General features: G+C 37.5%; 3 protein-coding genes across 3 annotated transcripts; all 3 read left to right on the top strand.

Moving 5' to 3' along the window:
• The first annotated feature begins 9,728 nt into the window (after window positions 1-9,728).
• LOC102805063 (uncharacterized) lies at window positions 9,729-30,641 on the top strand. Its single transcript, XM_078012872.2, has 2 exons — window positions 9,729-9,842; window positions 28,209-30,641. Exon 2 carries the CDS (start codon window positions 28,363-28,365, stop codon window positions 29,263-29,265), a length of 903 nt encoding a protein of 300 aa, XP_077868998.2. The 5' UTR covers window positions 9,729-9,842; window positions 28,209-28,362; the 3' UTR covers window positions 29,266-30,641.
• Window positions 30,642-34,776: 4,135 nt separating this feature from the next.
• On the top strand, window positions 34,777-87,443 carry LOC146729467 (uncharacterized). Its single transcript, XM_085495858.1, has 2 exons — window positions 34,777-36,690; window positions 87,105-87,443. Exons 1-2 carry the CDS (start codon window positions 34,777-34,779, stop codon window positions 87,441-87,443), a joined length of 2,253 nt encoding a protein of 750 aa, XP_085351984.1.
• Window positions 76,002-93,378, top strand: LOC146729466 (uncharacterized). Its single transcript, XM_085496178.1, has 2 exons — window positions 76,002-76,143; window positions 90,620-93,378. Exon 2 carries the CDS (start codon window positions 90,818-90,820, stop codon window positions 91,880-91,882), a length of 1,065 nt encoding a protein of 354 aa, XP_085352304.1. The 5' UTR covers window positions 76,002-76,143; window positions 90,620-90,817; the 3' UTR covers window positions 91,883-93,378.
• The last annotated feature ends 20,108 nt before the right edge of the window (window positions 93,379-113,486 follow it).

Below are 113,486 nucleotides of genomic sequence, written 5' to 3'. Positions count from 1 at the left end.
AGCGTACATCTCCAGCTGCATCGTTAACATGCCAGGACTGCTAACATTCTAACTGTACACATGCATCAAACATCTTGTGATATACCGGTATATATCAATATGTATATACCGATATATACATTGTCCTGAAACCAGATCTTGGTCGTGTGTATGGGATTCTTTCAAATTTGGTTTAAACATGGGATCATCCAATATGACAATAAAATTGATCATGTGTGGGGTCCAGTGCCCTTTAGTTTAGTTCTATATTTTCTGATGAGTCAAGTCTACTCAAAAAATGTAGCCCAAATAGAAAAATTCTTGGGATAGATAAGTATATGAGGTGACTGAGATGGTACAATAACCTCAGTGTAGATCCACTGTTATACCACTGCCACCTGCTGTTGATTCATTCGTCGAGCAGAGGGCAGGGATATTAGGTAGGGTTGCAAATTCCACACCACGCCAAAGCACCATTTGATTACAAGTGGGAACATCAGTACTGTATTTCTGGTGACAAACCAGATTGTAAAGGGGACCCTGTATCATATGATCCAGTACTGTTGGTGGGCCCAGATGAACCATTCTTTTGCAAGGAAGAATGTCTAACCTTGGGCACCATGTTAAATAAATTTTAATTTCCACATAAGTTGCATTTTTCTGATTTACCAAGTGCTTGCTGCAGTCTCTGGCTTTAAGCTGGCACTCAATGGACAATACAAGAATTTGCTGATCGTAACGTGTCCCTTTTTTTACATGGCTAACATCACCCAGAATGTTGTATTTATGGTAAAAGGATATTCACTGAACAGGGGCCTGCAAAACTATTTTGATTCAATGGGACCAAATATAAGGAATTAGTTGAGCCCAGTTCTGCCTAGGTAGTTTGCCATTTTGAGGGCCTCAACAGAGGCAGCAGTCAAACATATTGCCAGAACCAATGATGCTAGGCATAGATGCACCAATATAATATGTGTTCTAAATATGATAAACTGAAGACGGATACACACGAACAATAATCTCATTCATAGGGTCAGAATGCCCAATAATGACAGTCTGGTCGAGGGGAATACAGGAACAAACATATCAACCAAGGAAATGATCGTTGAGGTGGATGTGGTTGGGGTCAGGTGTTTTCAGTGGTATGAATTAAAGGATTCATTTTGTTTCCCAACCCTTATTTCCTGTGACCTTAAATTGTTCGGTTACCGTAGCAAACTACCACAATGATCCTGTAGGACCTTTCAGAAGTCAAGCACAGCTACAAGATCAAGTTGGCCAAAAAGCTTCAGTTGACTCCATCACCAGTGTCAATGGCTCTGCCACGAGTAATGGTAGGCATGATTTTCCAGGAAGTGAGAGAATTATTGGCAAATGGCAGCAGTGCAGTGCCTGTTATTCCCCCATATTTTTGGTGAACAATAAAGAACAATATAGACCCAAGCCAACTGAATCAGTATATTCTCTCAGAGCATTTTATGTGATGGTGACCCCAGCAGAGGTACACTGCTGTGTACATCAGGGGATTTCCTGATATCACTCAAACATTTGATTCAAGATATTAGTTCAATGTTTGCCCATTGTAGCCTCACAGTTTTTTTTTCCCAAAATTAATGGCAGTGCCAGTTTTGTGGCTGCACAGCAGGCCAACAATGTGAATCCATTTTATCAATATCTGGTTGATACAAGAGCAGTAATTTTAGCACACATCCTTCAAACAATCATATCCCACATTTAGTATTTCCGGGAATGTATTCTTGGGAGTGTTTCAGGTTGAGAGACCCGGCAGCCACACTTTTTGCATGCACGCACAGCTCAGACAATTATTGAGCTTTTTGGAAATGGCTTCATCTATGAGAGACCTTGTGCCTCAATCAGCTCTCAAAGGTATGCTCGTCCAGGTCCACACACTCCAGTTGTGTGGATCGCCACATGAGAAATATCATGGACCCCACAAAGCTTGACTGCCATCAAGTGGATGGACTTAACCAACATAAGACGGAGATAACAGATTGCTCCATCAACTGCGGCTATAACACTGGTCATGGACGCCTTGAAAATAGAATGGGGAGTGGCTCCCTTGCAAAGCACAGCTCCACATAAACATACCTAATATGTTGGGGGGCATTAGATTGCTTTCTAGATGAAGTATAGAATAAAACAGTTCCCATCCATTGCGACAACACAACTGTATTAGCATATATTACAAAACATGGGTGGACAAATCCCACAAACTAGCCAGCTAGTGGAGGAGATAAAGAGTGGGAAATAGAGCTGAAGCCCACCTGGCAGGGATTAGAAACAGTGTGGCCAACACAACACGCAATGCCGTGTTTCAAATTCCAATCTCGTTTTTCAGTTTATATGTTCATATATGTGCCTGTAATTTTGAATAGATAATTATTTAGCTGCGCCCCTTTCCCCATTTTGGGATTTACTTGAGGGTCACTAATGGGCTTGAACTCCCGCAGTTCAGCCACCACCAGGGTATATTTTGTACCCATTGAACATGCATACAATACATTGGTTTTGGCAAGGTAGGTATGGCTTCACTATGCAAAATTTCGAATAATTCCCCGGGAATCTGATAATGCAAAGATCAGTACATTAACAAAGGGAATTAAAAATTGTTAGGGGTCATGTGACAACAAAAGAATGCACACTCCTATGTTGGAACCTTTCGTATATTGAAAGAGAATAATACATGCCACTATTTTCGTACCAATCGTATATTAAATAATAGCAGATCCCGACAACAGAATAATACATGCCACTATTTTTGTACCAATCATATATCGAATAATAACAGATACCGACAACAGAATAATACATGCCACTATTTTTGTACCATTCCTATATCGAATAATAACAGATCCCGACAACAGAATAATACATGCCACTATTTTTGTACCATTCCTATATCGAATAATAACAGATCCCGACAACAGAATATTACATGCTACTATTTTTGTACCAATCCTATATCGAATAATAACAGATCCCGACAACAGAATATTACATGCCACTATTTTTGTACCATTCCTATATCGAATAATAACAGATCCCGACGACAGAATAATACATGCCACTATTTTTGTACCATTCCTATATCGAATAATAACAGTTCACGACAACAGAATAATACATGCCACTATTTTTGTACCATTCCTATATCGAATAATAACAGATCCCGACAACAGAATATTACATGCCACTATTTTTGTACCAATCCTATATCGAATAATAACAGATCCCGACAACAGAATATTACATGCCACTATTTTTGTACCATTCCTATATCGAATAATAACAGATCCCGACAACAGAATAATACATGCCACTATTTTTGTACCATTCCTATATCGAATAATAACAGTTCACGACAACAGAATAATACATGCCACTATTTTTGTACCATTCCTATATCGAATAATAACAGATCCCGACAACAGAATATTACATGCCACTATTTTTGTACCATTCCTATATCGAATAATAAGAGATCCCGACAACAGAATAATACATGCCACTATTTTTGTACCATTCCTATATCGAATAATAACAGTTCACGACAACAGAATAATACATGCCACTATTTTTGTACCATTCCTATATCGAATAATAACAGATCCCGACAACAGAATATTACATGCCACTATTTTTGTACCAATCCTATATCGAATAATAACAGATCCCGACAACAGAATAATACATGCCACTATTTTGGTACCATTCCTATATCGAATAATAACAGATCCCGACAACAGAATAATACATGCCACTATTTTTGTACCATTCCTATATCGAATAATAACAGATCCCGACAACAGAATAATACATGCCACTATTTTTGTACCATTCCTATATCGAATAATAACAGATCCCGACAACAGAATATTACATGCCACTATTTTTGTACCAATCCTATATCGAATAATAACAGATCCCGACAACAGAATAATACATGCCACTATTTTGGTACCATTCCTATATCGAATAATAACAGATCTCGACAACAGAATAATACATGCCACTATTTTTGTACCATTCCTATATCGAATAATAACAGTTCACGACAACAGAATAATACATGCCACTATTTTTGTAACATTCCTATATCGAATAATAACAGATCCCAACAACAGAATAATACATGCCACTATTTTGGTACCATCCCTATAGTAAAGTATAGCAGTTTCTGCCAACTAAATTATATGTGCCACTATTTTGGTACCATCCCTATAGTGAAGTATAGCAGTACCCGACAACTAAATTATATGTGCTACTATTTTGGTATCATCCCTATAGTGAAGTATAGCAGTTCCCGCCAACTAAATTATATGTGCCACTATTTTGGTATCATCCCTATAGTGAAGTATAGCAGTTCCCGACAACTAAATTATATGTGCCACTATTTTGGTACCATCCCTATAGTAAAGTATAGCAGTTTCTGCCAACTAAATTATATGTGCCACTATTTTGGTACCATTCCTGTAGTGAAGTGTAGCAGTTCTTGCCAACTAAATTATATGTGCCACTATTTTGGTATCATTCCTATAGGGAAGTATAGCAGTTCCCGCCAACTATATTATATGTGCCACTATTTTGGTACCATTCCTATAGTGAAGTATAGCACTTCCCGACAACTAAATTATATGTGCTACTGTTTTGGTACCATCCCTATAGTGAAGTATAGCAGTTCCCGACAACTAAATTATATGTACCACTATTTTGGTACCATCCCTATAGTGAAGTATAGCAGTTCCCGACAACTAAATTATATGTGCTACTATTTTGGTACCATTCCTATAGCAGTTCCCGCCAACTATATTATATGTGCTACTATTTTGGTACCATTCCTATATTGAAGTAGAGCAGTTCCCGACAACTAAATTATATGTGCCACTATTTTGGTACCATCCCTATAGGGAAGTATAGCAGTTCCCGACAACTAAATTATATGTGCTACTATTTTGGTACCATCCCTATAGTGAAGTATAGCAGTTCCCGACAACTAAATTATATGTGCTACTATTTTGGTACCATCCCTATAGTGAAGTATAGCAGTTCCCGACAACTAAATTATATGTGCTACTATTTTGGTACCATCCCTATAGTAAAGTATAGCAGTTCCCGACAACTAAATTATACGTGCCACTATTTTGGTACCATCCCTATAGTGAAGTATAGCAGTTCCTGACAACTAAATTATATGTGCTACTATTTTGGTACCATCCCTATAGTGAAGTATAGCAGTTCCCGACAACTAAATTATACGTGCCACTATTTTGGTACCATCCCTATAGTGAAGTATAGCAGTTCCCGACAACTAAATTATACGTGCCACTAATTTGGTACCATCCCTATAGTGAAGTATAGCAGTTCCCGACAACTAAATTATATGTGCTACTATTTTGGTACCATTCCTATAGTGAAGTAGAGCAGTTCCCGACAACTAAATTATATGTGCCACTATTTTGGTACCATCCCTATAGGGAAGTATAGCAGTTCCCGACAACTAAATTATATGTGCTACTATTTTGGTACCATCCCTATAGTGAAGTATAGCAGTTCCCGACAACTAAATTATACATGCTACTATTTTGGTATCATCCCTATAGTGAAGTATAGCAGTTCCCGACAACTAAATTATATGTGCTACTATTTTGGTACCATTTCTGTAGGGAAGTATAACAGTTCCCGACAACTAAATTATATGTGCCACTATGTTGGTGCCACCCCTACAGTGAAGCATAGCAGTTCCCGCCAACTAAATTATATGTGCCACTATTTTGGTACCATCCCTATAGTAAAGTATAGCAGTTTCCGACAACTAAATTATATGTGCTACTATTTTGGTACCATCCCTATAGTGAAGTATAGCAGTTCCCGCCAACTAAATTATATGTGCCACTATTTTGGTATCATCCCTATAGTGAAGTATAGCAGTTCCCGACAACTAAATTATATGTGCTACTATTTTGGTACCATCCCTATAGTAAAGTATAGCAGTTTCTGCCAACTAAATTATATGTGCCACTATTTTGGTACCATTCCTGTAGTGAAGTGTAGCAGTTCTTGCCAACTAAATTATATGTGCCACTATTTTGGTATCATTCCTATAGGGAAGTATAGCAGTTCTCGCCAACTATATTATATGTGCTACTATTTTGGTATCATTCCTATAGGGAAGTATAGCATTTCCCGACAACTAAATTATATGTGCTACTATTTTGGTACCATTCCTATAGGGAAGTATAACAGTTCCCGACAACTAAATTATATGTGCTGCTATTTTGGTACCATCCCTATAGTAAAGTATAGCAGTTCCCGCCAACTTTATTATATGTGCTACTATTTTGGTACCATCCCTATAGTGAAGTATAACAGTTCCCGCCAACTAAATTATATGTGCCACTATGTTGGTACCATCCCTATAGTAAAGTATAGCAGTTCCCGACAACTAAATTATATGTGCTACTATTTTGGTACCATCCCTATTGTGAAGTGTAGCAGTTCCCGCCAATTAAATCATATGTGCTACTATTTTGGTACTATTCCTATAGTGAAGTATAATTTGTGTGCAATTTTACTGTTAAAGAATTTTTGTCATTAAATCCTTTTTCTAAGAAACATTTAATTTGGAACACACCTTCAGTTTATTTTATTTTCAGGCTAAACCTTGATACTTTTACAATCCACCAATGTCCAAACAAGCTTCAAATATTTTGGTTACTAGTGGCGGTCTTTATTGTCGATATAGTTATTGTCCGCTTGCTCGTTAGTAGTATTCAATAGGCTTTACTGCCACCTCCTAGGCCGCTCATTATTGACACGGTACCAAAATAGTGGCAAATACCAAAATAGTGGCTTAACACACGTCATTTGTTCGAAATGGCCGACTGGCGGCCATTTTGTTTTAAAGAATTCAGTTCTGGATTCGTATCCGAGACATGTCTGGATTGATCAAGTTCAAACTTCACACACACATGGTACATCATGTCGCAAATAGATATTTGTTTCATGATCCGCTTAACAATAGCTGAATGATGACCATTTTAAGGCCGAAAATGCATCAAAATCACGTATTTTCACAATTCCGGAACCGGATCTCAGTCATGCATGGATGGATTTTGTTCAGATTTAGTACAATGTGTTGTACATATGCAGGTGCATTTCGGATCAAGTGGTCTGAGATTTCGGTCATGATCTGCTTTGAATGTATATGTCACTCAAATATGAACGGAACGAGGACGTGTCATTGAACCCGCCGAATGAACAAGAGCCGAAAATGAAATAAAAATATAATTTTATTTCAGCGTAATTTCTCGCGCCCGCCGACTTGTAAGCGCAAACAAATGCTAAAAAAATATTATTTTTATCTTCATTGTTTTAACGCATAAATTTATAAATATTTTATATCAAACAAATGCATTACTTCATGAAAACGCATTGTGAAAATATCGGTTTGTGTAAATATTTTACATATACAGTGAGTGACAAATACCTAGAAACAGTATATACTGTTTGCAATTTTTTGTATTTGTGTTTTTATAACTTTGGACTCAACAGACATAATTTTCTACTGGCTTTAGATCTCAATCCAAAGTTTGTTACTGGAAGAGATATTCATAGGCGTGCTTATATTGATTACCAGACATCTTGCTTTCTGCTAAGATAGTTTTTGTATTTTTAGTCCCCGTTCGGACGAAGTCCGAAAACGGGGACTTATAATTCGGTCTCCGTCCGTGCGTCCGTGTGTCTGTGCGTCCGTGCATCCGTGCGTCCGTCCGGAGTCATATCTCAGAATCCCTTGGACCGATTCCGTTCATTCTTTGCATGTGCCTAGTACTTTATCTGGGACATATGCACATGCAATGGTTTAGCGATTCGATTCAAAATGGCCGACTGGCAGCCATCTTGTTCTTTGAAAATGTTGTATTTTTAACATGCTTTGTCAGTTGTCATTCAAATTTAGTACATCGATCATACATGCTAGGATACACGTCCCCGACCATCCGTGAGTTCCTGAGTCTGTCCGTCCGTCCGTCCGTCTGTTTTTCACCAAGTAATTGACAAACATGCTTCAATCAGTTTATTTTCTTTCATCTCTTTTGTTAATTTAAGATTTTTAATCCATTCAATTATTTAAATGTACAACTATGTACCTGTATATGACTTATTAATATTATTATTTATTGTTTATTTTGTTCATTCTTTATTAGGGTCATGGACTAGACTAGTTCTAGGGAACTATTTTCATGATCCTCACTATAAACAATTTATATAAACATCTAAATATATATGTATCTAAAATTCAAATTACAGACTTATTTACTTAATTTTATTTACTTATTTGTTTATATACCACATTTATTTTAATATTATTTTATGTATATATGTTTATAGTGAAATAAACTTCATTCATTCATTCATTCGTGCGTCAGTCTGTCAATAGTAATATTTCAGAATCATGTGGACCGATCCCGTTCATTCTTTGCATGTGCCTAGTACCTTATGTGGGACATATGCACATGCAGTGGTTTAGCGATTCGATTCAAAATGACCGACTGGCAGCCATCTTGTTTTTTGAAAATGTTGTATTTTGGACATGCTTTGTCAGTTTTCATTCAAACTTGGTACCTGGATTATACATGTTATGTTACATGTCCAGTACAATTTATTTCGCAATTGGATCAAAGATGGTCGACTGGCAGGCATCTTGTTTTTGTTTTTTATGCGGTATCTTGGAAGTGCTCTGTCAGTTTTCATTCAAATTTGGCACATACATGTACTTTATACATGTATAGGATGCATGTCCATAACAATTTGTTTCAAAATCTGGCCGATTGACAGCAATCTGACTTTTTTGCCTTACTACTATATTTCCACAATTTGTGTACCATTTTCATTCGTATTTGGCACATACATCATACATATCAGTGTGTTTCATAATCAGTTCAAAGATGGCCAAATAACGGCTGTTTTTTTTTTTGGCCATATTACTACTACACAGAACACGTGTTTTGATGTAAATAAACAATATGTTGTATACGCCACTTGTTTTTTGTAATTTGATTCAATATGACTGTCCAATTCTTGTGTAAAAGCACTAAATCATGGTTTCTACAAATCCATCTTCTATTAATGGTTTCAATCTAATCTCAATGACTTCATCAGCATCAAATTGATATGTCAGATCACAAAATTTTGGACGGGGACTGTGTCATTAACAATGACTTGTATATTGGATGTTTAGAGTAGTAACAAATTCCCACTTTCGGTCCGGTTATACACCAAATACACCATGAATATTCACTTTTGAGATATAATTTTTGGTATGTGTTGGTTCTTGTATATTTCCGCTTCGTCGTCCTGTACTTTGTTTAGTGATTCTATCTTCCCAGATTGTGTAAAACGGATAGTTTCGCGATTTTGACACGGAAAATGCCGAGACTAAATTATTTGCTGAGGGACTGCCGCATTAGGTATGTGCCCGTATGTGCACTCTAACTTGCAGCACATGAACCTAAAAGCGTTAGGTAATCAAACAAAAATGACTACTTACAAAATAATTTTTAGATTAGAATTACTCAAGTTTATGTAAACAATAACAGTTTTTCCTTTTGATCTTCGATGATAAGAGCAACCTAAAAAAAGAGATTGGGATAAAAAGCGCCACCAGTGGTTGCAACAATGAACTCCTATCTGTAATGGCAGGCTCTCTAGGCCAGTGAATTTTATTTGACCTCAGTGAAAAAAACCAGAACGAGTGTTTGTTGTTGCAGGTGAGCTTCTAGTTTAAGGGAACTGTGTGTGTTGTAAATTTAGAAGCATCGTTCGTCGAACAGGGATATTCGAAGGCAAGTACAACTGTGATTACTCTCTGTCTAAGCAATTGAAAAATAATACAAACATGACACGATTCTAACTGTTCTCGTGTCTTCACTCTATGCGACGACGATGACCTCGGCAACCATGGTCGCCATGTCGACCCCTTGCCCAGCTTTCCTGTCGACCAAAATAACGCGATATAACGCATTTTGGACATGGTCAAAATGCGATCAATGACCCTCTTATCATATATGATAGTGAAACAACCATAATCTACATTGAATGGGGCACAGTTCTAGAAGCCGGACCCACACACGAATTGGCGACGTCAAAAAATGCATGACCTTCAATCGGGGTCGTTTCCTCGGTATATACGAATTGGTATATACACATTACAATAAAGATACTTAAGGTAGCGAGAAGGGAAATTTTTACTTTTTTCTTGATTTTTCAAAAATTGATAAAACGGTTACTTTAGACCTTGATACATCACCCCAGGTTTACAAAAGATCGAAATTGCGAAATAACGTTGCTCAAATTAGTGTTTTAAAACACTAGCAGAAAAGACTACAACTGCCGTTTGGTGGATATTTGCATAGTGTTTATCTTTGGAAGGAATTAAATGATAACATCTTATCTGTATACTCTGTTGTTGACGATTCTGATATAACGGGTGGTAAGCTTCCAGTTGCAAACAATGCGTGTTTTAATTAACGTCCATTGTCAGCATTGTTGTCAGTCGAGACTTCGTCGGAGACTGAAACATGGTCATACAGTACTCATTTCGCCCAACCTTCCGCTTTTACATCGACCGCTTATCGCTTAATTTCCGACCACGCGGTCTTGTCCGACCGGAAACCGACCGCATTTTAATCGCGTTTTTTTTTCGCTCGCTCGCTCATTGAAAACATTGACCGCTCGCCCAAACACTGAAAACTGGCACATGGGTGGTCGAAATGGTGGTTTTGATAGTAAAGTGTGAACATACAACTAGTATTAACTATTATTACATTCTGAACGACACTTCAAATCTAATAGTTGTATTACACTTGTATCGTGAAAGCAACTGAACTGGGACCTCTTGTTACGTGTTTTGGGTGCTTGTTCTAGATGTAATATTTATTTATTTTTTATTTTAATGAGACAGTTACGTGAAAAAATCCTAGGTAACTCCTTTTGACAGAGCAGAGAAACGAGGAAATGTTAGTGATTAATTCCAAAAATAACGATATCGAATCCACATCGGTCCACGTCTGGTAAAATGAGCTCGGTCTATACCGTATACGTACCGCAAAAGTGTTCCCACAAAAAATATTTTCGACTAAAAACGGCCACATGCCCTGAAAAAATCGAACAGAGCTTGACATGTATGAATAATTTATTGGGCTTAAAAGAAAAACGTGTCAAATTTAGTTATAGCCATAACTATTTGGTGGCCAGTCGATGAACAATTCAAAACTCAGGATTCACACGGAAGTCCTTCAGGGCTGAAAATCATCGACGCTACTCTGGTTTACTTTATTTCACAACTTGCAGAGAAAACTGATTCGCGTGAGCTCTAATGTATCTTAGCCTAGTATTTTCTTTTTGAACTAAGGTCAAACTCCATCAGTTTGTCAAAATATATGTTTTTCAGCGAATAATTTTGAAGCCTGTCACAGCACAAAAAACTATGTGAATCGACGCCGGTGATTGGATTGTACGACGACCCTTCAATTAGCGTCAAATATGCTTTGTTACAACATCATTGACTGGCTGAGAGTCACCTGAGCGGAGCACGAACTGGGTCACAGAACCATATTTGTCCGTATTATCAACAGGACTTTGCAAAATAACCACACCCACATTTTCAATCTTTTTTAGCGCGGAAGTTGCCAACAAATGTAAAAAAAAAATCGTGAATTTCATGGATTCGAATAAAAAAAGCAAGCGATTGATAAGGATGATTATTAATATTTTCTCCGATGCTCTTCGAATTTTTATTTTTTTTATTTCAAGGTAGGAAATGGCTAGTTGAAGTTGCATCGTCTTCAATGCGGTTGTTTCACCGCGAACAACTCTAGCTCTGTTTTGGGCATGGTTTAGTTTGCGATGTAAAATAATATATATATTAAAATAATAATACTTGATTAATTATTTGGGGTTTCAGCCCACAAATTACGGACATGATCTCCATGAATTACGGTCAATGTTTGTCTTCTGTCGGCTGATTGTCACGGTGTTGATCGACGCCCTTCCTAAACTCAGTATGGAGAAACCAACGGGGATCGACATTCCAAACAAACAATCGAAATTATCAACGAAAGACGAGATTTTTCTAGATATTTACAAACATACTGTCATGACAAACATATGTAAAATTAACAAATACACAAAGATATGTAATATTAGGTTTTATTTTAGGCTTAGAAATATTTTCTTTCACTCAGCCCATGCATGTAACTGCCATTTAGCTTTACGGTCCTTCAGCATCGGGGGAAAACAACAATAATTATACAAAACACATTGCGACAACTCAACAATCAGGAAAGAAACCCCAGACAACCATGTCGTACTTGTGTTGAAATACTTTTTGTATTTTATATCAGAATATTGTTTAAAATAAAATATTCAGTCCAAGCCAAATCGAAGTCAAAAGGTCATGTTGCGTGCATATAATTATATATAGTTAAAACAAAAAAGTATTTGAACTTTTGTCAGGTGTTCAACATCTATAAAAAACAGAAAGACAATTATAAGACAATGTGAACCTCGGAAATTATTCTGTTAGTCCGAATTTTAAATGCGCGCGAGCGAGCAGGTGGGCGGTGATATTTCAGGGTTTGCGCGGTCGAAAATAAAGCGGAAATTGTCTGGTCGAATTCAACAAGCGGTCGCAAAAGCGAGAGAAAAAGGTGATTGGAAAGCGGAAGCGGGCGGGAGGTTGTGCGAAAGGAGTACTGTAACTTTGCACAACTTTCTTTTAAATCGTTTTATTTTCCAAGTCAATATTCTATTTCACTAATACATTTTTTTTCTAACGCAATGGCGAAGAAAAGAAAGAAAGCGTTGACAGACGAGGCAAAGAAAAATCTGCCACTCAGTGTCGCGCTCTGACACAGCAATTTTTTTCAAACATCGGCCATTTTGTTTCACCATGAAAACCGTTTTATTAGATGTCTTATCAGAGACACTTGAAGGATTAGCTTGTTTGTAAACTGTCAGCGTGTACAGTGGGACAGTAATGTTTGTCAGAGGATTATCCTTCGTTGTTCGTTTGCATAACAATGGAAAACCCGAACGTTCCTGAGTACGGACTCAAATGCCAGCAGTTTTCTTCATTTTTCACGCTCGAGCTTGAAATTATTCATTATCTGACACTCTTTATGAGTTCTATGATATCAGTGGTTAATATGTTTGGCCATTTTAAGTGTATATTTATAATAATGCAGCAAATTTACAGTGTTTTATTAACCAAAACTGTTTTTCGCGTTTTTCTCGAGTTGAAGTTTTGATCGAGTACGACTCATTGGGACCGCCGCCAAATCAAGTGCGTTCGGACTAGGACATTCAAACTCGCAGTTATCGTTCAAAAGATAATGATGGTGCGAAATATGTCTGGGTTTTTAAAGAAAATGCTTTGTCACAGAATAATAGTCTGTTAAAGGTGCCAAGTATGAAATAATTTAAGGACAAAAAAACAAACCTGCATAGAAATCGGAATAATAGCTCTTTTGATTATCGGAGACGCATTTCAATGGGCTTGATTACGGACAATGCATGACGTAAATTTCACCAGGAAATTCCGCAGTGTGCTCTCGCAATCGCGTACTTAGTCATTTTTACAAGGTTCGCCATTTTTGATGTCATGTGATAATTATGTAAACAATGACTGTCCAGTTTGTGCGAACTTGTACCTCTATACTTAGTCTTTTGATATATATAACCTAAATTACTGTTCTGAACGAGACAACAGACAGAGAATGTTTTATTTAAAAACGTCACAAAACCCTTCTCGCTACCTTAAGACATTACACATAAGGTAGTACAAATCACGTGACAATATAATGATAATAACAGTTGAACAGAACGATCATATACTCAGTGGGGTCGCGCTAAGTGTCACGCACTTCGTTGCAAAATGGCCGTGTTGTTGAAACTGGGTCATGGTGTGATGGCCCCAGTGGGTGAGGAAGACGTAATTAAATACTCACAAAATCACAATAAAACGGGGAAATGGTAGCATATTACGGCGTAGCCAACATGGGAAATGAAAAACCGCACAATACAAACACCATAGGTTCGAATTCCACTAGATACAATGTACACACTCACCGGAACCGAACCAAAGTACTGTAAAATACTTTATTTTAGCTGGAATTAATTTTCGCTGAAAAGACATTTTGGGTGTTTTGTATGCAATTTATTTTCAGTGATTTTTGATGAGTTGAATGTAAAATATAGAAAAAAAAGTTATATTCGCTGGATTTTATTTTCACTGATTCATTCCTTCAGCGAACATAGCGAAAATTAATTCCAAGCGAAAATATTCCAAGTATTCTACAGCAATTGTTTTGGCTTTCCCGTTCAACTCATTGGAACATTGAAGTAGTTAATATAGCATATGAACACCACTCAACGACCAACATTGTGGCGTGGTACACAAGCATCGAGATAAAACAAAATTAGCTTAAAAAGTGATTGGGTTCGAGTCCCGCTCAGAGGTACCGTAAAATAGTAAATCAAATAAACTGAAATCCTTCAAAACCATGACAAGTAAACAAAGAACATCGCGAAAAAATAATAAACCTCACGAAACTCCACCATGCAAAACTGAATGAATAAATAATAAAATAACTTGCGTCTTAAACAGTACGACACGCAATTTGTTCAACAGTTTCCAGATCGTGACAAGAGATAAACAGAAGACCCAAGTAAGTTTTGTTAAAGTGTAGATGGCATTCCCTATATTACGAAAACAATTCAAACAACAGATAAATATCTTCTGTGGTGTTGTGGTATTTATACGGTGTCTGTGGATTTGTTGATTGAGAGTTCAAAGTCAGCAGTTAATATTTTGTTAGAAAGTTTCACAATTAAATCAAATATCCAATGATGCCAGTATATTTATTTCATTATTTTAAGAACTTGCAATGGTGGAAGTTGATCAAATACAAGTTCTTACACCTAAATAAGTATCAAATATTTGTCGACACAATTATTCTCTCAATTTAACAACCTAGTAGAGATGGAAATTAATTAAACGACAGGTATTTACTCACAAATATATGACCAATATTTTTCCACACATTTATTCTCTCAATTTAACAACTTGTAATTGTGGGAATTAATCAAACGCGAGTTTTTTACACCAAAATATGTCTCAAATATTTGTCCACACATTTATTTTCACAATTCAAAAACTTGTAATTGTGGGAATTAATCAAACGCAAGTTGTTTACACCAAAATAAGTCTCAAATATTTGTCCACACATTTATTTTCACAATTTAACAATTTGTAATTGTGGGTGGGAATTAATCAAACGCAAGTTGTTTACACCAAAATAAGTTTCAAATATTTTTCCACACATTTATTCTCTCAATTTAACAAGTTGTATTTTTGGGAATTAATCAAACGCGAGTTGTCTACATCAAAATACGTCTCAAATATTTGTCCACACATTTATTTTCACAATTCAAGAACTTGTAATTGTGGGAATTAATCAAATGTGAGTTGTCTACATCAAAATAAGTATTAAATAATTGTTGAGACATTTATTCTCTCAATTTAACAACTTGTAATTGTGAGAATTGATCAAACGCGAGTTGTTTACACCAAAATAAGTATCAAATATTTGTTCATACATTTATTCTCTCAATTTAACAACTTGTACTGGTGTAAAATAATTAAACGAGAGTTGTTTACACCAAAATAAGTATCAAATATTTGTTCATACTTGTTTAATCATTTGAGATCATTCCAACGTACCAGCAGACAGTGCACATGCAAGGGAGTATCATTATTGAGCTACAATTACTAACATGAACAGGTCTTGGCATTAGGGATAGGGTCGGGTTAGGTATGGGCAACGCAAATGACAAACACCAAATTGGCAAGATGTACATTAACGAGTTATGGCATGCATATAATTTACACAAGGAGAAAACACCAAATTGGCAATATTATTGACAATTGTGACTCAATAATAGAAATATGTTGTATAATTTATATATACACACTATATAGTCTCATCAAATGCAAAGGCAACCAGTCAGTCATCGTGGTCTTTGTGGGTCAGTAGTCTATATAGTGATCAGGAGGACCCGGGTTCAATTACCATCCCCGCCTGTCTTCTCTCGCAAACACTAACTTGCATGACTACCCACATGGTTCTGTGGATTTGTGCACTGTCAGTAATGTTAGAGATTGCTGGTTCAAATCCACTGGTTAGTGTGATTTTTGAATGCTAGTGAGAACAGTGCTCCTAGAAATAGGACTTAAATCCTATCACTTGTGTGAAGACACTCGTGGTACAGTGGACACTCCTACAAAAGATATGAAAGATGTTAAAGACATATACAGCTTCAGTGTATCAAGGACTCAAGTCACCCCAATAACAGAACACAAGATTACTCGCTCACATGGAAGCCAGTCATAGCCGACGAAGCAGGCGTCAAAGTAAGAACACAGTTGCCAGCTGCAGGTCACGTGCAACAACAGACACGAGGAGCAATGCTGCTCTCCAAATGGGTTCCTTCTTTTGTATTGACCCCCTAAGTATTGCTATTTACCCCTTTCTAACTCTTGCCACCTAAAATAATACATCGCCTTTTTTAATGTATTGACGCACTAAAAAATGAATATTCATGAGCACAGAAACTTCCAAATCATGAAAAAATTAGCATAATATTAAAAATTTGCATAAAGTGTAGGTACGTCTTCTGAAACTATGATATAAATGGTGTATTGACAGTCAGTTGTCAGTCATGGTCAATTATGGTCATTCATTGACGAAGTAATTCAATTTATTCATGGTCATTGATTACGTAAAGGAGTCAACAGTCAAGCACAAACATAGTATAGTATCGTATATTTTATTTGACACAAAAAAATGCATGGAAAATACATAATCTATGGCCAATATACATTACTTTATAAACACACAAACAAATAACAAATAAACAAACACTGTAAAAATATAAAATAAATGTTAGAAAAAATGTTAAATATTAAAAGTTTAATTTTTGTTTTCTGTTAAAATATCATTGATGAATTTTCCCAGGCTGTTGGTAATGAAACCATCATTTGAACTTAAAATTTGTTTGAACATGTTTTGTTCTGATAATGTTAGTAGTCTATCATTATACAATGACAAAGTATTAATAAATTGTGTACGACTAGTTATTAACCTTTGGTTCTTACAAACCAATAATGCATGTATTTCATCACCAATAGCCTCGTCTTCACACAAATTACAAATTCTTTCCTCTGAAGGCATGCCTTTGTATCTTAACCTTTCAATTGGCAGTGTATGAGCAGAGATTCTAAATTTGGTTATACTTGTTCTATGACTAATATTTTTTACAAGTTCTATAGATATGGCTCAAATTCATATTTTGATTTAAATGTCTTGTAAATGCGTAATTTATTATTTTCTGTTTTTGGAGGGCTGGCAACCACTGGTTATCAATATAGGTTTTCTGTAATTTCATTTTTGTTTGTATACTATTGAACTCTGCATTATCATGTACATTTGTTATTTCCTGTAATTTATAGCAATATAGCATATAGCAATATAGTTTCCCATAAATTGGGGTATTATAATTCATTGCATGGTCATTGTTTGTGTACATAACATTTCAAAATTACATGCAAAATATTTATTTCCGTCATGAAAATTGAATTAGAATATATTTAATCTTCTAGTTAATCACACCAATGATTTATAAGAAATACATGGGCGATAATCCCCTAAATAAGCTTCAATTGTATCAGAGTGCATTGGTTTGATGTAAAATGGCTGGATATAATGTGAGGGTTGACTGCATTGCAATATATAGACCTGGTTGCTTTTATTTTTGTTTTCCTGATTCTGTCCAGATTGGTACATTTTGACAGATAGTGTCTATCAAAACATGATTGCCTTCTATGGAGAGGTGCATGTGTGGTTACTAATAATGAGTTTTCACTGAGGAGAGATAGCTTACACAAGCTATGTATTTGCTAGATGTCCAATCCATGCATGCCAGCAAGTACATGTACATGTAATTGTAACTTTCAGTCATGTAACTGTGTACAATGATTTGACAATTATCGTTCAAATCAGTCCTGAGTTTAATATGTCTTTTTGTGATTTTATAAACTGACTGATTATTTCTGCTAACTTTTTTAAATGTCAATTCTAAGATAATTGTGATGTTTTGTGTCTTATCCCTTATGTTTCCAGTCTCGCGTACGTTTACATTGACTTGACCATAAAACACAATACCGGTAATTTCAAGTTTTCCAGACAGTGCTTTGAAAAGTTAGTTGTCTCGTATACAGTCAAACCTGTCTATAGCGGCCACCCAAGGGACTTTAAAATTTTGGCCTTTATAGAAAGGTTCACTAATTTATTCATGAATATTAATTAGGCACTGAATCAATGTATTAAAACAGATCTCGCAACCCCATTTGACACACTATTACACTACTGTACACAGTATCCAAACACTTTATTACAAATAAAAAATGTTGATTTTAAATTGTATTACCCCCGGTATGTAAACTAAAAGTTTGAGTCTCATTTCCTACTAAAGAAATCACTCAGCTTGCTTTGCTTAGCTATTCTGAATTTGTATGTTTCTTTAAATATCTATTGTGTCTGGTAACTGTTCTAATAAATCGGAATGTCTCTGGGCTATAGCAAATTCTTTCAAGGAGAAGGGAGAGGGACAGTTAGCAGTGCTTTATTGATTTACGTATACGAAAAGAACACTTATCTATTGTAGTGATGGATCTCCTTCCAGTTACGTGGCAACTTGAAAGATTCCTCCCCAATCACAATTCCCTTAACATTTTGTTCATTTTTTTTTCAAAAATCTTCTTGACCTACCTCACTTACGAAATGGTTGATCCCTAATCAAAACATTACTTTGCGCAATCAAAATCTGTGCGACTTCCATGTTATTGTACTGATGCAACAATAGAAACATGTAAAATATGCCTGGGGACTTTGGCCAGTGAACTGAGGTCAATTTAACATCATTGTTAAAAGCATCTATTGTTTAATGTACCGAGACAGTAGCAACCGAGAAAACAAAATAGTAGAATGAATTTAGTTGGACAACGAGACGATACTGCACACACATTCCCTCACAGTGATCGATAGGCAGTAACGGAAGCGACTACTTTTTGACCAGAGTTATCATAACCCCGGAAGAACAAGAACGCACATGCGCAAGGTTAATTAGCATAATTTATTTGGATGGATAAACAGGCATGGCCGTTACATTGATTTTTTTCGTTTTTGCTATCAGTTCCAGTTATATGCGTATTTATCGATATTATAGGAGTTCAAAGTGAATAAATATCGATACTAAATAACAAGTGAGTTGTTATGTTTTTTTGTTGGTAATCAATTCGATCGGGGATTTACCGTCCCCATTCCGATTCACCCCAGCCACATGCATAGGGACTGTGTCCCGACGACTCACAAAACTTTTGTGGGTCGTCATCGTTGTGGTTGCTCGATTCATTCATTGAACAAAATTGTAAGTTATTCCCATGGTATACATATTTCAACAAGACATTAATGACAGCATGTTTTTTTATCAAGACACTTTCAAATTCTTAATTATGTTTTTGGCGTTCCATAGCCATCGGTACGGTGTGCTTGCCGTGGTAAACTGAATTATAAACAAGAATAAAACACAATTGCCGAAGCCATCGGTTGAATGAAAGGTGTAAAAACGTGCTAACTTTGTCCTTTGTGAGCTTATTAGTTGTCTGAGATGGAAGGCAGTAGTCTGCAAGACATCCGGGAACTATGTCCGTTATATGCAGTAATTCGTAGGGACTGTTCGGTTGTGACCGCTATAGGCAGGTGGCCGCTGTATCAAGGTGGCCGTTAACACAGGTTTGACTGTATTACCAATATATAGCACTATTTGTTTACACGAGTCAGCTGTAAATGTGGAGACGCTGAACTTCATACATGTATGTGATACATTATACAGGAAGACAATTTTTTAGAGAATAATATTTTTATCAAATGCTCAAGCGTAGTTGTTTAGCCAGAGACCAGCGGGCAAGGTCCCTATTATTTTTCTACATTTTTTAGGGGCCCAAGCCCAAATGACTAGACCCCTGTTATTATCAATCGGAGCTTATCATACGTCGTCGTCAGTGTCAGTGTTTTTAGTCCCCGTTTGGACGTAGTCCGAAAACGGGGACTTATGTTTTGCCCTGTGTGCGTCTGTGCGTGCGTCCGTGATCACCTGTATCTCGAACATGCATGGACCGATTAAGTTCAAACTTCACTCATACATCACACATTATATGGGACATGTGCACATGCATTTTTTTCATGATCTGATTAACAATAGCCGAATAGCGGCCATTTTAAGGCCGAAAATGCATCAAAATCAACATTTTCACCATTCCGGACCCAGATCTCAGTTATGCATGGACGGATTTCATTCAAATTTGGTACATACATTAAACATAATAGGACCTTGATGCACGTCATTTTTTTTTTCGGATCAAGTTCGAAATGGCTGACTGGCGGCCATTTTGTTTTAAAGAATTCAGTTCTGGATCCGTATTCGAGACATGTCTGGATTGATCAAGTTCAAACTTCACACACACAAAGTACATCATGTCACAAATATGTATGTGTATTTGTTTCATGATGCCATTAACGATAGCCAAATGGCGGCCGCTTTAAGGCCGAAAATGCATTGAAATCGCACATTTTCACCATTCCGGACCCAGATCTCAGTTATGCATGGACGGATTTCATTCAAATTTGGTACATACATTAAACATAATAGGACCTTGATGCACGTCATTTTTTTTTTCGGATCAAGTTCGAAATGGCCGACTGGCGGCCATTTTGTTTTAAAGAATTCAGTTCTGGATCCGTATCCGAGACATGTCTGGATTGATCAAGTTCAAACTTCACACACACAAGGTACATCATGTCACAAATATGTATGTGCATTTGTTTCATGATCCCATTAACGATAGCCAAATGGTGGCCGCTTTAAGGCCGAAAATGCATTGAAATTGCACATTTTCACCATTCCGAACCCGGATCTCAGTTATGCATGGACGGATTTCGTTCAAATTTGGTACTTACATTAAACATAATAGGACCTTGATGCACGTCATTTTTTTATCCGGATCAAGTTTGAAATGGCCGACTGGCCGACTTTTCTTAAAGAATTCAGTTCTGCATCCGTATCCAAGACATGTCTGGATTGATCAAGTTCAAACTTCACACACACATGGTACATCATGTCACAAATAGATATGTGCATTTGTTTCATGATCCGCTTAACAATAGCTGAATGATGGCCATTTTAAGACCGAAAATGCATTAAAATCACGTATTTTCACAATTCCGGAACCAGATCTCAGTCATGCATGGATGGATTTTCTTCAGATTTAGTACAATGTGTTGTACATATGCAGGTGTATTTCGGTCATGATCTGCTTTGAATGTATATGTCACTCAAATATGAATGGAACGGGGACGTGTCATTGACAATGACTTGTACTTTTTCGACTTAATTGCTACAAGCCTGAATGCTTTGATACTTGGTGTATATGTACCTTTGGTAGGCCTCTCTTAGATTTGTTCATTTCATGATGATATCTTCAATTCTCTAATTTTGATGAGTATTTTTTGTTATTTTTGGTGAAAAGTGATATTTTTGAATTCCTGAATGCTTTGATACTATACATATTGTTCATTTTCTAATGATATCTTCAGTTCTTTAATTAAAATGTGCATTGCTAACAGAGAAGCTATCTCAGCCGACAGGCTGCTTGTTTTCTTTATTAGCCCCCAACCGGACAAAGTCCGAAAGGGGTTTGTAGTTTCGCTTTCGTCAGTCCGTCCAGAGTTATTTTTACGAGATGGCTGGACTGATTTTTTTGAAACTTGGTACAAAGACATAGTGGTCAACCATACATGTGCATGTCAATTTATTTTTCGATTCCATCAAATATGGTCGACTGACATTTTAATGCCTAAATTTAGTCAAATTTGATCCTGTGTCCATTGTCATTTCTCGGAGATGGCTTGACCGATTTTGTTTAGACTTGGTATAAAGACAAAGGGACCACCCATACAGATGCACATTGTTTTACTTTTTTGAAAATGATCAAATATGACTAACTGGCAGCCATTTTGATTGTTAATCATAGCTTTTGTCTGTCCATTGATATTTCTCGGAGATGCCTGGACTGGTACAAAGATGCACATTGATTTATTTTTTCAAGGAATCAATTAATGTAATTTAATTATTAATTTGAATTCTTGTTAATATCTTGTTAACTAATAGTCCAAATCAGACCAAACTTGATAGATACTTGATTTGTCAATATAAGATATGCTATGCAATATTGAGTTTCATTTTAATAAACTGGCTCATTTGCGTATTTAATGAATTTAGAATTTTTCTTGATACAAAAATGTATCTTGTGAACTAATAGTCCAAATGAGACCAAAGTTGGTCTAGACTTACTTGATCTGTCAATATACGATATGTACTAAGCAATATTGAGTTTCAACTTAATTAACAAGTTCATTTGCATATTAAATTAATTTTTAATTCACAAGATATTAAGTGTCCAAATGAGACCAGACTTACTTTATCTGTCCACAGTTCCTCTATAGACTAGTCTGGAAACGGCTATTGTTCAAAGGTGTGAATGGAACCAAATCTGAAACAGTGCACGATACGCCTTTCTGTGAAGCATGCTCAGTTGATCACTGTATCCTGTTTTCTGTACACCACGTTTTCCTGTCTGTTTCAAAAGTCAACATTTTTTATCCTGTCGAAGCTATTTGTTCATCATTATTGAAACATATCAGTACTATTCGATCAGAGAGTGAAATTTGTATATTTCTTCATTATTAGACTAATTTTTTCATCGTTAATATTATGATGTCAGTTTGTTTTTCATGCTGGAAACACCCTCAACGTATTGTTTGAAAGGACCACCAATTATCATCCCTTTTTCCAAATGCATAGGCACTGAGTGTAAATTAAATTTGACGCTTTGTATGGCTAAGATATTGATGAATTTGGTGAGAAGGTTTAGAGTGCATGTTTTTGAAAATGCTACGAAAACAAAACATCGCTCATATTTTCACAGCCAGTTTGCGTGTCCAGTGAAAATCGATTAAAGTGAGTCGTGCGTTTGGCTACCGGTACTTCGTGTACCGAGATGGCGAGTAGGAGGCCCGATGGTGGAGTTACCTCACAGTCTGTGTTTTCAGGCGGTGGTTTACCGGATTTTACCGGCTACAGCGAGGCTGTGCCCCAGGAGGTCTTTTCTCCTATGGGGCCCATTGCGGGTCCCTTTGTGGATCCGTCCTCGCGCGGCGCCAGGTTTGCCTCTGAGATGGGGGCTTTGGTCGAAGGACTGTCCCTGGCAGGCCGGGTAGATCAGACGCAGTCAGAGCGAGCTATCTCCATTGCTCGCATTAAAAACATGTTTCTTCTGGGGAACCCCCCGTTCCCAGCCGTGACTCTCCTGCTGATCTTGGTGAGCCCGAGACTCAGGCTAGTTGTACCAGGTCTCCTCTGGGACCTCGGGCACTGAATGGCAACAGGGATGCTGGCAGCCAAGCCTCGGAGCAGGTCTTTCGGGTCAGGGCACACGTTGCACCTCCCCCCTATATTCAGCCATCCAGGATTCGTCGCGCAGTAATGGTACAAGGATTTTACCCTTAAGTCCGGTCTCCGCTATGGGTTTTGACTCTCTTCTTACCGACCCATGGGCGTCCCCAGAGGGAACCGATCCTGTCATGAGACGCACAGTCGAGCACGCTCTCACACACATATTTAAGTTGAAAGGAGACAGTTCACTCGCGTTGGATACACCTGGTACCTCAGGCGGTCCCTCAGAATCTTCCATCCATAACGTCTTGGTGAGCCACGTCGTTGGGGTTATGCGGAGTATCATTGATCCTAGTGATGCGATGGATATACCCCCACCCTTGATCCTAAGTCAACCACTTACTGTTGTTTCAACGCTGATGGGATTCCGGGCATCGAGATCCAAAGCAACCCCGTTGGCACGTCTCCCCCCTGTCCAGCCGAGTGCTGAGTGGGGCACAGGGTGCGTAAATGGTGTTGATGGGTGGACGTTGGTCAGCCGCGGAGGAGGTAACGCTTAAGGCCCCCGGGTGGGGTAAATCTTATGCAAAACTTTCCGCTGGACCAAACGCTAACTCGGTCGGTGTGTGTTCTCGGAATCAGGCCCCCCCCATCATGCCCTGAGGGCAGAGTTGCTTGAGCGCATTATTGTGCGCGCCCAGGACTCTGAGACCTCAGAGGCAGATTGCACCAGGTAACACATTTACTAGTGGGCCACCGCACATCTACGTGCAACATCCCCTAGTGTCACCTGGCTCTCTTGGCCAGGGTTACTACTGTGCAATGAGACACGGTCTTAGACGCGTGGGTTTTTGTCGGCAAACTGAGTCAGGGGATACGACCCCCACCTCAGTGACGCAGACTGGACATCTTCCACCCTATTTGTTCAGGAGATGGCAGGTGCAGTCGCGGAGCTCAGGAGTGCAATGAACCAGATTGTTCAGATAGAATCCGCTGGCCAGTTGGCCCTGCCAAGAGTAAACGAAGGGCGCTCCAAGCACAGAAAACACAACGCCCTAAGGCGATGTATGCTAGCCAGAGGCAAGCACTCAGACCCTTCCACGGGAGGGAAGAGTAGTCATGTGCCCCCAGGGAGAAAGGAACTAGGTGGTGGCTCCTCACTCTCCTTGGGCGGTCGTCCACCCCAGCAGCGGGGGAAGCATGTTTGACGCTTACCTCTGCGACCGGGAGGACAGGCATGTGTTCGACGAGTGGCCAGGTCACAACTTAGTGACTACTGCAGGTCTTGGGGAAACTCACATCATGGGAGTCAGTTCTAGCAGAGCAAATTCTCCTTTGGTGCCTGGAATACAATGTGGAGCTAACCACACACCACCTTCCAGGGGTGAGGAACAGTCTGGCAGATGCCCTTTCAGGGCGGCTTGGTCTCCGGAACACCAAGATCCCAACATACATAAGACACCTGCCGACTCCAGGAGCCTGGGCCAGGGCCGCTTTGCTGACCCCGTGGACCCACATAGCTGTGTACGCCCTTCCTCCCTTCCCGCTAGTTCACCGGGCATCGGAGAAAACTTCGACAGGTGCACACCTGCATATTGTCATTGGTCGCACCCAATTGGCCAACCAAGGCCTAGTTTCCACTTCTGTTGGAAATGCTAGTCGAAACATCAGTAGTGCTTCTGGACTTACCGGACCGGCTGTCCCAACCGGATGGCACACTACCAACATAGTTGTGTACGCCTTTCCTCCCTTCCCGCTAGTTCACCGGGCATCGGAGAAAACTTCGACAGGTGCACACCTGCATATTGTCATTGGTCGCACCCAATTGGCCAACCAAGGCCTAGTTTCCACTTCTGTTGGAAATGCTAGTCGAAACATCAGTAGTACTTCCGGACTTACCGGACCGGCTGTCCCAACTGGACGGCGCACTACTAACGAACCCAACGGGTAACACTTACACACATAGAGGCTCTCAGTAGACCCGAACATACAAAAGGTTTATCTGAGCGAGCTGCCAACATTTCTAGGTTTGAGCTTTGTTCCCACCATTGAAAAACGCTTTGGGAACACAACTAACCAATTGTCTTATTATTAGGAGACTATTTACTGCTTTCCATATCAGAGGCCGAGACCCCCGTATAAGGGAATCGCCCAACTGGGATTTGTCGTTTGTGTTGTCCGCTCTAAGCAGACCGCCCTTTAAGCCTAACCATCAGCACTACTCAAAATTGTGACATGGAAAATAGTCTTCCTACTGGCCCTTGCCTCAGGTAGGCGTTGGCCAGAGCTGGGGGCATTGCCCTTCTCGGACAATGTACCGCTGTCATGGACAATCAAGTTGTGCTAAAAACACAAATCTGGTTTCTCGGCAAGAACGAAATTCCAGGACACGATCGTCATCCCTCGACTGTAAAATTTTGCCGACCCGGAGGGTCAGGAGGTATTGCTTCCCTGCCCGGTTCGAGCACAGAGTTGCTATCCAAACTGTACTAAGAATTCTGGACAGGTGCCAAGCAAATGTCTTTGTGTTATGGCCCAGGCAGACAGATAGGCCGGTCTCCCTAACTTTCATCACCAGGTGGATTACTGCGACTGTATTAGAGGTCTATAATACTTTTACTTCCTTGACACAGAGCTTGCAGAGACACCAAATACGAGCGCATGAGGTCAGTGCAATTGCTAACTCACTAGTGCTAGCGTCAATCCATTGAGGAGGGTCTCTCTTGGTTGGGTCCCGTCGTAGCGGGTCAGACATTGATTGCTGACCAAGCCCGAATGACCACAAGGGTCCCTGCGCATAGGCTTTAAGTCAGTCTCAGCATATTTGTGGACAGATTTCTCTACCGTCAGCACTCCCTGCAAGCTTCCAGGTCCTGCTTTTCGACCTATGCCCTCATGCAGAACTGTTTCGGTCTTTACTTCGAAAGCATATTACCCCCTGAATTGGGTTTGGTTCTAGCGTTCTCGGGCACACTGAACCCTGTCACCGTAGCATCATTTTTTGGTTTCTTGCTCCGGGGACAGCACAGGCAAGGTAAGACACCATCCTCTTTGGGTCTTAACTAAGATGTTGAGAGATTGTTGTAGAGTGTACAAATGTATCATCCCGGATTGGGAAAAGACTTCCATTCTTTTTTCTGTTTCCTTGGAAAACCCGCCACCTATCACCTATCAGCGCCTACAGTTCAAAATAGTCATTTTGACTGACCGGAGTCTATGATGGGTAATTAATAATAACATAGTGAATTTAGGCAGAGGGTTCTTCGAACCCGCCTATTCACATAGTTCATACCCACCATAGACTCCGGGTCCCCCCAACCACCCACTCTTTCCATAGCGTTGGTCTAAGTCCTCGAGGGAGAGAGGAACCAGAGTGAATATCCAGCCGTAATGGCGCCGCCATATGGCCTCGGTCACGTGGTTTGTGACAAAAGGGAAAAAAATCTAGGGGTCATGGGGCTCCCCCTGACCTAGATTCTATCTCGCTGTCATTGGCAGAATCGCTGATTAATGCCTACAGTTCAAAATAGTAATTTTGACTAACCAGAGTCTATGGTGGGTATGAACTATGTGAATTGAAGGGTCAGAGAACCCTCTGCCTAATTTCATTATTATCCTTTTGTAAAGAATTGCACTCTATGTTTCCCAATTATTTGTTGTTGTATGTCGAGATACAAGGAATTAGTCGAATTTTTACAATGTTATGACTACTAATCAACTCTATATATTAGGATCAATAATGTAGTTTCCTCCACTGCAACTAACTCTTCCATTTCGAGAACAAAATCCTAGTCAATGTTGTCGTTGTCAAAATGTATAAAGTCCATTGTATACTTTCCATAGCATGGTTTCCATCTTTTGGCTTTAAAGAGATCACGAACGATGTCTATGCACACGGCCCGTTTCCAGACCGGTCTATAGAGGGACTGTGATCTGTCAATATAAGATATGTGCTATGCTATATTGAGTTTCAACTTAATTAATGGGCTCATTTGCATATTAAATTTTTTTTTTTTTTGTTAATATCTTGTGAATTATTAGTTCAAATAAGACAATACTTGGTATAGACTTACTTGATATGTCGATATAGGGTATGTGCCTTGTAATGTTGATTTTCAACTTAATCTTCCTACCCGATTTTATATGTCATATACATTCAAACTTTATAATTCATAGCCAACTATAATCACATCTGACAAGTGGGGGCTGTGTCATATTTAGATGACTTGTTCTTTCTGTCTTTGGAAACTTCTTTTGTTTTAGAAAACCGGGAACAGAATGGGCTAAAATTCTCAATGTTTATAGTCCCTAATGTAATCTGGTGCATGTAGTATTTCCACATGCAATACTTTGCTATGCTCATTGATGATGGTCACTTAAAGTCTGATGAAGTCTTTACTACATTGAGCTATAATAAATTAAATTCAAGTTAAAATTTTGTGGCTGACATTTGATCTGAGTATTTCACGCAATATGCAAGATCTCCTAGTGAAAGGAAAATTACCTATTGACAATATTTCTGCAAATAGTTTTGTTATCATTCTGTCTTGATCTTTTTTAACTTTTTTTTTCATTTTCAGGATTTGACATATTGAAGAGTATTATTATACCAAACATCAAGGATAGTCTGTGTCAAGAAGAAAACCAGTAAATCTGACAATCCTGCATATCATCTGTAGCAGTGGAAGAAAATGTCATCTTGAACTTGAGAAAATTTTAGTGTATTTGGAAAGCATGTCTGAGCAACCAGATACTGTTCTATTTCATTGCCAGCAATGTGGGATGCGCTTCAACTGTTTGAGTGATATAATACAACATATGCAAACTCATACAGATGGTAAACCCTTTCAATACCTGCAATGTGATGAGCGTATTAGTCAGGCTGATAATATAAAACAGCAGATGCAAATACACACAGATGATGAACCATTTCATTGCCAGCAATGTGATAGGCGTATAAGTGGGGCTGATAATTTTAAAAAGCATCTGCAAGTACACGCTGGTGAAAAACCATTTAAATGTCAACATTGTGAGCTGAGTTTTCGTTGGGCAAGCCATCTGAAATATCATGCATTAACACATACAGATGTGAAACCATTTCATTGCCAAGAGTGTGAAATGAGTTTTGGTCTATTACGTTATCTGAAACAGCATAAATTATCACATACAGGTGTGAAACCCTATCAATGCCAACACTGTGGAAAGAGATTTTATCGGTTTATTGATCTTAAACGGCATATGTTAGTACATGCAGGTAAAAAACCATTTCCTTGTCCACAATGTATGAAAGGGGTTACTTTTTCGGGTAACTTAAATAACCGCATGCTAAAACATAAGAAAGAATTTCATTCAACCCAATGTCAAACAAGTTCGAGTCAGTCTGATACAGGTGAAAAACCTGTGGAAAATATTTCCACTTCAAACCATTTGCTTTCTGGATTGTCTGTTTTGTTTGAATCTAAAGACAACAAGCCAAGAATCCAAAACAATATTTCCACTTCAAATCATTTGCTTTCTGGGTTGTCAGTTTTATTTGAATCTTTAATTGAACCAAACTTTAATCAGCGTAAAATTCAATTGAAGCATGATAAACAAATTGACAATGTAGACGTGTTCAGAATTACTTTTTTGTTTTAGATAAACACTTCAATACCAGGTTTTTTAATACTTATGTAACTTGCTTGGTATCATGATGGAGATGTAACAATATAATTGAATGATTTTTTTAGTGTTGAATACAGTAATTTCACCAATTAATTACTATTTTTTTAGTCATACAAAAACATGTAGTCATAAAACACCTATGTGTCCATGCATCCATTCCTATGTCTCATACGTGCATGGGCAGATTAACTTCACAAATAAGAAACATTATTATCCTAGTTTATGCATTTGTGATCCAGTTAAATCTCAATCTGACCTGCCTTGACAATAAATCATGACATATACATCACATATCATACATATGATTTGTTGTTCTTAATCAAATTAAAGATGACCGATTGGTAATAAATATTCCTCAAAATTGGTGTTTCTACGATTCTCGGACAGGATCTCAGTCATCATACATCATTCATATACACTTGCATTTCAAAGTTTGAAAACAGATACTTGTCTGGCAGCCATTTTATTTTTGACAAATTCCACTTAATCTTATACATGGAATGAGTAATTCACTTCAAATATTATAAATAAGCACTGCATACAATAATTTTGTCATCCAATTAAAGATTGCTAACTGCCAACCATCTTTATTCAATAATAGACACTTGATATGAAGGTTGTACATGTTCAATGTCTGTCAAGTTTTTGTATATTTTGATTCAAAATGAATGGACCACTATCTACCATTTGTTTTAATTGCTTTATATACACTTTGTTCAGACATGCTTATGATTTAATATGTTAGGTGCCTGTCAGCATCCCTTATTCCATGTTTTTGTTGTACATGTATTACCTCAAACCCTGCAAATAGAAGTGTGCATGGAATCATTGGAAGAAATGGTCTTGCAAGTACAATTGGAATCTAGCAGGTGTACGTGTGATTTAAATAACAAATGATTTTTACTATCTAATGTCTTGCCCAATTGAGACAGTTGCTAGCAAGACTACATTCTGATTGGCTCTTGTGGAAATCCAGGTGGTGTACCTGAATCTGGGCCATTTATGCCTATAAATTGGTTAGACTGAGAACAGTTGGGATTTTATCTACTGAGGATCCTGTGTGTTCCTGCTGCCATATTGTGAGACAAATGATACAGGCTTCAGCCATCATTCCGTGAGACTTGTATGAACTGCTCTGCAATCTCCTGCCGTGTTGCTCTTCAAGCAAGACTCCTGTATTTCTTCGTTGTTTTGTTGCAGAAGTCATTGACTGTCATCAATTTCCACATCCTGGAACTACGAGTTATCTCCAATGCACACTTCCCTAGGCAATCCCCTATTTTAGTGAATTCATTTACTGTATTATTATACTTAGTTTCTTAGTATTAAAGTCAGTAACTTTATGTTGATATTTTGGTGTATGTGTATTTCATTTCCAGTACTACTGTCCAATGTGAGTTGTGTGATGCATGTTTTTTCTTTGCATTTTGATTCAAAATGGCCAAGTCATTTCTCAGACATCCTTTTACTGATCCGTTGGTACAATGACAGGTCATAATAGTTTACTTTTTTTGAAATTTGACCAAAATGTCAACACATCAGTTTCAGTGCTTTCAACATGCATTGTCCGATTTTGTTTCAAATTTTTGTATGCTGGTTAACATGCTGATATACTGATGTATGTTCTGTTTTTGTTCTCTTTATATTCAAATATCTTACAGGTGGCCATTTTGTTTGTTGATTTCACCCCTCCAAGTCACACATCTTTTGTCAATTTAGTTCAAATTGGTACGGTGACAGGTAATAAAACATTTGATCAGATTATTTTTGAACAAATGGCTGAATTTAAAATGACAAATAATCATAATTTATCAAACTGATAAATTTCGTTAAGATTTCGTTGAATATGCAGGGCAACTAAGGCACATCATGATGGAATGATTGCCACTTCGTTTCTTGCATATCCAGGATAAGAGGTTATTTTAACCAATTAGAGATAACCTTGCAAGAGTTTGCAGTTTAACGGATAATCCCATTTTCTTTAAACATTTTAACCATATCTGAAACATGTCTGGTCAAATTCCCATTTTGTACACTTGAACAATAGCTGTTTTCCATTTTTTTTAAATTGATACATGTATATGAATGTTAGTACAATAGTCTGACCCTAATTGAACGCAAATTGTCTTGAGAATTTGTTGAGACACAATGAGATTTATGTTTATAATTTGCACTGCATAATGCGTTTCCCAACTGATTCTGTTGATATCAATATTGTACTCTTACTTCCTAGGATATCACTGGTGCACTGTCATCTACAGTTTTGGTATGATTATTTGACATGCAGGGTTACTTTTCTCACGTTTTTATTCAAAATGGCGAATTAGTGGTGATTGTTTTTGTCTGTTTTCGAAGATATATGATATTTCAGACATGCCTAGCGGAACATACAGCATTCAACATTTGTATTTGTATATGGTCTGTCATCCAATCATCAAGCCATTGTGTTTTAATGAATGTTGTTCTAGGATACTATATCCATCAAATTGGATTACTAGACTAAGCATTCTACATGGGTAGGCTTGAACCATCAACTGCAGCACCATTTCGCCTCACCCAGAAATCAGTTACACAATAAGGTCCCTAAAAAGGGAGGTATGTAAATGTGTCGAAATGGACATAGTGCGAGTGGTTAGTGCTAGTAGCACTAATCCGAAAAAGTACTAGATCTAGTGCTAAAATGGCACTAGATCTAGTACTAAAATGGCACTAGATCTAGTGCTAAAACGGCACTAGATCTAGTACTAAAATGTACATAGTGCGAGTGGCATTGATATCGCGTTGTCAACGACGTCGAGACATCTCGTAATTGTCTGAAAATAAATTAATATTTACGTAAAGTTGTTGTATCTTTCATTTATTGGAAATGTGCTACAGTGGGAAAATTGAGTATGTACATGAATGTCAATGTCAGTGGGTTAGTTAGTCAAGATGGCGACAAGTGCGCACATAGTAAACATCGCTCTTTAAACTTTTGGTAAAATTGTTGGTAACTTGGTAATTCCACGATCGTTGGGTAGCTGTTCGTTGTGTTAAAGTATCACACTTATCACTGGTTAAACATGGAAGCTGAGAAACGAATTAGAAAAGAACTACGCGATCCGATGTATTCTTACGAAGATCTAGACAAAGAAATTGCTACAGTACAAAGGAGACAAAGAAAACGAGAAGGTAAAAAGAAGTTTTATGCCGTAGCAAGAGGCCGATCAGTTGGCATATTTAATACATGGGAGGAATGCAACAAGCAAGTTGATAAATATTCAAGTTCTCTTTTTGAGGGATTCTTCACTAGAGAAGAAGCGGAGAATTTTCTGCTTTCTTGTGATGTTGACCTCAAAACCGGCGTTAATTTGGTGTGCAGTTGCGATCACAGCGACGAGAACATTGATAGTACTATCTCCGAAAATGTTATCACTGAGACAACTGAGACAACTACTGCATCAGCACATGTACCCACCACTAAAAATGTATCGCCAGATGGAGTTAAAAACACTTTTGAACAGTCACTTATGGAGAAACTAAAATCAACACCTACGAATTCTAAACAAAGCTCACCACAATCAATCATGGCGGACTACCTCAGACGCGTCCAAAAGTCAACAGAAAAACAAGATAACAGTATTAAATTATTGGAAGAAAACTTTACAGCGATCGTGGATAATAATAATGAAGAGAAGCGTAAGACTTGGACTAAACTAGAAGAAATCCAAAAGAATATCGATTACTCATCGAAAGAACGAGAGAAACTCACACAGGAAATTGACCAGACTAACAAATCAGTTACGTCATTGCTTGACGCTGTTGATGCTAAATCGTTGGCCACTCAAACAGAAATCAACATACAAATTAAAGATAGTTTGGCTAATATGCAGCACCTCACTTTACAGACTGTACAGGACATGATCATGAAATTACAGTGTGACCTAGAAGAAAAGATCTCATCGGTTACAACCAATTACGAAACAGCCATTGAAAATTTAAAAACTGAACACAAGATGGAACTACAACAAGTACGCGACGAATTACAAGAAGTAACAGTCAAATACAAGGCTTGTTTGAAAAACGTAGATGATTGCTCAAACCAGGATACTGCCGTTACATCAATGTCTAATCCTGAACATCATTCTCACCCTCAACTGAAAACCACCCTGGATGTTGAAGCCGACTGTTTTGAACCACGTGGTTCTGAACCTCTTCAAACGAAAGCTGAAACAAATGACGAAAGTCCCCAACCAGAAAAATGTCTTGATGGAACTAACTGTAAATCCCAGCAGGGGAGTGACATTCATCATGAAACTATAAACGCAAACAAACTAATTGTAGGCGATTCTATTACACGTCATGTCAAAGCTAGTAAAATGTTCCCGCGTACCTCTGTTGACCATCGTAAAATATATACCATTGCACAGGCCATTGACGCAGCTAAAGTTTTCATATCACCGTCAGTGGACACTGTTGTATATCACATAGGAACCAATGATTTAATGAGTGGGAAATCGCCCGCTGAATGCATTGACCAAATGGTTGAACTAGTAGACACTACGACTAACAATATGCCAAATGCAAATATAGTAATCTCTGATGTATTGAAGCGTCATAATAACAAGAACGTGAATGATAATGTGCAAGAATTTAACCTACTTTTATTCAACAAGATGAAATTACGCAAGAAAGTGACAATCGTAAAACATAATGAATTGTCGGCAAATTCCGAATTGTTTGATGATGATGGTACACACTTAAACATCAGAGGCACCGCTCAGCTGGTCTATGACATCAAAAATAAAATCAGACAAAGATTGATACCAAATGAAAACAGAAGTGCAGGCAAGTATCAGTTCAGAGAGCAGTACAGAAACGGCCGCAGTGTGAACCAAAATAATCATCGTCGAACAGGAGGATATTCGTCCAAAACTGTCTACCAAACAGAGTGCCCTCAACAGCTCAGGAAGACGCTTACTTTGAACGCCGAGAAATCGCATAACGATGAGAACGCTATGTTTTCCAAATTCATGAAATTCATAAACCTTATGAACTCATTTTAAATAACTGTTATCATGGAGCCCATGGCTGGGGCAGAAGTACGATGGACGTACATTCTTTTGGATAAATTAGGTATTTTCTTTTTTGTTGTTGTTGCTTTGCTCTCTTCTCCCAAGTTTAATACCAAACAAATACCAATTGTTTTAAATTTGATTGTTGTTGTTTTTTCTCCCTCTCCTTTACTTGGAGGTGCCAAACAAACTTGTTTCGTTGATTTTATTTCTCTAATCTGATTATTTTTAACCAAACGAATACTTATTGTTTCAAATTTAATTAACTGTTTTACTAGTACATTATATTTTCCAGCCCTGTTACCCCCTTGCTAACTTTTATTTCCTTCAGTATACTAAGTGTGTAGTATTTTTGTGTAGTTCTTTTTTTTTTTTTTTTTTTTTATATATATATATATTTTTATTATTGTATTTTTTCGCTTGCTGGAAAATGTCCAACTTCAAAATAGGTAGTTGGAATATCAATGGGTTGAATAGCAGTAAGCTGTCAAATGCTGATTTTATTAATTACACCTCTTCCCTAGACTTGGTTTGTTTCCAAGAAACGTGGCTTAGCAGTAACAGTAGTGTTAGATTAGAAAACAGCCTAGATTCATATGAGGTGATACGTCAAGACAGAAATCTTGGTCGCTCAAAAAAACAAAGAGGGGGTGTCGCTGTTCTATTTAAAAGTAAATACAAACAGTACATTACTCATATTTCTGGCAATACAGCACATTTTATTTGGTGTAAGATTGACAAAACAATCTGTGCTACTAATAATGATTTATACATTGGTTGTATTTACATCCCACCTGAGAACTCATTCCTTTATAAGAACAAGAATGTTGATCTGTTTAGTTATCTGGAAAAAGATATTTTACAATTTTCATCCAAAGGTGATGTTCTTCTCGTAGGGGATTTCAATGCTAGAATTGGTAGCCTTGATGATAGAATTGATGATAGCAGAAATATGCATCTACCCTTACCATCCTACTATATTAATGACAATTTTGGCAACAGAAATACTATGGATGTTAATTCATCATGCTGTATTAACAAATTTGGTAAAAAATTAATTCAGTTGTGTATTGATTGCAACCTCATCATTCTGAATGGTAGAACTATTGGTGACTCTGCAGGAAAATACACATGTCACACTCCCCGGGGTAGCAGTACAATCGATTACGGGATAACTTCAAAGAACTTATGTGACTCATTACAATATTTTAAAGTAGTCGATTTGTCTCATTTATCAGACCACTGTGCTTTAACTTTATCTATGAAGTTTAATGTTAACATGTGTCTAAATGAAAATAATAAAAGCAATGATAAATTAGATCCTTTACCATCAAAATATATGTGGAATGACCAGGCTAAGGACAATTATCAAACAAACCTTGAAAAGTTAAATAATAATGAAATTAAGAATTTTATGAGCAAACCTTATAGCATTTATGAGTCAGAAACTGCAGTCACAGATTTTGAAAATTTAATTACAAATATTGCAGACAAATGTCTAAAGAAAATTACTCCTAAACTTAAAAAAAATAAACGCAAAAGTAAACAAAAAAACTGGTTTGACCAGGATTGTTGGTCCCTTCGTAAGGAGTTAAGGAGCCTATCACGTTTATTACAAAAGTATCCTCAAGATCCATATATCCGAGGGAAATTCTTTCAAACCCGTAAACAGTATAAAAAACTAATCAAACATAAAAGTAATCAGAAAATGATTGCACAACTCAAAGAATTGGAAAATTCTAAATCAGACACATCTAAATTTTGGAAGATTCTTCGTGAAATGAATGGCGAGAACCCCAGTAATAATAACGGGAATGTTCAACCTGGTGATTGGTTGGTTTACTTTAAGACCCTACTTAATACTGATAGCAGTACATCAAACTCTGAGATTGCGAATGAACTGGAGAATAGTGAAAAGAGTGCAAGTAGCAACCCCTATTTAGACAGACCAATCTTAAAAAATGAAATAACTAAAGCCATTAGACTTCTTAAAAGTAACAAGGCTTCGGCAGAAGATAGAATTTGCAATGAATTGTTAAAATACGGTGAACATCACTTATTAGATGCAATACATAAACTCTTTAATATTGTTTATAGTTCAAATAACTATCCACATTCTTGGAGCACTGGCCTGTTGGTACCAATCCACAAATCTGGGTCGAAAAATAACCCGGCCAACTACAGGGGAATTGCCATCTCTAGCTGTCTTGGCAAGTTATTCAATAGTATTCTAAATATTAGGCTGACATCATTTTTAGACTCTAATAACATTCTTTCCAGTCGACAGTTCGGATTCAGGCATGATTGTCGAACTACAGACAATCTTTTCATACTAAAAACCCTGGTAAATAAATATCTCTACAGTGGTAAGTCAGAGTGCGCCAATAAACAAAATAACACAAATATTAAAAAATCAAAAAAATTATATGCCTGCTTTATTGACCTTAGAAAGGCCTTTGACAGTGTCTGGCATGATGGTCTATTCAAAAAATTAATCAAATATGGTATAACTGGAAAAATGTATAAAACTATCAAAAACATGTACAGTAAAGTAAAATATAAAGTTAAATGTAAAGAAGGCTTAACAAAACAATTTCAGTCCAATATTGGTGTTAAACAGGGATGTAATCTTAGTCCAACTCTCTTCAATCTTTTTTTAAATGACCTGCCCACTATTTTCAATCCTAATACCTGTGATCCTCCTTATTTAGAAAACTCGCATGTCAGCTGTCTACTCTATGCCGATGATATTGTGATACTTTCTAAAACTAAACAGGGATTACAGACATGTCTTGATAGTTTGGCATTGTATGCTAAAACGTGGAAGCTCTCTGTCAACACTGACAAAACCAAAATTTTAATTTTCAATAAATCAAACAGACGTTTGAATAATGATACATTTTTTCTTGGAGGTATCGAACTTGATACAGTTAAATCTTATAACTATCTGGGACTAGTCATTAGTGCCAATGGTAAATTTAAGGATGGCCTAAAAAACCTTAAACGTAAGGCTCAAAAAGCTCTGTTTTCAATGAAAGCAAAGCTTGGCTCAATACAAAACATAAGTATAAAAGTTTCAATTTCCCTTTTTGACAAACTCATCAGACCTATCCTCATTTATGGTTGTGATGTTTGGGGTGATGAGTTCTCCACTAAATCACCTATTGAAGACGTTCAATTAAGTTATTGTCGGTATCTACTGGGGGTGTCACAACACACACCAATTATGGCCATGTATAGCGAGTTAGGCAGATACCCCCTAGACGTATTTATAAAAAAACAAATAATTAAATATTACAGTCGGGCCATGAATTCTAATAATGCGTTACTCAAGGAAGCTTTTGTGGTTAACCAAAGCATTAAAAGTAAATGGTATCTAGAAGTGACATCATTATTAAACAATATCCAACTATATCATTCAGTTAACAACGGTGATAAACTAACCTCGGCACAAATGAAACAAATTGATTTAGGCATCAAGGATTTATTTCTAACAAGATGGAAAGGTGAGGTCTATAATGATAACCGCACCAAAGCAAATGAGAAAAACAAACTAAGAACATATCGGCTAATCAAATCAGATTTAAAACTTGAGCCATATTTAGTCAAGCTAAAAAACTTTGAACTGCGTAGTGTGCTTACCAAATTCCGTCTTAGTGACCATAGTCTCAAAATTGAAATGGGTCGTCATAAAAAAATCCCACTAAACAACAGGGTTTGTGACATGTGTAACAAAGGTCTAATTGAGGATGAAATGCATTTTCTGCTGGAATGCAACAAATATAATGAGTTGCGTGCCAAACTGTTCAATAAAGCTAAGGATATGATCCCAGCATTTGAAAATAAACCTGCAGAGAAAAAATTCATGGAATTGTTACAGAATGAAAACATTATTATACCAGTAGCACAGTTCATAAGTAAAAGCTTTGAAGTCAGGAAGCAGGGTCTTACTTGACATCTTAATGCCTGCTGTCAATTTTGTAATTTTATATTAGATTGTATTTTAGAGATTTTGTTTTATTTAGTAATTTAGTGATTGTATTTGTTATTTGTTTTTTAGTATATTGTGTTTTTGTTTTGTTTTTTATATATATATATTTCTCCTTGTACTTTGTGACCATTTTCTTTCCCTCCGGGGATTGTGTAAGAGTCAATAAGTAAATAAAAAAAATAAATGTCCACGTGAATCGTAACTAATAGACCTTTGAAACAACGCGATCGGCCGGGAAACTAGCTCCATGGTCAGTGAAACTGCAGGTCGAACTTCGCAATTTTTACAAATTGTGAATAGATACACTGTATGAAATGGTATTGTGTGGAAGTTTGTGTTTTCAACTTCGGCGTATGTAAACTTGTAACTTGTATGTAAATGGTGGAATAAAGCGTTGATTTTTTTTTTAAATCGCTGACGTGCCGTTTTATTTCTGGTCGGCGCCACACTCAATGAAAATAGATCTTCGTAAATGAAATTATGATGGCATATATGAACTAAATAAAAAATGTGTATACTGCTAGTCTAAGTCCCGGGTCCCTGTAAAGCTCGGCTCAGTACCGCTGGGAACCAGACAGAAAATGAATCGTTGTCTGGTTGTCATGACATTGACCTTTGCGGACATAATCAACCAATGGTAAAAGTGGATTCACGCAATTCTTTTGTTACATTGTACCACTGCGGTACTAACGGGAAAAAGCCACGACGCTATTGTTTTAGCTTTACCTGTGATCGTTTGTCAATATTCGTTCACAAACATTGGTCACGTTAGCTCTTAGCCCCTTTTTACAATGGATTACGCTAATCTCAAGCATTCAGTAATATTCGGAGCATGGAGGTACCATGGATGTACTAACGGAAGGGTCCACAACGCATCTCAAGTGACCATTTAAGCCTGGCTTATTTCCTTTTTTTCAACCCAAGTTAATCCTGATATGGACATTGTGTAGCTCATCTTTGATGTCGATGATAGTTTGCGATTGCTTACACAAGTAACCAGTTAGCGGAATATGATATACCTCGCCGATTTTTTAACGTGACCATATTATATATGTCTAGACACTTTCTCTGCAATGATATTTGTTAGGAGTCCTTAGGATTTTTTGTTGTAGACTCTCGAAATCTTGTACTTGTTACAGTTGCTAATAATTAAAACATGTAAAATCTGTGAAGTAACAAGTTCGTTTGTTGAATTTCCGGTTGTGAAATGCCTATTTTATTAAACCCTTCACAGCTTTATTCAAGAGCGTGTTTGGAGTGTGAATGGATAAGCTTCGTTTGGACAAAGAGCAGTTATCACTGTAAACAATGTTAAATTATTCTTCTAATGCTCAGTTCATCTTTTGAAAATAACTATTTTTAGGTTTGAAAAAAAAATCATGCCATTTCCCTATCAAAATCCAAGCCAAAAGATCGTACTACAACACGCAACATCGGTAAATCTCTTCCGCGTTGCGTTCAATAACATTAACATATTTAAATGAGCTATGGTGATTTGAACACGTTGGCATCATTCAGCATTTTGATTGGTTAATTAGCGATTTAACCTCAACTCATGCAAGAGAAACATGGCGGATACCCTACAGCATCGGGCGTTTGTATGCGATCGGAATCATTTGCTTACGATGAAACTAAATTGAATTTTATTTGAATTTCATAACAATTCAACGAATTTATTTTTTGTGCGTTATTATAATCACTACTGAGTAATAATCAACAATTGTCAAACGCAGCATGATCGGATTACGCAACTGTGATCGTTTGCTACTACGCAATGCAGTTGTGTTTGTTTTTATATGAAACTTCGTTTAAAATATTCTTTCGTTACCAATAAAATAAAAACAAATGTATTTGAAAAATGACACTGGGCGACACTGTAATGACATTTCAGGCAGTCTACTTTTTAATTCAGCAAGAATTATTAATTATTGTTAATTCTGCAATAGTTTCTCTCGTCTTGGGTGGCCCAACTAACGGCGTTGAAAGTCTGCATAGTAGGATATTTCAATGAAAATAAGTCCCCCCAAAAATATTTGATGATTATTTTTTTAAATTTTGCACCCCAAATAAGCGCCCACCAGCCGTGAAATCCCCAGGACGATTTTTCTGATGAGCGAATTTACAGCAGAATCCGGTATTATATAAAGAAAGTATTATTATGGACATCTCACAGATATATTGCCGATGTTTTATACTGTTTGTAGTTTGCATATGAAGTGGTTGTTGATGCCCCTCCTATTATTCGACGTCGTTGACAATGCGATAACAATGCCACTCGCACTCTGCACATTTTAGCACTAGATCTAGTGCCATTTTTGCACTAGATCTAGTGCCATTTTTGCACTAGATCTAGTGCCATTTTTACCACTAGATCTAGTACTTTTTCGGATTAGTGCTACTAGCACTAACCACTCGCACTACGCCCATCTCAACACATTTACATACATGCAATTTGACAAAGCTTGCCCTATAATTTCTGGACTATGATGGCAGTTGGTGTGCAGACGTGATTAGTTTTGATTGAAATATGTGCATACTAATCATCCATTTTGCATATTAGCCAATTTTAGGGCTTTTTTATCTCAAAAAACATTCAAAGGATTTTAATGAATATTGATAAACATGCTCTAAGATGATGTGTAGACCTTTTTTATATTAATGTCGTGATTTATATTTTCATGTATTTCGGTGAGGCAGCTTTTTGTAGTCATAGCGACTTTCAATCCACACCTGTTCGTAACTTGTCATGATCAGGTTCATTCGTATGTTAGGGAATTAGTAAATGGAACAACTGGCTGATATAATGGTCGACTATGGAAGTTGGTTAAGTCAACGAGACACCTATAAATATGAGAGTTATGTCCCGACATCGGGGGCAATTAATCACCAGGCAGGTGGTGCATTTATTTTCAGCTTGGGCACCCATTGGAAAATAACCAGCCGCTTCCTGACACAGTCAGAATCACCGTAAGTTGTCAATTCTCAGCTCTGTCGATCTAAGGGAAAGTTTTCTTCCAAAACGATTCCAATGTAGTTGTTGGGAGCAAATCAAAATACTAGTACATTGGTGTCTCGTACATGATACCGATCAACGCCAATGGGAAGTCATACTTCTGACGCCAGGAGATTATGAACTTGTGGAACGCTGTTGTTTTCTTCCAAATCTGTCAGCAGATGTGTCATTGAACCAATGGACCACTAAACTCGGGACATTTAGGTCGGATGATATATTTTGTCTGTTGTCGTAATAACTACACTCAGATCAGGTTTAATCAGGGAGTCACTGCCAGGGTTAGCAACATTTACATCGTTGATGGCTATTTATTCTGTCTTGCCTAGTTGTTTGTGCGCTGGCTTGCCGATCTTCCATTCAAAAACTGGAAATGTTTTTTTTTCTTTTTCAGTGGCTCAGTCGCAAGATTACTGTCGGCTGGTCGTTTCGCAAAATAATCACTAATGGAATTCATTGTAGATGTAGCTAGATGTAGTCTATTGGAGACTTACTCATACATTGCTGTCAAAATTTGACACAGTGGCAAGGAAACTACTATGAAATACGGTAAACATCGACGATCAGCACCAAGGAATAAAGACCATTGAAATAAAGTGTGAGACACTGGGATCTGCCAAATGGTTTAATCAGCCTGAACAGAATCACATTTGAGCATAAAATGTACTGATTTATCGGGTGTCATATTTTCTCACAGAAAAAAAGAAATCACAGAAACAATGTACTTCAAAACGTAACCTTGAAATCACATTGTAACTAATTTCTTACAACTATAGTGTTTGAATCCGGAATTTTGATTGGATGTTCTTTGAAGTCTGTCAACATGGCATTCAGTAAAACCAAAACAATAATGTTTTTTCAACATGAATTCAACTTTATGCTTTATTTCAGCTTAAATTCGGTACAAACAGAATCTGACATCAACTCAAGAAATAAGCACACCTACTTGAAAATTCAATCTTTAAAGTCATCATTTGTTTGATCATGGTGGCAATATTTGAATAAAAATAAACCCATGGTTGTTTGTACATTATTGATACCATAAACAAAATATTAAATCTTATCTTAGGACGTACTTAGGATCCCATTCCAACTGGCTAGTCATTCATCCTGAGAGTAAAGTGTAGTTCAGTTTATTCATGTAACAGATATGTATGACATGACGTGCCAATCACTTTGATACATTGTGTTTTATTTTGGATTACAATGACGCTAATTTTAGAATTCCTTTGTTGGTTTTGATTTCTGTGTGATGCCTAAATTAGAGTGACGCTAATTCAAAAGATTATACGGTACCATACAATCAAAGATATAGGAGTAGTTGTTGCAATACAAATTATTTACACCATGAATTGAAATAGCAGTCACATGATGAACGTCGAGTTAAACAAGATTGCACATTTTGAAACATATCAAAATGAATGAACCTCACTGAATTCAGGCATCACACATAATAAATCTAAACAATATCGTGATATTACAGCAACAGAAAGTAAGATAACACTTTCGTTTGTGTCTTGACCATGCATGAATTGAATGACTAATTGATCTTTAGTGACGAGTCAAATTGAATGTAGTGGTAGCATGATAACTTGCGATATTTGACTGATTACGAAGTAATCTGAGGTTAACATTGTGGGAAAGGCATGGCACCCAAGCACATAACTTGTCACTATCAAGGAATTAGTTTTAGTTACTCACGTTTAATCACACAGATTACAAGTGCCTCACACATCTTACAAGTTATCTTATCACCATCATGAAATTAATCAATATTGATTAAACCACACTCACCTAATCACACAGATTACACTCCCCCACTGGTCATGTTACCTCACAGCTAAGGTCACTATTGTCGCACTAGCTGACTTGTTATGCCCACATTATAGCTATTTGTACATTTGTTTATATCCTAGATGCTTTTCTTGCCACCTTTTAATCTCCACTCTATGCCAATACAGCACATCCGTAAACTCCTTGGGCTTACAACCAAAAAAAGAATAGAGGACGTATTATAATGGACTTATCATAGCCAATATTAGACAGTGTCAATGACTATATAAACAAAGAAGAATTCTCACTCCATTATGCAACGGTTGATGATGCTGTGAAAATGATCAACCAAATTAGATAATATACACAACTAGCTAAAGTGGACATTCAGCATGCTTTTCGACTTACTTGTAACTTTCACTTGCTGGAATGCAAATGGGGTGGTTTTTATTTTATTTTGACTGTGTGTTACCTTTCGGGCTCCGTTCAGCACCTTTTTTATTTAATCAAATTACTGAAGCCATTAACTGGATTCTGTGCAATTGCTCCAAAAATAACCATATTCTTAATTACATTGCAGGGCCACCTAACTTTCGGACAGCCTAAACTCAATATAATCAGTATGTAAGGATCTTGGTGTCCCTATCGCACCAGACAAGCTTGAGGGTTTAACAACTGTACTAACATTCTTGGGCATCGAGCTAGACACTGTGGACATGGTTTGCCAACTGAAAAACTGCATGATATAAACCATATCACCTAGAAATGGGCTTCAATAACAGTATGCACTAAACGCTTAGTTTTGCATGTGAATGTGTACCAGCTTAGCGAATCTGATCGACCTGGTACATCACAAATTGAAGTTGTCAGTAGCCTTCCACCTAGATCTACAGTGGTGGAGATTTCTTTCTGCAATCGTCTTGAACTGTCGCACCTGGAATGGATCTCTACACTGATGTGTCACACGTTGTTGTTACTTCAAATGTGTTTTCTTCAGTCTGAGAAAAATCATACCAACCATTGGCAAACCATACCCCCTATTGCGGACGCAATGTAAATTTAGTACCACTATAGCAGACATATTGAAGAAAAACACCCCCTATTTCAGACATATATTGAGAATGTGATATCCTACCCCCTATTGCGAGCATTCTCTGCCGTTTTTGCACTCAGGTGGAGTGTGATAATCTCAAACAAGTTACTGTGTAGGCAACTCCTGTTGGTGTCATTCGTTGTTTGATGAAGAAAAATGAGAAATATTGACATGATTGTGAATGTGATCATTTATTTGATAGTTAAATACACAATGCACACGATTTTGCCAGGATTCTTATTCCATCAGATACCATTACCATTTTATATTCAACTCCGAGTGACTTTGGCATAAATGCAGGACAGAAACCCCAGTAAACCCCAGGAGCTGAATGCGAAAGGAGTTTCGGAAGTGTTGATGACTCCTGGGATGACTTTCTGTATGCGGCTTATTGTAACACACATAATGAAAATTAAACTGTAATAAGTGAAAATAGATATTATACGCACAATATTCACAAAATATATGTCGAAAATAATAATATTTAATATGTATATGGTCCGCTTCGCTGATTACAAATAATCAAAAATCTGTAATCAGCGAAGCAAAGATCATACACGTACAATATTAACAATTGTCGGTCAAAACTTGACCAGTATATTCACCTTTCAGTAGTGTATATAACGACATAAAACGTTTGCCGACAATAACAATATAATCAGTAAATGGTTCGTTTCGCTAATTACAGATAATCGAAAATCTGTAATCAGCGAAGCAAAGGTCATACACGTACAATATTAACAATTGTCGGTCAAAACTTGACCAGTATATTCACCTTTCAGTAGTGTATATAACGACATAAAACGTTTGCCGACAATAACAATATAATCAGTAAATGGTTCGTTTCGCTAATTACAGATAATCGAAAATCTGTAATCAGCGAAGCAAGGGTCTTACACGTACAATATTCACAACTGTCGGTCAAAACTTGACCAGTATATTTACCTTTCAGTAGTGTATATAACTCAATGAAACAAGTGCCGAAAATAACGGGATTTTAGGTAGTGAATGATTCGTTTCGCTAATTATAGATAATTGTTTTCTGAAGTTTTATGAAGAGGAGAGCTTACAGCGGGCACAGCAACCATGTGAGCTTATTGCTAAGGGTCTATTGCAGACATTAGCATTTTAAAGGGGGCCTATTTGCCTCCCGCGCGGGCCCGCTTTAGAAGGTGAAAAACACCCTGCTTTCCCGATAAATTTGGAACGCACATGGGGTAGTAACAGCATATAGAGTGACCCCCCGGTCCTGAACTCTCCATTGCATGGAAAGTGTTACTCCCCATTTTGCTAGCCTGCTTAATTTGGGGGAATTCATGGTTTGGTAAATGTGTCATGTTCCATTGCCATAATGAGAGTGTGGTATTATGTGAGATAGGATAGTACACATCTGGAATAAGGGATCCACACATTGTCCGGATATCATGGCTTTAGTACGGGTAATTTTCTTGAAAGATGCAAAATAAAATTTCCAATTGACACCCATATCAGAGGTACTAATAACAATGTTGGTGATGCTTTGTCTCGCCCACAGATCCAAAGTTTTCGTCAGTTCGTACACGGTTACCGTGGTTTGTACAAGAAGCGCGAAACAACCAGTCAGCATCCAAGAGTACACCAATTACATTCACAAGTTTGTGCTGTAGGATACGTTGAACTGACTGTCACAGAAGAAGGGGTAGCGATGATGGGGGAAATAATCAAAGATATAGCCAGGCAAAATAAACAACATTCAACTATAAGTTCACGCCATTAACCGGAAGTATAACAAGAACATCCTAGGACCTTTATTATACACAATATCTAACTGTAGGTGGCGCTAGACTGCACACGAAAACTACACCTATTACTCACTTTATAACACACAACTAAATTCTATATGCATATAGTCTTTAACATTTAATACACAACAGGAATTATGTAAAATGCTTGAGGTATTGTTGTTAACTTTTAATAGTTAATATCCAAGCCGTTCAAGTATCGTTATGTACACTGTCAACAACTAAGTATTTTCGACTTGGACAGTCACATTACGCCTGGACAGATTAGTATGATCACTAAAATGTGAAAGCAAGCCAGTGTTAAAGGTTGACTGACCACAGTGGAATTCTATAGGGGTGGTATTCATCCATATTAAGGCTTATTTATGATCAGTCAAGTGGTTTTCAATCGCCATTATAAATTTATAAATATTTTATATCAAACAAATGCATTGTGAAAATATCGGTTTGTGTAAATATTTTACATATACAGTGAGTGACAAATACCTAGAAACAGTATATAATGTTTTACATATAAAAATATTTGTGTTCACTGCGCGAACTGTATGTTAAATAGAGTATACATATATTTAAGCAAATTTTTGGTATTTTTTTTTATACCTTTGAACTGAACAGACAATTTTCTACTGGCTTTAGATCTCAATCCAAAGTTTATTACTGGAAGAGTTATTCATAGGCGTACTTATATTGATATTGATCTTGTTTTCTGCTAAGATAGTTTATGTATTTTATTGGTGGAAATGTTTAATACTACATTATACTAAAATATGTTTGGATGTTTAGAGTAGTAACAAATTCCCACTTCCGGTCCGGTTATACAACCATGAATATTCACTTTTGAGATATATATTTCTGGAATGTGTTGTTCTTGGATATTTCCGCTTCGTCGCCCTGTACTTTGTTTAGTAATTCTATCTTCCCAGATTGCGTAAAAACGGATAGTTTCGCGATTTTGACACAGAAATACCAAGACTAAATTATTTGCTGAGGGACTGCCGCATTAGGTATGTGCCCGTATGTGCACTCTAACTTGCATCACATGAACCTAAAAGCGTTAGGTAATCAAACAAAAATGACTACTTACACAATAATTTTTTACATTAGAATTACTCAAGTTTATGTAAACAATAAAATGATTAACAACGAGGACGATAACAATGACAGACATTTTCCTCTAATATAGTTTTTCCTTTTGATTTTGATGATAAGAGCAACCTAAAAAAGAGATTGTGATAAAAAGCGCCACCAGTGGTTGCAATAATGAACTCCTATCTGTAATGGCAGGCTCCCTAGGCCAGTGAATCTTATTTGACCTCAGTGAAAAGCGTGAACAAGTGTGTGTTGTTGCAGATGAGCTTCGAGTTTAAGGGAACTGTGTGTGTTGTAAATTTAGAAGCATCGTTCGTCGAACAGGGATATTCAAAGGCAAGTACAACTGTGATTACTCTCTGTCTTAGCTCACAGGGGCCTAACGATCTATTCGTCTCAATGCGTGGACGTCTATGGGACCGAGCGACTATGTCCCGGTACAGGACCTTGTCCTTGCTCAAAATAATAGAAATTATAGAATTAAAACAGTTTAGTAATGTAAAGCAAGCATATGTTATAAAATGTAATCATCACGCTTCGAAACCACAAAAATCACTAATACTTGTTTCCGGCCGATCAGCTTGCACTATATATAAGACAAGGGAGGAAACAAAATATGCACACATTTTTCTAGCTGTCGAAAATCATACCTCAAAATACAAAATACCTTGTCCAAACCAGTTACGAGTGCTTATAAGACATTGAACTATCGCAAAATGTTGTCCGATTACATATAAATCATATATTTTTCCAGATTTTACGCATTTATGACGAAATTTAACATTTTCTATTCTCTGTGATACCAGCCTTGATTGTGTCAATCTGCGCATGCGTTCGCGCCCTCAAACGCCAGCACTGCATTTCCTTTCTTTGCTGCCAGAGTTTGAAATTCTCAACTATGCATAATCAAACGCGCTCTCAACTATGCATAATCAAACGCGCTCTCAACTATGCATAATCATTCGAGATAAATCTGAAGCATCCTGTTTGATATTTCAACTAAATCGAGAAAGACAGGTAAGACAATATAGAATTGTGTATAAATGATTATGCATAGTTATGATTATGCAATTGATCGTCAAGCCCCTGTGGTCTTAGCTATTGAGAAATAATACATACAAGACACAATTTTAACTGTTCTCGTGTCTTCACTCTCAATACGACAACGATGACCTCAGCAACCGTGGTCGCTATGTCGACCCCTAACTGCGGTTCCGTAGCTCTTTATTGCGACCTACAATCAAATTTCACCCTATCAATTTCATTTGGACGTCTTCTTTTTAATTTTGTTGTTGTACGTCGAACATAGAGCTACGGGATCTATCACCGTTTAAAAACAGTAATCTGGAATACGTAAATTAAATCGCTTTTGCTTTCGATTACGATGGTATGACGTACCTTTATTGTGAATTGATCGCTGGATGAATAACATACAAACTTTTGTTTGCAATTTGTGTTTATAAATAAGCAATAATTTGTGATATTTTCAAACAATTACCGCGGAAACCAAGCAAATTTCGAGAAAACGGCAGCCATTGACATCCCACACTCCCTAGCGCAGAATAAATTTAATCTCGTTCGGCGGTCATGTGATACAGTGGTGCACAGTCCCTCAACGTTGAGGGACTGTGAGTGGTGGAAGAATAAAACACTCACTCTTCCCATAACCAGTTGGCAAAACTGCCATACAATATTCCCCTGCAATCATGTATTTATTACTTTTTTTGCTTATCGTTTAATTGATAAGTTATCCATTGTCAGATTGACTCCAGTGATAGACTCAAAGTTTTAGAAAGCAAACATAGGGACCCCTTAAGTTGGTGTCTATTTTTATACACATTTTCTATATTCACTCATGTTTATTTAAATTATTTATTGCTTTTATGAAATGTTATTCTCATTGTTCGAAGAAAGCAATCACATTCAGTATTTATAATTGTATGATTTTTGTTTAATAATAGAAACTAGCTGCATAACGCAATTTATCTACTGATTTCGGTCACGTGGTACAAAACTATAGGTCTTGCGTAATTTGCTATGAACCCTAGAATCCAAAATGGCGTCTTTCGTCTTGTTATTTTTCTCCGACTCGGTGTACGTTAAATAAAGTCAATTTTTGTATGACCACCTTCATCATTTCAAAGTACAAGTAGGTTCTGGTCATTGTTTGGAAGTAAATAAACATAGTGAGTACTTTCGAAGGTCTTATTATGTGATTTTCGCGATGACCAAATTTGGCATGTGGATTTTAACCGGTATTCAGTCGCACAAGGCTCCATAGCGCTATGGGCCGGCCAGAGTCAGTCACGTAAATAATGCGGTCGGCAACATTGGGCTATGATTCCACAGCTATGTCGACCCCTTGCCCAGCTTTCATGTTGACCAAAATAACGCAATATTACGCATTTTGGACATAGTCAAAATGCGATCAATGACTCTCTTATCATAGGTTGACAGTGAAACAACCATAATCTATATTGAATGGGGCACAGTTCTATGATCCGTATCTACACACGAATTGGTTACGTCACAAAATGCATTACCTTCAATCGGGATCGTTTTCTCGGTATATACGAATTGGTATATACAAATTACATTAAAGGTTCTTCAGACATTACACATAAGGTAAAACAAATCACGTGACAATATAATGATAATAACAGTTGAACAGAACTATCATATACTCTGTGGGGTCACACCAAGGGTCACGCACTTTGTTGCAAAATGGCCGTTTGGTTGAAACTGGGTCATGGTGTGACAGGTGAGGAAGACATCATTAAACACTCACAAAATCACAATAAAACGGGAAAATGGTTGCATATTATGGCGTAGCCAACATGGGAAATGAAAATCCGCACAAACACCATGGATTCGAATCCCACTAGATACAATGTACACACTGACTGGAACCGAACCGAAGCAATCGAAAACAAGCAATCTTTCCCATTCAACTCATCGGAACATTGAAGTACAATGTAGTTAGCAAAATGAACACCACTCAATGACCAACGTTGTGGTGTGGTACACAAGCAAGACATCAAGATAAAACAAATTTAGCTTAAAAAGGCATTGGGTTCGAGTCCCGCTCAGAGCTACCTACCGTAAAAACATTGGGCACTTGCAACAGTGGAAGTTGATCAAACACAAGTTTTTACACCTAAATAAGTATCAAACATTTATACTCTCAATTTAACAACTTGTAATTTTGGGAATTAATCAAATGTGAGTTGTTTACACCAAAATAAGTATCAAATATTTGTTCAAACATTTATACTCTCAATTTAACAACTAGTAATTTTGGGAATTAATCAAATGTGAGTTGTTTACACCAAAATAAGTATGAAATATTTGTTCAAACATTTATACTCTCAATTTAACAACCTTGTAGAAGTGGAAATTAATTAAACGACACGTATTTACTCACAAATATACGGCCAATATTTGTCCACACATTTATTTTCACAATTTAAGAACTTGTAATGGTGGAAAATAATTAAAGTAGAGATGCATGTTTGTGGCCATTTGGGAGTGAATTTTTTTGTTTTTGCTTTTTATTATCCAAACAGTCTTGGCTATAGACTGTTAAAATTTTGTAGAATTGTGAATAGTGGAACATACTCAAAAAAAATGATTTTAAAATATAAATAACAGGTGCAAACATTCTCTCTTTTGAATGCTTAGCAAGATTTAGCAAGGCTGTACATAAATAATAAAAAAGAAACATGGTGAAAAAAAGAAATGACGAGATCTCCATATTATGCACTGTATTCAACTTTTAACAAAACGATAATACATTTAAATTTGGAACTGTTACAGCCATTTTAATTATGAGCATTAGCAAACTTCTTACTGAGTGAATTGTTATGCAAATTAGCAATTATCTCAGCTTCTTTTTAGTGCGCATCCCAGAACTTTGAAAAGAAAAATAGCTTCTAGACGCTTTGACTTTTTGTTCTGAAATTTTCACAAATGATTGACAATGTGTTTATCTTCAAAACGCCGTCGGGGCATTGTTTTTAGTTGCACAGTGTTACAACAATCATACAGACAACTAGCCTGGGTGTTAATTTATGCATAAACTTGAAGTAGTGAAATTTGGGCTTCTGTCCTGCAAAATTGACAACTGGTAGACAGTTTTCAAGACGGCGCTTTCTTCATAGTAAACAGATGTACCCACAAACCAATTTTGACAGGAAACAGAAGCATGGTTTAGAAGCTAATTTTTTTTAAATCACTTTTGACCAAAAAAGATCATTTTTGTGCATATTTCAAACTACAGTGTTCATAAAAAAAATACTAAAAAATTTTTAAAATTCATACAATAAGCTTTCCGAAAATATATAGTAGTTTTGTGGACAAGGGAGGTCATCTTGGTTTCCTAATTAACTAATTAAAATACCTGTCAGGTAAACTGCATCTCTACCTTAAACGAGAGTTATATCACCGTCCCGTTGAGGGACGGTGGTTATATACATCAAAATAAGTATCAAATATTTGTCCATACATTTATTCTCTCAATTTAACAACTTGTAATGGTGGAAATTAATTAAACGCAACTTGTTTAATCATTTGAGATCATTCCAACGTACCAGCAGACAGTGCACAAGGGAGTATCATTATTGAGGATCATTGCTGCTCTGTAAATGGGTCCCTTCTTTTGTATTGACCCCCTAAGTATTGCTAATTACCCCTTTATAGCTCTTGCCACCTAAAATAATACATCGCCTATTAACCCACTAAAAAATGAATATTCATGAGCACAGAAACTGCCACGTCATGAATAATTTAGCATAATATTAAGAAAGATGCATAAAGTGTAGGTACATCTTCTGAAACTATGTCATGAATGGTGTATTGACAGTCAGTTGTCAGTCATGGTCAATTATGGTCATTCATTGACAAAGTAACTCTATTTAGTCATGGTCATTGATTACGTATGGGAGTCAACAGTCAAGCACAAACATATAGCAATATAGTTTCCCATAAATTGGGGTTTTATAATTCATTCCATGGTCATTGTTTGTGTACAAAACATTTCAAAATTACATGCAAAATATTTATTTCCATCATGAAAATTGAATTGGAATATATTTAATCTTCTAGTCAATCACACCAATGGTTTATAAAAAATACGTGGGCGATAGTCCCCTAAATACGTTTCAATTGTATCAGAGTGCATTGGTTTGATGTAAAATGGCTTGATATAATGTGATGGTTGACTGCATTGCAATATATAGACCTGGTTGCTTTTATTTTTGTTTTCCTGATTCTGTCCAGATTGGTACATTTTGACAGATAGTGTCTATCAAAACATGATTGCCTCCTATGGAGAGGTGCATGTGTGGTTACTAATAATGGGTTTTTCACTGAGGAGCGATAGCTTACACAAGCTATGTATTTGCTAGATGTCCAATCCATGCATGCCAGCAAGTACATGTAATTGCATGTTTGTCTGTTATGGGCGGGGCAAACAGTGCCACCCTGCTTTGAATATCATTATTTCGCAGTGGATTGTTGATACGGTCGTGGAAGCGTAGAGGTTAACTGCTTCTTCATCCGTTCATTTGGAACGCCGCCAGGTAAAGGAACACGAGGTGTGCGGGGTAGCTAACTCATTGGCTTTGATGTCTGGGGCCTCACTCGAGCAGGTGCTTCGAGCAAGGTTCAGGAGATCTACGAATGTCTTCATTAATTATTCCCTGAGAGACCTCCAAGCACTGCAGGAGGGCCTTTACAGGTTGGTCCAGTGGTGACGGGTCAGACTGTGTTCGTTGACCCAGCCCGCACCACCAAGGGGCCCTATGCGCGAAAGTCCCTTCAGCCGAAACCAGCCTCCTTTACTTGACGCTACCGGTTTTCGTTCAGCGCTATCGAACCCTAGCATTATACTGTTTCGATGCATTAAAATTGTTGGGGGCCTTATTTATTGTTCATTTCACCGGGTTTACCGGTAGTAGCCTCCCTAAATTGGGGGGTCTACCCTTGGGCACCCCGTCCCTGAAGAGACTGAGTCATCTAATTGATTTTATCCTTGGACTAGACTTCTTGATGGTGAGTAGCTTTAGATTTCTCAGTTTTTGTTTTTGGACCTTCCTTTTTGGGGTCGAAAAAATACACATTTCATCCGTCGGAACTTCCCCACCTCCGGTGAGCATGCTACTCTGCTTACGAGTAATAAATGGAATTTATTATTTCCACAGACTTTCTGGTAGGTGATGTAGTAAACTATTATGGTTGTACAAACCTGTTTGTTTACCTAATCATAACTACCAGAAAGTCAATGGAAAAAAGCCCACCTCCCCCACAAGCTCCCGGCGGCCCATTGTGGCAGCGGAAACGTTTGTGGGAATATCGGATCACGCCTCGTTTGCGAGACCACCCTGTGCGCAGAGTGGCCCCTTAGGAGAGGCCTTTTTCCTATAGGGAATGCTACTCTAAGGTGTTCTTTGTGAACAGGGTATATTCCCTAATAGTTTCCGATTGGGGCTGTAATCTGTAGTTAAGCCTAACGAGTAATAAATGGAATTTATTATTTCCACAGACTTTCTGGTATGATTAGGTAAACAAATGGGTTTGTACAACCCTAATATTTTCATTGTTGAAAATGGCACCCTTTCTCTATGTTTTGTCCAGGTGTAAATACATTGTTCTGTTATTGGTAGTAGCTATCAAATTAGTACATCACGACTTAGTATAACTGTTAAACTGTGTTTCTGTCCAATTGGTTGTAAGTATTTTAATATTATAGAATTGAAGGTTTTTTGTATTTTTTTTTTTTTTTTTTTTTTTAGGATTGTGTGTTGCCAGTCGATCCACGATGTCATGACTACCGGTACTAATCAACTCTATATCGCGATTAGTAATGTGAGTTTCCTACACTGCAACTAACTCTTCCATTTCAAGAACAAAATTCTAGTCAATGTTGTCATCGTCAAAATCTATAAAGTCAATGTATACTTTCTGTGGCATGGTTTCATTCTTTTGGCTTTAAAGAAATCACAAATGATGTCTATGCACTACGCGTGCGTTCAGTCAGACGCTTTTCATTCTGGGTATATTAACATGGCCACAATCCATCTCTGGAGGGTCAAAAACACAACGCTAATGATATGCACGCTGATCGTTTACACGTGACGAGCACTTTTTCAAATAAATATGGTTCGTTTCCTGACCGGTCTATAGAGGAACTGTGATCTGTCAATATAAGATATGTGCTATGCAATATTGAGTTTCAACTTAATTAATGGGCATATTTAATTAATTTTTATTTGTTGTTAATATCTTGTGAATTATTTGTTCAAAAAAGACCATACTTGGTATAGATTTACTTGATATGTCGATATAGGGTATGTGCCTTGTAATGTTGATTTTCATCTTAATCTTCCTACTCGATTTTATACATATACATTCAAACTTTATAATTCATAGCCAACTATAATCACATCTGACAAGTGGGGGCTGTGTCATCTTCAGATGACTTGTTCTTTCTGCCTTTAGAAACTTTTTTTGTTTGAGAAAACCGTAGAAAACAGAATGGGTTAAAATTCTCAATGTTTATAGTCCCTAATGTAATCTGGTGCATTAAACTTTCAAAATTTGATTGGTCAATTGGTTTGGCAGTTAAACCGGATGTGGCCATTTGACCACTTCCTGAGGGTTTAGGCGATTAGTTGTCTCTGTCTGTCCAACCGTTCGTCTGTCCATCCATCCATCCAGAGTCAGATATCAGAAGCATGTGAACCAAAATTGTTCATTCTTTGCATGTGCATGTGCCTAGTACTTTATCTGGGATATGCGCACATGCAGTGGTTTACTGATTCAATCCAAGATGGCTGACTAGCAGTCATTTTGTTTTTTGAAAATGTGGTGTCTTATGTATGCTTTGTCAGTTTCTGTTGAAATTTGGTACATACATTATACATGTTAGGATACATGTCTAAGACGATTCATTAAATGCAATTTGATTAAACATGGCCGACTGGCAGTCACTTTGCCCTTTGACCATACTACTATATCTCCTAAAGCTTATGGACCATTTTTAATCTCATTTGGCACATACATCATACATATTGGAGTACATGTCCATGTTAGTTTGTTTGATAATTAGATCAAATATGGCCGATTGGCATCCATCTTGTTTTTTCGGAAATGTGGTATTTTGGACAGGATTTGTCGGTTTTCAAATTTGATACAAACATTATACATGATGAAATACATGTCCATGATTCATTTTATGTTTTGTATCTCTGTGCTTGAGCCAGGACAAATGAAATTTTATTTTGATACAAAAAAATGCAAGAATAGCATATCCCTTTAAATTTCCTACCATATATTACTATTTCTGAAGTCATTTAATATACCTAATTCTTGTTGTTGCTAGACCAGCCAATCATTCACTCTAAATTATTAAATTTGGTGTTAGTGCACATTACTTTATTTTCTGGCATGAATAACATTTCTCTTAATTCCAACGGGGACTATAACATTAACAATGACTTGTTAAAACAGTACCATGTTTACACACCTGTTTACATACTTTATCTTGAAAACATGTTTCAAATCAATTTGTATCGCTGAAATAAAGATTATTAAAAACTATGGTGATTGTGCCACTTGAAAGGAATAGACCATTTTCTGATCACTGCAACATCCAGTAATGTATGTGACATAGAACGTAAAAACAGGGCAAACAAAACCTTGTGGTAACGTCAAAACATTGTGTGAGCTTTCAACAAACACAAACGTATTTAAGTAGCATTTCCACATGTAATACTTTGCTATGCTCATTGATGATGGTCACTTAAAGTCTGATGAAGTCTTTACTACATTGAGCTATAATAAATTAAATTCAAGTTAAAATTTTGTGGCTGACATTTGATCTGAGTATTTCACGCAATATGCAAGATCTCCTAGTGAAAGGAAAATCACCTATTGACAATATTTCTGCAAATAGTTTTGGTATCATTCTGTCCTGATCACTTTTAACTTTTTTTTTTTTTCAGGATTTGAACCAAACCATAGATAATTTTAAAAAGTTACAATTGACATAATGAAGAGTATTATTATACCAAACATCAAGGATAGTCTGTGTCAAGAAGAAAACCAGTAAATCTGACAATCCTGCATATCATCTGTAGCAGTGGAAGAAAATGTCATCCTGAACTTGAGCAAATTTTAGTATATTTGGAAAGCATGTCTGAGCAACCAGATTCCGTTATACATGTATTTCATTGCCAACAATGTGATAGACGTTTAAGTGGGGCCGATAATTTTAAAAAGCATCTGCAAGTACACGCAGGTGAAAAACCATTTCATTGTCAACATTGTGAGAAGAGTTTTCGTTGGGCAAGCCATCTAAAAAATCATGCATTAACACATACAGATGTGAAACCATTTCATTGCCAACATTGCGAAAAGAGTTTTCGTTGGGCAAGCCATCTGAAAAATCATGTATTTACACATACAGGTAAACCCTATCAATGCCAACATTGTGAAAAGAGTTTTAGTCAATTATGTCGTCTAAAAAAGCATACACTATTACATACAGGTGTCAAACCCTTTCAATGCAAAGAATGTGAAAAGAGTTTTCGTTGGTCAAGTGATCTAAAACATCACATATTATCACATACAAGGGTTAGACCTTTTCATTGCCAAGAATGTGAGAAGAGTTTTAATAAAATGTATAATTTAAAACTGCATATGCGAACACATACCGGTGAGAAACCATATCATTGCCGTTATTGTGAGAAGAGTTTTAGTGTGGCCGGTAGTTTAAAAATGCATATTCGAACACATACTGGTGAAAAACCATACCATTGTAGTCATTGTGAGAAGAGTTTCATTAGTTTAAGTAATTTAAAACTACATCTGGTATCACATATTAGTGATGGGCTGTTTCAGTGTCAACACTGTGACACGAGATTTTATCGGTTTATTGATCTTAAATCGCATATGTTAGTACATGCAAGTGAAAAACCATTTCCTTGTCAACAGAAGTTTACTTTTTCGGGTAACCTAAAAAACCACATGCTAAAACATGGGAAAGAATTTCATTCAGCACAATGTGAGAAGAGTTTCAGTCAGTCTGATAGTTTAAAACTGCATATGCGAACACATACAGGTGAAAAACCTGTGAAAAATATTTCCACTTCAAATCATTTGCTTTCTGGATCGTCTGTTTTGTTTGAATCTTTAATTGAACCAAACTTTAATCAGCATAAAATTCAGTTGAAGCATGATACACAAATTGACAATGTAGACGTGTTCAGAATTACTTTTTTGTTTTAGATCAACAATTCAATACCAGTTTTCTTAATACTTATGTAACTTATATGGTATCATGGTGGAGATGTAACAATATAATTGAATGATTTTTTGGCTCAATGGACCATAGGTCGGTCGCTCGGTCTGTCTGTTTGTCTGTCTGTCTGTGGCGGTTTGTGGTTGATTCTCCTGTTAAATCGGCTGAATTCCTTCCAAAGACTGAACTAAAGTGGTTATGGATGTTGTTGAACTCTTGGGACAGACGAAATCGTGTTTGCATGGAATTTAGTGACTGGCAGAAGTCTTTTCCGAAAGTTGTAGTTGTGTGGATCAACCGCAGAGATTGCAGTCAGCTGTTGCCATTGTGTTGAAGAAAACTGAGGTTCCTGTGAGTACAATCGTTGACATTTTGAGTTCTGTAAGCCAGTATTAACTGTTTCCAGTAGATCTACTTGATCAATTATGTTGTCCCGTCGAGATTTCAACTAAAGTATATGTTCTTCGTTAGGGAAAAGTCCCGCCATTCGTATAACGCGACTTTCTGTTGTCGACATCCAGTCGGACTGACTTGTTTACCGTCTCAGATATCTACCAAACTTTGATTTGTGTGACATTCAGCATCAAGTAGAAAGTGCATAAATTGACTGTGACATTTTACTGTTGTGCATTTCCCGGATCTACGTTGTGATCAAACTTATTATTTTCTATAATGTTAGTCTGCATTTAGTGTAATTCGCCTGCATTGGCATTGCGTAACCTTATCAAGCCAGTGTGTAGTTTGCATTTTGCATGATATTTCCTTACCGATAATTATTTCGTGTCGTATACATTTATTTAGTCCAGAGTACTTTGGAACTTTGTCCTGCTTTGCATGTTTAAAACATTTTGTATTTTGGATGTCTTTAGTATGCAGTAGTTGAACTCAAACAATATTTTATTATTGAATACTTAACTATTTTCTGTTGATATAAACCTGTGAATATACTATTTCAGTAATCGTGTAGGAATTATTTGTACTTCCCTACTGTTATGGTATTGTAGCTGACTGCATTGGTTGTGTATTATTTGAGCACACAAGTTGCATTACGATAGTCTTAGTATTTTACAGTTAAGCTAATGTATACTGTTGTATTTAGTACGCCTTTGTTACCGTAACACTAGATAAGTAAACTTTAAAGTATTTTCCTTTTATTTTACCAAGTACCTGTATATAATATCCAAGTGCTAATCTCTGTTGTTACTAGCATATACTTCTATGTATCTAGTGAATACTCAGGCATTCACAGCCTTAGCATATACTTCTATATATCTAGTGAATACTCAGGCATTCACAGCCTTAGCATATACTTCTATGTATCTAGTGAATACTCAGGCATTCACAGCCTTAGCATATACTTCTATGTATCTAGTGAATACTCAGGCATTCACAGCCTTAGCATATACTTCTATGTATCTAGTGAATACTCAGGCATTCACAGCCTTAGCATATACTTCTATGTATCTAGTGAATACTCAGGCATTCACAGCCTTAGCATATACTTCTATATATCTAGTGAATACTCAGGCATTCACAGCCTTAGCATATACTTCTATGTATCTAGTGAATACTCAGGCATTCACAGCCTTAGCATATACTTCTATGTATCTAGTGAATACTCAGGCATTCACAGCCTTAGCATATACTTCTATATATCTAGTGAATACTCAGGCATTCACAGCCTTAGCATATACTTCTATGTATCTAGTGAATACTCAGGCATTCACAGCCTTAGCATATACTTCTATGTATCTAGTGAATACTCAGGCATTCGCAGCCTTAGCATATACTTCTATGTATCTAGTGAATACTCAGGCATTCACAGCCTTAGCATATACTTCTATGTATCTAGTGAATACTCAGGCATTCACAGCCTTAGCATATACTTCTATGTATCTAGTGAATACTCAGGCATTCACAGCCTTAGCATATACTTCTATATATCTAGTGAATACTCAGGCATTCACAGCCTTAGCATATACTTCTATGTATCTAGTGAATACTCAGGCATTCACAGCCTTAGCATATACTTCTATGTATCTAGTGAATACTCAGGCATTCGCAGCCTTAGCATATACTTCTATGTATCTAGTGAATACTCAGGCATTCACAGCCTTAGCATATACTTCTATGTATCTAGTGAATACTCAGGCATTCGCAGCCTTAGCATATACTTCTATGTATCTAGTGAATACTCAGGCATTCACAGCCTTAGCATATACTTCTATATATCTAGTGAATACTCAGGCATTCGCAGCCTTAGCATATACTTCTATGTATCTAGTGAATACTCAGGCATTCACAGCCTTAGCATATACTTCTATGTATCTAGTGAATACTCAGGCATTCACAGCCTTAGCATATACTTCTATGTATCTAGTGAATACTCAGGCATTCGCAGCCTTAGTACCTATTATGTAGTATCTATCAGCACTTAGTGTTTCTAGTTAGTAAATACTGTTTTGTGTATGTGGTAGCCATTTGTATTGAGTAAGTTAGGATTACTGCGTATGCCATACATTCTCTTCAGTACTCTTTACTGATGTGTTGGCCTATATGGTTGTAGCAGATAGTGGCACTATACATTACTGTGCATAGATATTCCTGTTAGTCATTATAGTAACCACGTAATGAGTATTATCTTGTAATACATTTTGATAGCACATTACAGAACTTGTATTTTCTACTTTTTATTGAGACTTTTATTGAGAAATAACTGCGTTACGTGACACATTACTGTGTATTACTGTATCCACGTAGCGTTCATTACGATTGTGTTTCTGTTTGTTATGTGTTAATACAACATTCAAACTTTACATGCAACACTGAGCTGGGTATTTTGTTATCGAGTCCCCACAACTGCATTTAGCCCACTGCCCCGATATATTACTTGTATCCTACCGTTACTGTGTGTGTAGCTTACACTACTATGACACTGAGTGGTCTACATTGCTGATATTGATAGTGCATGTGCCTTGGGTTGTCCTCTATCAGTTTTGTTAATTTGGTAAGGAAATTTTCAATTTCCTAATTTTGGCGAACATTTTAAAATGGTAATTTTCAGTCAAAAATTCTATTTTCGACTTCTTGTTCAAAATGGGTAGCCTGAATGCTTTGATACTTGGTGTGTATGTACCTTGTGTTGACATCTACTAGATTTGTTCATCCCATAGTCATATCTTTAATTCTCTAATTTTGGCAAATATTTTTGTCATTTTTGGTTAAAAATGGAATTTTAACTAACCACTATTTCCAATGCTTTGGTGTTAGGCATACATTTGTTTATTATTCCATTGACAACTTTGTGGGGTTGTTTGGCGATATTTCATTTAAAAGTACAAATTTAAACTAAAGTTGTGGCATATACAGCACTAATCTTTTGTACAATAGCCATTGAGCAACAGGCCTATTTTTAGTGTTGAATACAGTACTTTCACCAATTAATTACTATTTTTGACTCCCATGCGCGAAGCACATAATGGGAGTCTTTGCAGTTAGTGTGTCTGTGTGTGTGTGGGGGTGTGTGTGTGTATGTGTGTCCGACTGTTCCACTGCTATCTCAAGAAACGTACATCGGTTTTTGATGAAACTTGGTGCATAGATGCTCTGGGCCAATGCGCAGATTTGATTAGGTTTTGGTAAAAATCAATGCTCGTTAATTACCTAATTTGCATGATAATTAGCTGATTTTTAGCTGTTCTATGACTGTTCCACTTATATCTAAAGAACCACTCATTGGATTTTCATGAAACTTGGTACATAGATGCTCTGAACATATGCGCAGATTTGATTAGTTTTTGGTAAAAATCTGTGCATATTAATTACCTAATTTGCATGATAATTAGCTGATTTTTAGCTGTTCTATGACTGTTCCACTGATATCTAAAGAACCACTCATTGGATTTTGATGAAACTTTGTACATACATGCTCTGAACTAATGCTAGGTTTTGATTAGTTTTTGGTTATAATCCGTGGATACTAATTATCTAATTTGCATAATGATTAGTCAATTTTCGGTTTTTCCATTGATATCTCAAGTACTAATCATCACATTTCAATGAAACTGGGTACATAGATGTCACACGACACTGCACAGACCTGATAGTTTTCATGGTAATATCAGTACATATTAATTACCTAATTTGCATAATTAATTAATTTTCAGCATTTGATATAAGTACTAATCATCACATTTCAATGAAACTTGGTACATAGATGTCATATGACACTGCACAGACCTGATAGTTTTTATGGTAATATCAGTACATATTAATTACCTAATTTGCATAATTAATTAATTTTCAGCATTTGATATAAGTAGTGAGCATTACATTTCAATGAAACTTGGTACTTACATACTCAAGGACTATGCAGAGATTGATTGTTTCCCATAAATATTTGTGCATATTAATCACCCAATTTGCATAATTAGTTAATTTTCAGCTTTTCCAAGGGTATCTCAAGTACTAATCATCGCATTTCAATGAAACTTGGTACATAGATCCTTTAGGACTATGCAGAGACCTGATCAGTTTTAGAGCAAATAATTGTGCATATTAATAAACTAATTTGCATAATTAATTTTCAGCTTTTCTATTGATATCTGAAGTACTAATCATCACATTTCAATGAATCTAGAATTATGCAGATCCAATTAGTTTCCGGTAAATATTTATGCATATTAATCACCTAATTTGCATAATCAACCAACTTTCACACTGATATCTCAGGTACTGAACATCACATATCAATGAATGTACATGGATGCTGTTGGACAATAGACAGACCTGGATAATTGTGGGTTAAAATCTGTACATATTAATTACCTAATTTGCATAATTAACCAATTTTAAGCTTTCACACTGATATCTAAAGTATTAATTATTCCATTTCAATGAAACTTAGTACAAAGATGCTCTAAGACAATGTACAAACCTAATTAGTTTGGGGTAAAAATCTGTTCATATTAATTCCCTAATAAGCATACTAATTCATAATTTTTTGGTTCTAATCACATTTCAATTAAACTTGGAAACATAGATTTTCTGTTACATTGCACAGACCTCATTAGTTTTACACTCAAATCTGTTCATATTAATTTTCTGATTTGCATAATTAGTTTTCAGCTAAGTAATTTCGAATTATATTTAATGTGTCCCCAATACTTTCAGCACATGGGAGTTCTTTCTAAGCTTTCTTTGATTTTAGACTGTTCTGACATAGTCATAAAACACTTCTATGTGTCCATGCACCCATTCCTATGTCTAATACATGCATGGGCAGATTAACTTCACAAATAAGAAACATTATTATCCTAGCTTATGCATTTGTTTCTTGATCCAGTTGAATCTCAATCTGACCTGCCTTGACAATAAATCATGACATATACATCACATATCATACATATGATTTGTTGTTCTTAATCAAATTAAAGATGACCGATTGGTAATAAATATTCCTCAAAATTGGTGTTTCTACGATTCTCGGACAGGATCTCAGTCATCATACATAATTCATATACACTTGCATTTCTTAGTCCCTGTTCAAAGTTTGAAAACGGATACTTGCATGGCAGCCATTTTATTTTTTAACAAATTCCACTTAATCTCGTACATGGAATAAGTAATTCAGTTCAAATATTATACATAAACACTGCATACAATAATTGTGTCATCCAATTAAAGATAGCTACATGTAACTGCCAACCATATCATATTCCCAGATGCCCTTAAAGTTGCTAAAATTATACCATTATACAAAAAGGGGTCAGCTTTAGATGTTAGTAACTACAGGCCGATTTCAATTTCACCTGTCCTTAGCAAGATAATAGAGTATATTATTAACAAACAACTAATGTCTTTCCTTGATAAATACAATATTCTTCTGCCATCTCAGTATGGGTTTCGGAAAAAATTTAATACAAAAGTTGCCCTTGCCGATTTAGTATCTGATATTGTAGATAAAATGGATGAAGGCTTTGTAACATTTGGTATTTTTATTGATCTAAAAAAAGCCTTCGATACAATTGACCATCAAATTCTCGTTAAAAAATTAGCATATTATGGGGTCAGGGGTCTCCCACTCAAGTGGTTTCATAGCTACCTTTCCAACCACCATCAAGCAGTAAATATCGACAGCACTATGTCAGCGCAACGACTTATTAAATGCGGGGTTCCACAGGGTTCCATTTTAGGACTAATTCTTTTCCTTCTTTATATTAATGATATTAACCAATCCACTGATGCATTTGTTTTTCGTTTATTTGCCGATGATACTAACCTGTTTAAATACATGAAAACACATACTATTGACCTTAACACAATTAACAACGACTTTGGTAAAGTGATAGAATGGTGTAATGCTAACAAACTAACTGCGAGTCCAGACAAGACTAATTATATGATTACGAAAACGCCCCCAAAACGAACCCAAATAACAGGTCATCTAACTATGACGGGCATGCCGATAGAGGGCGTCCAGTCAGCTACATACTTAGGTATTTCTATGGTCCCGTCACTTACCTGGAAATCTCATATAGAAAAAGTGAGACAAATTATTACTCCCAAAATTAGTATTATATCCCGAATTCGTCACTATATTCCTCGTTCTATACTAATTTTACTATATAATACATTAATCCTTTCTCATCTAACATACTGTATTGAAATTTGGGGAAACACTTATCCAACTTTACTTGAGCCAATTATTTGTCTACAAAAAAAAGTAGTTCGACTAATAACTTTTTCCGACTTTCATGCTCACTCTGCTCCCCGTTTTCGCCAACTTGGAATTCTCGATATTCACAAACTCTGCAAACTTCAAACATGTTTATTTATTTTTGACCTCAAATGCGACCGTTTTGCCCGCAGTCTATGGTATTATGCAAGCAATCCGTCACATAGATACCCTACTAAAGCAACAACTGAAGGAAACCTGTCAATTCCTAAATTACATTTGTCCATTTCCCAGCATAATTTTCAATATGCAGCTGTTACACATTGCAACTCCCTCACAGCTTTATTAAAAAGTTCAAATAATAGAAATCAATTTAAATCAGATTTTAAAGACTCATCTCATAAGTACTTAACTGACACATCCATCTTTCTTGACTATTATTAATATTTTAGTTACTTTATTTAGGGCATATTTGTTAGTTCCTTGGAAGATTTTTTTTTCCTACCAATTCATTATGTATATTTCTTATTTTTGTTTGATTAGCAGTTTGGTTTGTTTAATTGTTTCATAACAGGTTAATTAATTATTATATCAACTGGTTGCTTGGTTGTTTTTTGTTTTTGATAAATAGTTGTATTTTCATCTATTTTGTTTCCTAATGTAGATTTAAAATTATAAATAATTTATGTCTGTCAATGACCTAGACACATAAGGTTACTAGCATGGCAGGGCTGTGGACTAGACGAGTTCAGTAGAACTATTTTTACAGTCCTCATCAGATTTTTTTTATTTTATTTTTATTTATTTAACTACTTGTATTTTCATTTTTTTCTGATGAAATAAACATATATTAACCATCTTTTATTCAATAATAGACACTTAATATAAAGGTTGTACATGTTCAATGTCTGCCAAGTTTTTGTATATTTTGATTCAAAATGGACCACTATCTACCATTTGTTTTAAATGCTTTGAATACACTTTGTTCAGACATGTTTATGATATTATATGTTAGGTGCCTGTCAGCATTCCATGTTTTTGTTGTACATATATTACCTCAAACCCTGCAATTAGAAGTGTGCATGGAATCATGGGAAGAAATGGTGTGCATTGTCGTGTGATAACTGTCATAAAGGTGATTGACAGGTCATATTTCTTTACAACTCTGAAAGGACAATTTGGAATCTACCAGGTGTACGTGTGATTTAAATAACAAAAGATGTTTACTATCTACTGACTTGCCTATGTGAGACAGTTGCTAGCAAGACTACATTCTGATTGGCTCATGTGGAAATCCAGGTGGTGTACCTTAATCTGGGCCATTTATGCCTATACATTGGCTAGACTGGGGACAGTTGGGGGTTTATCAACTGAGTATCCTGTGTTGCTGCTGCTGCCATATTGTGAGACAAGTAATACAGGCTTCAGCTATCATTCTGTGAGAATTGTATGAACTGCTTTGCAATCTCCTGCTATCAGCGGCGCCCTCCAAAATAACAGTGTTCCTCTTCAAGCAAGACTCTTGTATTTCGTTGTTGTTGTGTTGTAGAAGCGAATGACTGTCATCAATCTCCACATCCCGGAACTACGAGTTATCACCAATGCACACTTCCCTAGGCAATCCCCTATTTTAGTGAATTCATTTACTGTATTATTATACTTAGTTTCTTAGTATTAAAGTCAGTAACTTTATGTTGATATTTTGGTGTATGTGTATTTCATTTCTTGTCTACCCCATTCTAGCAATGAAAAAAAACCTATACAGTGTGAGTTGTGTGATGCATGTTCTTTTCTTTTCATTTTGATTCAAAATGGCCAACTAGCAGTCATTTTGAATATCTGGAGTCATTTCTCAGACATCCTTTTACTGATCTGTTGGTACAATGACAGGTCATACTAGTTAAATTATTAAGGTCAACTTTTTTAGTCCCCGTTCGAACGCAGTCTGAAAACAGGGACTTATGTTTTGACCTCAGTGTGTCCACGTGTCTGTGCATGCGTCCGTACCTGTATCTTAGAAATGCCTAGGGCCAATCACAATCAAACTTCATACATACATCATACATGATATTATACATATGCACGTCAATTCGTTTCATGATCTGATTCAAGATGGCCGAATGGCGGCCATTTTTTTGCTAAAAATCATCAAAATCAAGCATTTTTCGGCTGTTTACTGATGGATTTTGTTTAAAATTGATATATACGTTACACATTATAGGACCTTGATGCACATCATTTTGTTTTTCAGATAAGATTCAAAATGGCCGACTGACGGCCATTTTGTTTTAATGATTGTGGTTCTAGTGCCATATCTCTGACTTGCTTTGACTGATTATGTTCAAATTTTAAATATTCATTATTGATCATGTCATAGATATACAGATATATTGGTTTGACGATCCTATTAAAAATGGCGGAATGGTGGCCATTTTCGTGCTAAAAAATCATCAAAATCAATAATTTCCCAGCTGTTTACAGATGGATTTTATTCAAACCTTGTATATACATTGGACATTATAGGACCTTGATGCACATCATTTTGTTTTACGATCTGATTCAAGATGGCCGAATGGCGGCCATTTTTGTGCTGAAAAATCATAAAAATCAAGCATTTCTCGGCTGTTTACAGATGGATTTTGTTAAAACTTGATATATACATTAGAAATTATGGGACCTTAATGCAAATAATTTTGTTTTTTAGATAACATTCAAAATGGCCGACATTTTGTTTTAATGAATGGGCTTCTAGACCCATATCTCCTACTTGTTTTGACTGATTATGTTCAAATTTTAAATATTCATTATACATCATGTTATAGATATACAGATATATTGGTTTGACGATCCTATTCAAAATGGCCGAATGGTGGTCATATTTGTGCTAAAAAATCATCAAATATCAAGCAATTCTAGCATTTATGGATGGATTTCGTTCAAACTTTGTACATACATTAGACATTACGGGTTCCTGATGCACATCATTTTATTTTTCAGATCAGATCCAAAATAACTGTCTGGCGGCCATTTTGTTTTAATGATTGGGCTTCTAGAGCCATATCTCTTAAATGCTTTGACTGATTATATTCAAATTTTATATATTCGTTATACATCATGTTATATATAATATACATGTATTCAAAATGGCTGATTTTCAATGCTGTTCCAGAGCAATATCTCTCAATATGGACAAGTACTTTTTTGATGATCAGATACAAATGTCAATCATTTTAATGTTAACAAAATCATATTCCTGGCATGGTTATATTCCAGTTATATTCCAGCAAAACTATATATTTTAAATTTATTAACTAACGGGGACTGTGCCATGCATGGCTTGTTTTAATTGGACCAAATTTGACCAAAATGTCAACACATCACAGTTCCAGTACTTTCAACATACATTGTCCGATTTTGTTTCAAATTTGTGTATACTGGTTGAACATTCTGTAATACTAATGTATGTTCTATTTTTGTTCTCTTTCTATTCAAAATGTCTGACTAGTGGCCACTTTGTTTGTTGATTTCACCCCTCCAAGTCACACATCTTTTGTCAATTTAGTTCAAATTGGTACGGTGACAGGTAATAAAACATTTGATCAGATTGTTTTTGAACAAATGGCTGAATTTAAAATGACAAATAATCATAATTTATCAAACTGATAAATTTCGTTAAGATTTCGTTGAATATGCAGGGTAACTAAGGCACATCATGATGGAATGATTGCATCTTCGTTTCTTGCATATCCAGGATAAGAGGTTATTTTAACCAATTAGAGATAACCTTGCAAGAGTTTGCAGTTTAACGGATAATCCCATTTTCTTTAAACATTTTAGCCATATCTGAAACATGTCTGGTCAAATTCCCATTTGTACACTTGAACAATAGCTGTTTTCCATTTTTTTTAAATTGATACATGTATATGAATGTTAGTACAATAGTCTGACCCTAATTGAACGCAAATTGTCTTGAGAATTTGTTGAGACACAATGAGAATTATGTTTACCATAATGCTTTTTCCCAACTGATTCTGTTGATATCAATACCGGTACTGTACTCTTACTTCCTAGGATATCACTGGTGCACTGTCATCTTTTTGAACATTCATTGACCTATCATCTACAGTTTTGGTATGATTATTTGACACGCAGGGTTACTTTTCTCACGTTTTTATTCAAAATGGCGAATTAGTGGTGATTGTTTCTGTCTGTTTTCGAAGATGTATGATATTTCAGACATGCCTAGCGGATACTATATCCATCAAATTGGATTACTAGACTAAGCATTCTACATGGGTAGGCTTGAACCATCAACTGCAGCACCATTTCGCCTCACCCAGAAATCAGTTACACAATAAGGTCCCTAAAAAGAATGTCAATTTGACAAAGCTTGCCCTATAATTTCTGAACTATGATGGCAGTTGGTGTGCAGACGTGATTAGTTTTGATTGAAATATGTGCATACTAATCATCCATTTTGCATATTAGCCAATTTTAGGGCTTTTTTTATCTCAAAAAACATTCAAAGGATTTCAATGAACATTGACAAACATGCTCTAAGATGATGTGTAGACCATTTTTATATTAATGTCATGATTTATATTTTCATGTATTTCGGTGAGGCAGCTTTTTGTAGTCATAGCGACTTTCAATCCACACCTGCTCGTAACTTGTCATGATCAGGTTCATTCGTATGTTAGGGAATTAGTAAATGGAACAACTGGCTGATATAATGGTCGACTATGGAAGTTGGTTAAGTCAACGAGACACCTATAAATATGAGAGTTATGTCCCGACATCGGGGCAATTAATCACCAGGCAGGTGGTGCATTTATTTTCAGCTTGGGCACCCATTGGAAAATAACCAGCCGCTTCCTGACACAGTCAGAATCCAGGTATTTAAAATGCCAAAAAATGACCAAGCTCACGTAATTCTCACGTACGTGAGTTAGACCGGAAATCGGCCAAACTCACGTGTGCGCGTGAGAATGGGTGTTTTTACGTGTGTTCTCACGTAACACAGTACACTTCAAGGGTGACAAAGATAAATGCGTCAACGTGCGTGAGAATGATTGTTTTTAGTGCGTTCCCACGTGAACAGAAAATGCGTGAGAATGTTGTTTTTTAAGTGCGTTCTCACGTGAATAGAAAATGCGTGAGAATGATGTTTTCTAAGTGCGTTCTCACGTGAAAAGAAAAATGCGTGAGATCCCTTATAAGGTTTTGCGTCCCAATCTCAGGTGCGTGAGAATGGTTGTTTTTTAGTGCGTTCTCATGTGAAAAAGCAACTATGCGTTAGAACCCAATCTCACGTGCGTGAGAATGATTGTTTTTTAGTGAGTTCTCACGTGAAAAAAGAAAATGCGTTAGAATCCGATCTCACGTGCGTGACAATGATTATTTTTTAGTGCGTTCTCACGTGAAAAAGAAAAATGCGTGAGATCCCTTATAGGGTTTTGCGTCCGAATCTCACGTGCGTGAGAATGATTGTTTTTAAGTGCGTTCTCACGTGAAAAAGTAACATTGCGTGAGATTGTTTTTAGTGCGTTCTCACGTGAAAAAGTAAAATGCGTGAGATCCCTTATAGGGTTTTGCGTCCCAATCTCACGTGCGTGAGAATGATTGTTTTTAAGTGCGTTCTCACGTGAAAAAGAAATATTGCGTGAGATCTCTCATAGGGTTTTGCGTCCCAATCTCACATGCGTGAGAATCAATGATTGTTTTTTAGTGCGTTCTCACGTGAAAATCGAAAATACGTTAGATCCCGATCTCACGTGCGTGAGAATGATTGTTTTTTAGTGCGTTGTCACGTGAAAAAGAAAAATGCGTGAGAACCCTTATAGGGTTTTGCGTCCCAATCTCACGTGCGTGAGAATGGTTGTTTTTAAGTGCGTTCTCACGTAAAGAAAAATGCGTGAGATCCTTTAGAGGTGTTGTGAAAAAGGAAAATGCGTGAGAATGATTGTTTTTTAGTGCGTTCTCACGTGAAAAAGAAGCATTGCGTTAGAACCCAATCTCACGTGCGTGAGAATTGTAGTTTTTTAGTTCGTTCTCACGTGGGAAAGGAAAATGCGTGAGATCCCTTATTGGGTTTTGCGTCCCAATCTCACATGCGTGAGAATGATTGTTTGTTAGTGCTTTCTCATGTGAAAAAGCAACATTGCGTTAGAACCCAATTTCAGGTGCGTAAGAATGATTGTTTTTTAGTGCATTTCTCACGTAAAAAAGGAAAATGCGTTAGAGTCCGATCTCACGTGCGTGAGAATGATTGTTTTTAGTGCGTTCTCACGTGAAAAAGAAACATTGCGTGAGATCCCTTATAGGGTTTTGCGTCCCAATCTCACGTGCGTGAGAATGATTGTTTTTTAGTGCGTTCTCACGTGAAAAAGGAAAATGCGCAAAACCCTATAAGTGATCTCACGCAATGTTTCTTTTTCACGTGAGAATGCACTAAAAAACAATCATTCTCACGCACGTGAGTTCGGGCTCTAAAGCATTTTCCTTTCTCACGTGAGAACGCACTAAAAAACAACCATTCTCACGCACGTGAGTTCGGGTTCTAACGCAATTTTTCTTTTTCAGTGGCTCAGTCGCAAGATTACTGTCGGCTGGTCGTTTCGCAAAATAATCACTAATGGAATTCATTGTAGATGTAGCTAGATGTAGTCTATTGGAGACTTACTCATACATTGCTGTCAAAATTTGACACAGTGGCAAGGAAACTACTATGAAATACGGTAAACATCGACGATCAGCACCAAGGAATAAAGACCATTGAAATAAAGTGTGAGACACTGGGATCTGCCAAATGGTTTAATCAGCCTGAACAGAATCACATTTGAGCATAAAATGTACTGATTTATCGGGTGTCATATTTTCTCACAGAAAAAAAGAAATCACAGAAACAATGTACTTCAAAACGTAACCTTGTAATCACATTGTAACTAATTTGTTACAACTATAGTGTTTGAATCCGGAATTTTGATTGGATGTTCTTTGAAGTCTGTCAACATGGCATTCAGTAAAACCAAAACAATAATGTTTTTTCAACATGAATTCAACTTTATGCTTTATTTCACCTTAAATTCGGTACAAACAGAATCTGACATCAACTCAAGAAATAAGCACACCTACTTGAAATTTCAATCTTTAAAGTCATCATTTGTTTGATCATGGTGGCAATATTTGAATAAAAATAAACCCATGGTTGTTTGTACATTATTGATACCATAAACAAAATATTAAATCTTATCTTAGGACGTACTTAGAATCCCATTCCAACTGGCTAGTCATTCATCCTGAGAGTAAAGTGTAGTTCAGTTTATTCATGTAACAGATATGTATGACATGACGTGCCAATCACTTTGATACATTGTGTTTTATTTTGGATTACAATGACGCTAATTTTAGAATTCCTTTGTTGGTTTTGATTTCTGTGTGATGCCTAAATTGGAATAACGCTAATTCAAAAGATTATACGGTACCATACAATCAAAGATATAGGAGTAGTTGTTGCAATACAAATTATTTACACCATGAATTGAAATAGCAGTCACATGATGAACGTCGAGTTAAACAAGATTGCACATTTTGAAACATATCAAAATGAATGAACCTCACTGAATTCAGGCATCACACATAATAAATCTAAACAATATCGTGATATTACAGCAACAGAAAGTAAGATAACACTTTCGTTTGTGTCTTGACCATGCATGAATTGAATGACTAATTGATCTTTAGTGACGAGTCAAATTGAATGTAGTGGTAGCATGATAACTTGCGATATTTGACTGATTACGAAGTAATCTGAGGTTAACATTGTGGGAAAGGCATGGCACCCAAGCACATAACTTGTCACTATCAAGGAATTAGTTTTAGTTACTCACGTTTAATCACACAGATTACAAGTGCCTCACACATCTTACAAGTTATCTTATCACCATCATGAAATTAATCAATATTGATTAAACCACACTCACCTAATCACACAGATTACACTCCCCCACTGGTCATGTTACCTCACAGCTAAGGTCACTATTGTCGCACTAGCTGACTTGTTATGCCCACATTATAGCTATTTTTACATTTGTTTATATCCTAGATGCTTTTCTTGCCACCTTTTAATCTCCACTCTATGCCAATACAGCACATCCGTAAACTCCTTGGGCTTACAACCAAAAAAAGAATAGAGGACGTATTATAATGGACTTATCATAGCCAATATTAGACAGTGTCAATGACTATATAAACAAAGAAGAATTCTCACTCCATTATGCAACGGTTGATGATGCTGTGAAAATGATCAACCAAATTAGATAATATACACAACTAGCTAAAGTGGACATTCAGCATGCTTTTCGACTTACTTGTAACTTTCACTTGCTGGAATGCAAATGGGGTGGTTTTTATTTTATTTTGACTGTGTGTTACCTTTCGGGCTCCGTTCAGCACCTTTTTTATTTAATCAAATTACTGAAGCCATTAACTGGATTGTATTCAATTGCTCCAAAAATAACCATATTCTTAATTACATTGCAGGGCCACCTAACTTTCGGACAGCCTAAACTCAATATAATCAGTATGTAAGGATCTTGGTGTCCCTATCGCACCAGACAAGCTTGAGGGTCTAACAACTGTACTAACATTCTTGGGCATCGAGCTAGACACTGTGGACATGGTTTGCCAACTGAAAAACTGCATGATATAAACCATATCACCTAGAAATGGGCTTCAATAACAGTATGCACTAAACGCTTAGTTTTGCATGTGAATGTGTACCAGCTTAGCGAATCTGATCGACCTGGTACATCACAAATTGAAGTTGTCAGCAGCCTTCCACCTAGATCTACAGTGGTGGAGATTTTTTTCTGCAATCGTCTTGAACTGTCGCACCTGGAATGGATCTTTACACTGATGTGTCACACTTGGTCGTTGTTGTAACTTCAATTTTTTTTTCTTCAGTCTGAGAAAAATCATACCAACCATTGGCAAACCATACCCCCTACTGCGGACGCAATGTAAATTTAGTACTCCTATAGCAGACATATTGAAGAAAAACACCCCCTATTTCAGACATATATTGAGAATGTGATATCCTACCCCCTATTGCGAGCATTCTCTGCCGTTTTTGTACTCAGGTGGAGTGTGATAATCTCAAACAAGTTACTGTGTATGCAACTCCTGTTGGTGTCATTCGTTGTTTGATGAAGAAAAATGAGAAATATTGACATGATTGTAAATGTGATCATTTATTTGATAGTTAAATACACAATGCACACGATTTTGCCAGGATTCTTATTCCATCAGATACCATTACCATTTTATATTCAACTCCGAGTGACTTTGGCATGAATGCAGGACAGAAACCCCAGTAAACCCCAGGATCTGAATGCGAAAGGAGTTTCGGAAGTGTTGGTGACTCCTGGGATGACTTTCTGCATGCGGCTTATTGTAACACACATAATGAAAATTAAACTGTAATAAGTGAAAATAGATTTTATACGCACAATATTTATAAAATATATGTCGAAAATAATAATATTTAATATGTATATGGTCCGCTTCGCTAATTACAGATAATTAAAAATCTGTAATCAGCGAAGCAAGGGTCATACACGTACAATATTAACAATTGTCGGTCAAAACTTGACCAGTATATTCACCTTTCAGTAGTGTATATGACGACGTAAAACGTTTGCCGACAATAACAATATAATCAGAAAATGGTTCGTTTCGCTAATTACAGATAATCGAAAATCTGTATTCAGCAAAGCAAGGGTCTTACACGTACAATATTCACAACTGTCGGTCAAAACTTGACCAGTATATTTACCTTTCAGTAGTGTATATAACTCAATGAAACAAGTGCCGAAAATAACGGGATTTTAGGTAGTGAATGGTTCGTTTCGCTAATTATAGATAATTGTTTTCTGAAGTTAAAGAGGAGGGCTTACAGCGGGCGCAGCAACCCTGTGAGCTTATTGCTAAGGGTCTATTGCAGACATTAGCATTTTAAAGGGGGCCTATTTGCCTCCCGCGCGGGCCCGATTTAGAAGGTGAAAAACACCCTGCTTTCCCGATAAATTTGGAACGCACATGGGGTAGTAACAGCATATAGAGTGAGTGACCCCCCGGTCCTGAATTCTCCATTGCATGGAAAGTGTTACTCCCCATTTTGCTAATCTGCTTAATTTGGAGGAATTCATGGTTTGATAAATGTGTCATGTTTGATTGCCATAATGAGAGTGTGGTATTATGTGAGATAGGATAGTACACATCTGGAATAAGGGATCCACACATTGTCCGTATATCATGGCTTTAGTACGGGTAATTTTCTTGAAAGATGCAAAATAAAATTTCCAATTCACACCCATATCAGAGGTACTAATAACAATGTTGGTGATGCTTTGTCTCGCCCACAGATCCAAAGTTTTCGTCAGTTCGTACACGGTTACCGTGGTTTGTACAAGAAGCGCGAAACAACCAGTCAGCATCCAAGAGTACACCAATTACATTCACAAGTCTGTGCTGTGGGAAACGTTGAACTGACTGTCGCAGGAGCGGGGGTAGCGATGATGGGGGAAATAATCAAAGATATAGCCAGGCAAAATAAACAACATTCAACTATAAGTTCACGCCATTAACCGGAAGTATAACAAGAACATCCCAGGACCTTTATTATACACAATATCTAACTGTAGGTGGCGCTAGACTGCACACGAAAACTACACCTATTACTCACTTTATAACACACAACTAAATTCTATATGCATATGGTCTTTAACATTTAATACACAACAGGAATTATGTAAAATGCTTGAGGTATTGTCGTCAACTTTTAATAGTTAATACCCAAGCCGTTCAAGTATGTACACTGTCAACAACTCAGTATTTTCGACTTGGACAGTCACATTACGCCCGCACAGATTAGTATGATCACTAAAATGTGAAAGCAAGCCAGTGTTAAAGGTTGACTGACCACAGTGGAATTCTATAGGGGTGGTATTCATCCATTAAGGCTTATGATCGGGCAAGTGGTTTTCAGTCGCCATTATAAATTTATAAATATTTTATATCAAACAAATGCATTGTGAAAATATCGATTTGTGTAAATATTTTATATATACAGTGAGTGACGAATACCTAGAAACAGTATATAATGTTTGATATATAAAAATGTTTTTGTTCACTGCGCGAACTGTATGTTAAATAGAGTATACATATATTTAAGCAAATTTTTGGTATTTTTTTTTTATACCTTAGGACTCAACAGACAATTTTCTACTGGCTTTAGATCTCAATCCAAAGTTTGTTACTGGAAGAGATATTCATAGGCGTACTTATATTGATATTGATCTTGTTTTCTGCTAAGATAGTTTATATATTTTATTGGTGCAAATGTTTATTACTACATTATACTAAAATATGTTTGGATGTTTAGAATAGTAACAAATTCCCACTTCCGGTCCGGTTATACAACCATGAATATTCACTTTTGAGATATATATTTTTGGAATGTGTTGTTCTTGGATATTTCCGCTTCGTCGCCCTGTACTTTGTTTAGTAATTCTATCTTCCCAGATTGCGTAAAAACGGATAGTTTCGCGATTTTGACACAGAAATACCAAGACTAAATTATTTGCTGAGGGACTGCCGCATTAGGTATGTGCCCGTATGTGCACTCTAACTTGCATCACATGAACCTAAAAGCGTTAGGTAATCAAACAAAAATGACTACTTGCACAATAATTTTTTAGATTAGAATTACTCAAGTTGATGTAAACAATAAAATGATTAACAACGACGACGATAACAATGACAGACATTTTCCTCTAATATAGTTTTTCCTTTTGATTTTGATGATAAGAGCAACTTAAAAAAGAGATTGTGATAAAAAGCGCCACCAGTGGTAACAACAATGAACTCCTATCTGTAATGGCAGGCTCCCTAGGCCAGTGAATCTTATTTGACCTCAGTGAAAAGCGTGAACGAGTGTGTGTTGTTGTAGATGAGCTTCTAGTTTAAGGGACTGTGTGTGTTGTAAATTTAGAAGCATCGTTCGTCGAACAGGGATATTCAAAGGCAAGTACAACTGTGATTACTCTCTGTCTTAGCTATTGAGAAATAATACATACAACTTTGATACAAGACACGATTTTAACTGTTCTCGTGTCTTCACTCTCAATACGTCAACGATGACCTCAGCAACCGTGGTCGCTATGTCGACCCCTAGCTGCGGTTCCGTAGCTCTTTATTGCGACCTACAATCGAATTTCACCCTATCAATTTCATTTGGACGTCTTCTTTTTAATTTTGTTGTTGTACGTCGAACATAGAGCTACTGGATCTATCACCGTTTAAAAACAGAAATCTGGAATACGTAAATTAAATCGCTTTTGCTTTCGATTACGATGGTGTGACGTACCTTTATTGTGAATTGATCGCTGGATGAATAACATACAAACTTTTGTTTGCAACTTGTGTTTATAAATAAGCAATAATTTGTGATATTTTCAAACAATTACCACGGAAACCAAGGAAATTTCGAGAAAACGGCAGCCATTGACATCCCACACTCCCTAGCGCAGAATAAATTTAATCTCGTTCGGCGGTCATGTGATACAGTGGTGCACAGTCCCTCAACGTTGAGGGACTGTGAGTGGTGGAAGAATAAAACACTCACTCTTCCCATAACCAGTTGGCAAAACTGCCACAATTATTCCCCTGCAATCATGTATTTATTACTTTTTTTGCTTATCTTTTAATTGATAAGGTATCCATTGTCAGATTGACTCCAGTGATAGGCTCAAAGTTTTAGAAAGCAAACATAGGGACCCCTTAAGTTGGTGTCTATTTTTATACACATTTTCTATATTCACTAATGTTTATTTAAATTATTTATTGCTTTTATGAAATGTTATTCACTCATTGTTCCAAGAAAGCAATCACATTCAGTATTTATAATTGTATGATTTTTGTTTAATAATAGAAACTAGCTGCATAACTCAATTTATCTACTGATTTCGGTCACGTGGTACAAAACTATAGGTCTTGCATAATTTGCTATGAACCCTAGAATATAAAATGGCGTCTTTCGTCTTGTTATTTTGCTCCGACTCGGTGTATGGTAAATAAAGTCAATTTTTGTATGACCACCTTCATCATTTCAAAGTGCAAATAGGTTCTGGTCATTGTTTGGAAGTAAATAAACATAGTGAGTACTTTCGAAGGTCTTATTATGTGATTTTTGCGACGACCAAATTTGGCATGTGGATTTTAACCGGTATTCAGTCGCACAAGGCTCCATAGCCCTATGGGTTGGCCAGAGTCAGTCTCGTAAATAATGCGGTCGGCAACATAGGGCTATGATTCCACAGCTATGTCGACCCCTTGCCCAGCTTTCATGTCAACCAAAATAACGCAATATTACACATTTTGAACAAATGCGTCAAAATGCGGTCAATGACTCTCTTATCATAGGTTGACAGTGAAACAACCATAATCTATATTGAATGGGGCACAGTTCTATGATCCGTATCTACACACGAATTGGTTATGTCACAAAATTACCTTCAATCGGGGTCGTTTTCTCGGTATATACGAATCGGTATATACATGTACAAATTACAAGGTTAAGACATTACACATAAGGTAAAACAAATCACGTGACAATATAATGATAATAACAGTTGAACAGAACTATCATATACTCAGTGGGGTCACACCAAGGGTCACGCACTTCGTTGCAAAATGGCCGTTTGGTTGAAACTGGGTCATGGTGTGACAGGTGAGGAAGACATCATTAAACACTCACAAAATCACAATAAAACGGGAAAATGGTTGCATATTATGGCGTAGCCAACATGGGAAATGAAAAACCGCACAAACACCATGGATTCGAATCCCACTAGATACAATGTACACACTGACTGGAACCGAACCAAAGCAATCGAAAACAAGCAATCTTTCCCATTCAACTCATCGGAACATTGAAGTACAATGTAGTTAGCAAAATGAACGCCACTCAATGACCAACGTTGTGGTGTGGTACACAAGCATGACATCAAGATAAAACAAATTTAGCTTAAAAAGGCATTGGGTTCGAGTCCCGCTCAGAGCTACCTACCGTAAAAACATTGGGCACTTGCAACAGTGGAAGTTGATCAAACACAAGTTGTTACACCTAAATAAGTATCAAACATTTATACTCTCAATTTAACAACTTATAATTTTGGAAATTAATCAAATATGAGTTGTTTACACCAAAATAAGTATCAAATATTTGTTCAAACATTTATACTCTCAATTTAACAACCTTGTAGAAGTGGAAATTAATTAAACGACACATATTTACTCACAAATATACGGCCAATATTTGTCCACACATTTATTCTCTCAATTTAAGAACTTGTAATTGTGGGAATTAATCAAACTCGAGTTGTTCACACCAAAATAAGTCTCAAATATTTGTCCACACATTTATTTTCACAATTTAACATCTTGTAATTGTGGGAATTAATCAAACGTGAGTTGTTTACACCAAAATAAGTCTCAAATATTTGTCCACACATTTATTTTCACAATTTAAGAACTTGTAATGGTGGAAAATAATTAAGGTAGAGATGCATGTTTGTGGGCATTTGGGAGTGAATTTTTTTGTTTTTGCTTTTTATTATCCAAACAGTCTTGGCTATGGACTGTTATAATTTTGTTGAATTGTGAATAGTGGAACATACTCAAAAAACGATTTTAAAATATAAATAACAGGTGCAAACATTCTCTCTTTTGAATGCTTAGCAAGATTTAGCAAGGCTGTACATAAATAATAAAAAAGAAACATGGTGAAAAAAAGAAATGACGGGATATCCATATTATGCACTATATTCAACTTTTAACAAAACGATAATACATTTAAATTTGGAACTGTTACAGCCATTTTAATTATGAGCATTAGCAAACTTCTTACTGAGTGAATTGTTATGCAAATTAGCAATTATCTCAGCTTCTTTTTAGTGTGCATCCCAGAACTTTGAAAAAAAATAGCTCCTAGACGCTTTGCCCTTTTGTTCTGAAATTTTCACAAATGATTGACAATGTGTTTATCTTCAAAACGCGGTCGGGGCATTGTTGTTAGTTGAACAGTGTTACAACAATTGTACAGACAACTAGCCTGGATGTTAATTTATGCATAAACTTGAAGTAGTGAAATTTGGGCTTCTGCCCTGCAAAATTGACAACTGGTAGACAGTTTTCAAGACGGCGCTTTCTTCATAGTGAACAGATGTACCCATAAACCAATTTTGACAGGAAACAGAAGCATGGTTTAGAAGCTAATTTTTTTTAAATCACTTTTGACCAAAAAAGATCATTTTTGTGCATATTTCAAACTACAGTGTTCATAAAAAAAAATACTACAAAATTTTTAAAATTCATACAATAAGCTTTCCGAAAATATATAGTAGTTTTGTGGACAAGGGAGGTCATCTTGGTTTCCTAATTAACTAATTAAAATACCTGTCAGGTAAACTGCATCTCTACCTTAAACGAGAATTATATACATCAAAATAAGTATCAAATATTTGTCCATACATTTATTCTCTCAATTTAACAACTTGTAATGGTGGAAATTAATTAAACGCGACTTGTTTAATCATTTGAGATGATTCCAACGTACCAGCAGACAGTGCACAAGGGAGTATCATTATTGAGGATCATTGCTGCTCTGTAAATGGGTCCCTTCTTTTGTATTGACCTCCTAAGTATTGCTAATTACCCCTTTATAGCTCTTGCCACCACCTAAAATAATACATCGCCTATTAACCCACTAAAAAATGAATATTCATGAGCACAGAAATTGCCACGTCATGAATAATTTAGCATAATATTAAGAAAGATGCATAAAGTGTAGGTACATCTTCTGAAACTACATGTATGTCATGAATGGTGTATTGACAGTCAGTTGTCAGTCATGGTCATTCATTGACAAAGTAACTCTATTTAGTCATGGTCATTGATTACGTATGGGAGTCAACAGTCAAGCACAAACATATAGCAATATAGTTTCCCATAAATTGGGGTTTTATAATTCATTCCATGGTCATTGTTTGTGTACAAAACATTTCAAAATTACATGCAAAATGTTTATTTCCGTCATGAAAATTGAATTGGAATATATTTAATCTTCTAGTCAATCACACCAATGGTTTATAAGAAATATGTGGGCGATAGTCCCCTAAATAAGCTTCAATTGTATCAGAGTGCATTGGTTTGATGTAAAATGGCTGGATATAATGTGAGGGTTGACTGCATTGCAACATATAGACCTGGTTGCTTTTATTTTTGTTTTTCTGATTCTGTCCAAATTGGTTCATTTTGACAGATAGTGTCTATCAAAACATGATTGCCTCCTATGGAGAGGTGCATGTGTGGTTACTAATAATGGGTTTTCACTGAGGAGAGATAGCTTACACAAGCTATGTATTTGCTAGATGTCCAATCCATGCATGCCAGCAAGTACATGTAATTGCATGTTTATTCACTACGTTCAATTACCCACCATAGACTCCAGTCAGTCAAAATGACTATTTTGAACTGTAGGCATTAATCAGCGATTCTGCGGTGACGGAGAGATAGAATCCAGGTCAGGGGAAGCCCCATGACCTCAAGATTCTTTTACCCCTTACGTCACGAACCCACGTGCCACAGGTAGCCGTCCATCATTCTTAATTTCTCTCCGCCTCGAGTGGAGATGAAATCTAGCGAGCTCTGCTGGATCGCCTGCCTTTTTCCGGTCCAGATTTATGGCTTGGGTTGTTGCCGCTGCTCGGCATCCGCATTGTAGCTGGTAGGTTTCTTTGTCATTTTTACCATTGTGTCGTTTTCCCCTTTGTGTGTAGTATTTTTCACAGCAAAAAATCGAAATCCGGTGCCACTACGTAACCAGTTGGTTTTCATGGCGGCATCTTTTACAACTGTAATTCGTTTCCCTCATGCATGTCGTATTTTACTTTCAATATATTTAGCAATATATAGATGTTTTGACAGCACCAGGGCTCGCTGCCGTTTTCTTTCCCGTCTCCTCGTGTTTCAAGTCGACCGTGCAGTGGTTATATTCAGAATTTACCGGCATAGAACCCGCATCCGAGATACTTTGTCGTAGCTACGTGCGGGTTTCGGGGTTTTTGCGTAAAAGCGTGTTTTTCACTGGGGTTCTGAGGCCTGACATTTTCTTTCAGAGCCATCAAAATCACTGAGACTGACCGTGTCACAGCAAGGTCGCGCGTCCAGTAAACAGATCGGTTAAAGTGAGTTGCGTGTTTGGCATGAGTGGAAAGTCCTCATGCTCGGCTACTTCATATACCGGGACATCGAGTAAGAGGCCCGATGGCGGAGGTACCGATATTTTTCTCCCCCGCTGATCGGAGGGCATCCTCACAGTCTGTTTTTTTCAGGTGGTGTTTTACCCGATTTTACCGGCTGCAGCGAGGCTGTGTCCCTGGAGGCTTTCCTCCTATGGGGCCCGTTGCGGGTCTCTTTGTGGACCCTTCCTCGCACGGCGCCGGGTTTTCCTCCGAGTTGAGGGCTTTGGTCGAATAACTGTTGGGGCAATTGCGTCCCTGGCAGGCGGGGTAAATCAGACGCAGTCGGAGCGAGCTGTCTCCACTGTGTCCCCTCTGTGGGCAAGCAGGAAGAGACACGAAAACATGTTTACATTCAAACACGTCTCTTCCGGGGAACCCCCGTTCCCAGGCACGGCTCTCCCACTATTTTGGGGGGTGGCCGAGGCTCAGGCTAGTTGCACCGGTCCTTCTCTGGATCCTCGGGCACTGAATGCCAACGGGGTGCTGGCAGCCAAGTCTCCGATCTCGGGGCAGGGCTTTCAGGGCAGGGCACACGTTGACCCCCCCTACTTTCAGCCAGCTAGGGTTCGTCACACAGTAACGGTACAACGATAATGAATTTGTCCTTGTGTCCGGTCCCCGCTGTGGGTTTTGACTCCTTTCTTCCGACCCACGGGCGTCCCCAGAGGAAACCGACCCTGTCATGAGACGCACAGTCGAACACGCTCCCTCTCACATATTTAAAGTGAAAGGAGATGCAGTTCGCTCGCATCGGATACAGCCGGTACTCCGGGCGGTCCCTCAGAGTCTTCCATCTATATGACTCGGTGCGCCACGCTTTTGGAGTGAGGCGGAGTATCATCGATCCCAGTGATACGATGTATATACCCCCACCCTTGATCCTAGAGCGACCACCTAAGGTTGCTTCAATGCTTATTGGATCACAGGCGTCGGGATCCAAAGCAACCCTGTCGGCAAGTCTCTCCCTGTCCGCCTGAGTGCGGAGTGGGGTGCAGAGCACGCAAAACGGTGTTGATGGGCGGCATTGGTCAGCCGCGGAGGATGTAATGCTTAGGCCCCGAGTGGGGATAACAGGCAACACTTCCCACTGGACCAAACGCTACCCGGTCGGTGTGGTTTCGGGATCAGAACCCATAGCATGGGATGAGACCAAAACGCCCCCAACCGGATTCTAAGGCTCCTTCCCCAGACCCCGGTACCATGAATTTGGCAAACCGGGCAAAGGGGGATAGCCGCGTTCCATGGGTGTCTTTGCCAATTAAAGACGACCCATCCAGCCCTGAGGGCAGAGTTGCTTGAGCTCATTATTATGCGTGACCAGCATTCTGGAGACCTTGGAGGCAGAATGCACCAGCCTCCTAGACCAGGTGACATTTTTACTGGTGGGTCACCGCACATCTAGCATGCGACACCCCCTAGTGTCGCCTGGCTCTCTTGGCCAGGGCCACTACCGTGCTACTGGACGCACATGTTTTTGCCGACAAGCTGAGCCAGGGTACGTCCCCCACCTCAGTGACGTAGACTGGACATCCTCCACCCTCTTTGTTCAGGGAATGGTGGGTACAGTCTCGGAGCTTCGGAGTGCAATGAACCAGAGGGTTCAGATCGAATCCGCTAGCCAGTTGGTCCTGCCATGGGCAAACGAAGGGCACCCCAAGCACAGAATACACAACGCCCTAGGGCGTCGTCCGCTAGCCAGAGTCAGCCAGGAGGCAAGCGCTTATACCCTTCCATGGGAGGGGAGGGTAGTGGCGCGCCCCCAGGGAGGTAAGAGCCAGGTGGTGGCTTCTCACCCTCCCTGGGCGGACGTCTACCCGGCAGCAGGGGAGGCATGTTTGACGCTCACCTCTGCAACGGGGGGAGGGGGGGGACAGGCACGTGTTTGGTGAATGGCTAGGTCACAACTTAGTGACTACTTCAGGCCTTGGGGAACTCACCTCATGGGGGAAGGGAGCAGCCCCCCTCACAACTGCCGAACACATGGCCACATATCCCTGTCGAACACAGATTGCGCCGGTTTGGAGACGGGGATGACCGATCCCTGGACCTTTCCAGGTGGTGACATCCGTTTACGAGATACCGCTGAAATCTCCATTTCCCCCCATCAGTGTCCCCCCTGTTGGGCATTGCCAGGGGACTCTTGCAAGGCGGAAGCAATCAGACAGGAAGTAGCAGTTTGCTGGGGAAAGACGCCATACACAGGGTACATCAGCCGGAACTAAGGCCAGGCTTCTACCCAAATGTGTTCGTAGTACCAAATCTACAAGTGGCAGGTGTCCAGTTTTGAACCTCGGCAGACTGAATCAGTATGTGCTCCTTGATCGGTTCCACATGGAGACACCATTCAGGGTTCTTCTCTCCATCCACAGTTTTGACGGGCTAGCCCCGCTGGACTTAAGCAGGGCCTACCTGCACGTACCGATGCACCCAGTGAGTTGCCATCTCCTTTCAATCGCCCAGCTGGGGCCAAATATTTGAATTTCGGGTGCCCCCATTTGGGTTAGGCACAGCGCCCTACATGTTCACCATAGTGATGAAACAGGTAGTGCTGCTGCTTCACCAGATGTCGGTACACCTCAATCCGTACCCAGACTTCCGGTTACCAACAACCCGGGAAAGAGGTAATAGCCAAACGCGTCAGGCTAACACAGGATTTACTCCACCAGTTGGGCTCATTAGTAAATCGACAAGTCCCACCTCGATCCAACATACAGTTGGTGTCCCTGGGCATGGAGTTTTGACACAGAGGTAAGCTTGGCTTAGCTATTTCAAGCGTACTGCTTAGCGCTAAGCAGCCTAGCCGAATGCCTAGTCAGCGTTCCCTCGGTGTTCCTCTGTGAACTAATACGGATCATCGAAATGATGACCTCGGTTCGAAGGGTCGTTCCCCAGGCTGCACTACGCAGTCGCCCGGTATAACGCTTGTTATAATGACGAGCTCTCCTATGGGAACTAGATAGGCGGGTTTCGATCTCGGACCAAGTGAAGGAAGCCCTGCCCTGGTGGTCGTCACTGGCCAACCTTGGACAGGGGAGCCCGTTGGGCCCGCTCGCCGCAGGTATGGCTCTGGTAACAGATACCTCCCCCTAGGGTTGGGGAGCGCATCTATTGGGCCAACAAGCCCAAGGATATGGCCCCGCATTAGTTTCAGGACTACCATATCAACTGGCTTGAACTGAGAGCAGTGTACATGTACATAGCACTACCAAGCTTTCTACCCGTAGTTCGAGACCACAGAGTCCTGCTCCGCACAGGCAACGTAGCGGTGGTCTCCTTCAAGAAGGAGGGGGACGCATTCCCCATCGTTGTCAGTCCTAGCAGAGCAAAATCTTCCTTTGGTGCCTGGAATACAATGTGGAGCTAGCCGCACACCACCTTCCAGGGGTGAGGAACAGTCTGGCGACGCCCTTTCAGGGCGGCTCCGTCTCCAGAACACAGAGTAGCTGATACCCCAGTGGGTAGCCTCTAGGCTGTTTCGGCCGTGGGACTGTCCAACGCAAAGCTCCGGACGTACGTAACACTCCTGCTGACTCCAGGAGCCTGGGCCAGGGTCGCTTGGCTAGCCCCGTGGACCCACTTAGTTGTGTACGCCTTTCCTCCCTTCCCGCTAGTTCACCGGGCACCGGAGAAAACTTCGACAGGGGCACACCCACATATTATCATGGGTTGCACCCAATTGGCCAAGCAAGGCCTAGTGTCCACTTCTGTTGGAAATGCTAGTCGAAGCATCAGCAGTGTTTCCGGACTTACCGGACCTGCCGTCCCAACTAGACGGCGCACTACCAATGAGCCCAGAAGGTATCACTTACACGCATAGAGGCTCTCAGTAGACCCGCACATACGAAAGCCTTATCTGAGCGGGCTGCCAACGTCCTGGCCAGGGCAAACAGGGATTCCACCTACGCGGCCTACATTTCTAGGCCGCAAGCATACACTGATTGGTGTAGCGGAAGGGAGATTGATCTATACCATCCCTCTATTGGCCAGATAGCAGGCTCCTTCGTCCACCTGTTTGACGAAGTGGGTTTGTCCTACGGAGCGAGCGTTGGCTACAGGTCGTCTTGTCCCCCACCACTCAGAACGTACAGGAACAAGACTAGCCGATTGTCCTATTATTAGGAGACTATTTACTGCATTCCAGACGCCAAGACCCCATACAAGGGAGCCGCCTAATTGGGACTCGTCGGCTGTGTTGTCTGCTCTAAGCAGACCGCCCTTTGAGGCTCTCCAATCAGCACCACTCAAATTTTTGATGTGGAAAAAAGTCCTCCTCCTGGCCCTTGCCTCAGGTAGGTGCCGGTCAGAGCTAGGCGCGCACTGTCCTTCGCGGACGGTTGTGCCACTTTTATGGACGATCAAGTTGTACTAAAGACACGAATCGGGTTTCTCGGCAAGAATCAAATCCCAGGACACGATCCTCAACCAATCGTCATCCCCTGGCTGGCAAATATTGTCAGTCCGGAGGATCAGGAGGAATTGCTTCTCTGCCCGGTCCGAGCGCTGAGTTGCCACGAGAACCGTACCAGGTTTTCTAGACAGGGAACCAAACACATGTTTTTGTGTTACGGCCCTGGCAAACAGGATAAGCTGGCTTCCCCGACTTCCATCACTATCCTCCTCAACACAGACCTTGCAGAGACACCAAGTACGAGAACATGAGGTCCGTGCGATTGCTAACTTACTAGCACTAGTGTCAGGTGCCCCCTCAAACACATTCTGAGGGCAGGCTTCTGGAGAACGCAGAACGTCTTCATCAACTACTACCTAAGAGACACCCAATCTATTGAGGAGGGTCTCTTCAGGTTAGGCCCTGTCGTAGCGGGTCAGGCCTTGTTTGCTGACCCAGCCCAAACGACCACAGTGGCCTCTACGCATAGGCGGTAAGTCAGTTTCAGCATTTTTGCGGGCAGATTGTCTGTTCCACTAGCACTTCCTGGAAGCTCCCAGGTTTCGCTTCGGTTGACCTACGCCCTCATGCAAACTGTTTCGGTCCTACTTCAAGCTTATCACCCCCGAATTCGGCTGGGGTCTAGCTTTCTCGGGCACACCGAATCCTGTCACCACAGCAGCATTGGCTTCTTGCTTCGGGGACAGCACAGGCAAGGTAAGACACCACCCTTCTTGGGACTTAACTTAGGTTTTTGGGTGTGTTTTCATCCCGGACTGGGGAAAAGTCTTTCATCTTTCTCCTTTTTTTTCTGTTTGCTCGGAAAAACTCGCCACCTATCGGTGTCTGATGGTGGGTAATTGAACGTAGTGAATTTAGGCGAGGGTTCTCCGAATCCGCCTATTCACATAGTTCATACCCTCCATTGACTCCGGGTCCCCCCCACCTCCCCACTCTTTCCGTCGCGTTGGTCTAAGTCCTCGAGGCAGAGAGAAAGGAACCAGAGTGATGAACGGCTATCTGTGGCGCTGCCAGGTGGCCTCGGTCACGTGGGTTCGTGACGTAAGGGGTAAAAGAATCTTGAGGTCATGGGGCTTCCCCTGACCTGGATTCTACCTCTCCGTCACCGGCAGAATCGCTGATTAATGCCTACAGTTCAAAATAGTCATTTTGACTGACCGGAGTCTATGGTGGGTATGAACTATGTGAATAGGTGGGTTCGGAGAACCCTCACCTAAGTCTGTTATGGGCGGGCCAAACAGAGCCACCCTGCTTCGAATATCGTTATTTCGCAGTGGATTGTTGATATGGTCGTGGAAGCGTATAGGTTAACTGCTTCTTCATCAGTTCGTTTGGAGCGCGACACGGTGAAAGCACGCAAGGTGCGCTGGGTAGCTAACTCATTGGCTTTGATGTCCGGGGCCACGCTCGAGCAGGTGCTTCAAGCAGGGTTCTGGAGATCTCTGAATGTCTTCTTTAATTATTACCTAAGAGACCTCCAAGCACTGCAGGAGGGCCTCTACAGGTTGGGTCCAGTGGTGACGGGTCAGACTGTGTTCGTTGACCGAGCCCGCACCACCAAGGGACCCTATGCACGAAAGTGCCTTCAGCCGAAACCAGCCCCCTTTGCTTGACGCTACCGGTTTTCATTCAGTGCTATCGAGCCCTATTTATTGTTCAGTTGACCGGCTTTAGTAGCCTCCCTAAATTGGGGGGGTCTACCCTCGGGCACCCGGTCCCTGAAGAGTCACCTTATTGGTTTTATCCTGGGACTAGACTCCTTGTTGGTAGTAGTTGGTTGGTTGGTTGAGTAGCTTTAGATTTCTCAGTTTTTGTTTTTGGACCTTCCTTTTTGGGGTCAAAAAAATACACATTTCAGCCGTCGGAACTTCCCCACCTCCGGTGAGCATGCTACTCTGCTTACGAGTAATAAATGAAATTTATTATTGCCACAGACTTTCTGGTAGGTGATGTAGTAAACTATTATGGTTGTACAAACCTGTTTGTTTACCTAATCATATCTACCAGAAAGTTTGTGGAACCCGCCCACCTTCCCCACAAATTTCCGGCGGTCCATTGTGGCAGCGGAAACGTTGGGAATATCGGATCACGCCTCGTTTGCGAGACCACCCCGCGCGCAGAGTGGCCCCTTAGGAGAGGCCTTTTTCCTATAGGGAATGCTACCCTAAGGTGTTCTTTGTGAACAGGGTATATTTCCTAATAGTTTCTGATTGGAGCTGTAATCTGTAGTTAAGCCTAAAAGTAATAAATGGAATTTATTATTTCCACGAACTTTCTGGTATGATTAGGTAAACAAACGGGTTTGTACAACCCTAATATTTTCATTGTTAAAAATGGCACCCTTTCTCTATGTTTTGTCCAGGTATAAATGCATCGTTCTCTTATCTGTTGTAGCTATCCAATTAGTACATCATGACTTAGTATAGCTGTTAAACTGTGTTTCTGTCCAATCGGTTGCAAGTATTTTAATATTATAGAATTGAAGGTTTTTTGTATTTTTTGTTTTTTTGTTTTAGGATTGTGTGTTTGCGAATGACATCTGAATTAACATGGCCGCAATCCATCTCTGGAGGGTCAAAAAGAATGCTAATGATATGCACGCTGATCGTTTACACGTGACAAGCACTTTTTCAAATAAATATGGTTCGTTTCCAGACCGATCTATATGCTATGTAATATTGAGTTTCAACTTAATTAATGGGCATATTTAATTAATTTTTATTTTTTGTGAATTATTAGTTCAAATAAGACCATACTTGGTATGTGCCTTGTAATGTTGATTTTCAACTTAATCTTCCTACCCGATTTTATATATATACATTCAAACTTTATAAGGGACGACGTCGAAAGATCGATGTCGGATAAAAAACTTATTTCCTTTAGTTTGGGGGCGGGGGGTTTTGACCTCAAAAAGTTTCCGTCCTACAAAAACGATGTTATTTTTTAATGAAGTCAAAAAAATCTTGGAGTATTTGTAGTTCGTTTTTTTTCTATCCAATCATGGACAGAAATAACCGAAAAAGGGAAAAAATGGTTTGGTTTGAGTGTAAATTTGTGCGTCAAATGAGGTGCATTTGTAAAATCTTTTTACACCCACTCGACAACCAACTGCTATGCAGTACTGCTGTTCGATTATCAATTTGTATTTAATGGTGAATGTAGTCTGACGCCATGACCAATATTTATCAATTAAGTTTCAGTGGGGGGTAGGGGGGTTTGGAAAAAAACTAAAGGAATTAAGTTTTTTATCCGACATCGATCTTTTGACGTCGTCCCTAATTCATAACCAACTATAATCACATCTGACAAGTGGGGGCTGTGTCATCTTCAGATTTGGAAACTTTTTTTGTTTGAGAAAACCACCAAAAACAGAATGGGCTAAAATTTTCAATGTTTATAGTCCCAAATGTAATCTGGTGCATTAAACTTTCAAAATTTGATTGGTCAATTGGTTTGGCAGTTAAACCGGATCTGGCCATTTGACCACTTCCTGAGGGTTTAGGCGATTAGTTGGTCTGTCTGTTCATCCGTCCGTCCGTCCGTCCATCCATCCAGATGCAGATATAAGAAGCCTGTTAACCAAAATTGTTCATTATTTGCATGTGCCTAGTACTTTATCTGGGACATGCGCACATGCAGTGGTTTACTGATTCAATCCAAGATGGCTGACTAGCAGTCATTTTGTTTTTTGAAAATGTGGTGTCTTATGTATGCTTTGTCAGTTTTGTTGAAATTTGGTACATACATTATACATGTTAGGATACATGTCTAAGACGATTCGTTAAATGCAATTTGATTAAACATGGCCGACTGGCAGTCATCTTGCCCTTTGACCATACTACTATATCTCCTAAAGCTTATGGACCATTTTTAATCTCATTTGGCACATACACCATACATATTGGAGTACATGTCCATGTTAGTTTGGTTGATAATCAGATCAAACATGGCCGACTGGCATCCATCTTGTTTTTTCGGAAAAGTGTTTTTTTTGACAGGATTTGTCGGTTTTCAAATTTGATACAAACATTATACATGATGAAATACATGTCCATGATTCATTTTATGTTTTGTATCTCTGTACAAATGAAATTTTTATTTTGATACAAAAAATGCATGAATCCCTTTAAATTTCCTACCATATATTACCATTTCTGAAGTCATTTAATATACCTAATTCCTGTTGATGCTGGACCAGCCAATTATTCACTCTAAATTATTAAATTTGGTGTAAATGCACATTACTTTATTTTCTGGCATGAATAACATTTCTCTTAATTCCAACAGGGACTATAACATTAACAATGACTTGTTAAAACAGTACCATGTTTACACACCTGTTTACATACTTTAATTTGAAAACATGTCTCAAATCAATTTGTATTGCTGAAATAAAGATTATTAAAAACTATGGTGATTGGGCCACTTGAAAGGAATAGACCATTTTCTGATCACTGCAACATCCAGTAATGTATGTGACATAGAACGTAAAAACAGGGCAAACAAAATCTTGTGGTAATGTCAAAACATTGTGTGAGCTTTAAACAAACACGAAAGTATTTAAGTAGTATTTCCGCATGTAATACTTTGCTATGCTCATTGATGATGGTCACTTAAAGTCTGATGAAGTCTTTACTACATTGAGCTATAAAAAAATAAATTCAAGTTAAAAGTATTTCACGCAATATGCAAGATCTCCTAGTGAAAGGAAAATCACCTATTGACAATATTTCTGCAAATAGTTTTGTTATCATTCTGTCCTGATCACTTTTAATTTTTTTTTTTTCAGGATTTGAACCAAATATAATATCATAAAAACATAATTTTAAAAAGTTACATTGGACATAATGAAGAGTATTATACCAAACATCAAGGACAGTCTGTGTCAAGAAGAAAACCAGTAAATCTGACAATCCTGCATATCATCTGTAGCAGTGGAAGAAAATGTCATCCTGAACTTGAGAAAATTTTAGTATATTTGGAAAGCATGTCTGAGCAACCAGATTCCGTTATATTTCATTGCCAACAATGTGCGATGCGCTTCAACTGTTTGAGTGATTTAGTACAGCATATGCAAACTCATACAGGTGATAAACCCCTTCAATACCTGCAATGTGATGAGCGTATTAGTCAGGCTGATAATATAAAACAGCATATGCAAATACACACAGATGATAAACCATTTCATTGCCAGCAATGTGATAGGAGTTTTCGTTTGCCAAGCCATCTAAAAAATCACGCATTAACACATTCAGATGAGAAACCTTTTCATTGCCAACAGTGTGAAAAGAGTTTTCGTCAATTACGTTATCTGAGACGGCATGAATTATTACATAAACTTTATCAATGCCAAGAATGTGAAAAAAGTTTTAGGCAGGCTGACGATTTAAAAATTCATATGCGAACACATACTGGTGAAAGACCATACCATTGTGGTCATTGTGAGAAGAGTTTCATTCATTCAGGTCATCTAAAAAAACATCTGTTATCACATACTGGTGTTAAACCCTTTCAATGCCAAGAATGTGAAAAGGGTTTTAGGAAGGCCAGTGATTTAAAAATTCATATGCGAACACATACCGGTGAAAGACCATACAATTGTAGTCATTGTGAGAGAAGTTTCATTCATTCAGGTCATCTAAAAAAACATCTGTTATCACATACTGGTGATAGACCTTTTCAGTGTCAACACTGTGGAAAGAGATTTTATCGGTTTATTGATCTTAAACGGCATATGTTAGTACATGCAGGTAAAAAAACATTTCCTTGTCCACAATGTATGAAGGGGGTTACTTTTTCGGGTCACCGAAATTACCACATGCTAAAAAATGAGAAAGAATTTCATTCAACCCAATGTCAAACATATTCAAGGCAGTCTGATACAGGTGAAAAACCTGTGAAAAATATTTCCACTTCAAATCATTTGCTTTCTGGATTGTCTGTTTTGTTTGAATCTTTAATTGAACCGAACTTTAATCAGCATAAAATTCAGTTGAGGCATGATACACAAATTGACAACGTAGAAGTATTCAGAATTACTTTTTTGTTTTAGATCAACAATTCAATACCAGTTTTCTTAATACTTATGCAACTTGCATGGTATCATGGTGGAGATGTAACAATATAATTGAATGATTTGTTTTAGTGTTGAATACAGTAATTTCACCAATTAATTACTACATATTTTTAGTCTGTTCTGCCATAGTAATAAAACAGAGAGTTTCACCTCTATGTGTCCATGCATTCATTCCTATGTCTCATACATGCATGGGCAGATTAACTTCACAAATAAAAACATTATCCTAGTTTATGCATTTGTGATCCAGTTAAATCTCAATCTGACCTGCCTTGACAATAAATCATGACATATACATCACATATCATACATATGATTTGTTGTTCTTAATGCAATTAAAGATGACCGATTGGTAATAAATATTCCTCAAAATTGGTGTTTCAACGATTCTCGAACAGGATCTCAGTCATCATACATAATTCATATACACTTCAAAGTTTGAAAACTGGTACTTGCATGGCAGCCATTTTATTTTTGACAAATTCCACTTAATCTCATACATGGAATGAGTAATTCACTTCAAATATTATAAATAAACACAGCTATCTTTAATTGGATGACACAATTATTGTATGCAAACTGCCAACCATCTTTTATTCAATAATAGACACTTGATATGAAGGTTGTGCATGTTCACTGTTTGTCAAGTTTTTGTATATTTTGATTCGAAGTGCACCACTATGTACCATTTGTTTTAAATGCTTTAAATACACTTTGTTCAGACATGCTTATGATATTATATGTTAGGTGCCTGTCAGCATTCCATGTTTTTGTTGTACATGTATTACCTCAAACCCTGCAATTAGAAGTGTGCATGGAATCATGGGAAGAAATGGTGTGCATTGTCCTGTGATAATTGTCATAAAGGTGATTGACAAGTTATACTTGTGCTTGTGATTTGCATAACAAAGGGTGTTTACAACTCTGGCAGGACAATTTGAATCTACCAGGTGTACGTGTGATTTAAATAATAAAGGATGTTTACGATCTACTGACTTGTGTGACAGCTGCTAGCAAGACTACATTCTGATTGGCTCATGTGGAAATCCAGGTGGTGTACCTGAATCTGGGCCATTTATGCCTATAAATTGGCGAGACTGAGGACAGTTGGGGGTTTATCATTTCTACTGTGTATCATGTGTGTTGCTGCTGCTGCGATATTGTGAGACAAGTGATACAGGCTTCAGCTATCATTCTGTGAGAATTGCATGAACTGCTTTGCAATATCCTGCTATCAGCGATGCCCTCCAGAATAACAGTGTTGCTCTTCAAGCAAGACTCTTGTATTTCGTTGTTGTTGTGTTGTAGAAGCCATTGACTGTCATCAATTTCCACATCTTGAAACTACGAGTTATCACCAATGCACACTTCCCTAGACAATCCCCTATTTTAGTAAATTTATTCATTCTATTATTGTGCTTAGTTTCTTGAAATTATTTTGAGAAGTATTAAAGCCAGTAACTTTATGTCGATATTTTGTTGTATATCTATTTCATTTCTAGTACTATTGTCTTGTCTACCCCATTCTGGCAATGAAAGTACCCCCTGTCCAGTGTGAGTTGTGTGATGCATGTTATTTTCTTTTCATTTTGATTCAAAATGACCAACTAGCAGTCATTTTGCATATCCGGAGTTATTTCTCAGACATGCATTGACTGATCTGTTGATACAATGACATGTTATAATAGTTTACTTATGCATGTCAACTTTTTTTTAATTGGACCAAATTTTACCAAAATGTCAATACATAGCAGTTTCAGTGTTTTCAACATGCATTGTCCGATTCAGTTTCAAATGTTTGTATGCTGGTTGAACATGCTGAGATACTGATGTATGTTCTATTTTTGTTCTCTTTCTATTCAAAAAGTCTGACTAGTGGCCATTTTGTTTCTTGATTTCACCCCTCCATGTCACACATCTTTTGTCAATTTAGTTTAAATTGGTACGGTGACGGGTAATAAAACATTTAATCAGATTGTTTTTTGACCAAATGGCTGAATTTAAAATGACAAATAAACATAATTTATCAAACTCGCAGCTGATAAATTTCGTCCAGATTTGGTATAATTGTTGAATATGCAGAGTAACTAAGGCACATCATGATGGAATAATTGCCATTTTGTTTTCTGCATAAAGGAATAAGAGGTTTTTTAACCAATACGAGATAACCTTGCTAGAGTTTACATATTAACTGATAATCCCATTTTCTTTAAACATTTTAGCCATATTTGAAACATGTCTGGTCAAATTCCCATTTTGTACACTTGAACAATAGCTGCTTTTGCATTTTTTTTCAAAATTGATACATGTATATGAATGTTGGTACAATGGTCTGACCGTAATTGAACGCAAATTGTCTTGAGAATTTGTTGAGACACAATGAGAATTATGTTTATAATTCACACTGTCAGGGTTAGCAACATTTACATCGGTTGATGGCTAATTATTCTGTCTTGCCCAGTTGTTTGTGTGCTGGCTTGCCGATCTTCCATTCAAAAACTGGAAATGGTTTTTTTCTTCTTAAGTGGTTCAGTCGCAAGATTACTATCAGCTGGTCGTTTCGCAAAATACACACTAATAGAATTCATGTAGTCTATTAAAGATTTTCTCACCCATAGGTGTCATAATGTGATACAATGGTAAGGAAACTAATATGAAATACGGTAAACATCAATGATCAGCACCAAGAAATAAAGACCATTGAAATAAAGTGCGGAACTGGGGTCTGCCAAATTGTTTAATCAGCCTGAACAGAATCACGTTTGAAAAAAACTGCACTGCATTTTGGACCAGCATGAAATGTACAACTTTATCGGGTATTGTATTTTCTCGCAGAACAAAAAAAAATCACAGAATCAATGTACCACAAAACGTAACCTTGTAATCACATTGTAACTAATTTGTTACAACTACAGTGCGTGAATCCTGAATTTTAATTGGATGTTATTTGACCTCTGTCAACATGGCATTCAGTAATTTAAAAAACTAAAACAAGAATGTTGGCCCAACATCAAGCGAACTTTATGATTTATTTCACCTTAAATTTGGTACAAATATTTATAAACAGAATCTGATATCAACAAAATAAGCACACCGACTTGAAATTTCAATCTTTAAAGTCATCATTTGTGTAATCATGGTAGCAATGATATCATAAACAAAATATTAAATTTTATTTTAGGATCTACTTACACCACGCCAATCCCACTCTAACTGGCTAATCATTCATCTTAAGAGTAAGATGTAGTCGAGTTTATTCATGTAAGGGGAGGACCATTTGATATCCTGGAGGCAGAAAGATTTTGTGGGAAAAACAAATCTATGACATTGCTTGAAAAACAAAATCCTACACTATATGTATGTAAAAAAAATCAGAAACAGAAACTATCAAGCCGTTGGAAAGCAGCAAGGGACACACAATAGAGTATCTGTAGTGGCCATGCCAACTCCTACTGCTTCCAATAATTCAAATACTGTTAATGACTACGAATTTGGCCATGGCCTTAATAGCATGGGGAGTGACGCTGAACTAAAGTTTTTAGTATGGAATGTAATGGCATAATAGGAAAGTTGGCTGATCATGATTTTGTAGATTATTTAAAATCATTTGACTGTGTTTGTTTGGTAGAAACTTGGGTGAGTACCATATTTGATTTTAAGATTGAAGGGTATGAGGAACTACATGTTAGTGGTCTAAAAAAGAAAAAAATATGGAAGAGCCTCTGGTGGAATTTCTGTGTTTTTTCGTAAAAAGAACGTAGGTCAATTTAAAATTAAGCATATTTCTAAAGATCCATACTGTGTTTGGTCTAGGATTATAAGCAATGATCACACAATACTTGTATTTGCAACAGCGTACAAACATCCCGAGGGTTCAATATTTGCACATGAAAAATACTTTGATCAATTAGAAAAAGATCTGATTGTATATTCTGCAAAATTTGGTTGTAATGTCATAATTGTAGGCGACTTAAATAGTAGAACTGGTAACTATGGTGATGGTGTTGATCTAAATACAATGTATTTGCCAATAGATGATTTAGAGCAAAGTAATGATATACCTTTATGGGAGTCGATGGATAATGAGATCAATAAATATGGTAGTGAACTTCTGGATTTTTGCATTAGCACTGGCCTCAGAATTGTGAATGGTAGGGTTTATAAAAACACTGGTAGTGGAAATTTTACTTTTATTTCAGAGGTTGGGACAAGTGTTGTTGACTATGTTTTGTCATTTCCAAATACGTTTCCATTGTTCAATGTATTTACAGTTGGAGCTCGGGTTGATTCTGATCATATGCCACTTGAATTTGCTATATCACTTGCTTATGTTTCCAATTCTGCGAATGTCAATGACTTTCAACATAGTGTCAATTATTCTACTCCTAAACTAAGGTGGGACACCAAGGGAAAACCAAAGTATTATAATAATATTAATTTACAACACGTTGAGGGGATGCGCCATGATTTTCATGATAATATTAGGCAGGGAAATGTAAGTAAAGCTTCAAATAATTTAGTTGATATTATGTATGCTTGTAACACACATATGATGCACAAACCTAATTATGTTGGCAGGTCATATTGGTTTGACAAGGAATGTTGTACTACTAAAAGAGAAGTAAATCAAGAATTGAATCGTTTCAGAAATTGTAGAAGTCAGGCTACCTTAGACTATTATTTGCAGTCTAAATACTCATACAGGCAACTAGTTCGTGATAAGAAAAATAATTATCAAAGAAAAAAACGTGATGAATTTTTAAAAATGGCGATACAACCTAATTCAAAACAATTTTGGAAGAGTTTGAAATCTAATAGGCCCAATGTGCCAGACAGTATATCAGAGGTTGAATGGTTTAACTATTTTAATGATTTATTTAACCCTCTAACCTGGATGGAGGACGAAAATCAAAAAGAGTTTTTCGCATCAATCAAAAACTACATGGATGATTTAGAAGATAATGCGGTGTTAAATAACGAATTAAATGTTTCTGAATTTGATAGGCCTATTTCTTTGGATGAAATTAGGGAAAATTTAAGTAAATTAAAGACAAATAAAGCCCCAGGACCAGATGGCATACCCACAGAATTTTGGAAAAATGCTCCCATAGAAATCCATGAAATGTTATTTGTTTTATACAACAAGGTATTTGACCAGGGAATCGTTCCTGATGAATGGGGTAGGGCATTAATATCGCCTGTATACAAGAAGGGAAATAAGGATGACCCCGGTAATTATAGGAGTATTATGTTATTAAACGTCATAAATAAAATTTATACAAGTATATTAAGTAATAGGTTAAATACCTGGTTAAAACATTATAATGAAATTGTAGAAGAACAAAGTGGTTATTATTGTTTTTCGGAGAGGGGGTCGTTTAAAAAACAGTGAAAAATGCTTTTGGAAGGGTAAAAGCATTGAAACTGTTTCAAAATATAATTATTTGGGGGTTATACTTTCCAGTTCTGGAAAGTGGTACCAGGCACAAAAATAGGTTTCTCAACAGGCTAGTAAAGCACTTTTTTGTTTGGAAAAAAAGTTACAGAATCTGGGTGGTGTGCCGCCCGATGTTGCTTTTCGTATATTTGATTGTAAAATCCTTCCAAGTGTTAGTTTGGTTGCCACTAATTCCGCTGTTAGGGGAGAATTGGGTCGGCATTATCTTAGAGTGTATGTAAATGTTGAAATTATTCATTTTTGGTTAAAACTAATACGTGATGTTTCTCCACATATTTTAAAAGAATCGTATAAATTTCAACTTAATATGGCAGGAGCAGGTACTATCTGCTGGGCTTTGACAGTTAAAAATCTTCTCTATAAATATGGTTTTGGAAATATTTGGATTGACCAATATGTAAGTAATTTAATTCTATTGCATTCCTGGAACTATTTAAACAGAGGTGCTTTGATATTTCCAGACAAGATTTGAGCTCTGAAATTAATAGAAGTCTCAAACTAGTAACTTATTGTAAGGTGAAACATGAATTAACATGTGAGAAATATCTTACAAATATTGGTCAGTCTTGTGCAATATACAGAAATGCTTTATGTAGATTAAGGATCTCGTCCCATGTACTACAAATTGAAAAGGGTAGGGCCAGTGGTACTCCACGTAACCAGAGGTTGTAGAGATAAAGTATATGTTCATTATTTCAGAATCAAACCTCATATATACAATTAAACCTTGGTAATCTGAAATTTTCAAACCCAAGACAAGACAGGATAAAAATTGTAAAGAATCATTTTTATTGAGCCTTTCCCTCAACAATTTCATCAACTATGTTGTTCAACAGTCTTTCACAATGACTTTCTGCTGTATTTCTGTATAAACTGTCTCTAACAATCATGCATTTATTATCGATGGGGTGGTGGATTGACGAACATCTCACCGACTGAGGGCAGTATTGCATTAGCTAACTAAATACGTGCAGACGTATTATTCGTGTTAAAATATTTCAGGTGTGATCCTGAATAAAGTAAGCACGGAAACATTATTGGAATACGAAATTGAATACGAAGAAAGCTATGTCGATACAGCACTCAAATTTATCCGTAATTGGATTATTCACTAGTGCGATGGTGCTGTTTCGGGTTATTTGTTGCACCCTTCGTCAGTCGGAACATTACTTGACCGAATCGTTCGATTAATTTAGCTTTCAGAATGTCCAACGTTATTATACAATTTACGCAAAATGAAAAGTAAGTTTGGTGTGTCGTTTTTCATGAGTTCGTCAGTATGTAGAGTAGAACTTTTTTCAATAAAAAGATTATGTTTCTGTAAGATATCATTTAGATTATTACATGTTCGACTATACTGAATGGTTTCGCCTTTAATAAGTCAAGGTCATGGTATGTGACTTGTGTCACGGGGTATTCAAATGCGAGCCAGTATTTGTTTGAAAAATTTGTGTAATTCAGGTACGGTACCTTTGAATACCATGAAGATGTCATCTCGAAAACGATACCAAGTTTTAATATATCGACCACCAAGTAGTAAAATTGCAATCGATTGCAATGCCACGACCTTTGTCGAATGGTTTTATTACAATTGTGTTGTCATGGTGTGTAGTCTATTGCTACTCTTTCGGCAAAATTCATGTTTTATTTTGGTTTATTGGTAGTAATTTTGAATATCTCAACTTTGGTTGCCTCAATGTAATTTTCGAGGCTACTGTTATGCGAGACTGGTGGGTTCCATGTTAATTTCATTTTGAAAGGATATTGTTGAGATTGTTGATTGCGTTTTGTGTTATTGATTGTATTGAGTCCATAGTAATAATGTTAGTTCTTTTTTGCGATGATGTGGTGGCCCTGAAAAGGGTCATCTGGTGTATTTAAGGCTAGAAGTGTGTTTCCTGCACTTTCGGGGTCCTGTAGTCTTTTTCTCGATTGTTTGATATCTGCAAACGCTTCCTTTTCCTCCTTTACCAGAATGGTCTGGAATTTGTTCAGGTGGGTCGGTAAGTAAATGTCAAGTAGTTTAGTGTACTGTTTAGAAGCCTGGTTTGGAAGAAAGAAAACATCCAGGAGGTGGACTGATAGCCCTCTTTAACATCATGGAAGGGTTTTGCTATTATAGAAGTCATTTACTTTACTTAAAGCGGGGGAGTCTTCACCTGCGCATGCGTCAGATGGTCATAGCGTGTCATTGTTTACAAACAAGCGCCTGCCCACGAACCTTTGCGTTATTTGCACGTGATGTTATCGTCGCTTAGGACTCAATTTTCGCGCGTGCGCAGGTGACGACCTACTCGCTTTAAAATACTGATAAAAAATAATTAAAACAACTGTTGAGTGCAAAGAGAATTAGAGACAAGGCCTCATATCAGATAGGGGAATTTCCGAAAAAAGTAGGCTTCATTTTCAATCTTCATGGCCCCCAGGATATCAAATGGTCCGCCCCTAACAGGATGTATGACATGTCATGCCAATGACTTTGATACATTGTGTATTTTTACGATTACGATGGCGCTAATTCTTTTGTTGGTTTTGATGTCCGTGTGACGCCTAAATTGGAGTGGCGCTAATTCAAGAGATTATACGGTACCATACAATCAAAGATATAGGAGTAGTTGTTGAAATACTAATTGATTTCCATCATACGTCGAAGTAGCAGCCACGTGATGAACGTCGAATGAAACAGGATTGCACATTTTGAAACATATCAACATGACGTTTCTTGGAATTTGTAAAATTACATTCAGAAACCTCACTGAATTCAGGCATCACACATAATAATTCTAACAAATGTCCTTATATTACAGCAACAGGAAGTAAGATAACACTATCGTTTGTGTCTTGATCATGCAATAGGGTGAATTGAATGACGAATTGATCTTTAGTGATTGTCAAAATAAATGTAGTGGTAGCGTGATAACTTGCGATATTTGACTGATTACAAAATAATCTGAGGTTAACATTGTGGGAATGGCATGGCACCCAAGCGCATAACTTGTCACTATCAAGGCATTATTTTTAATTACTCACGTTTAATCACACAGATTACAAGTGCCTCACACATCTTACAAGTTATCTCATCATCATCATGAAATTAATCATTATTCATCAAACCACACACACCTAATCACACAGAGTACACTCCCTCACTAGTTATGTTACCTCACAGCTTAGGTTACTATTACTACTATCGCACCAGCTGACTTGTTATGCTTTCAATGTAGCTATTTGTACATTTGTTTATATCCTAGCTGCTTATCTTACCCCTTTTAATCTCCACTCTCTGCCAATCAACCACCTCCATTTTGCTATATAAGCATCGGAATACAATGATCCATCATTCAATTGTATTACACTTGCTTCAGTGCTTGCTGTCTATACCGAGCCTTTTTATTTTTTTACAAACTCAACTCATCTCGTTACAGAAAAACCTAATGCGGTTCTTTGACCAAGAAGCCTAGAATCAACAAAAAACAATGCATCATAGATTCCCCCAATAATTCCTCAATTGATAACGCCACTAGTGTTAAAATCAACATTGGGTTACAACCAGCTAATCCAGTGCAAATTAGCCTATTATCTCCTGTATCCATAACAAACCAGCAGCCAACCGCCCAGCCAACTGTTCAAGAAGTCGTTCAGCCAACAGTCCAACAAGACTCTCAGCCAACAATTCTCTCGTTCCACAAATGCATCTGCAGCTGCCATATTGAACAAACAACTCGCTCGCTGTTCGGGGTAAGGTCATTAATCTTTCCGATCTTCAGCAAGATAACATACTGCCCGCTGACACAGCTGACAATGATAATTTTAGTTTGACCACGGCCGCACAACATAAGTGGAAATCAATTGACGACATTGAAACCTTGCTCGACTGTTTTTCAACATATGCCACTTACGTATCACATTTTTCCCTGATCAAACTGTGTCATTATTTAATTACCTGTGAATCATCTTTCCAGAGCCAAAATCATCTAGTCCGTCTGTGATGCTCTGGGTGATGAAGCTTCACACCAGCAATGAAGCTTCACACCTCAGTCATTTCGTGGAAATGGAAAGACACACTAGCATGGTTTCTTTGCTGCATCGGACAATATCGCTCAAATAAGACATCTTCTCCGACAAGCTCCATGATCTCTAAAAGAAACAATTAGTAGCATCAGTATTGTTAGACATTTCGTGGGGTGCTGATTTGGGCTTCATATGTACAGAACACATTCGTGAAACAAAGAATGCGAAAACAGCCTACTCATCTCCACAAACGATCACCGCAGCAATTTTGACATGCTGTAAGTTTTTCATGAAACCCCCCTTTCCCAATTTTGTTGTGAACTACTTGGGCTTATGACCAAAAAAGAATGAAGGACATCGTATTATAATAGACTTATCACAGCCAATATCAGAATGTGTCAATGCCTATATAAACCAAGAAGAATTCTCACTCCATTATGCAACTATTGATGATGCTGTGAAAATGATCAGCCAACTTGGACAATATATTCAACTAGCTAAAGTGGACATTCAGCATGCTTTTCGACATTTCCCTGTGCGATGTGTACACCTGCACTTGCTGGGCTACAAATGGGATCGTTTTTATTTTTTGACTATGTGTTACCTTTCGGGTTCTGTTCAGCACTTTTTTTATTTAATCTAATTACCGAAGCTATTAACTGGATTGTATGCAATTGCTCCAAAAATAACAATATTCTTCATTATATGAACGATGTGTGCGGACAGCCTAAACTCATTATGATCAGTTTGTAAGGATCTTGTTGTCCCTATCGCACCAGACAAGCTTGAGGGTCTAACAACTGTACTAACATTTTTGGGCATCGAGCTAGACACTGTGAAAATGGTTCTGCGATTGCCAACTAACAAACTGTATGATATAAACCACATCACCTAGAAATGGACTTCAATAACTGTATGCATTAAATGCTTAGTTTTGCATGTAATTGTGTACCAGCTTGGCAAATCTGATCGACCTGGTATCTACAATTGCCTCACTCCATCACTAATTGAAGTTGTCTGCAGCCTTCCACCTAGATCTATAGTGGAGGAGATTGCTTTCTTCAATCTTCTTGAACTGTTGCACATGGAATGGAACTCTACACTGATGTGTCACACGTGGTCGTGGTGGTTACTTCAAATGGGTTTTCTTTACTCTGGAAAAAATCCTACCAACCAATAGTTCTGAACTCTCATTGCATGGAAAGTGTTACTCCCCATTTTGCTAATCTGCTTAATTTGGGGGGGGGGGGGTTCATGGTTTGGTAAATGTGTCATGTTCCATTGCCATATAATGAGAGTGTGGTATTATGTGAGATAGGATAGTACACATCTGGAATAAGGAATCCACACATTGTCCGTATATCATGGCTTTAGTACGGGTAATTTTCTTCAAAGCTGTAAAATCAAATTCCCAAGTCACACCCATATCAGAGGTACTAATAACAATGTTGGTGATGCTTTGTCTCACTTACAGACCCAAAGGTTTTGAAGGTTTCGTCAGTTCGTACAAGAAGCGGCGAAACAACCAGTCAGCATCCAAGAGAACATACAACATCCAACTATAAGTTCGCGCCATTAACCGGAAGTATAACAAGAACATCCGGGGATTTTTATTATACACAATATCCAACTGTAGGTAACGCTAGACTGCACCTGTATACAGAGTTCTTAAAGTACAATACAATTTAGATCACAGCTCCATTCTAACACCCCCACTTGATCCCACATTGTTCTGAAATAACTCAACCCTGTTAATGAATGCTTTAAAAAATACAATAAAAGTTACTTAACTGTATATAATAAGAAATTAGAAATAAGAAATTATTAAACTTTTGTAGTTTGAATTTGATTGTGGGCTTAGTCATTGTATCAGCCACCATATCACCAGTAGGACAATACACAATAATTATTTTACCACTATTTACTTCACTGTGAATAAAATGGTATCCGATGTCAATATGTTTTGTTGGTGTACTGGGTTCTTGGCTAATGAAATTGTGCCTTGGTTATCCTCCAGTTTATAAGCAGGACTTCATTTATAGTCTCCATCAATATCACTCAACAATTGAATAAGATACAAACTCTCTTGCACAGTAGCTGCTAGTGCAATATATTCAGCCTCACATGATGACAGGGCAACTGTAGGCTGTTTTCTTGATTTCCAGGAAATCAAAGGACCAGTTTTTGACAAGCTAAAACAATACCAAGTAGTACTATGTATATCACCTGTAGACGATGCCCAATCAGCATCACTATAACCAATTAACTTTAAAGTTTCACATTTTCTATAACACAATTCACAATCAAGAGTGCCCTTCAGTATCTTAAAACATGTTTAACTGCCACCCAATGTGTTTTGAGTGGTTTAGTCAAATATTGTGACAACTTAGTAACAATCCAAGCTATATCTGGCCTAGTACATATCATGGCATATATCAAGCTACCTACTACTTCACGATATGTTCTAGAATCTACAAATTCATCACAGTCAATGTTCTACTCAGAGGGCGTTAAGTTAGGCTTACAATCAAACATGTCAAATCTTTCAAGCAATTTACATAAGTATCTATTTTGATTCATTTTTACAAAATTTTAACCTTGTTCAGAATCAATGCCCAGGAAGTAGGAAAGTTTACCTAAATCTTTCATTTTGAATTTTGCATTTAACATTTGTTTGACACCATTCATTAGTATTTCATTATTTTCCCTTATAACAATATCATATACCCATACAAGTATGGCAATCACTTCACTCTCTACTTGCTTTACGTACAAATCATGGTCAACAGAACACTTTCTAACAAGTAGTTATGCAATAAATTGTTCCAATTTCTACCAGACTGTTTTAATCCATACAAGGATTTATTTAGTTTGTACACTAGTCTCCCTTCACATTTAGAAGATACATCAAAACCTTTAGCTTGCTCCATATATATTTCACAATCAATCGGAGCATTAATCGGATGCAGTTTTCACATCCATTTGAAATTAAATCATGCTGTGCAGCTATTTGCATTGAAATGCGGATTGAGATAAGATTGGCAGTTGGAACAAAACTTTCCTTATAATCTACAACTTCCACTTGAATATAACCCTTACCTACATATCTTGCTTTATAAGTTTGATAACCGTCTGAACTCTCCTTGACAGTGTATACCCACCGACCCCAACTATTTTTTGTATCTGGTGGTAATGAGGTCAGGCTTTTATTTTCTTTAAGGGAATTAATCTCATCTCTCATTGTTACAGTATCTCACAATTTGGTGATTATATAGCTTCTTTATAAGTTTGAGGAAAATCTGATACTCTGTTGCAATAATCAATAGTGGACATTAATTGATCATCAACCTCAAAATCAGTAACAAAATCATTGAGAAGTGACGGGGGCTTTCTTTTTCCTCTCGGGATATCGTACACTTGTGTTGCATGTTCTAAAGCTTCCCCAGTCCCAGTATCATTTTAGTGTTTCCTATAGATTCAGTTCCCTCTCCAGGATTAGGTACCTCTTTGGGTTCATATCCCTCTATGGACTGGCCATTATTACTCTCTGACCTACCAACAGGAGGTGATTTGTCACTACTGACATTATGTCTTAGTATGTAGTCATCTTCATTTGACAATATAAGTGCCTCTGTAATGAATTTCACAACTCCATACTTATATATTCTGCCCGTTTTGGGGAAATACACTAAATACGCTGGGCTACCCTTATCATATCCCACACAAATCCCCTTTGTACGTGTATCTAGTTTCTTAGCATTTTGTTTATATGCATAACATTCGGATCCAAATAAATAAATTCTGAACTATAATCTGACCTGATACATTGAATATTGCCAAATGGGGCTGGGTCGGCTACCTTTCAGTAGCAGCCACAGTATCATTTTTACTGTTCAGAAAGTATACAAACACGGTCCTAGAATAATCATCAGTGAATGGTATATCTAAAACCCTCTTTGGAGATTGGGTCTATCTGTCCCGCTATGTAACAACCCTAATGGAGTAGTTGAGCGAACACATGGTTTTCTACTTCTACCCTGGGTCATTTTGCCAAGCACACAAATATCACAATCATCTGGCTTAAAAGTTGTACCAGTTATCTTCATGCCCTCAACTACATTTTCTAATCTCAAAATATCATCATTATTACAGTGACCCATTATTTTATGCCAACTATTAAGATCACACACATAATTAACATAATGTCAGTGTCCTTACATGTATTAAGAAAGTACAGTCTACCATGTTTCTCAATGTTGAACTTTGTACCATCTCTGTGGATTAACTCAGCAGAATCTGGCTGAGATGTAACTGTAGCACTCGTTTCAGTTGCAGCTTGAACAGCAAATTGTGTGTGTGGATATGATGGAATATACAATGCATTCTGATACATTAACACAAGTACCATCAATATCCATGATTGACACTTTCATGTCACCTCGCTTAGGTGCAATATTTTACCATTCGCCAACTCAATATAATGTTTATCAAGCTTGAATGACTCATCAAAATGAGTGAATTTCGATTTATCTGTGATAATATGCATTGTTGCACCACAGTCTACCAATAGCATGTCTGGCTGTACACTGCTCATATTATCAATGTGTTCTTTGGCCTTAAATGCGAAAGAGTGTTCTTGTTCATCATTTGCTTCACCTGTTTGAACGTCAGCAACATTACCCACTTTGTCTTTATTTTTATGACACGTATTTTCGTTATGCGTGGAATTTCATCAGATTCTACACCACAACTTACCTTTGGGTTTTCTACATTTTTGGGCTTTTGTGTCCAATCTTACCACAATTGTAACATGCACCTATAAACCTCGGCATGTGTTCACATGTTCTGCTACCACTGTCTTCATGATCTAATCATCACAAGTTGCACTTCTGGCACACTCGGTACCTTTAAACTGCTAACGCTACTTTGAATTCACTGAATGTCTGCTTGTTATCACTCTGGGTAATAACTACAATAAACGGTGTGTAATTATCTGACAAACCTTTTATTTCCATAGCAATTATAAGACTGTCATCAACAGTTTCTCTGGCATTTTTAATGCTGCCACTGCCGTCTCCGCTCTTATGACGTAATCGGTTACAGACTCGCTTGACTGCTTCACGAGCGACGTCAATTCAGTATAATGCTAGGACACGTGGTTTACCTGTGACTGCATAGTGAGCTCTCAGAATTCGTAGTGTTTTTCTCCCCTTGTCCGAAGCATCTCTCATCACAAGGGAAAGACTCTTGTCATCAATAAATTGAATCAGCTCTTAAAAATCTTCCTCGTTCTTGGCTTTGTCCATCTCCCCGCCTCCCGGTTTCAATATGGTTTCTTTCAGTTTCTGTAAACGCATGTAACCGAGAAATTTGACTTCCCATTGTTCATATTTCTGTTCATCTCCATCGAACATTAATCGCCCATATCGTCCATGAAGACCTGTACTGGGCTCATAACCTGTCGCAGGAACGGGGTTAGCCATGATGGGGGAAATAATCAAAGATATAGTCGGGCAAAATAAACAATATCCAACTATAAGTTCGCGCCATTAACCGGAAGTATAACAAGAACAGCCGGGGACTTTTATTATGCACAATATGTAGGTGTAGGTGGCGCTATACTGCACCTGTATATAGAAAGTACAATACAATTTAGATCACAGCTACATTCTATCACTGACCAAACACTATGCATACCATTCCTTTGTCGAGTCAACTCGTCGCACATATACTACAGGACAGATTCTTTATACAAACTTTTGTTACTCTCATGGAATTCCCAACTTACCTGTAACACAGTACTCCACAATGCTCTTTGTCACATACCTGCCATTCTCTCGTCTGTCATTCAACATCAAATTATATCTCACAGCCACAATGAAGTTAGTGAGACAGATAACAAAGACTTGCCCAACTGGACTAATTTACACTGGACACTCCAATGAATAAAACGACAACACAGCACACCAATTTGTAATCGTCTCCCCGAAGCCATTAGCATTTTACAAATATTAAAAGATGCTGTTCGTTGTTCGTTCACAGTCACTCCTACCAGTTGATCAACTCATGAGGGGGTCAGCATTTACAATTGCATTCGTTGGTTTCCTCAGTATGAGTGAATTCACTGCTCAATCACATGTAGTAATGCATGTTAAGCATTTATATTTCAAATATGAATATTCATGATAAACAAATACTCGGATCAATACTCGCACATGCGCAATTGTACTTGCTTTTTGTAGTGTTGTTGTTAAATAAAGCAGTCACGTAAACATGGTGTCAGAATAAACCTGATTGCCACTACAAAATGGAAAAGTTCAAGTCTCTCTAGCCGCTAATCCTGGAAGGAAATTTGGCAGAGAATTGGCGAAGATGGAAACAAAGGTTCGACATCTTTATGCAAGCCAGCAAATCTGACCAGGAGGACAAAAACATGCAGTGTAGCGTACTACTATGTCATCGGGGAAGAGGCCCTCGAGGTGTACAACACGTTCGACATTTCCGCTGCAGATAAAGGCAAAATTGGTGTGTTGACCAAAAAATTCAGACAATATTGCTGTTCCAAGAAGTTTTTCACATGTGATCAACAACATGGAGAGTCTATCGACCATTACGTTACAGAGCTCTGTAATCGAAGTAAGTCATGTAAATTTACCCCCTTGACTGATAGCTTGATAAAAAACAGAATTGTATGTGGTATAGAAGGTACAGCATTGTGGGGAAGGTTGTTAAGGGAAACTGACTTGAACCTAGCATGAGTCATTAACATTTTTCGTGCATCTGAGCAGTCAAAAAGTTATATGCAAGACTTGTCCATACATGAGGATAACGCTGTATACACAGTGCAAAAGTGGCCCCGTCCAGGAAAGTTTAGTGCTGTAAGTGACAGAATAAAAGTACACGAAGCTCCAAAAACTAAAAGGAAATTTGAATGTCGCCGATGTGATCGTGTACATGCTGCTAGAAAATATCCGGCTTATGGTAAAACGTGTAGGAAGTGTCATGGTAGAAACCATTTAGCTAAAGTCTTTAGATCAAAGAAAGTTGATACACTTAGAGAAAATAATAGTGACACAGAGTATGAACCCAATAGAGATTTGTTTATGGGAATTATCGACAAAGAAGACACTATGAATGATGTATGTAAATCTGGTGGTTTACAAAAATAAAATGTAGTTTAAATTGAACACAGGCGCCCAAGTAAACGTCATCCCAGATAGAGTATACAGTCGCACGAATAATAAACCAAAGTTGAAGAAAAAAGATATACGCTTGACATCATATGGTGGTCACAAGATTAGAGCATAGGGTGAGACAATAGTAACTAGCAAACACAACAATACAGAGAAAAGACTTGAATTTGTTGTAGCAGATGTAGTGTCAAAACCTACCCTAGGACATAATGCCTGTCAAAGTCTCAATTTAATACAAAGGGTGATGACCTGAGACAGTAGTGATATTCTGAGTGAATATAGTGATTTATTCGAAGGACTTATTTGTGTTAAAGGAGAACACCACATTCAGCTTGATGAAACGGTGCTCCTAGTGGTTCACCCTCCAGGAAAGGTACCATTTATGACTAAAGACAAACTGAAGAACGAACTGCACAGAATGCTGGATCTTCAAGTAATAAAAAGGGTTGATAAACCAACAAGTGACAGATTGGGTCAAATCAATGGTAATAGTAGAAAAAGAAGACAAAGGCCTAAGAATTTGCTAGACCCACGTGGTTTAAACAAAGCTGTGAAACGTGAACATTTCCAATTGCCTGCAGCCAATGAAGTGACTAGTAAATTATCTGGTGCTACAGTTTTCAGCAAACTGGATGCCAAAGACGGTTATTGGCATGTGAAACTAGATGCAGTCATTTAAATTAACAACATTTAACACCCCATTAAGGCAATACAAGTTCAACAGGTTACCTATTGCATTAAAACTGAAGCAAATGAAGTATTCTGAAGTCTCTGAGCTTGATGTATGGAGGCAATAGTCTACTTGTTCTCCATTTAAGGTTTATTAGTTGAGTTAAATTGATAGACGTGTTTGTTACTAGCTCAGTTGATTTATTACATTAGAAAAGTATCATATAACATACTCAACATTTCAAAATGTCTACAAGTGATCAAAGGTATTATGCAGCTATGACATTATCAACATTTTATCGAATTTATACACAAATTCAACAATTGACTCAAAGGCCAGACTGTATGAACATATCATCCAACTAAAAAAAAGGGAGATGTCATAGTAATGCATGTTAACCATTTATATTTCAAATATGAGTATTCATGATAAACAAATACCCGGATCAATGTATTTCGCACATGCGCAATTGTACTTGCTTCTTGTCGTGTTGTTGTTAAAAGCAGTCACGTAAACATCACCGACCAACTTCAATGAGGATACAAGATGGTTCGTTCTGATATCCATTTCGACAAATCACTCAACAATCTCAAAATCAGCATAAAATCGTCTGACCCATTCCGAAATGGGCAAAATATCGTCTCAGTTTCAGGATCATATGTCTATGCCGTGCAAGCTTACCTAGTGAGGTTGATACCACTACTGCTGCTGCAAGGATCCCAGACAGGCTAATAAAACGCCTAGGACGATGGCAAAGTGATGCATAGCATGTCTACATCAAGACACCTATAGCAACACAACAGGAAGTACCACGGACTATAGCAAAACATTGCAGCAAGTAACATTCAATTTTCTTGTTGAGAATATAATACTTTTCTTACATACTATAGCATTGTCGAATCACACATTAACTTCCTTACGAACATATCTCATTGACCTATCACGTACAATACCACTTGATTCCATTATGATTCCATTCTTATTCATGCATTTCTACCTGCAACCATTCACTGAATTCAAATCATTCAAATCCAGTTTAAATTTGTTAATTTCATTCACTACTTCATTATTCACTTAGTATTAGCTTTAGTATTAACTTAGTAAGCTTTAGGCCAGGTATTTCATCTGTATCTATAGTCAACTTAGAACAATTAGATTAATAAGACTCATTTGCATGACTCATTCGCATTAGAATGTGTCTAACTAATTTTCAACACGTATTTTGGGGGCTGTCACTGCAGCATGCACAACCTTGATTGGGTACCACGGCGTCTTTGCCATAGTGCAAGTCGATGTAGAGACTGGTACTGTGGCAACAGCACTTACGGCGACCACCGCCACCAGGGTTGCCATAGTAACCACTCAGACTCAGGTACCACGTTGTCCATGTCATGATGCCACTCAAACAAGCGAGGCACATCATGGGAGGGACCGCTAAGACACTTGCACATGCCAAGGTGAGACCTCACCTCTTTTCACCGGCATTCAAGTCTCTTGTGTCATTACTTTATTTATCTCTCCTCATCCTCCACACCCAATCAATGTAAATCAAAAAGTTAAAAGGTCAACTTCAAAACAAATATGACTAGAGGGCGCTACACAATTGATCTTTGTTGTGAACACCCCAAAACTACTCCTATTACTTATAACACACAACTAAATTCTATATGCATATGGTCTTTAACATTTAATACACAACAGGAATTATGTAACATGCTTGAGGTATTGTCGTCAACTTTTAATAGTTAATACCCAAGCCGTTCAAGTATCGTTATGTACACTGTCAACAACTAAGTATTTTCGACTTGGACAGTTACATTACGCCTGGACAGATTAGTATGATCACTAAAAATGTGAAATCAAGCCAGTGTTAAAGGTTGACTGACCACAGTGGAATTCTATATGGGTGGTATTCATCCATTAAGGCTTATTTATGATCGGTCAAGTGGTTTTCAATCGCCATTATAAATTTATAAATATTTTATATCAAACAAATGCATTACTTCATGAAAACGCATTGTGAAAATATCGGTTTGTGTAAATATTTTACATATACAGTGAGTGACAAATACCTAGAAACAGTATATAATGTTTGACATATAAAAATGTTTTTGTTCACTGCGCGAGCTGTATGTTAAATAGAGTATACACATTTGCAAAGTGCAAAATTTTGTATTTGTGTTTTTATAACTTTGGACTAAACAGACATAATTTTCTACTGGCTTTAGATCTCAATCCAAAGTTTGTTACTGGAAGAGTTATTCATAAGCGTGCTTATATTGATTACCAGACATCTTGCTTTCTGCTAAGATAGTTTATATATTTTATTGGTGCAAGTGTTTATTACTCAATATGCTAAAAGGGAGGTAGTCGTCGCGTCGCGTCTTGTTCGATATGGAACTCATAGCGACGTATACAACGCGTGTAAAATACATTGTCTATTTACATGAAATTCGATCACGCGCTGCGCGACGACCACCGCGCTTAAAATATATTTGGATGTTTATAGAAATTCCCACTTTCGGTCATGAATATTCACTTTTGAGATATAATTTGTGATATGTGTTGGTTCTTGGATATTTCCGCTTCGTCGTCCTGTACTTTGTTTAGTAATTCTAACTTCCCAGATTGCGTAAAACGAATAGTTTCGCGATTTTGACACCGAAAATGTCGAAACTAAATTATTTGCTGAGGGTAAATATCGTTGGGTAATTCAAAAAAAATTACTACTTACACAATAATTTTTAGATTAGAATTACTCGAGTTTATGTACACAATAAAATGATAACGTTGAGTAATTCAAAAAAAAAATGACTACTTACACAATAATTTTTAGATTAGAATTACTCAAGTTTATGTACACAATAAAATGATTACCAACAACAACAACGACGATAACGGTGACAGACATTCTCCTCTAATATAGTTTTTTTCTTTTTATTTTCGATGATAAGAGCAACGTAAAAAATTCGCTGGTTCCCGGCGTCCTTTGCGAATGGCAAGTAAGACGCAAGTACTAGTAACTAGTAATCGCCATATTGTTCCATTTGGGCCGGAATTCCGGCCGGAAGTCACGCGACTGACTGAGTGACGTATGTGTGATCGCTTATGCACTTTAAATAATTATTAAATCATACAGTAAAGAATGAAATAGTTTAAAATTCCAGCAACTACACTATTCATCTCCTCATATGCATATGAGTACACAGGCTCGGGTACTAGTATATCTTTGTTTTAATTGTGACATCAATATGATCAGTGAAGCGAGTATTTTTCAGCAAGCAGAGATATCAGTCATAGCTATTGTTGTTACACTATGATCTGAATGTAAAAAACAACTTTTATGTTTCTTGTGTTTTATTTTACATTTTTGTGGAGCGGAGCTTATCATATGAGTGATTTGTTCATTTCATGATGATATCTTCAATTCTCTAATTTTGGTGAATATTTTTGTCATTTTAGGTAAAAAGTGATATTTTTGACTTGTTAAAAACTGCAAGTCCGATTGCTTTGATATTGCATATATTGGTACTACATGTGGATTGCTTTGAAACTATACATATAGGTACCTCAGGTAGACCTCTCTCATATTTGTTCATTTCGTGATGATATCTTCAATTATCAAATTTTAATAAATATTTTTGTCATTTTTGGTATAAATAATATTTTTTAATTCTTGTTGAAAATAGCAAGTCCTATTGCTTTGATACTATACATATTGTTCATTTTCTAATGATATCTTCAGTTCGTTATTTGAAATGTGCATTGCTAACAGCAGAGCTATCTCAGCCGACAGGCTGCTTGTTTAAAAGTTCTATTACCGGTACATTCTTAATCTTGATATAGAGCAAAAATATGTACTTGTATGGTTGAAACTGCTTGGCTGTAGGTTTAATTTTTAGGGTTAAATATTCAAAAATATTTGACAAACGATATTAATGATACAATAAAAACACTCAAAAACAAAACAAAATTTTCTGTCATGATTTGTAACACAGTATGTGTACATTTTTTTCTCTCACTCACATTGCTAGTTATGATTTGAATAATATACTAATTATTAGTATTGCATTTGCTTATGTGAAAGCATGGAACTGTTTTCGTACACTTCTTTTCGAGATGCACTTTTAATAGAGGATATACAATATTCAGCGTACCTCACCTCTCTTACAAAATGTATTAAATAAATTGTATGATATTTAAATTGACTAGTGCCATCAAGTTATTGTGTTTGCTGCTTCATTTGAA

Source organism: Saccoglossus kowalevskii, chromosome 22 (genome assembly GCF_978046115.1).
Source record: "Saccoglossus kowalevskii chromosome 22, keSacKowa6.1, whole genome shotgun sequence".
Taxonomy (NCBI): domain Eukaryota; kingdom Metazoa; phylum Hemichordata; class Enteropneusta; family Harrimaniidae; genus Saccoglossus; species Saccoglossus kowalevskii.
Note: the sequence above shows the minus strand (reverse complement) of the source record. Positions and strands in the feature narration are given on the sequence as shown.

Bases quoted from the DNA above. Each gene is read 5' to 3' on its own strand.
- LOC146729466 (XM_085496178.1), top strand. From the start codon at position 90,818: ATGTCTGAGCAACCAGATTCCGTTATATTTCATTGCCAACAATGTGCG.
- LOC102805063 (XM_078012872.2), top strand. From the start codon at position 28,363: ATGTCTGAGCAACCAGATACTGTTCTATTTCATTGCCAGCAATGTGGG.
- LOC146729467 (XM_085495858.1), top strand. From the start codon at position 34,777: ATGTCCAACTTCAAAATAGGTAGTTGGAATATCAATGGGTTGAATAGC. The intron at 36,691-87,104 runs GTAAATAAATAT...GTTATTTCGCAG, and splicing joins TTTTCATACTAAAAACCCTG to TGGATTGTTGATATGGTCGT.